This window comes from Gorilla gorilla, chromosome 3, assembly GCF_029281585.2.
Source record: "Gorilla gorilla gorilla isolate KB3781 chromosome 3, NHGRI_mGorGor1-v2.1_pri, whole genome shotgun sequence".
Classification (NCBI taxonomy): Eukaryota; Metazoa; Chordata; class Mammalia; order Primates; family Hominidae; genus Gorilla; species Gorilla gorilla.
The window spans coordinates 212,282,769-212,426,947 of NC_073227.2; the positions used below are offsets into that span (position 1 = coordinate 212,282,769).

Sequence of the window (144,179 nt, forward strand, 5' to 3'; positions counted from 1 at the left end):
ACCTGCCCTGGGTATGTGCATGACATTTGAAATCCCCAATAAACACAAGTATTTTTTGAATGTCCTAATTTCCCAAAGAAACTCTCCCAGATTTTCCTCCCAGGCTTTATGTAATATATTGTATGTCTGAACCACAACTTTTTGTCCCAGGGAGCTGTGGGTTTTTTGGTCATCTCAGAATGTTTTCAAGCAATGCCTGCCCCTTTTCTACCTCGAGTGGATTCAGACTTGGGCAAAACAGACAAATGCCTCATTTTAGTCTTTCAGATCGTTTCTGACCGGTTAGAATAGACAAACAAAGTCATTTGTGAATAAGGTCTGCCTTGCTCCCCCTGGAACCTGGGACCTGGGTCCTAAATTGGGAAAGTGGACTACTATCTTCAAGATCACCATCAAGCTGATGAAGGGGTGGGGCAAGGGCAAGTGAAAATGCCACAGCACTTTTCTGTCACTTCGAAGTTGCCCTTTCCTCATTTCAGTGCTTTCCTGATTGATATAAGTCTTTTACTTTTTCCAGAGTTCTGGCAAAGTTTCTGCTGCTTTTTCTCCATGTTTCTGTAGAGGGACAGGAGTTTGGAGCTGTCTACTCTGCCATTTTCCTGATGTCACTCCACTTCTGAGTCTTTCCTATCTTTGTGGATAGCAGAGATGTCGATCTTGGATATGATACCCTGTAAGGATGGGGTCCTTCATGATGTGATATACAACTTAATATTCATTATATGGTTTTATGTCCCCAACATGTCTAGTAACCAAGGAGTGGACATAGGAGCTCCCCGCTCGCTAGCACTCTCAGTGACACACTTGGGGAATCTGTGTTTGTGTCTACAGCTTTAGGCTCTGTGAGCTGAAGTCTTGGACTCTGTGAGTGGCAGTGTGGGGAGTGGGGAAGGCATTTCCACCAAGTGATACAGTAAGAGTTTCACTAAACACAAAGCTATGGCTGCTTCCTAGACAGTCCATGCGCTTCTAACTGGCAAGCAGAGTTAGCATTCTGGAAAGAGGTGATTGCCTGTAATCGTCATTAGGAAGAAAGGATGTTGCCAGATAATAATAGGAAGGAGCAATCTATTTGGTACTCAGATGATTCATGCTGTCTCTTGGTACTTGCATGTTTAGATATAACTATGTAAGTGTTAACAACCACTGCCTCATAAAGGCATAGTAAGCAGGGGCTCAGACCCCATTAGGCAAGAAGAGCAGGATCAACCCACCAGGCAAACAACCTAGACCAGCGAAAGTGCTAGCCAGAGGATGAGACGAGTATCCGTCTCTGCATGGGGTCCAACTACAATAGCAGGGGCTATGGTTTGTCCTTTCCCATTGACCCTTCTCTTGTACATTCCCCCAGGACTGGTGACCAGTTAGAAACATGGAGCAGCTCTACCTGGATGGAATGAACTTTAAGAAGCAGGTGGATCTGAGCATTGTACACATGGGTGGCTTGTGGATGTTGCTGGCACCCTGCCTAAACATTCATCCTCCAATTGCTTTGAGTTGGAAGTGCACAGTTGCCCTTTTCCCCAGAGAACTGACCTTACTGAAACAGAAGGCCCCCTTCCACCTCACACCTTGGCTTAAGGGCACAAAAGGCCCCTGGTCTTGAGGTAGGACTAACTCTGGAGGGCAATTTGCCCTCCAGAGCTTCCCTGGGACGGGGTGGGGTGGTGAAGCCGGCCTCCAGCTGAGACCACAACCTTGCTGAGCTTCTTGTCTCCTGCCCCCCTCACTCTTCTGAGAATGACCCTAATTAAATCATTTGAACCACGGCCTTCTCAGGGTCAGCTTCTAAGGAACCGGATACAGAATAGGCCCATAAAACCAACACGATGGTGAACTTTATAGTCTGCAAATTCTATCTCAGTAAGGCTGTTGTATTTTTTTTAAATACTTAGTAGTTATTTACAGTAACTACATTTTTTTAAGTTCTACCTCATCAGGGTATACGTTCCTGGGAACCCCTGGTCAGGTCAAACATCTTACATTGAACATCTAAGTATTGCTGATTTAAAGGGGAAATGTGCTTGTTCTTGAGCTCCCAAATTAATAGGTAATTGAATTCTTTTGAAAACACTAAAATCCACTGAAATGGCCTCCAATATAGTGAATTGAGAGTAAACATGGGCTACCCTGCAACAGGTCAAGGCAACTACCCCTCATTCATAAGGGTGATGATTTGCAGATTCTTTTGTCTTTTTGCTCCGAACACACTTCAGAGCCACAAAGCACATACATTTACTCAATGTTTATGTAATTCAGCCTTTACTGTAAAAAAGGAAACAATAAAAACAAAACCCTATTAATAAACACAATGCAAACAATGCCCGAGATTATCATAAAAACATACTAGCAAGCCACAAGTACCAGAGAGGGGTGAACAGGCATATCTGCTAGCTCTCCTCTTGCAGTCCTCAGCCTCCCACAGGAGGCACAAGGTCCAAACTATTCCTCAAAAAAAAGGACAGCCTCCTTATGCTGAAATAGGAACTTTAAAGGAAGCTCTTCTTGTAGTCCAAATGGATGTACCTTGTGGTATGGCTGTAAGGACTCGATTTTACCGCTTGTGTATTCCTAACTATAGCTAGGCCTGTCACCTGCTGTTCCTGTGATCTCAGCTTTACCTAGAAGAGCTCCTGAAACAGAGTCGGTACACAGAAATCTGGAAGGAATAGCTATCTGCTCAAAAAGTTTGTTTAAAAACAGATGATTGGGGCCGGGCGCGGTGGCTCATACCTGTAAATCCCAGCACTTTGGGAGGCCGAGGCGGGCGGATCACGAGGTGAGGAGATCGAGACCATCCTGGGCAACATGGTGAAACCCCGTCTCTACTAAAAATACAAAAATTAGCTGAGCGTGGTGATGCCAGCCACTCGGGAGGCTGAGGCAGGAGAATCGTTTAAACCAGGGAGTCAGAGGTTGCAGCGAGCCGAGACTGCGCCACTGCACTCCAGCCTGGCGACAGAGCGAGACTCCATCTCAGAACGAACAAAGAAACAAACAAACCAGATGATTGGGAGACTGAAGAGGAAAAAAGATGGGAGAAAACGTAGGGAAAGGATGGGGCCTCACAGACTCAGCTGTGGGTGGGGGGGTAATCATTACCTCAGCAGAAGCACAGGGAATTGTCCCCGAGGTGAGCTTTGGAAAGAAAACAAAAACAAAAACAAAAACACCAAAAAACACCTAAATTTCCTGTATTAAAGTGACACATAATCATGTTTTCTGATTCTCTTCACTGTCTGCCTGGGGGGAGGGGGTGGGGAAGGTGTTAATGATGCTGATCCCTAATTCTGCTTCAAGGAGATCTGGTGGGGAATTCTTCCACCAGTCCAGAGTTTGCTGGTGCTGACCTCATCCCTGTATCACGAGCGTTGAATGTGGGAGGCTAATAGGACGGGTGGGTTGCAGGAGGTAGAAGAGGGGATGGCCTAGAGAGTTTCTCCATTCAGAGCTGGAGAGCTGTTGAAGGGAAGGGTATTTTAAAAGGGCTCCACCCACCCCTAGCCCCAGCCCCTCAGCTGTGGGGAGAGGCCGCCTCCTCTGATGGGGTCTCGATGCTGCTGCTCTGTTCCTGGTCTGGCACGTCCTCCTCTTCCTGCTCCAAGTTGAAGTTCTGTGAACAAGGTCGCAGGTGAGGCCTGGCCCTGCATTTGCTCAACCGCAGCTCTGATACATTTAGTGGGGCAAACTTAGGCAAGAGCCACTCTACTGGGTTGTAGTCCCTCTCCCTGAAGAGGAGCCGTTTCTTCCATCCCACCCGAAATGTGGACCTGACCTACCTCGAGCTCCTGAAAAATCTCATCCATGAAGTCCTGGGAGTTCTGTTTGTAAGACACAGCTAATCGAATTGCATCATTGAAGAGCTGGGGGTGAGGTAGAGATGGTGGATGAGAGTGCCTTGGACTCTGCCCAGTCCACCCCACTGGCCCCACTGTGAGACTACACAATACTCCATTCCTAAAATCAGCAACCTTACCCCTCCATTTGCCTCTCCCCGTCACCCTGACCTATGTATGGTCAATGGACTTCTGCCTCATCAAGTCCAGGCCCATCAGCTCCTCCCCTCCCTGCCACCCATGCCCATGCACTGTCCCGGTTCTCTCCATCACACCTGCAGTAAGGCCTTCTCTTCACAGCTTCCCTTTACCACCTAGCGCCCTGACCTTGCTAGCTACCTCTGCAGTCAGCCATACCTTCACAACATTGGTACCATCAGCAGCCGAGACGAAAAACAGGGGCAGGGAGAACTTCTTGGCAAAACTGAAGCTTTTTTGGGTCACGTTTATGTCTGCTGTAGAGAGAAGGTAGGACATTGGTCTGTCTGTCAAGGGAGGGGAAGAAGGTTTGGAGCGGGGGCCACTGGAGGCCTCCATTCCAGAAAGTGGGATAGGCAGGGATGATTGGGAAACATGTCCTAGAAAGAGCTCAGTTAATAGGGATCTGTGCCTTGGAAAGAGGGCAGGTCGGCTTAGCTGGCTTCTTTATAAGGTGGGAAGAATGCAAGCAACCAAGGCTTGTATCTTATCGTGGGAGGGAGAACCAATCACTGAATGCTGCCTGCCCAGGGAATGGAGGAGGAAATGTATGAGGGCAGGTCCCCAGTGAATTGCTAACACCCAGGTGCAGGGATGGCCCCACCATCAATTTTATTGGCCACCACGATGCATGGGATCTCTGGCCTGAACTCCCGAAGCTCTGTATACCAGGTGCTCAGGTTCCTATAGGTGACTTTCCTCTGTACATCAAACACCTGCAAAGGGCAGAGGAAGAAAGATAGCTCAGGTATGTCAATGTTTCTGCACCCCATCTCCAGGTGACTCACACACCCAAGCAGGTAAGCATGGTGCTGTTTGTGGGAACGCTCTGAATTGCAGCCTCTCTGACCACAGAGGCTGCCATTTCTCAGGGAAGCCCCCTGGAGCCTCCAGATGCGAACATGTTTTTAAAAATCTTATTCTTGGCCCAGTGCAGTGGCTCACACCTGTAAGCCCAGCACTTTGGGAGGTTGAGGCGGGTCAATCACCTGAGGTCAGGAGTTTGAGACTAGCCTGGCCAACATGGTGAAATTCCGTCTCTACTAAAAATGCAAAAAATTAGCTAGGCGTGGTGGCGCATGCCTGTAATCTCAGCTACTTGGGAGGCTGAGGCAGGAGAATTGCTTGAACTAGGGAGACGGAGGTTGCAGCGAGCCCAGATCATGCCATTGCACTCCAGCCTGGGCAACAAGAGCAAAACTCTGTCTGAAATAAACAAATAAATAACGTATTCCTTTTTTGTTATCTTGTCATCTAATCTTATTCACCTATTTTAACAATCATAAATGGAATCAATTTGCCAATTGATACAGTCTGTTAGAAATTGTAAAAACTTTTGTTTTTTAGTCTACTCTTGTATTTATTGCTTAAACTGTTTTAAAGTTCCTCTGTAGTAACCGTAAATGTTTCTAGAGTTTTACTTCAGTTACTATTTACTTTTATTTATTTACTTTTTAGAGACAGGGTTTCACTGTCACCCAGGCTAGAATGCAGTGGCTCAATCACAGCTCACTGTAACCTCAAAACTCCTGGGCTCAAGGAATCCTCTTACCTCAGCCTCCCAAGTAGCATGCATACATTAATTTTTTTTTTTATTTTTTTTTTGTAGAGGCAGGCTCTCCCTATGTTACTCAGGCTCATCTCAAACTCTTGGCCTCAAGGGATCCTCCCACCTGGGCCTCTAAAGGTGCTGGGGTTACAGGTGTTAGCCACCACAACTGCCCTTGTTTTTTTTTTTTTTTTTAGACGGAGTCTCACTCTGTTACCCAGGCTGGAGTGTGGTGGCATAATCTCAGCTCACTGCAACCTTTGCCTTCTGTGTTCAAGTGATTCTCTTGTCTCGGCCTCCTCAGTAACTGGGACTACAGGTGTGCGCCACCATGCCTGGCTAATTTTTATATTTTTAGTAGAGACAGGGTTTCGCCATGTTGGCCAGGCTGGTCTCGAACTCTTGATCTCAAGGGATCTCCATATATGGAGTCTTGCTCTGTTGCCTAGGCTGGAGTGCAGTGGCGCTATCTTGGCTCACTGCCACTGCAACCTCCACTTCCTAGGTTCAAGCGATTCTCATCTCAGCCTCTGGAGTAGCTGGGATTACAGGTGTGCACCACCACGCCTGGCTAATTTTTGTAGTTTTAGTAGAGACGGGGTTTCATCATGTTGGCCAGGCTGCTCTCAAACTCTTGACCTGCAGTGATCTGCCTGCCTAGGCCTCCCAAAGTACTGGGATTACAGGCATGAGCTACTGCACCTGGCTGATTTACTTTTAAGCTTTTGTTTACTTCTTTGTTCTTTCTGCTTTTTGTTTTTTGAGATAGGGTCTTACTCTGTCAGCCAGGCTGGAGTGCAGTGGCACAATCTTGGCTTACTGCTCCTCGACCCCCTGGGGTCCGGTGATCCTCCTACCTCAGCCTCCTGAGTAGCTGGAACTACAGGCACATGCCACCATGCCTGGCTAATTTTGTTTATTTTTTGTAGAGATAAGCTCTCATTATATTAACCAGGCTGGTCTTGAACTCCCGGGCTCAAGTGATCCTCCTGCCTCGGCCTCCCAAATTTCTGGGATTACAGGCATAAGCCACTATGCCCGGCCTCTTTAAATTTTTTTAAAGTAATTTTTATGTTTTATTATTTGCAGTTCATAATTGTATTACTTTATAATTTGTTTTTACCTATTTTATTTTTATTTATTTATTTATTTTGAGATGGACTCTTGCTCTGTTGCCCAGGCTAGAGTGCAGTGGCAGTATCTTGGCTCACTGCCACCGCAACCTCCACCTCCTGGGTTCAAACAATTCTCCTGTCTTCAAACGATTCTCCTGTCTCAGCCTCCCGAGTAGCTGGATTACAGGTGTGCACCACCACGCCTGGCTAATTTTTGTATTTCTAGTAGAGACGGGGTTTCAACATGTTGGTCAGGCTGGTCTTGAACTCCTGACCTCAGGTGATCTGCCCGCCTAGGCCTCCCAAAGTACTGGGATTAAAGGCATGAGTCACCACGCCCAGCCTGTTTCTACCTATTTTAAAATATCAGCAAGAAGGATGAGCACTGCAAACCAGCTCTAAGGGCAGAACTCTGAAAGACAGCTGAGCTGCTGATACAGTGAGCCTTCATGCCCTTCACAGGAGCTCCTCCAAAGTTTCTAGCCCAAACTGCCCTAGTACAACAGTCAGTGGATTAAAGTTACAGACAACCACCACCCTGTAACTGCTGGCACAGCTCACCTCACTTCTAAATCACCCAGCTATTTGTGCAAGCAACATGGTTCAAGCTCAGGGCTAGGGGCTCGCCTTGTGTGGTGGCGGGAGGGTCAGCAACTGTCACATCTCAAGAGGTGGCAGGAAGTCTATGTGGATTCTCTTTCACAGGCCAATTTCAATGAATCACCAGGTTGTCTTGAATTCCCGATGAAGACTCCTTATAAAGGATGTCTGTAACTAAACTTCTGGAATCTGCCTCACACCAGGCTCAGATGCCTTTTGTCCAGGTCTGGTTTCCTGAGCATCCGTTCCTTGTTTTGAGAGCTGAGGAGGAGCTGGCTAGAATGAGGAGCATCCCCATCTCAAGGTTTCAAGGTGGAGGGTCGAGCCCTGGTTCCGTCTCTGACCCTCAGCTCCCCGTGTGGTCAGAAGGCAAGTGCTTTCTACTCACCAGGGCCCGTGCAGCAGACTGGGGCTGGTGGCAGGCACCTGCAGACACAGGCATGGTGGCAGGAGAGACACCCCAGGCCTTCAGAAGAGGGTCTGAGGAGAGCCCACGGAGATGCATCAGATGCAGGAAGCAGTCACTCCAAGAGAAAAAGAGAGGTGAGCTCAAAATACCAAATGCCACTGTAGGCCTGAAACCAAACTGGCTAGGAGCAAGCTCCTCTGCTCTTGAGGGTCAGACTTCTGCACTACACTGCCCCCATTTGCCTTGCCCCATCATCCTCTTGCTTAGTACCTTAACAGTTATCAGAGTTAAAGCTTTTGGAATTTTTCAAGGGATTTTGTTCTCAAGGGGCAGTCAGGGGAATTAGGTGATGAGTTCCTTCCTTTACCATCTGCAAAGGGTCAGAAGGGAAGAATCCTCACTGTCCTCACCACTGGTATCTGTACTGTGCCTACCAGTCAGTCAGTTCCTGGGGCAGCACGTGTGTCTTTCCACCTGGGCACTCCCAGCATCCTGCACACGTGCATCACAGACAGTCCATGTTGTGGAAGGGATCAGTGGTGCAGGAGCACACACGAAAGAGCTATGCTAATGACAAACATCAGAGGAGGCTGCATGGAGGTGGTGGCATTGAAGCAGGGCCTGAAAAATGAGCAGAGTTTCAAATAAAGGGGTGTGAGCTGGGGAGAGGCCGAGGGAAGAGCATGAAGGAAGGTGTGCAGAGGAGCAGGTGACAATGAGCAGAACAGAGCAGCTCCTTCTGCATCCCCTCTGCTATTGCTTCTTACAGATGAGATGACACCTACTCAGCCATGCATCTCTCTCAGTGCCAAGGTAACACCGTGCATATTTACAGACAATCACTAAGTGGGAGGTAGGGCTAGAAAGGTGGGTGTCTAAATGCTATGGGGTGCCATGGCAGACTTTATTAATATATGCCAACAATGGTGGCAACCTGTCCATCCCATGTGTTCTTTTAACCATGTGACTCTGGTTCCCCACTGAGAGATGCCATCTGTTTCTTCCCTCTGTGACTATGGACAGAGAGATGCCACATATTCCAGGGCTAGGCCATAAAAGGAAATATAAGTCCCACCGGGTTCTCTCTGGATACTTGATCTCGGGATCTTGGCTGATACTGTGAGCAAACCCAAATCAGCCCAACTGACAAACTGCGAAGAAACACGGGGAGTAGAACCTGCTGGTGATCCAGCCAAGTACCAGCGTGTGTGTGGGGAGATGCCCCAGGCAGTTCCAGCCTGGAACCCAGCCTTGGAGTCTTCTTAGCTGAGACTTCAGACATGGATTCGCGATCCATCAGAAAATGGTTGTTTTGTACCGCCAAGTTTTGGGGTTTTGTGTTAAAGCAAGACCTTGAATGCTATTCCAAGAAGTTTTAGTGACCGAGGTTTTCACTTGGTGACAATTGCTAGGGTTAATAATTCAGAAGACTAGTCTATTACTTTCTGCATTGTTGATGGCCGATATTCATGAAAATGTGGGTTTTTTTTAGATGGAGTTTTGCTCTTGTTGCCCAGGCTGGAGTGCAGTGGTGTGATCTCGGCTCACTGCAACCTCTGCCTCCCGGGTTCAAGTGATTCTCCTGCCTCAGCCTCCCAAGTAGCTGGGATTACAGGCACCCGCCACCACGCCCAGCTAATTTTTTGTATTTTTAGTAGAGACGGGATTTCACCATGTTGGCCAGGCTGGTCTCAAACTGCTGACCTCAGGTGATCCACCCATCTTGGCCTCCCAAAGTGCTGGGATTACAGGCATGAGCCACCGTGCCCAGCCATGAAAATGTTTTTTAAGTGACCCAAAAGAAAAACATGCTCCTTTTCAGCATTTAAAAGTGGTGGCCTGAGAACCAAGCCAGGGAATTCACGGGTAGGAACTTCTATAGGACACAGGTTTACAGAGCTCCTTTTTCTTTTCTTAGCCCTTTCCTCGGCTGCATTTTTCTCTTGGAGTGACTGCTTCACCACACCCCGGTCACCAGGGTGGAACCGTGAGGATTGCGTCCTAGGCAACAAAATGGGAGGCTCGGGGGGAGGCAAGGGGCTGGCCTGAGAGAGAAGGTTCTCTGGGACCCGCAGCATCTACTCAGTCCCAGCACGTACCCCCTGGGGAAAAGCAGCAGGCAACAGTGGAGGGAGGCCTTGGGAGCTTGTCTGACAGGTTAGGTCCATCAGAGGGACTGTGGCCCTGTTTCAGGCATATGTTTGCCTCTTGGATGCTACACCTGATGTTGAAGCCCTGAGCTTGCTGTTCCACCTTTTCTCCACCCATCCCCGCCTACAGAGAGCTCACCTGGCACCTTCTCACTAAGAAGCTCTGGGGAGCAGGTGTGGTTTGAAACATCCCCGGGTGACCCTAAGCCCCCCTCCCACAACACCCAGACTTGGTTACAAGGGCCCAGGGCTGCTAGGCCCCTCACCCCTCAGGCCAGACTTGCCCAGTGCCTCTGTCCACCTCCCCACCGTCTCGTACCATGATGCAGGCGTGGGCCTTGTGGTAGTAGGAGGCATGCATGCTCTGGAACCGCTCCTGGCCTGCCGTGTCCCAAAAGTCTGCAGTGTGAACCGACATGCCTGGTGCATTTCTGTGCAAGTCACTAAGATACAACACACATGCGGCACAAACCACAGCACATGTGTGAGTGTACATGGGGAGCACAGGGAGAAACAGAGACCATACAGCCCCACACGTGTGTCTTCAAGACACAGTGTACCTGAGTGTGATGTGAGAGGTGTGTGTTCACCTGTGTGTATGGGAAGACAGTGGGTCAGGGGCCAGGAGGAAGGACAACACACTGGAAGCCCAAGGAGGGAGAAGATAGTTCCCCGTTTCCCACGTGACACGCAGGGTCCTCTAAGTTCCAAACTATTCCAGCTTCTCACGTGCGCTGACCACAGACGGTAGACAGAGTCAGGCAGGCTGTGTGCCCGGCCAAGGAGAAGATTATGACCCGATGGAAGGTCGCAGCCCGATGTGGGAGATAATGTTCTGACCACATTTATTTTTTCAAACTGGCTGAGTAAGAACCCCTGAAGCTAGGAAAACTACTGCCTCATCGAAGGCCTCTTATGTTCTTCTTCCCTGAGGTGGGTACAGCCCCCTGACTTCTCCTTTCCTGAACCCTGTCCTGCACAGGTGCTGGCCTGGAAGCCAGGTCAGAGGGCTGGGACTTGGCCCCTGCATGCTTCCTTCCACCCTCCATGGCCTCCTGGCTCCTGGCTCTCTGGGTTCTCTCTAGCACCCCTTGTCCCTGCCTGGGGTCTCATTTTCTCCCTGTGGACTCTCTCCTTATGAACCTTCCCTCACCTCCCCTCATCTCCCATTTCCTCTTTCCTGAGGGTCAGCATGTCTTGGCCCTGTGCCACTTACCCACAAGGATGGTCTTGCCGTCTACCATGGCTGTGTGCTTGTACAGGGTCAGGGCATACGTGGACAGCTGCTGTGGCTGACTGCACTCAGGTTAAGGACCAAAATCAATAAAAGGGGAGGTAAGGAAGGAGTGGGGAGCAGGGGTGTTTGGTTTGATGAAATGGATCCTCTCCCTCCTCTTCTCTTTGGAGTTCTTGAGATTTTAAATCAAATGAATGTTGCAGACAGAGGATCAGCTTCACATACCACTGGTACAAGCTCCATGGAAGGGTGAGGGGTGGGAGGAGATGGGAGTGTGTCCTGGCCATCGAAGTCTGAGGTAAAACATAGAACAGGATTTTACAGACAAGTGTCATACAAGGCATCATGCAGTTGGAAAATGCAAATGTGGATACCCCAACTCAATCATGGATGGAGCTTTCGCAGGCTAGAAAGGAAACCCTAACCCTAGGTAGCAACATGACCATTCCAGGGACAAAAGCTCCCACAAGCCATACAGTTGACAAGCTGTCAATCAATTTGGAGTCTGCCTATGTTTGAAACCCTGAGAAAAAGGGTTAAACTCTGGGGCTTAACACCTTCCGAGGCTGCAAGAAGCCGGACAGTGTAAAAAGCAGAGCCAAATGACGCAGGTGGGCTGGGTGTGCAGGAGCACTTGGTAGAAGGTGGAGTAACACATACTCAGATCTTAAGGCAACTGAGCCTTGGGGTGCCGAGCCTAGGACAGGCAGCAGCAGGCTCCAGGGGCTCCTCTCACCTGTGGTTCTCAGTGGATCCACTTGGGAAGCTGTTTAAAAATCTCCCAGTTGCGGGGAGGAACTCACTCCAAACCTATGCAATATAACAATTCATGGGAGAAAGGTGGGGCTGGCAGCTCCTATTTTACAAAGTTCATTCATATCAGAGATTTTTTCAATAGTAGGGGGCCCAAGCTTTGAGGTTAGAGAGGTTAAATGACTTGGCCAGTATCAGAAGCTACTGAGGAGGAGGAGGTGGGGTTTGAATCCAGGCATTAGATCCAAACCATTTGCTGTTTGCCATTCTACTGCCCTCTTAATATAAAACAATCCAAATATGAGTAAGGTCTAAAATATACAGCACTGATTGTGCAATGCCATGTGGGTCAATCGGCAAGAAACAAGCGCGGAACAAAACCTGTGTATTCACTTACCCAATCCTCCTTCCTGGGCTGCTGGTATAAAGGGGTGGGCAGTGGGACACTGATACATGAGCGTGGGAAGACCCACAGGAACAAGGGGTACTTCAAACCTTGAAGGATACAAGCCATCCATGAGAAATCTCTCCATGAGTCTGTAAGCAGAACAGGCAAGGTGGTCAGATGGCGTCTCCATCTCTCCCTTGTCCCAAACTTTTGCACCCTAAGGCTGACAACCTGGAAGCCACCTGTGGCTTCCCTTCCCCCTTTCACTCCACAGCCACACAGCTTCTGGGTCAAGTCTGGAAGCTGGGTATCAGCATTACTAACCCGTCATAACAAAACAGCTCATGTCACTATGAGTACACACACCAGCCCACGTGAAGCTCTCAAATCTGTTATTTCCACCAGAGCACAGTTCTGCACATACAATTACCCTTATGTTGTGCAAAGGGAAACAGAGGCCAGGCCAAAGGTGCGCCTTCCGTTCAAAAGCCATTTCCCGGTCGGGCGCGGTGGCTCACGCCTGTAATCCCAGCACTTTGGGAGGCCAAGAGCAGCCTGGCCAACATGGTGAAGCCCTTGTCTCCACTAAAGATACAAAAAATTAGCCAGGTGTGGTGACACACGCCTGTAATCCCAGCTACTCAGGAGGCTGAGACAGGAGAATCTGCTTGATCTATTGGTTATTGAGAGGACTATCAATTCTGAATGTGGTCAGTTATCCTGTGAAAAAATTAGGCAGACTTGGTCACTCCTCTCTGCAAAACCATCCAGTGGTTCCCCATTTCTTTCAGTTCAAACTCTCCCATTTCTTTTCTCTCCCTCTGTTCTAGCCACTGGCCATTTCCTCCTTTTGTTGTTGAAATGCTCCTGCCAGATATCTGCAAGGCTTACTCCTTGCTTTTTTCAAGTCTTTGACCCAATGTTACCTTTACAACTAGGCCTTCCCTGACCACTCTCTTGACATTGCAACCTTTTTTCCCTCACGTTTTGAAGGGTCACTGCTTGCCTGTCTGTCAGTGTAATACACTCTAACCATGATTTTATACTTCTGATATTTAAACTGCAGCTTGAATTGTAAAAGGAGGATAGATTTTATTTATAACTATAAAGAAACACCACCCTTACTATAAAGAAAACACATCATCTTCTTAGATCACGTAGAAAATTACACAAAGAAATTACCGTGGCCAGAGGTTAAGATGGTAAATGAAAAATACTCAAGCTCAGAACCCTGTCTTGAGAGGGCACATGCTCAGAAAGTGCAGGAGGAAGAGGAGAGATCCATAAACTTGCCTCATCCAAGCAGAAGCAGTGAAAGAATAAAAACACAGGCACAGAGGGATTTTCGTAAGGAAAAGTTGCCTCTGGAAGACAGGATGAAGGAGAGAAAAAGAGGCCCCAGAGACTCATTCCCTCCCAACATTCTGCACCTTAGCAGAGAACCAGCTTGGCAGGCCTGAGCTCAAAAACAGAGCAGGCCTACCTCCGGAGGCTCTAGGGAGCTGCCTCTGTCACTGTCACATACACAGATGTTCCCTGTCTTCTTTTCCCAAAAATATTTAGAGTAGGCACGGGTCACTGGTGGCCTAAGCACAACTCCCTCAGGATAATGAGAGCTTGGGACCCAGGGAGTCACATGGTGTGACTTTTCTGCTTGTAAGTTTCCCCCATCACCCTAGTCTGTACTCACACCATGTGGCCTTAGTTTTGGGTGGGGGGGGGGGGTGTGCCTTTGTCCTCTTTGTACAACGATGATAGGCAATCATTAACGGGAATGGAAGACCCTAAAGGCCAAGTTAGACAGCTATCAAAGAAAAAAGACAACACATCTGGACCTAACTACTCTTAAAGATGGAATCAGAAAGCCACGTCTTGTTGGCCGGGTGTGGTGGCTCACACCTGTAATCCCAGCACTTTGGGAGGCCAAGGCAGACAGATCACTTGAGGTTAGGAATTCCAGACCAACCTGGCCAACATGGCAAAACCTCTGCTAAAAATACAAAAAAATTAGCTAGGCATGGTTGCGCATGCCTGTAATCCCAGCTACTCAGGAGGCTGAGGCATGAGAATTGCTTGAACCTGGGAGGCGGAGGTTGCAGTGAGTAGAGATTGCCCCACTATACTCCAGCCTGGGTGACAGAGCAAGACTCTGTCTCAAAAAAAAAAAAAAACAAAAAAAACAAAAAAACACCATGTCTTGTTATTAAGCAGTATGATCACCTGGGGTCAAAAGAAATCTGGTCTGGTGCAGTGGCTCATGCCTGTAATGGCAGCTCAGGAAGGTGGCATGTGCAGGAGCAAAGGAAAAGCCTTCCACGGCAGGCAGTGCCCAGGTCTGAGGACACCTGTTCACAGGGGGTAGGGGAGCTGTCATCAGAGCCCACCAACAGAGCCCTGAGTAGAATCAAGAAGCATGAACATGCTGCATGAGGAAAAAAAAAAAACAAAGGAACCTTAAAGAAAGCCTGGTGACTGGGGCTGCTACTGTTGTAAATTTCTGAACTCTGCAAGAAGGCCTCACTGCCACAACATTGCTATCTAGAAATGAGGCCGTGTACAACTGACGCCCTTCAGATATGATGAACACAAGTGTTAACTTTTTTTTTTTTTTTTGAGACAGGGTCTTTCTCTGTCACTAGGCTAGAGTGCAGTGGCGCAATCATAGCTCACCACAGCCTGGATGTGTTAACCTCTTAATGGGTGTTTTAGCCCAACTGAGTTTAGATTCATAGGTTAGAGACACTGAAAATTGGCAGAAATTCTTGAGTCCAATCAAAACTGAACCACAGTGTTCTCATGCACTCACCTTCCCTCAGATGCACTGTTTCCATTGTATCTGGGGCAACCTTTTGCCTGAGATACTGCTAGTGGATGAAGACTGGATTGTTTTCTAATTGTTGTGTCTGTGGAGGCCAATGTTATGGTAATCTTTGACGTCAAGTTAACTACTTGGATTCTTATTTTTTGTTACTGTTCGAAATGAGGCATATAAAGAGGCTAGCATTGAACTTGGGAGCTGGGTATACCAAGATACATTCTCCGAAAGTTCTGTTTGTTATTAAAGTGGCAATTTGCTCTACACCTGCCTGCCATTTCTATTCTTTGTTGTTTTAAACTTGAGTGGGGATAAAGGGGGTGTTATTTATTGGGTAACCTTCCCAAACTACAACACCTACCCTCACTTTTACTGTACAGGCGTGCTGTTGAGGATGGTCAAAGTAACTATAAAATACTAAACCAGAGGCCGGGCGCGGTGGCTCATGCCTATAATCCCAGCACTTTTGGAGGCTGAGGTGGGCGGATCACGAGGTCAGGAGATCAAGACCATCCTGGCTAACAAGGTGAAGCCCCGTCTCTACTAAAAATACAAAAATAAAATTAGCTGGGTGTGGTGGCAGGCGCCTGTAGTCCTAGCTACTCGCAAGGCTGTGGCAGGAGAATGGCGTGAACCCGGGAGGCGGAGCTTGCAGTGAGCCGAGATCACGTCACTGCACTCCAGCCTGGGTGACAGAGCGAGACTCCGTCTCAAAAAAAAAAAAAAACTAAACCAGAGCTGCAGTGTGTGATTGTGTGGTGGGGAAGAGAGAGAGAGAAAGAGAGAGAGAGAGAGAATTCAAAGTCATGGAGATGGCCTAAAAACCAGCAAAGCCCCCAGAGAATTATTCACAGCTACCTGAGTCAAAGGACTTGATTATAAAAATGAAGGTAGAAACCAAGGTGGGCCTGGAGTACTTGGGAGATAAACGCAACCACTTCTCTGGGCAGGGGCAAGTGTACCGTCATGCTATGAAGGCAGAAATGGACATGTGCCCTCAGCAGTCCTAGGCGTGAGAACTAGGAAGTCTCATGGAGACAAGCTGGCAGCACGGCGGAGCCTCCCTTCACCTCTCCGGGTGGCATGTAGGCACCGAAATTCTTTACAAGAAGAAGCCAGTCTTCACAATGATTATAGTCAATCGTCAGTTCTACCCAGTTTTCTCTATTTCAGAGAGTCCCTCCAAGAAAGCATCTTTACCACCTTTACCCAATCTGTCACGGTGGCATAGTCACTTTTGTCTTTCCATTCCCACTCCCCGCCCTTGCCATCCCTCAGCCCACAAACCACATACAATGTCCTCAGTTGCTCCACACATTCTCTCAGGGCTCAGAGGAAACATTCAAATTCCTCAGTCCTTATGACCTGCCCCCTCCACCCAACACACACAACGGCTCACGTGATTCCCCTCGTTCCCCCATGAACATCTGGGCTCCAGCCAAGACTGCTCCTTCACCAGCCCCAAGAAGCCATGCTCCTCTGCCTCTGGAGGACTTTTTAAATGACCCAGACCCTCTCTGGGGCTGGTATTTATTCCCTAATCTCCCAACATACTTGGATTTGCCCACTGCGCTGTCTCCCAGGCAGATGATCTTCACGTTGTCATCAGCATCATACTTCCCTTGGTCCAACTCACTCGGTTTGGTTTTGTCTTCTGCCATTGGCTCCTAGCTGTAGAGAGGGGTCCAGCCCAAGGGAGGGGAGGGTATTGTCACTGTCTGGGAAGATCAACAAGAGGCTGTTGTCAGAGATAAGTCCCCTCAACCAAATCTCCAGCTGTACCTCCATCCAGACTGCTTCCCTCAGTGCCAGACTGAGATATGGTATGCAATTGACTACTAGCCTTGGAGTAGCAGAGTATGACACACAGGCATCAATAATATGTTATACACAAATAGTTAAGTCCTGCGCACCCCAAATGCTGCTCCTCACGTTACCCATTTGCACAAGACATTCGCCAGGCATCCAGTGCCAAAGGCTGTGTGCAGCATTATGTCTAGCTCTGTTTTACTCTCCTCACACCTAAATATGACTTTGTAAACATTCCTGAGAATGTAACCACAGTCCAGACTCTTAGCTAGGGGGGCACATAGAAATGATATGATGACGAGATAGCAGCAATAGGTGAGCCTTACTGGGCATTCACCATGAGCAGATCTTGCACAGGGTTCAGAGGATGGAAGACAAAATGATAGCAGAGTCTACTGTGGTGAGAGCTACGACAGAAGTATGCACACGGGTCAGGGGTAGAAAATACCAACAGGGCCCCCGAGTTTTCCTGACTGTGCCACCACACAGCTACTGCTTCTGCACAGCCAGGGACTTCGCCTTGTTTATTCAGGGAGACAATTCCTGGGAAGTGGCAGATGCCTGGAAAGCATGATGAGGGGTCTGCTCCCTTTCACCTGTACCCTGTAGAGAGAGCGACAGAAAGCCAAATCCAGCTTCATGGCTCCATGCTTGAAGACGTTCTTTCTTTTGTTTAGAGATAGGGTCTCATTCTGTCGCCCAGGCTGGAGTGCAGTGGCGCGATCACGGCTCACTGCAGCCTCCAACTCCTGGACTCAAGCGATCCTCCCTCCTTGGCATCCCTGCACTATAGGCGTGAGCCACTGCTTACGGGCGAAGACTTGCTTGTCGGTATCCTCGCCATCTAAGTGGGTAAGCTATCTTTCGATAAATGTTTTTGGCCACCAACCATGTCCAGGCATCGCCAGGCTGCCCGTCCCGCCCCCCACAACAGCCTCGCGAAGCCACCTTTCCGTGCTTCCCCTGACCCGGACGCCCTCTCACCCACACCGCTAGGGAGGCCTCGGAGGGGCTGTCCCCGCGTGCTAAGCCAGCCACCGGGGCGGATTTGCCCTCACGTGCGGTTCCCAGTGAGGGCTGGAGAGACCAGGGACGCTGCGGGTCGGCCCCTCGGGCCCTGCCGCCCGTCTGGACTCTGCGCGCTGTCGAACCACGCCCGCCGGCCCAGCTCGCGCCGCAGCGCACTCCACTTCCGGCTCGGCCCGCGTCCTCGCAGCTGCTAGGCAACCGAGCAAGGACCCCGAGGGAGGCTGCCCGGCCGAAGGCCTGAAGGACCCCGCCGGGGCGCTGGCTGCCCAGCGCGGCGCCTGGCGGGAGGGCCGCAGGGAGTGCGCATGCGGCCGAGTGCGGGACTGGGGCTCCTGGCTGTGGGTGTGGTACTGAGGCTTCAGCGGGTGCCGCCCGCCTAGAGGGAGTGGAGCGGTGAGCACGTCAGGGGTGGGGGGCGCAGGTCAAGCTTTCACCAGTTTTTAATTCTTTGATGGGGTAAATTTGAGCAATTTTCTCGACTTGTCGACATTCGTTATTAACTGAGCAGGAATTAGGAGAGGAAGCCGGTCCTCTCCACACAGCCCAGCAGGTACGCCGCCCATGTGCCTGTGGAGAAGAGGTTCCTGTGGGGCAGACAGGGGTGGACCAAGTAGCTGTGAGATTTCTTCTGAAGAAAACACACAAGGAGGAAGCGAGTGAGCTCAGTGGAGGAGGGGCGCTACCCCAGGGGAGGTCCCCATGCATGGGCTTGTGAACCTCGAATATGTGAGACGGTCTCAGTCAATTTAGAAAGTTTATTTTGCCAAGGTTGAGGACGCACGCCCGTGACACAGCCTCAGGAGGTCTTGACATGTGCCAAAGGTGGTCGGGACACAGCTTGCTTTTATACATGTTAGGGAGACAGGAGACATCAATATATGTAAGATGAACGTTGGTTCCCTCGGGAAAGGCGGGACAACTCGAAGCAGGGAGGGGGCTTCCAGGTCACAGGTAGGTGAGAGACAAACTGTTGTATTCTTTTGGGTTTCTGAATAGCCTCCGCAAAGGAGGCTATCACATATTAACCTATCTCAGTGAGCAGAGGGGTGACTTTGAATAGAAGGGGAGGCAGGTTTGCCCTAAGCAGTTCCCAGCTTTTTTCCCTTTAGCTTAGTGATTTTGGGGCCCCCAGATTCATTTTCCTTTCACAGGCTAGACAGCTTTAGGAACTGAAAGGTTCACGAGGCTGTAACGAAGATTCGAGTTGCTCCAGGTGAGCCTGGGCCACAACAGCACGCAGGACCTGGGGGCCCACGAGGGGCTCCTGGGAGGGTTCGGGAAAGGGATCTGTGAACCCTATCTGAGATGGTTTCAGGTAATTTAGAAAGACGTGCACCCGTGAGACAGCCTCAGGAGGTCTTGACGACATGTGCCCAAGGTGGTCAGGGCACAGCTTGGTTTTAGGGAGACATGAGACATCAATCAATATATGTAAGAAGTACGTTGCTTCCATCCAGAAAGTTGGGGACAACTGGAAGCAGGGAGGGGGCTTCCAAGGTCACAGGTAGGTGAGAGACAAAGGTTGCATTGTTTTGAGTTTCTGATTAGCCTCTCCAAAGCAGGGAATCAGATATGCACGTATCTTAGTGAGGAGATAGGTGACTTGGAATAGAAAGGGAGGCAGGTTTGTCCTGAGCAGTTCCCAGCTTGACTTTTCCTTTAGCTTAGTAATTTTGGGGCCCCCAGATTTTCCTTTGAGAGAGCCTACGACTAGATTTGCATCTTTACGTCCTGCGCGGAGGCTGCTACACACATGCAGAAGTCATGCTGGTGGCCTGGACAGTGAAGGGAGAGAAGTGGATTTGGGAGACATTTAGGAGGTAAGATTGCTAGGACCTTGGTGATAGCTTGGACATGGAGGGTGGAGGAGGAGGGGTGTCTGGCAGATAATGCTCTTAGGTTACCACCTGGGATATTAGGGAGAGGGAGCAGGCTGGTTTTTGTTTGTTAGGCAGAACTTGGTTTTGCGGTGCAGTAGGGTGCCTGGAGCCGAAAGCCTGACTTCCTCATACAGGCCAGACCCCACATGTGACTGCCAGGCCACTTTGAGGCTGAGAGAGATGGTTTTGTCTGGCCTCTGTCCTGCACGTGTTTACGGATGACCTCTGTGTTGGCAGATTTGGGGGTCCACCAGATGGGATCCTGTGAAGAGACCTCAAAGGTCTTTAGTCCAATCTATAAAACATTTTTATGTTGATTATATCATTTCCACAATCAAAGATGAATAAAAGATACAGAGGTGTATTTAGTGAATCAGGTTGATGGTGCACCTGCACTAGGCAGTGTTTTAGTTCGTTGAGACACCAAGAAGTTGAGACAATCCTTTACCTCAGAGTTTTGTGTCTGTAAGTCCTGCTGTTGAGAGCTGTGTGTGTTAAAATGTCTGATTTGGGCAGGTGAGATCTGGGCCCTCTGTAAGGTTAGGTAACAGGAGGTTGGTGTCCAGCAAATATTCAGTGCGCCATCAACATCCCAGTTCTTGTCCACCAATCTTCCAATTCTAGGACTGATGCGGAGGCCCTCAGAGCGACTTCAGAGGAGAAGTAGTATGCTCTGTGGCTATCTTGTTTTGGAGTGTAAATTGTAAATCCTCTGCAAACAAAAAGTTGGAAACAAGTAGTGTTTTGGCTTGAGTTTCCTGTAAATGGCTTACAGTCGTATAAACCAGAGCATGTATACCACAGGGCAACACGAGTGTCCCTCTATCACCCTTTCTCCCAGTGGCCTAGGTGGAGATGTAAACAGAATACTGTGTGCAGCCTCACTATGTGACAGTCCAGTGCTTTGAGCTTGGAGTGTCATCAGGGAAGGGCCCCTGACTTGGAAGGCTGCTGCGTCTCGCTCTGTGACAGGAGGCACAACATGGCCTTGGTCTTATGAAGACCTTTGGTGCCCTAGTTCATTGTAGTCCTGATTAGCCTGATGCAGGTGCTGGGCCCTTGTTCTGGAGGTGAGAAAACACCCTGGGCTTCCACTGCATGGCTGGCACTCTGAGCTTTCAGGTGCCTCTTTGGGGACTGATACAGAGTCCTGTGCCAGATGCAGTGGTGCACACCTGCCAAGGGTCCCTGCTTCTACTGGAGAATCTGGACACATGTAAAAGGTAAGAAAGGCTAAGGGTAGGAGTTAGGGTTAGGGTTAAGCTTGGGGCTGGGGTTGAGGTTGTGTTTAGGGTTATGGTTAGGGTTGTGGTTGTGTTTAGGGTTATGATTCGGGTTTGGCGTTAGGAGTTAGGGCTAGGGATAGGGTTTTAGCGTTAGGGTTAGGGTTGGGGTTACAGTTACGGTTTAGGGTTAGGGGTCAGGGTCAGGGTTATGGTTAGGGGTTGGGGTTAGGGGTTAGGGTTACAGTCACGGTCAGGGTCAGAGTTTTAGGGTCAGGGTCACGGTCGGGTCAGGGTTAGGGGTTAGGGTGAGGGTGAGGGTGAGGGTTGGGTTAGGGTGATGGTGAGGGTGAGGGGTGAGGGTTAGGGTTAGGGTTAGGGTTAGGGTCAGGGTCAGAGTCATGGTTAGGGGTTAGGGTCAGGGTCAGGGGTTAGGGTTAGGGGTTAGGGTTAGGGGTTATGGTTAGGGGTTGGGGTTAGGGTTAGGTTTAGGATTAGGGGTTATGGTTAGGGTTAGGGTTAGGGTACTGTAAATAATTTCACATTATTACTAATAATAAATTATTATTTGTATTACATTATTACATAATGTAAAGGCTATTAAGACATGTTTGTCTTCAACAACACATTTCAAAGAAGATCAAGTTTGTACGTAACACTAGAGGCATTTCTTATCAAAAGGATTGAATAATGGAAATAAGTTTCTACTGGGTATATTTCAAGCATTTATTTATTACTTTAGTTACGAATTCCAATATACTTTAAAATGGTATTTGTTTTACAGCATACATAAAATGTAGCAAATCAGTACTGTAAAACATTTAACATTCATACAATTATATATAATATCCTATTTTTTAAAGAATGGTATTTCACAAAAATATCTTTTGAAATTGGCTTTGGAGTTTACATGTACTGAACATGAAAGTTTATAATAATGATGATACAACTTTCAACACTGTCATTTTTTCTTAGAACTTCAGCTGATTGCAGAGATATAATGATTACATTGTTATTAAATTTTTTTAACACAAGTAAGTGTCACCATTTTATGACATGAAATAAAAGGTTGTGACTGTTATTGATGTTGATGTTGACGACCTGATCACCTGGCTGAAGGAGTGTTTGTCAGGTTTCTCCATTGTAAAGTTACTCTTTTCCCCCATTTCATACTGTGCTCTTTGGAAGGAAATCACTATGCACAGCCCACACTAAAGGAATGGGGAGTTGTAGTGTACTTTCTTGGGAGTGGTCTACATAATTAATTGAAATTCTTCTGCAAGGGACAGTTGTCCCTTTCGCTTTATTAGTTCGATCATTTATGTTTATCAGTGTGGACACATGAATATTTTATACTTTGGGTTACAATTTAATACTACTTTATTTTGTTGCTCAAATGATCCCAGCTTTGACCATTGGGAACTCTTTCAGTTATCTCCTGTTCCCCCCTTTGACATACCCCCATCGATGTCGGTTTTGTGTTTTGTTTTTGAGCACCTCCTTATTTTTCTCCTGTATTTTTAAATAACCCCAATCCCTATTGAAGCTGGCGCTAGGAAAACTAACAATACTCCCTTTCCCAGGTCATCCGATTCCTATGCTGATGGAGGAAATGTGCCTCACATGCCAGGGGCGCTGGGGAGGAGGCGTCTGGGATTTTGTGGTTGAATAAGACACCTGGCCTGGCCCTCCTGGAGCTTAGTTTAGTAGGTCACACAAGCAGTCATTGGTAAATTTGGGATTCAAACAAATCTGTTAGGCTCAAACCTGTCTGTTATTTGTCCTCCAAGCTTCATATAAACTGAGGAGCCTTAAAGGGTAAAAACTTCAGGAGCAGCAAAGTTTCAAAAAAAGATCAGCAAGAAAGCTCTTTTCCAGATTTTATCCTGAAGGCACTAGCTACTTTAAGCTATTTTTTTATTATATTTTGCCCTTGCAGTTGGCGTTTGATTTCTCACTGAACATTCATTGTCATAATTATAGACACTATGTGACTATCAAGGACATAATATTCTTTCATGCTGCATTTTTATTAGATGGCACCTCAAAGTTTTCCCAAGTAGGTGGGTTTTAAATTATGAATATATACCGTGGCATAGTATCTTACTTAGTATTTTAATAAGATCCTTATTTATATAACAAATATTTTTTTATTCCTCTGTAGTGCTACTTTAGTCTCTGAGCTAATTTTCATGAAGCCAATCTAAAAATCATGTTACTTCTAAAGATGTGGAGCGAGTGAGATGAACAGTTGTGCTGTCATATTGCCCCTCCCCAGTGCAGATAGTGAATGAGGACCCACTGATTTAAAGGCAACACTGCAGCCCCTTCTTGCCTCATTGAAGTCCCAAGTTTTATTACAGTAAAAGCACTTAATGTTGACATTTCTGAAAGAATGAAGAGGCCGGGCACGGCGGCTCACGCCGGTAATCCCAGCACTTTGGGAGACTGAGGCAAGCGGATCATGAGGTCAGGACATCGAGACCATCCTGGCTAACACGGTGAAACCCCGTCTCTACTAAAAATACAAAAAATTAGCCAGGCGTGGTGCCGAGCGCCTGTAGTCCCATCTACTTGGGAGGCTGAGGCAGGAGAATGGCGTGAACCCAGGAGGCGGAGCTTGCAATGAGCTGAGATCGCCCCACTGCACTCCAGCCGGGGCAACAGAGCGACTCCGTCTCAAAAAAAAAAAAAAAAAAAAAAAAAGGAAAAAAAGAATGAAGAGCCAGAGCCAGGCATAGTGGCATGCCTGTAGTCCCACCTACTCAGGAGGCTGAGGCGGGAGGATCACTGGAGCCCAGGAATTCAAAGCCAGCCTGCGCAACATAGACCCTGTCTCTAAAAATGAATTGGTTATAAAGGATGAAGAAAGGAAGGAGGAAAGGGAGAGAGAGAAGCCCTTGTAGAGTGGGTGCATTTCTTGTATGTGGGGCCACTTTGTAAGAACAGGATTTTTCAAACTGGGCCCATACTGGCATGTGTGAAATCAATTTAGTTGGTTATGGCCATTTATTTTAAAAGGAAATATCAGTGATCACTATAGTGTAAGTATATTGTTTCGTGAAAGCCATCTTAGTTATGTATTATGTCTGTATGTGTAAGATTGTGATATAAAATGTATTTCTGTGGTTAAATATTCAAAGAAATTGGAGAACCATTGCTACAAGGGGACAGAGGACTCCGTGTGAGCTCTCCTGCCTTCCCTGAATAAACTTACACAATTTAGTGCTGGGACATTTGAACCTTTTCTGAAAATTTGGGTCAGGGAGAGCATCTTGGGGAGGTGGGAAGGAAGGTAGAAGGAGCAAAGCAACACCCCCCTGAAGCCTGGGAATATTGTCAGAACCTTAAATATAATTCAGCTCACCATTCTGGGTAAGGACAGACTCTACCAATGAAAATGGGTGATTACCAGCTGTGAAACACAAAAACATACTTTTACGGTTACACATTCCTTTACAAACAACCGTGTACATTTCAGCCTCCTGCCCCACCATTTCTTTTCTCCAGGAGGGAAGGCTGCATGTCGAGGTGGTCATAGAATGTTGAGTATCATACTTTCCTACCTCGCTTTTATTTGCGCGGGTTTAAATGCGCCTTAACAGAACCCGTGCAAAGGCTTGCCAACTGTCTGGCTGCACCGGATGAGTAGAGCATCTTCCTTGGTGGCAGGTGAGTGCGAGGAGGAGGGGGCTGGGCTTTTCTCCGGACGGGTGTTTGCCCAGAAGACCATCATCCCTGGACTACGTTAGGAGGAAGTGGCACCGCTCCGAGGTACGGGAAGAAGGGTTATAAAGGGGGGAGTCCACCACACATGGTCTTGAAGAAGCTTTTATAAAAGGCAAAGGCATCTTTGCCGGACGTTGTTGCAAAGGAGTAGAAACAAGCAGACGAAAACATCCCAAAGGGTAACCATTAGCGTTCCTGCTTCTTGCAACATTCATCCCAGGCTTCCAGCTCAGCCCGCCCCAGGCCAGGTGATCGGCCGCCACATCCCCTGAGACTAAAGCACCTGCTCCTCCATGAACTTGCCAAGAGCTGAGCGGCTTCGCTCCACACCGCAGCGCAGCCTCCGGGACTCCGATGGGGAAGACGGTAAAATTGATATCCTGGGAGAGGAGGAAGATGAAGACGAGGTGGAAGACGAGGAGGAGGAGGCGAGCCAGCAGTTCCTAGAGCAGTCGCTCCAGCCGGGGCTGCAGGTGGCCCGGTGGGGCGGGGTTGCGCTTCCCCGAGAGCACATCGAGGGCGGCGGCGGCCCGAGCGACCCCTCAGAGTTTGGCACCAAGTTCAGGGCACCGCCAAGGTCTGCGGCGGCCTCTGAAGATGCCCGGCAGCCGGCAAAGCCCCCCTACTCGTACATCGCGCTCATCACCATGGCCATCCTGCAAAACCCGCACAAGCGCCTCACGCTCAGCGGCATCTGCGCCTTCATTAGTGGCCGCTTCCCCTACTACCGCCGCAAGTTCCCCGCCTGGCAGAACAGCATCCGCCACAACCTCTCGCTGAACGACTGCTTCGTTAAGATCCCCCGCGAGCCGGGCCACCCAGGCAAGGGCAACTACTGGAGCCTGGACCCCGCCTCCCAGGACATGTTCGACAATGGCAGCTTTCTCCGGCGCAGGAAGCGTTTCAAGCGCCACCAACTGACCCCGGGAGCCCACCTGCCCCACCCCTTCCCTCTACCTGCGGCACAAGCCGCCCTGCACAACCCCCGCCCAGGCCCTCTGCTTGGGGCCCCTGCCCCGCCGCAGCCAGTCCCGGGGGCCTACCCCAACACCGCCCCCGGGAGACGCCCTTACGCTCTGCTGCACCCGCATCCTCTTCGCTACCTACTGCTCTCGGCCCCCGCCTATGCCGGGGCACCGAAGAAAGCAGAAGGCGCGGACCTGGCGACCCCGGCACCCTTCCCGTGCTGCAGCCCTCACTTGGTCCTCAGCCTTGGGAGGAGGGCAAGGGTCTGGCGTCGCCACCGGGAGGCGGATGCATCTCTTTCAGCATTGAGAGTATTATGCAAGGGGTCAGGGGAGCGGGTACAGGGGCTGCGCAGAGTTTGTCCCCGACCGCGTGGAGCTACTGCCACCTGCTCCAGCGACCATCAAGCCTGTTGCATCCCCAAACCGCTGCCCCTTTGCTGCAAGTGTCCGCCGCCGCCGCTGCTCGGACAATTTTGCAGCAATAGTAGCAACATCAGGAGGAGGACTGCGCCAACCGCTGCGCTCCCACCAAGGGCGCGGTGCTGGGCGGGCACCTGTCGGCCGCGTCGGCGCTGCTGAGGTATCAGGCAGTGGCAGAGGGCTCTAGGCTGACATCGCTGGCTGCCCCTTTGGGCAGAGAGGGGACCTCACCAGTTTTTTTAGTATCGCCCATGCCCAGTTCCCTGGCCAACTCCGCAGGGCCCTCCTAGAGCCAGGTGGGAGTGGGGAGCGACCCGCAGCTGCTCACTCCACCTTGCGCGGCCCATACTGGGCGTGTGCATCTGAATCCCGCTGGAGAGCAAACACGAACTTCTGTTCGCTGCAAAATGGTTAGAAAGAAACAGCTGGATTACGTTCCTTTAAAAACCACCTGAAAGTAACCATCGCAGGGCGTCAAGTCATCTTTTCTTGCCTTCGGTTGTGGCTTCTATGGCTTTCCCGATTTGCACATTTCCTGGGGTACTATGAACGTGAGTGGGGTAGTTTGTTCTGGCATTAAAAGAAAAACAAGCAAGCAAACAAAAACACAGCCTCCGATGCCAAACATGTTCCCCCTTCTTCACTTCCTTGGAACTGGAAGTATTATTCCTAAGTCTAGTGCAAAATGCTTCTACTCTCTGTGTCTTCCTGATAGGGATGTTTAATGTAAGTAGGATATTAATTTCAGAACACTGATTTCTTATCTGTGTGTCTGACGTGCCATCTTTAATGTTAAAATTAAGGTGTTAAAATTAAGCCTAGTTATATAGACGAAATAAAATGCTAAGTCACTACACTACATCGTTTATTTTCTATTACGTCTCATTCTTCCCTTTCTAAATGGAACTTTTTAAAACCTACATTATTTTCCCTCAAACAATTTATTTTCACAATTCATATTTATTATAGATAGCAGAAGTAATCCATTTTAATATGGCCTTTAAAAATTCCAAATATTTGAGGTTGAAAATGTCCTGGCTTTTAAAATAGGAAATTTACTATTTATGAGACTTCTAAAAGAAAAGAATAGGAGGGCATGTAAATATATTCTCCATTTATTTTTCATCACCCCCCAACAAGCTGAAAAACCATTTGAGATCAATTTGGAATGTAGTGGCCAACATGTACTCAGGGAAAATAAAAGGCTATAAATATATATATATATATATATATGTTTTTTAAGCACTAGAATTTTCAAAACTTATTTCTTAAAAAAAAAAAAACTCTGAAAAGACTTTGCAACTAGAAAGGTTTAAGTGTTACTCGGCGTCAGGGGACGGAGTGGGGGGAAACCAGACAAGAACGCCCATCATGAATTGCTCCCCACAAAGAAAACAAATTTCTAGGAACTTGGCCGTTTTCCCCTGTCCTGAGTGGGGTTCCTGATTCCGTGCCGCTATGAGGGAAGCTGCTCTGTGAATGTGAGAAAGTTTTTCCTCCAGCCCCCATCTACTCCCCACCCCCAGCTATGAATTTCTTATTTCAGGAGGGAGGACAAACATGGAGACACACATTTTTACAGTAGTCTAATTGGCCGATTTTTCTCCGGCTTCTCTTCTCCATCCCGTCTCTTGGAATTTCTTGGCATGCCCTACCTGAGATCCCCTACGGGAGATTTCCTCTTGGCTCCTGCGGTTCTGAGGACGTTCTGAAAAGTTCCCAAGCCCCACCTTTGGTAGCTGCCCAGACCCCAGCTTCCAATTATTCCCTCTTCTTTGCACAGGTAGCCGTCAGCCCCATAGCACCACCAGCGTCCAAAATAGACCACTTTTAGCAAATCCGGCAGGGCTGGGGCAGTCTAAGAGTTTGGAAACAAACTGAGAATAGAGGGGTCCTATTTCATGCCAGGTTCTCCCTGGTTTACGTTCCAACTCCCCTCTGTCCGTTGTGCGAAAACGTCTCCAGGCCTACCTTCATTCATTTACTGTCAACAAACGTCCTGGGAGAGCGGCTACAGCCGGCCGCTGAACCCAGAGGGGACTTTCTCTAGGCTTTCTTGGCACCCTCCCAATTATCTTCCTTCTCTTGCCTGAGGGCAGACCAACACAGCTACGAACATGGGTGACTGAGTGTCAGACCCCTTCCCGGAACCGCCTCCAAGCTCCTAATTTTTGCCTAATGTTAAACCATATCCAAAGATGAATATTTAAACCATCAATTCAGTGGCGGAGTAAATTAAACGTTATTCTCCGATCAAACAGGAGCTTCGGGTCCACCTGTTTGGAAGCACCCAGGCGGCTTGGAGAGGTCCGGCCTTCGGGTGCGACCCGCAGGGGTTGCCTTGCCCGGCTCGCGGAACGGAGGTTTACGTGTCGCAACTACGAACCCACCAACGACACCAAGCACTTGCCGGGCAGACCAGGCGTCGTGGAGGCGCCCCAGCCCCCCACCCCCCCGCAACGACGCGTCCCAGAGGTGCCTAGTGCTTGGCGCGGTGACCAGACCTGGCCGCCTTCCTGACTGCACAGAGCGAGAGGCCACACTCTGGATCCCAGGCCGGGTCCCTGCGGTTCTGGAAGGGAGGTCCCGGACGCCTCCCAGATCTCGGGCTTCCGTAACCCTGAGGCTGGGTTTTAAAATCACGGCTCTTCCAAGTTACAAGAAGAGTCCATGGTCAAGGGTCAAGGGTGGTCTTCGACCCTCGGGATCGTCTTCTTGAGAAATGGCTGAGAGCTAAGCCTAGAGCTGCCCAGGGAAGGAAGCCAAAGAGCTGGAGCCGAGCGCGAAGGGCTGGGAGGCGCGGGGAGGCCCCTTACCCCCGCCCCCCCCCCACACTGTCCTGCCCGCTAATAAAGCTGATAATAGTAACAGTATCGGCCAACTGTTTCCCCCCTGCTCCTGGTCTGCCAGGCACCGGATCCTCCTTCAGCATTCCCAGCACTCACTGAAGAAGACACTATGGAATTCTCCGTTTTCCAGACTAGAAATAAGGAACTCCGGGAAATGAAGAAACTCGCCCGACGACCCTCAGGCAGTAGCACCCGGCCAGGTTTGCTTTCTGAACCACTAACTCCACTCGCGCACGCCACCTTTCCTGCCTGGGCCTCTGGCGGGTCGCAGGGGTGGAAGCCTGACCTGGGCCAGGGCCCGGATTTCTTCCTCCTGGCCTCTGTGCCACCGCCCCCGGTGCCAGGAAGCGCTTTTCTCTCGCCGAGACCCAGACGCGCCGAAAGACTCGCGCGGTCAGTTCCCCGCCCCACGCCCTGGGCTGTGCGTTTTCTTGTCGCGCGGTCAGTTCCCCGCACCACGCCCTGGGCTGTGCGTGTTCTTGTCGCGCGGTCAGTTCCCCGCCCCACGCCCTGGGCTGTGCGTGTTCTTGTCGCGCGGTCAGTTCCCCGCCCCACGCCCTGGGCTGTGCGTTTTCTTGTCGCGCGGTCAGTTCCCGCCCCATGCCCTGGGCTGTGCGTGTTCTTGTCGCGCGGTCAGTTCCCCGCCCCACGCCCTGGGCTGTGCGTTTTTTACCAGCCTCTGCCGAGTGCGGGCAACGGCGCCGCCAGACTCCCCCAGACTGCGCTCCGGCTCACGCCCGACCAGAGCACCTGCTTCACAGGGGGGTGTTCTGCGCGTCCTTCCTCCCCGGTGTGATTTTCGTTCTTTTTCCTCTCGTGGTTCCCAAGAACCCAGGCACCCCTCGACGTCGGTGCCGGCGGTACCGGGAATCCCTCCCCCGGACTCCCTGCCGGCCCGAAGCCACCTTCTAATCCCAGCCGCCTTCCCAAGGCGGCGGAGGTGGGCAGCTCCGGGCTCCGCGCCGCCCCGCGAAGCCGGAATTTCTCTTCGGAGTCTCGCTACAGCTCTCCACTTCGTCGCCCCGCACTGGATCCTGGTAGCGTGAAACTTGCCCAGGAAGCTGGGCTGCGCTGGCCCGGGGGGAAGGTCCAAGAGATGAGGGGGCCGGGACGCGGGGCTGTCGCAACCACTGGCCCTCTGCGAACCCTCGGGCCGGCAGGTTCGGGACTATCGGGGTGGGAGTGGAGGCGGTGGCCGCTGAGAGTAGAGAGAACGTCCAGGAACCGGTGGACTAGGGGTCCCCGGCGGCTGGCCGAGGGTTGCAAGCAGAGGGGACTGTCGGTTGCCAGCAAGTCCCGAGCAGATGCCTTCTGGCAGGGCAGTCACATTCTACAGTGCCGATTCTGTGTACATTGAGTATCCAAAATGCATAAAATCTGTTTATACATTGGAATGTAGCTTATGATTCCAAAATCTCATCTCCAGGCTGCCTAGATCACACGGCCCCGTTTCATTCATTTTTACTTAATAACGGTCGTTAGACAATTGAGAGAAACAGCAGAAACCACGAGAAAAATAATGGAATCAAACGGCGGTAAGGACTGACAAGGCTGGCGGGGAGATTTAGCAAATGGTGGCTTCTGAGAGTTTGCACCAGTCCTTCACCACGTTTTATTGGAAGTGTGGAGAGTCATGATTCTCATTCCTCCCCAGCCTTCCGGAAAAACGCTCAGAAATTTCTTTCCACATTGACACCTGATTACAGTCTAAATAGTAACCTTATTCTGATTGTTAATGTAACCTTCTCGTAATTTCTACAAAAATACTTTAGTTTTTCTAGCTGTGTTTTCATGTAATCACTGAAATTATTTTTAATTGGTTTTAAGCATTCATTGATTCCATATACACCACCTGCAAAAAAGTTACATAGGTGATCGCTAACAATACTAGAATTCGCCCCATCCAAAGGAAACATTAGAGTAGAAAAAGAAAAAGGATTTGAGAATCCAGTATGAAATTCAGTTAATCATTACTTCCCTGTTACTCAACTACCTTAACATTGTCAGGTTTACCTGAACATAAACTTCATTTTCTTAATTGTTCTTAGAACGAAGGGATATGTTTATTGAAATCAGTAATTAAGAATATTTTGGGACAGTTATGATTTACTTAGCCAGTGAAGCAGTTTCTATTCCCAGATCCAGGCAAAGAGAACAATAAGATTAAACGTAGCCTAAGAGATTTCCTTTTTGTCAAATAATGTGATTTTGCTATGTATAGAGGAGATGTCTATATGTAAGGTCATATTTATGACCAGTAGTTCCTAAAATTAAGGGGACTATTATTGTGTTACTCAAGGTATCAGATGTATAGGATACATTATGTCATATTTCAAACAATGTTTATAAAGAGATTAGTATAATTAACCTGTATGTACTTCTCCTCTGGGCCAACCTTGTGTCTTCTTTAACTGCTGACAGTCCCCTCCCCACTGAATTATTTTGAATCAAATCCCAGATAGTCTATCATTGTATTGTATTTTTGAATATTTCTCTAAAAGATAATAATTCCATCAATGAGACTGGGTGCAGTGGCTCCTCCCTGTAATCCCAGCTCTTTGGGAGGCAGAGGTTGGAGGATCACTTTAGGCCAGGAGTTCAAGACCACCCTGAGCAACATAGCAAGACCCCATTTATAAAAAAGAAGATTCCCATCAATGTAACCACAATACCATTATCACACCTAAATAATCCATTAATAGCATCGGTTTATCCAGGCAATATTTAAATATCTTCAATTGTCTAAAAACTTTTTGTTTAGTTGGTTGGTTTGAATTAGAATGCTAATAAGGGTTATGTATTGTGTTTGGTTGATATGGGCTATTATATCTCTTTTAGATTTCCTCAATCCTCTTTTTTTGTTTCCCTTGCATTTTTTATGGGAGAAACTGAACTGTTTGTTCTGAAGAAGGTGACATTCTGGACTTTGTAGCTGCAGGTAATAGTTTTTTGGCAAGATATTCCCAGGGATAAGGTCGTTTATTCAGACTTTTGAATATTGGCAAATAATAATATTGTTTGTAGAGGGAGAAGGATTAGTCAAGATATTTTGAAGAATCAACTATTGAAAAAACAAATTTTTATCAGAGTAAGCATGGATCTGGTAAAGATTATGTGAAATTTTCCTAAATGCAAATACAATCTAAAATTGTAATGTCTTACAATTAAAAAATAGATTATTTTCCATATATTTATAGAAATATAAATGATCAATCCACTATTTCATTGACAATTTTAAATATAGTTTTATCTTGAGGAGAATAAAGTTTTTTATATCTTTAGTATTTTAGTTGAAGATCCAAAGACATTTTATGTTAAAACTTTAGGTTTTATATTGTTTTGTGTTTTAAAACATAAAATCTAAAATGTGGTAATATCCATGAGGTGCAGATAGAGTAATAGCACAAATTCTGTGTTCATGAAAATTCATTTTAGGATAACTTAATTAAAAGGACTCAGGATTTGAATGATATTAGATTAGACAGAAAAAAGTTCACTTGAGTGTAAGACATAAGTAATAAAAACCAAAGGTAGCTAACTTTTTTAGGCTTCTTCTTTCTTTAACGAGTATGCATATGAAATAAAATTTCCATGTCCATGTCCATTTTTCCATGGTACATAGGGCTTCTATAATTTCGTCTATTTCATCCTGCAGTTATTTTCACGGGTTTCTGTGTCCACCACTATCTGGAATCTCTGAGATGGTGAAAACGAAATCTTATTCTTCTTTATATTTCAAACAATTCCTAGCACATTATCAAAAATACCTGATAAAATTTATTGTGTCTGTAATACTGGTAAGCATGTAAAAGGGTGGTAAATATATAGGCTTTAAGTTTAGATAGATCTAAATATTATTAAAATTACCAAATTATTGTTTTTAAAAAGTATTAGTTTCCTAGGACAAATAGAGATTTTTAGATAAGGCTGGATTTGTAATACTTTAAGCAACAGGTTACAGTGCTTAAGTATTTAATGCCGATTTGGCAAGCAGCTGATGTTTTACATAATGCTGTCGGGTATTTTATATTTGCGTGTATTTTCTGATGCACTGGATCCAGCACTTCATGTCACGTCATATATCTGTTTATAATGTATACAAATGTATTTTCATATATATTTGATGTTTGATGGCTTTGAAACTTTAATCTTGAAATAGATTTTAAATTTTTATTAAAACTATTTAAATAATTACCGTAAGGAAAGAGCTCTTATTAGTTGAAAGAAAATGTAGATTCATGTTTCCTTGGAGACTAGTCTAGTTTCCAAGGATAGACGGCAGTGAGGAGTTGGGTATCTAGATGGAATTTCTGTTGGTTTGGATTCCAGCTCTGCTGCTTACCAGCTTTGTGACCTCAGGCAAACAACTTAACCTCTCCAAGCCTCAATTTCCCCATCTATCTAATGGTGATATTTATAAGTTTCGCCTTATAGGGCCATGGTGGGGGTTCCATGAAGTAGTGAATGTGAAGTGCTTAGCACAGTGCCTGGCACATACTCAATGCTCTATGCGTGTCAGCTAGTACTTAATGATGCTAATAGACATGATGTGTCCCGAAGCACGGACGGGATCTTGCCTGACGTCCTTCTCTCTGCGTCCTGGTCAGTCTTCACATGGTGGGCATCCTTTATTTCCGGTCACACACGGGTGGTACACAGAGCATGCTGTTTCTTTCCTGCCAGAAGGTTCCTGCTGCAGCTCTCCTGCTAGTTTAGCTTAGCCTTCCGGTTTGAGGGATGAGTCACCTATACCATCACTTCCCAGGACCAACAGGACCTTTCAGGAAAGCTATCCCTGCTTACACAGAGAATTGCCCTTGCCTAACACTGAAGCCTGGCAGAGTAACATGAAATAACCACAGCAATTCTAAAATTAGAATTAGCATGCCTAGAATAACAGGTATAACCTTCTCTTGTACTTTATCACTTGCTTCATTTCTGCTCAGCCTAATTTTCACTTGATGTGTAGATTTATTTTTTGTTCACCCATCCAGAAAATGTTGACTGAGGAATTACTCTGTGTTAGGTGCTGTTGTAGGAGCAAGGGATACAATGATGATCAAGGCAGATGCAGCCGTTACCTTCAGGTTGTGGAGTCCGGATACAGACTGGAGGCAGACAGCTGTAAGATGTGTGACAAATGCTGCGCTGGATCAGCCCATGGTATTAGGAGAGCAGGTAAGGAAGGGTGGGGATGGGAGCGGACAACCTGGAGGAAGAGGCACCTAAGCAGAGTCCGGAAGGCTGAGGAGGAGTCAGCAGGTAAAAGAGAGGTGAATCATGACATGCCATCTCAACTGTAGGGCACGGCTAGCTGGCTGACTTAGCTGCTGTAACACTGGATTTTTGCAAGAGTCCCTGAGTATTTCTCGTGGACTTGCGAACAAATCTGAGCAAGAAAACCACGTAATTTCTTTTATGCCCTGCCCAAGAAAGCCACCTGGAGGGGCAAGGGGACCTTAGCAGAAAGAAGCTGGAGGTGGGGGGAGAGCAGGGTGATATTACTCTCCATATGGTGGGGGGTGGACACCTCCCTGTCATATGGCTCGTAATATCCAGCAGGGGAGAGGGGTTGACTTTCCCCTACGTTGTTGGTAATATCACCCCCCTCTCTCCCGCTAAATATTAAGTACAATATCACAGGTGGGGTGTACACCCCCGGCGATGTTTGAAGTAATATCAACTTCTCCCCCTCTGGATGTTAGAAACAATATCACAGGGGGGTGTACACCCCCCTGCGATCCTGGGAGTAACATCATCCTCTTTCCCCCGGATATTAGGAACAATATCACAGGGAGGGGGCTGCACACCCCCTGCGATATTGGAAGTCATATCATCTTCTTTCTCCCCGGATATTAGGAACAATATCACAGAAGGTGTTTACAACTTCTGCAATGTTGGGAGTAATATCATCCTCTCTCACCCTAGATATTCAGAACAACATCACATGGGAATTGTACCCTTCTGTTTATTGAGAGTAATATCATCCTCTCCCTTTCTGTATATTAGAAACAATATCACAGAGGGCTGTGTACACCCCCAGGAATGCTTTGAGTAATATTATCCTCTCTCTGCCTGGATATTTGGAACAATATGACAGGAGTTGTGTACACCCACTGTGATATTCGGTTTAATATCAACTTCTATCCCCTGGATATTGGGAGTAATATCTATCTTTAGCCCCTGGATATTAGGAACAATATCACAGGAGGGCTGTATACACACGGCGCTATTGGGAGTAATATCATTTTCTCCACCCCTTGATATTAGGTACAATATAACAGTGGGGACGTGTACCCTCTGGGATATTGGGAGTAATATTAATCTCTTCCCCTGTGGATGTTAGGAACAATATCACAGAAGGGGTGTATACCCCCAGCGATATTGGGAGTAAGATCATCCTCTCCCAACTTGGATATTAGGAACAATATCACAGGGGAAGTGTAAAACCCCTGCGATATTGTGAGTAATATCATCCTCTCTCAAAATGGAGATTAGGAACAATATCACAGGAAAGGTGTACACCTCTTCTGATATTTGTGGTAATATCATCTCCTCCCCTCACTGATATTAGGAACGATATCACAAGGTGTGTACAGCCCCTGCGACATTGGGAGTAATATTATTCTCTCTTCCCCTGGATATTAGAAATAATATCACAGGCGGAGTGTACAGCCAACCCCCTGCGATATTGGGGGTAATACCATCCGCTTTTAGCCTGGATATTAGGAACAATATCACAGGGGGCTTGTACACTTCTTTTGATACTGGGAGTAATATCATCCTCTCCACAAGTAAATAGTAGGAAAAATATCAAAGAAGGTGTGTACACCGCTTGTGATATTGGGAGTAATATCATCCTACCTCACCTGGATATTAGAAAAAATATCGGGGGGCATTTACACCACCTGCGATATTGGGAGTAATATGATTTTCTACCCCAGTGGATATTTAGAACAATATCACAAGGGCAGTGTACACCCTCTGAGATATTGTGAGTAATATCGTTCTCACCCCGCCGCCCCCACCCCAGATATTAGGAACAATATAACAGGCAGATTATACACCTGCTGCAACATTGAAAGTAATATCATCCTTTCCCCCTGGATATTAGGAACAATATCTTATGGGGGGTTTACAGCCCATTCCATTTTGGGAGTAATATCAACTTCTTCATTGCTGGAAATAAGAAACAATATAGCAGTTCTGGTGTACACACCCTGTGATATGGGCAGTAATATCATAGACTGTCCCCCGGCGTATTAGGAACAATATCAAAAAGGGGTGTATACCCATAGCGATTTTGGGATTAATATCATACTCTCCCCCCTGGATATTAGGAACCATATCAAAGAAGGAGTGTCTACCCCTTGCGATAGTGACAGTAATATCATCCTCTCCCTCCCTGGATATTAAGAACAATACCACAGAATTGGTGTACACCCACTACAATCATGGGAGTAATGTCATCCTCTAACCCCTGGATATTAAAAACAATATCACAGAGGAGGTGTACACCCCTCGCGATATGGCCAGTAATATCATCGTCTCCTCCACTGCGTATTAGGAACAATATCAAAGGGGTGTGTACACCTCCTGCGCTATTGGGAGTAATGTCATTCTCTTTTCCCCTGAATATGAGGAATAATATCACTGATGGGGTGTACAACTCCTACGATATAGGCAGTAATATCATCCTCTCCCAACCTGGATATTAGGAACAAAATAACAGGACATGTACACCCCCTGCGATACTGGGAATAATATCATCCTCTCTCCCACTTAATATTAGAAACCATATCCCAGGAAGAGTGTAAACCCTCTGAGATATTGAGAGTAATATCATCCACTCCCTACCTAAATATTAAAAACAATGTCACGGGAGGGGTGTACACCCCTACAATATTGGGAGTAATATCATCCTCTCCCTCCCTAGATATTAGAAACAATATAAAAGGGGTCGCGTACACCCCCTGTGATATTGGGAGTAATATCATTCTAATCCCCCCTGGATATTAGGAAGAATATTATACAGGGGATGTACACCCCTTGACATATTGTGAGTCATATCATTTCTCTTCCCTTGGACATTAGGGACAACATCACGGGGGGGGGGGTGTCCCCTGTTATATTGAAATTATTATCATCCTCTCCCAAACTGAATATTAAAAACAACGTCACGGGGCTGCTGTGACTCCAGCAATATGGACAGTACTATCATTGTCTCCCTCCCTAAATATTAAGAACAGTATCACAAGAGGGGTGTACACCCCCTGCGATATGGCCAGTAATATCGTCGTCTCTACCTTTGGATACTAGGAACAACATCACAGAGGGTGTGTACACCCCTGCGATATTGGGCATAATGTTAGCCTCTCTTCCCCTGGATATAAGGAACAATATCCCTGGTCGGGGGAGGTGGAGTACATTAAGAACAATATCTGAAGGAGGTGGGTGTACACCCCCTGAGATATTGCGTGTAGTATCATCCTTTCTTTCCTAGGATATTAAGAACAATATCACAGGAGGGGTGTACAGCCCCTGCGATATTGGGAGTAATATCATCCCCTCCCCCTCTCTATATAAGGAACAATATCCCGGGGTGGGTGTACATCCCCTGCGATATTGGGCGTAATGTCATCGTCTCCCAACGTGGATATTGGCAATAATGTCCCAGGGGGGTGTACACCTTCTTCGATATTGGGAGTAGTATCGTCCTCTCCCGTCGGGATTGTAGACAAAATGTGGAAGGGGTTTTACAGCTCATGCGATATGGGCAGTAATATCATCCTCTCTCCACCTAGATATTAGGAACTATATCACAGGCGGCTGTACACTTCTTGCGGTATTGGGAGTAATATCATCCTCTCCCATCATGGATATTAAGAACAATATTACCAAAGAGGTGTACACCTCCTGCGATATTGACAGTAATATTTGGCTCTCCCCTTTGGGTTATTAGGAACAATGTCGCAGGAGGTGTGCACAAGCCCTGCGATATTGGGAGTCATATCATCCTCTCCCCCTGAATATAAGAAACAATATCACAGTGGGTGCGTACAGCCGCTGCGACATTGCCACCAGTATCATCCTCTCCCTCCCAGGATATAAGGAACAATGTCACAAGGGGGCGCACACCCCCTGCGATATTGGGGGTAATTTCTTCCTCTGCCCCGCTGGCTATTAGGAACAATGTCACAGAAGGGGTGTCCACTCCCTGCTATATTGGGAGTGAGATCTTCCTCTCCGTCCCTGAATATTAGGAACAATATCCCTAGGGAGTGTACACCTCCTGCAATAGTGAGACTAAGATCATCCTCTCGCCCCCTGGATATTAGGATCAATATCATAGGGGTGGTGTACACCCCCTGCGAAATTGGAAGAAATATCATCCTCTCCACCTTTGGACGTTAGGGACAGTATCACGGGGGAGGTCTACGCCCCCTGCGATATTGGGAGTCATATCATCCGCTCCCACCCAGGACATTAGGAACAAGATGACTGAACGGAGGTACACCCACAGCGATATTTTCAATAATGTCATCCTCTACGCCCTGGCAATTAGGAGAAACATCATAGAGGGGTGTACACTTTCAGCGACGTCGGGAGTAATATCCTCTCCCCCACAGATATCGGGAACAGTTATATTAATTATTAATATTAATAAATATATTAATAATTAATAGTAATCATCGATATTAATAATTGCAATAGAGATAGTAAAAGTTAATACGGATTAAAAATATTAACAATTACTATTAATAATAACAATATCACTATTAATAATAAAATAATGATATTATTAATCAGTGTTACATAAATCAGTCATAAGTGATGTTGGTAATAAAACAATAATTAATATTAAGATTAATAACTAATATTATTGACATTAATACAGATAATTTTAATCGTGCATAATCGTACATTTAAAATAATCATTAATGATTAATAACATTATACTATTAATTAATATTACCATTGATAATTATTAAGACTGATGTTTAACAATTAATAATATTAAGATTGATGCTTAATAATTAATCGTATTATTTCTCCTAATACCACAGGGGGTGTACACCTACCCGTGATATTGTTCCTAATATCCAGGGATGGAGAGCATGATATTAGTTTTAATATCTCAGTAGGTGTACACTCACCCTGTGACACTGATCCTAATATCCAGGGAGTAGAGTATGACATGACTCCCAACATAGCAATGAATGTACAGCCACCCGGTGATATTGCTCCTGATATTCACGGAAGAAGCGTAGGATATTACTTCCAAAATCGCAGGGAGTGTACACCTCTTCTGTGATATTGTTCCTGGTATCCCGAGGGGGAGAGGATGATAATAATTCCAGTAACGCAGGCTGTGATCACCCACCCTGTGATATTGTTATTAACATCCTGAAAGGGAGAGGATGATATTACTCCCCGTAATAGATAGATATTACTCCCCATAACAGAGCAGGAGGTGTACACCCACCCTGTGATATTGTTCCTAATATTCAGAGGCCGAGAGGTCGATATTACTCCCAATATGGCAGGAAGTGTACACCCCCGTGTGAGATGGTCCTTAATAATATTCCAAGGCGGAGGGGGAGATATTACTCCCAATATCGCAGAAAGTGTACCTCCCCAGGGATATTGTTCTCATGATCCTGGAGGGAAGAGGATGATGTCACTTTAAATATCACAGAAGGTGTGCACGCCCCCACTGATATCGGTTCTAATTTCCACGTGGGAGAGGAGGATGTGACGCCCAATCACACCTGCAGTAGAAACACAGCTATGATACTGTTCTTAATATTCAGGGAGGAAGACGATGATATTACTCCCAAAACAGACGGCTGTACACCCTCTGCACACCGAGGGTGTACCCCCATCTGTGAAATAGTTTATAATTTCCAGAGGTGGAGATGATATCACTCCGAATACCGTAAACAGGCTGTGAGTCCACCTTGGATCCTAAAAACCAGGGAGGGAAGAGGGGCTGGCAAGCACTCCCTGCATCGCGGGAGGTGTCTCACCCCCTTGCGATGGGGGTCCTAAGAGCCAGGGGGGGAAGAGGGGCTGGCTCTTACACCCCGCATCAAGGGGGGTCCCGGCTATGGGGGTCCTAAGAGCTAGTGGGGGAAGAGGGCCTGGCTCTTATTCCCCGACTCGCGAGGGATGCCTCCCCCCTCTGCGATGGGGGTCCCAAGAGCCACGGGGGAAGAGGGGCTGCCTCTCAGTCCCCGCCTCGCGGGGGGTGCCTCCTCCCTCTGCGATGGGGGTCCTAAGAGCCAGGGGGGGAAAGGAGCTGGCTCTCAGTCCCTGTCTCGCGGGGGGTGCCTCCCCCCGCCGGGATGGGGGTCCCAAGAGCCAGGGAGGGAAGAGGGGCTGGGTCTCAGTCACCGCCTCATGGGGGGTGCCTCTCCCCGCTGCGATGGGGTTCCTAATAGCCAGGGGGGGAAGAGGGGCTGGCTGTCAGTCACCACAGCATGGGGGGCCTTTCTGTTCTGGTTTTGCCCAAGAGTAAGCTTATTTGCATCTGGTTCTAGCAGGGCAGTTGCTGCCAAGGCCCTCAAACATGGGGGCCATCCTTTCGAATCTCTGTCTAGCTGTTTAGAGAGGTAGGTCACCGGCCTCAGCCAAGGCCCCACAGTTTGGGTTTAAAGTCCAGCTGCCATCTTTTCTCTGACGCATACAATGGAAAAGGCTTTGTGAGATCGGGTAGCCCCTGGGCTGGGGCTTTCAGAAGTTTTTCCTTTAAGTCATGAAAGACTTGCTGTTGTTGGAATCCCCATTCCAAATGTTCCTGGTCCCCGCCCCCTTTGTGATGTCATAGAAAGGCGTGGCTAATACTGCAAAGTTTGGGCTCCGCAGTCTACAAAACCCCACAGCTCCTAGGAATTCTCTCACCAGCCTTCTGCCCTTAGGCTCCGGAAGATTGCAAATGACCTGCTTTCTTTGGGATCCCGGGCTGCTTTCGGACACCTGTCGAATAGTAAATCCCAAGTAAGGTACCTGCGGTCGTCGGCAGATCTGAGTTTTCTTCTTGGACACCTAATACCCACAGCCCTCCAGGTCGGTCCTAAGGATCTTAGAATCCTCGATGGGGGTCATAAGCCGGGGAGGAAGAGGGACTGGCTCTCAGTCTCCGCCTCGCGGGGTGTGCCTCCCCCGTGTGATGGGGATGCTCAGAGTTGGGCGGGGAAGAAGGGCTGGCTCTCAGTCCCCGCCTCGCGGGGGGTGCCTCCCCCCCTGCGATGGGGGTCCTAAGAGAAATGGAGGGAAGAGGGGCTGGCTCTCAGTCCCCGCCACGAGGGGGGTGCCTCCCCCCCTGCGATGGGGGTCCCAAGAGCTGGGGGGGAAGAAGGGCTGACTCTCAGTCCCTGCCTCACGAGGGGTGCCTTGCTACCCTGCGATGGGGGTCCTAAGAGCCAGGCAGGGAAGAGGGGTTGGCTCCCAGTCCCCGCTGCGCGGGGGGTGCCTCCCCCCACAGCGATGGGGGTCCTAAGAGCCATGGGGGGAAGAGGGGTTGGCTCTCAGTCCCCGCCGCGCGGGGGGTGCCTCCCTCCCTCGCGATACGGATCCTAAGAGCCAGGGGGGGAACAGGGGCTGGCTCAGTCCCCGCCTCGCGGGGGGTGGCTCGCTCCCCTGAGATGGGCATCCTAAGAGCCAGGGGAGGAAGAGGGGGAGAGGATGATAATAATTTCAGCATCGCAGGCTGTGTTCACCCAGCCTGTTAAATTGTTATTAGTATCCTGAAAGGGAGAGGATGATATTACTCCCCATAACAGACAGATATGACTCCCCATCGTAGAGCACGAGGTGTACACCCGCCCTGTGATTTTATTCCTCATATTCAGAGACCGTGAGGTTGATGTCACTCCCAATATCGGAGGAAGTATGCACCCCCGTGTGAGATGGTCCTTAATAATATTCCACGGCGGAGGGGGTGATATGACTACATACATGGCAGAAAGTGGAAACCCCCCAGGGATATTATTCCCACGATCCTGGAGGGAAGAAGATGATGTTACTTTCAATATGACAGAAGGTGGATGAAGTGGTGGACTGCCCCTCCACACCTGTGAGTATTTCTAGTTGGGTGGGACCAGAGACTGAGGAAAGAAATAAGACACAGAGACAAAGTGTAAAGATACAACAGTGGGTCCAAGGGACTGGCGCTCAGCACACCAAGGACCTGCACCGGCACCAGCCTCTGAGTTCCCTCAGTTTTTATTGATTATGATTTTCATTATTTTAGCAGAAAGGAATGTAGTAGGAGAGCAGGGTGATGATAAGGAGAGAGTCAGCAGAAGACATGTGAGCAAAAGAATCTATGTCATAATTAGGTTCAAGGGAAGGTACTATGACTGGACGTGCACGTAAGCCAGATTTGTTTCTCTCCACCCAAACATCTCAGTGGAGTAAAGAAGAACAAGGCAGTGTTACTGCAAACATGTCTCGCCTCCCGCCACAGGGCAGCTTTTCTCCTATCTCAGAGTTGAACGAATGTACAATTGGGTTTGACACCGAGACATTCAGTTCCCAGGGGCAAGCAGGAGATAGTGGCCTTCCTCCATCTCAGCTGCAAGAGGCTTTCCTCTTTTACTAATCCACCTCAGCACAGACCCATTACGGGTGTCGGGCTGGGGGACAGTCAGGTCTTTCTCATCCCATGAGGCTATATTTCAGACTATCACATGGGGAGAAAGCTTGGACAATACCCTGCTTTCAAGGGCAGAGGTCCCTGCGGCTTTCCACAGTGCATTGTGTCCCCGGTTTATTGAGACTAGAGAATGGCGATGACTTTTACCAAGTATACTGCTGGTAACCATTTTGTTAACAAGGCACGTCCTGCACAGCCCTACATCCCTTAAACTTTGATTTTATACAACACATGTTTTTGTGAGCTCCAGGTTGGGTCTAAGTGGCTGGGGCCAAGCGGCTAGGGCAAAGCTACAAATTAAGAACATCTCAGCAAAGCAATTGTTTAAAGGACAGGTCTTTTTCAAAATGGAGTCTCTTATGTCTTTCCTTTCAACATGGACACAGTGACAGTCTGATCTCTCTTTCTTTTCCCTACAGGTGGACACGCCCCCACTGATATTCCTTCTAATTGCAACGTGGGAGAGGAGGATATGACAGGCGATATCGCAGGGAGTAGAAACACCCCTGTGATACTGTTCTTCATATTCAGGGATGAAGAGGATGATATTACTCCCAATACAGACGGGTGTACACCCTCTGTACACCGAGGGTGTACACCCATCTGTGAAAGAGTTCGTAATCTCCAGAGGGGGAGATGATATTACTCACAATATGGGAAAGAGGCTGTGAGTCCACGGAGGATCCTCAGAGCCAGCGGGGGAAGAGGGGCTGGCTCTCAGTCCCCACCTCAGGTGGGTGACTACCCCCACTGCGATGGGGGTCCTAAGAGCCAGTGGGGGAAGAGGGGCTGGCTCTGAGACCCCGCCTCGCGGGGGGTGCCTCCCCTTCCTGCGATGGGGGTCCTAAGAGCCAGCGGGGGAAGAGGAGCTGGCTCTCAGTCTCCGCCTCGCGAGGTGCCTCCCCACCTTGTCATCGGGGTCCTAAGAGCCAGGGGGGAAGAGGGGCTGGCTCTCTTTGTGGATGATTCTTTTTCCATTCTCATGCACTTTTCTTTTTTCTTTCTTTTTTTTTTTTTGAGACTGAGTCTTGCTCTGTTGCCCATGCTTTGCTGGATCTCGGGTGACTGCAACCACTGCCTCCCAGGTTCAAGAGATTCTCCTGCCTCAGCCTCCTGAGTAGCTGGGACTAGAGGCGTGTGTCAGCACACCCAGCTAATTTTTGTATTTTTAGTAGAGATGGGGTTTCACCATGTTTGCCAGGATGGTCTCTATCTCCTGACCTTGTGATCCACCCACCTCAGCCTCCCAAAGTGCTGGGATTGCAGGTGCGAGCCACCGGGTCCAGCCTCTCAGGCGATTTTCATACCTGCATACTCTGATCACTACTCTGTTAAACAGTCAAGGAGGGTAAGTATTATCTTCAGATTTCCAGAGCTCTTTCTCTGTACAGCCCTCTCCTCCTTAATATTCTGCCCTATGAATTCTAGCCACATTGGCCTTCCCAGACTCACAGTTCTGTCCTCTCAACTCAGGAAGATCTCTGAGCTCCATCTGCATTCTTTCTTCCTGTGCTGTGTCCTGGAAAGTTTTCTAAGGTGTTTGGGAGGTCAATTGTGGGGCTAGCCTCATTTGTTTCTCATTTGTTGATGATCACTGCCTTTTGATGCTTGATTCCAGTGATTGATTCCCTTTGTTGCTTGAGGGCCATAGTTTCATATATTTTGTCCAGTATTTTTGTTGTTTTAGGTCAGAAAGTAATTTTGGTCTCTGTTACTCCATCTTGGCCAGAAGTGTAAGACCTAACCATTTACACACCAAAATACTGCACACATAATTTTAGTTTAAGCCACTTTTTAAAAAATCTCCTTCATTTTCCATTTAGCATTCTATTTAGGGTATTACATTGGTTTTTTTGAAATTCTGTTATTGGCAGTTTCTATTGCCTATCAATCCCATTTAAAGATAGTGCATAGGGTATTCTAAAATAGCTGTTAAGCAAAGAGAAAATTGGGCCTGATAGGGTGAGAATCACAGCTCTAATACCTAGGGTGACCTTATAATGTATTGTCCGAAGGAGATATTTTTGACAGTGAAAGAGGGTGTTGTTAGTAATTATATCAGGACCATGGCCTAAACCAGGACTATCCCAGGCAGCCTGGGACATATTTGTACCCCATCTCTATTTAATGCCTTTATACAATTCTTTACTTAATTCTACCAGCCTTTATTGAGCCTGCTTTCTTTGTCTAGCTGAGTGCCACGTGCTGACATCACTAAGATCAATACAGCAAACTCTGAAAGATGGACAGAGAGACAGGAGATGGTCCTTTATAATGCAGTGTGATCTGTGCTGCAATAGAGGTGAGCACAAGGGCCTTACGAAGGCTCAGTGAAGAGCATGCTTGACTGCAGGGGAGGGCACTTAGGTTACAAAAGATGAGTCGAAGTATGTTCATAGGGAGCATGGGAGGAGAGGTGGTGGGAAAGGTATTCCAGACAGTGTGTGTCAAGGCCAAGAGCCAGGGGAACACAGGTGGGGCTTTTTTTTTTTCTTCTAAGATGGAAGAGTGTTCTGATCGGCTGGAAAACAACGCACATGGGAAGCTGTACAGAAATGAGTGGGGAAAGGTAATACTTAACAGCAACAGCAGTTAATGTTTAGTGCCCACTTACGACAGGCTGGACACAGTTCCGGGTACTCTGAACATATTCGCTCATTTAATCTTTACAACAACCCTATGAGGTAGGTACTATTATTATCCCCATTTTCAGGTGAGGAATCTGAGGCACAGAGAGAGTAAGTATGTTGCCCAGGGCCACGCACCAAGTATGTGGTAGGTCCTGGAGTTGAATGCAGAGCCCCTCCACTCTAAACTCCTGAAAGCCAGATGCTACAAGGCATTGTTATTCTAAGTGGAGAAATGCTAAGGACATCATCCTGCAGGTGACCAGGAAACCCTGAAGCATTCGAAGCAGGGGAATGGCTTAAAACAAGGTGGTATAAGAAAGTGCTCCCAGAGCAGCATGAAATTCTAGTGTAGTGGAGGTCTCCGCTAGCCACAAGAGGTGGTAAGAGGCTGAGCTGAAGCAGCTGCAGCAGGGATGCAGAGGATACATTCCCCAAACCCTTATGGGCAGAGTCCTTTGGCTTCAGTGACCACGGCCAAGGGTGCAGAGGAGAAGTCCAAGAAGATGCCAGGTGTCTGGCTTATGCCCCTGTGTGAACGTGAAGCCTCTCATTGACATGCAGGTTACAGGAGGAAAAGCAGGTTTATTTGGGAAGGAGGCTTCTAGACCATGACTTCCATTTTAGCCATGTAGTTTTTGAAGTGCTTGTACAAGTTCTAGGTGGAAATGTCCAGGAGGCAGTGGGGAACTCAAAGTAGATCTCAGGAGAGAGGCTTAGGCCAGAGGGCTTGGGGAATCATCAGCATGGGGGTGGGAGGAGAGCTGGTATTTGGATGAGATTGCAGTGGAGCATGAACAGAGTGGGAAAAGGTGGTGATGAACCCAGGGACTCCAGTATGCGGTAGCTGGCTGTGAGATTAGGAAGCAATGAAGGAGGCCGAGAAGGATGTGGGGGAGAAGCATCAATAAGGAATAAATGAGTGGCAAGTGCTCCAGAGAGGCCAAATAAAGACTGGATTTGGCTCTCGCAGGTCATACACGAAAGAATCTTGGAACCAAAAGGAAAACGGTGGTGGTTTAAAGGGTATATTCAGTTTCTAGGTCTGCTGTCACAAAATACCAGAAACTGGGTGTCTTGTTAAAACAACAGAAATTTTTTCTCTCACAGTTTTGGAAGCTAGAAGTTCAAAACGAGGTGTTGGCAGCACCATGCTCTCTCTGAAGATGCTAGGAAGAATCTGCTCCATGCCTTTCCATTCGCTTCTGGGGTTTCCTGCAAGCTCTGACATTCCTTGGCTTGTAGATGCATCACCCCAGTTTCCGCCCCCATCATCACATGGCCTCCTCTCTGCGTGTGCCTCTGCATTCCCTCTATTCTTCTTCTAAGGACACCGACACCAGTCATAGTGGATTAAGGGTCCACTCCTAACTAATTACATCTGCAACAACCCTATTTCCAAATAAAGTCACTTTCTAAGATTCCTAGGGAGAACATGAATTTTTGGGGGTGTGTGGATACTGTTCAACCTGGGACATGGAGTAAATAAATGGCAAGGAAGATTACAGATGACTTTAAGCTAAAGAGGGAGATGGGGTTAAATGTAGGACTTTTTTTTTTTCCAGGACGGGAGAGGTTTAAACATGTCACTACATTGAATAAACGAAATAACCATGGACATGGAGTGGCTAAAGATTCTGAACTAAGTGCAAGTAATTGATAGCGCAACCTCCCAAGGGGCTGGGGCCTGGAGCGCAGATGGATGGATCCACTGTGGGCAGAACTGGGGCGTGGGAGGGGTGTGCCGATGCAGATGTGTTTGAGTGTGGGGGGCCAGAAGCTGATTGGGGCGAAGCGTGACAGTGCGGCTCCAAGCACTCTGGAGGTGTTCACCAAGCAAATCAAGAGCAGATGGTAGAACAAGCAGCTGAAATAACAGCTTGTGAAATCAACCCTACTTTGTGGGGAGAGGATTAGTTAAGGATTCTAGCCATGAGAACCAAGAAGAGGAGGATAATCTGTTCATGCCTATTATGGGGCTTTGGGGGAGCAGTTTCAGCCTCAACCTGGAGAATGTTTTAGAAGGCCAGAGAAAGGAACCCTGCAAATCATGTGAGCTGGCCCCTCACTTTGAGATGAAGTGTCCATACAGCAGTAACACCACCCTCTGTAGTGGTTCTAGAGTGTGGCAATATGGAGGGGTCATTATGGAAAAGGGCTGAAGCATAAGAATGTAGGCCCAATACTGAGATAGAAAGAGGATTCTCTGAGACGACTTAGGCAGGGTGATGGTGGTGGAGGTGGGTGTAAGAAGCCCTCTGCTGCCTCACTCCGAGCATGGAATTCAATTGGTCAAGAGCAGAGCCAATCACCATTTAGGCCCCCTTGTTAGCCTTAATTTATTCCTCAGGTATGGAGAATACTCCTCAAGATGCATTCAGAGTGTAAGCTACCTCTTCCTCAGCAGAGGACTGCCCTGCAGGTTTGCAGTTCTGTCATTTGGAAACTCCCTGATGTGTCCCTTGGCTCTTCCCATTCTTTTGCTTCAACACATTTTAAGACCAGGCACCTTAGCTGCAGAAACAGCATGAAAAACAAGTAGGTTTCAGGAAAAATTACCCCAAGTGGAGTCTCTATTGTGCTCTGTTTATCAGATGTAAAGCTTAAAACAGTGTAAGAGTTTTTACAGAGTGTATTCATATCACACCAGTTTGGGGTCCATAGACAGGGGCTTTTTCTAGATCAAACCGTTCAATTGTCCTGTTGATCCTGGCCTAAAATCTGAGTGGATAAAAAATATTTTAGGAGAGATGAGATTCTAACCCTCAATGGCAAAAAGCAGGGCTGAGCCCTAAGCCCACGTTTTTACACATATTTTACAATTGAATGTGTTGCACTACCGCTAGAACACTAGTTCTCAACCAGGGGCGATTTTGCTTTCCAGGGGACATTGGCAATGTCTGGAGACATTTTTTTTTTCCATTTTCAAAAATTGTGGCAAAGCACATAACATAAAATTAGCCATTTGAACCATTTTCATGTGTATAGTTCAGTGGCACTAAGCACCTTCACACTGATGTGCAACCATCACCACCATCCATCCACAGAACTCTTTTTATTTTGCAAAACTGTAACTCTGTACCCATTAAACACTAACTCGCCATTTCCCTCTTCTCCCAGCCCCTGACAACCATCATTTGACTTTCTGTCTCCATGATTTTGACTACTCTAGGTACCTCAAATAAGTGGTATCATACTGTTGAGGGATTTTTGATGGTCACAACTTGGGATGGGGTGCTGCTGGCGTCTAGTGGGTAAAGGCTAGGGAGGCCACTTAACATTCTGCAATGCACAGGATGGTCCCTGCAAGAAAGCCATAACTAACCCCAAACGTCTATCCTACCAAAATTGAGAAACTCTGAGCTAGAAAAATCCCATGAGTAATCTTACACCATGGAGTATCAGTCAATAGAGACTAGTTATGTTGCAATAAGAAACCACCTCCAAATGTCTGTGGTTTAAAACAACTTATATTTTTGCTCTAACATGGAGCATCCTTAATCAGCAATCCAGGCTGGTGGGAGTCCCATCCTGACCTGGGCTTCTACGATGACTGAAGCAGAAAAAGGATCAGTGATAAATTGTGCACTGGCTTTTAAAGCTCCCATTGGAAGTGTCCAGGTCATTTTCGGTCACACTTTCTTGGCCAGATCAAATCACAGGTCCACATCTCACTTCAAAGGGAGGAAGGAAGTGCATTTTTACTCTGAGGAAATACAACCACCACACCTAGCAATTAAAAATAAACCTCATAGTGTTATCACCTGCTTGAAGTGCTGCTATTAGAGCAAGCCTACCAGTAGGAGTGGTGCAGGCTGCAGGTTTTTTGTTTTGTTTTGTTTTGTTTTGTTTTTGGAGACTGCACTCCAGCCTTAGTCTGTCATGCAGGCTGGAGTACAGTGGTGTCATCACAGCTTACTGCAGCCTTGACCTCCCCACACAAGCGATCCTCCCACTTCAGCCTCCTGAATAGTTGAGACTACAGGCCCGTGCCACCACGCCCGATTAATTTTTTGTATTTTTTTGTAGAGATGGGGTTTCACTATGTTGCCTAGACTGGTCTTGAACTCCTGGATGCAAGTGATCCACTTGCCTCGGCCTCCCAAAGTGCTGGGATTACAGGCGTGAGCTGCCATGCCTGGCCTAGAAGCTCATTCTTATTGGCCAGAAGCTAGAGAGTGATCTAAAGGCTCCAAGCCAGGCCAGACTGGTTTCAAGCCTTAGGGCTAGTGTATTAATGAATGAGGTTCGAGCTTCTATGGCATGGGAACTGAGGGGCACCACAACACTCAGCTTACTCAAGGGACCAATTCTAGCAGCCTTCGAAGGAGTCTGAAAAAGGTAGTCTTGAATTAGTTTCCGGGTGAAAAATATTTGTCCCAATTGAAGCAAGTACTACTAGTGACTGCCTCTGCTATGGAAGCAGGGGTTACCTGCTTACCTGTGAGCAATAGGATTTCTTGGGGTTGATTTTGCAGGAACATGTACCTCCATGTGGCCAAACAAGCAGGCTTGCTTAGATTTGCACCACAGGATATTAAAGTGGAAAGGAATCTTAAACATCTAATTGAGGGATGGCAAATTGGGTTCATTGTAAGGGTCACCTCTGACCCTTTGGTTGTGGCTGCTAGGAGCACTGGGTGGGAAGAATTCCGTAGTTTTTTCCAGAGAGAGACAGCCACGCTTCATTAGAGAGTCTAGTGGGCATGGAAGGGAGGGGGTGAGTTGTTGTGCCTGTAACAGGATTTTGCCATCCCTAGTTCTAATCTAACACTTTGAGAGCTGAGGCTCAGCTCCACGAGTGATTTATAGAGGTCCTTCCTTTATTGCTTTTATGTCACCACATCTAGAATTAGGTCTTCTGCTTCCAAGAAAGTCAGCTGCCTCATTACCATGTAGCATAGTTAGATTCCCCATTTCACCTAGAAAATAAATATTTATTGAGGGCTGGCCAAGTGCGGTGGCTCACGCCTGTAATCCCCGCATTTTGGGAGGCCAAGGTGGATAGATCATTTGAGGTCAGGAGTTCGAGACCAGCCTGGCCAACATGGTGAAACCCTGTTTCTACTAAAAATACAAAAATTAGCCAGAAATCCCTTGAACCCAGGAGACGGAGGTTGCAGTGAGCCAAGATCACACCACTGCACTTCAGCCTGGGCGGAAGAGAGAGATTCCATCTCAAAAAATAAAATAAATAAATAAATAAATAAATTCACAAAAATATTTATTGAGGGCCCACTTGGTTTTTAGCACTGAAATAGGAGCCGAACATAGAGCAGTGAATGAATAGGCCAAGTCCCTGCTCTTCTTGGCCTTACATTTTGGGGGAGGAGACAGATTAGTAATTATTAGGAGAATTATTAGTAATTATTAGGAGAAAGCAGGAAATTTCTGCTTTCATGGGTGGGATACCAGAAGGTAAATCATTATGCAAGGATATTTTGGGACAAGTTTCTATAGCATAGATGTATTTTAGGATGATTGGGGCTGTGTGTTGTGAGCACGGGATCTCTGAGGCAGTCAAAGGGCACCAGGAACCTCATCTCTTAAGACGTGCAAGCACCGTAGGCTGCCGTTTGTGTCCCTCACTCTGGCCAAGCTCCCTTCTTCATCATGGCCTTTGCACTTGCTGTTCTCTGTCTGGGGAAGAATGCTCTTTCCCTAGAGATCCAAATGGCTCACTCCTTCAGTGTCTTCAAATCTCTGTCAAATATCACCTAAACAGAGAGGCTTTCCCTGGCCTCTAGAGGACAAAGTAGCACATTTTCTCACCCACTTACCCTGCTCATCCTTCTTTATAGCACCCCTCACCACCTGCTGTATTATTTGTTTATCGTTCAGCTTTCTCTCTAAAATGGAAGATCTATGAGAACAAGAACCTGTCTGCTCATTGAGGTGTTCCTCTAGAAAAATGTCTGGCCCATGGCAGGTGCTTAATCAACAATTTCTGAAGGAAAAGTGGAGGAAAAAAAGATAGGAGAAAGCAAACTCATGAAGAAGAGTGCTTGGGTGGGGTGGGAGGAGAAGAGGGCAATGGATCCAGGCCCTACAGGGATTCACTGTTCAAGCAGAAAGTCCAGGGAAAGCCACATGGCCTCCTTCAATTGGATGAGCTGGAGCTGCTGACATCCCCTGCAACCTGGGAGCCAGTGCATGCAATGCTCCAGCTGGGTCTAAGGACAGAAGGAGGCTAATGAACAGCCACCTTCGGAGCAACAGTGTCACTTCAGTCCTCCCTGTTTACTTCCAAGCTGCTGGGATTCTTATACACATTTCCTCTTCTCACTTGCCTCTTCACATCCCTAGCTGCTGCAGGAATTTATGGCTTAATTAAAGTGGGAAGCAGGATTTATACATGTTTATATAAAGTTATATTTTCCTCCACCTCTTTGTTGGAAGAAAGCTCAAATGTTAAAATTCTTAGGAGCCCAGGAGTTCGAGACTAGCCTGGGAAACATTGCAACCCCATCTCTACAAAGAATAAAAAAATTAGCTGGGAGTGGTGGTCCCAGCTACTTGGGAGGCTGAGGCAGGAGAATCATTTGAGCCCAGGAGGTTGAGGCTGCAGTGAGCCATGTTAGTGCCATTGCACTCCAGCCTGGGTGACAGAGTGAGATCTTGTTTAAAAATAAAGAAAGAAAGAAACACCTAGAAAGGACACTAGAGATAAATCTAGTTCATGCTCCTTGTTTTCTATGGGAGGACACTGAGGTCCAGGGTCACACAACTCACAAATGGCCAGCCTACGGAAACCCTGTAAGAGGCAGAGTGTGAGGAAAAGGCGGGCACTTGTGATAACCCCACTGGTGGGCAGGAGCTAAGCCTCCATAGATGGGGAAGGGAATTAACCCCAGAACACAGGCTCCAGTCTGGGGCCTTGAGATGCTCAGGGGGACACCAGTTAGAACTAAGGCAGGAGGCCAAGGCAGAAGCTGTGCTCCTCTGCCTGGATGTATGAGGGCAGCAGAGGAAGAAGAGTTGGCAAAGCAGCCCAGAAACACATGAAGAGGAGGAGTGAATGTAAGTAGAGCATGCCAGAGATGGCAGATCAAGGCAGGGAGTTAAATTGAAGGAGGAGGCGGCCGCGGCCAAGGGTGCACAGTGATTCAAAGTTACAGTTGGTTATGGGCTGAGGAAACAGCTTTCTGTTTCACTGCTGTGAGAGGCAACCAGGTTGCAAGGAAAGGAGGGGAAGAGAGAGGCGTTAACATGGAGGAGTGAATGTAGACAGAACCTTCCAGATGTTGGCTGAAGATAGAAAGGAGAGGGAGGAGGGGTTCTGGAGGGAGAAAGAAGTTAAAGAGTATTTTTTTATATGGGGAGATATGGGAGTTTTGGTTTTTATTTTTGGCTTGTGAGAATGAGCTAATCTTGTATAAAGGGATTAAAGATTTTTTAAAAAATGTATCTCTGAGCCTTAGGTCTTTCAACTTTAAAACGAAGATAAAAAATCTATGTCTTTGGCTTATGAGGATTAAAATGTGAAAACACGTTACTCCAGTGCCTGGCACATTATAAACACATAATACATGGTAGCTATTTTAAATATTTTATTATAAACTTATGTAGTGCTCATCTGGAGGCCTAGGAAAGTGTTATTGAAAGTATTTTAAATCTTATTATCTTATATTTATCATTTATAGGGTATAGTAGATTAAGAAATACTTCACGTATTTTGAAAGATTGGGCTGGAAACATACCCGAAGAAGCATTCTTTTTATCTCTCATGTACATGTGGACATTATACATTTTAATTAAGTGTTATTATATGAGCCAAATTCCCTCCTCATGGGTGTTAGTAGGCGTTGACCTCGAAGGAGGGAGGATTTGGTTGTGGATTTATGACTCACATCTGTGAAAGGAGTAAGGGCAAATAAGAACAGGAAACTCTCTGATAAGCAATTTTACTATGTTTTCATTTTTATCTGAAACTCTGTAATCCAAGACTGGGGTAACTTTTCATATTTTTTAAAAATACTTTTTTATAGGCTGGAGTGATCTTGTGTAAGCAAGGATAAATCATAGACGTTAGAGAGACGTTTGTCTCTGTGCTGTTTGGTGCAAATTCCATGAAAAAGAGCCAAGGCAGGGGGTGGGGGTGGTTGTCAGGAAACCAAGGGATGAGACGTTTTTCTTTTTCAAAGATGACACCTGTGATGCCAACTAGTGAGCATGGGCGAACAGAGCGGAAAGGAATTCGTTACAGTCCTAAAGAGGGATAAATGCATCTGGTGTCAGATTAACTCCAGCCAACAGCCTCACTCAGTCCTAAATACTGACTCAAAAGCATGTTGATTTCAGTGTGAGAAACAGATGTGTAAAGGTGACTTCTCATGAGGTAAAATATAAAGCAACATGCCTAGGTCTTAAAATCATGATGTTGAGTGCAACTATAAGAAAAAAATGGGCTTACTGATATAATGTTATTATGTAATTTAAAGCCATATTTGCATATCAAACAACCTTGCCTATTTCTACAGAGATAGTTGTTTTTTCTTTTTTTTTTTTCTTGTGACAGGGTCTCACTCTGTTGCCCAGCCTGGAGTGTAGTGGCACCATCTCAGCTTACTGCAGTCTTGACCTCCCAGGCCCAAGTGATCCTCCCGCCTCAGCCTCCCGAGTAGCTAGGATTACAGGCACAGGCCACCATACCTGGCTAAATTTTTTTGTTTTTTATTTTTAGTAAAGATGAAATCTTACTATGTTGCCCAGGCTGATCTCAAACTCCTGGGCTCAAGTGATAGACCCACCTCCATCTCCCAAAGTGCTGAGATTACAGCCACCGCGCCCCCGGCCAAGATAGAAAGTTTAAGGGCACATATCAAACATACTAGAGAGGTTGCTGATGGGATAGGGAGGATGAGTGTAAGCATCACAGACGAGGGAAAAAGCAAAATGAGACAGCGGCTTTGCCCAGATGGACAATGAAAATGTGCTATGAGTTAAAGAGCATGATTTTTAAAAGGAGAGAAATCTTTTAGTCATCGGTCTTCTCTTTGTTCTGGCTTAATGAATCTGCTGCAAAGGCAAATAGTTTTCAGGCACACTTGCTGTCCTAGTGGTAACATTGGCTTCAAGGACTCCTCGAGCGGTTTGGGATGGCTTCCTGAGGGTGACAAAGAGGAGCTGTGTTTTCAGCCAAATATCAGAACCAGGGCCACTGCCTGCCGCCAAACCCCAGCGGGCACCCCTACTTTGTGTTTATCTGTGGTGGCTATGCTTGCCCACCTGGGTGGGAACCCCGAGAATGACTCCAGACTTTTCCAGGGACTGCATGTCAGGGTATTTTTATAATTTATGTGTAGACTTTGTTCGGGTGGAAAAGTTATTTTATGAAGACGAAACAAGCAACTGGGGTACCTACCTTATGGCATTTTTTACATTGAGACTGTTAAAAATACCCCTCCCCTAACCAAAACCCTGACAAATAGAGCCAGGGAAGGCCATGCAAAAAAGGATTCTTGGGCTTGTATGCCTGATAACAAAAACTTATCACAGAAGACTGCAAAAAACACAATCTTGCACAAAGCCCATTGCAACTTTGCACACAACAATGCTTCTGAAGGATATTTGCCCAACAACTGCCTGTGCAACCTGGGCCTGGCATCACCTTTGTTATTGATCTTTGTAGCCAAGGATAATCATTTCCAAATGATCATATAATCTTCCTCATTTTTTCTTTTGTCTTCCTTTACCTCCGTGAATATGCATATAGTTTACTCTGGCTTGCCTATTTCTATTGCAAGGCTCTGTTTCCAAACGAATATCTTTTTCTTGTGGAGAGCCTCTCTCTGTTTGTTATTTAGGTTGATAAGAGAAATGTGAACATTTGAGAGCTCAGGTAAAAGGCCTTAGTCTACAGTAAAACTTTTTTGCACCCTTAGATGCTTACTTCCACTACAACTTGCAGGTGGGCCTTGAAAAGTTCTTGGAATAAGTTTGAGCTTTGATCTTGTCCGGTTCATTTAACATAGATTCTCAAAATGTGGTCCCTGGACCCACAGCATCAGCATCGCCTGGAGATTGTTAGAAATGCAAATCATCGGGCCTCATTCCAGACCCTCAGCTGGAAACTCTAGGGGCATGGCCAGACCCTCTGTAGCTGAACAAGCCATCCAGGTGGTTTTGATGCAGCTAAAGTTCTGGAACAACTAAAGTAGCCCCATTTGGAAAACTTGGCTGTACAGGCCTCCCTAGCTGGTAAGCTGCTAGCATTTTTTGTTTGTTTGTTTGTTTGTTTTGATACAGGGTCTTGCTCTGTTGACCAGACCGTGACCTCCTGGGTTCAAGCGAGGACTCAGCCTCCTGAGTAGCCGGGACTACAGGTATGTGCCACCACCATGCCCAACTACTTTTTGTATTTTTTTTTTGTAGGGATGGGGTTTTAGCCCAGGCTAGTCTCAAACTCCTGGACTCAAGCAATCTGCCCACTTTGGCCCACGAAGTGCTGGGATTATAGGCATGAGCCACTGTGCCCGGCCCTGCCAGCTTTGTATAAGCTGAGGAGTTTTTAAAAATACCTAGACTCAGGGCAAACCTCAGACACTTAAATCAGATTCTCTGGGAGGTGAAGCCCAGGCACTGGTATTTTTAAAGTCTCTACAGATGGTTCTAATGTGCTGCTAAGTTAGAGAACCGCTGATCTAGGCCAGGCCTTTTCAAACTTAATGTGCACGTGAATTACCTGGACCTTGTTAAAATGCAGATTCAGTCTGCATAGGCCTGGGGTGGAGCCTGAGCTTCTGCATTTTTAACAAGTCTCTAGAGGGTGCTGCTGCATCTGGGCTGCTTACTACACTTGGAGATAGGAGGTTCTGGAGAGCAGAGGAAAGAGCATGAACCATAACCTAGGGGCTGGTAGTCCTGACTTCCGAGCCAAGGTTTGCCTTTATGTGGCTGGCAACTTGCTTGGACTCCTACCTCAATTCTTTGGGCCCAAGGTTTGTCCTGCCTCAGAAGGATGTCAAGAAAATTGAGTGAGTAATGCAGAATTGTTTCTTAAAGTGTGTGCAGATGCTCCATGAATTTAGAGAGTATGTGGATGCACATTACTAAATTTTAATAGTTGTGAACATGTTATGAGTACTTAGAACAAGTAATAATGGCTTTTGATGTATAGTAGTAAGAAAGCTTCCTTTTAAAAGGCATGCATTTAAGTTTCAAAAGTGGGGCTATTTAAAAATAAATGAAATAAATAATAGTAGAGGTAATTGACAGAGCAAAATTATGAAGGCAGGATGAGAATGACTCAAGTTTGGGAAATGCTGAGAAAGCAGATGCCCAAGGGCTATGAAAACTTAAAAAAATAGGTAGCACTTGATTTTGATTGGCTGAATGTGATGATGTGTTTGATCATTTATGGGGTTGGCATTTGGCAACATGCACTGGGTGGCTGGGATCACTGTTTATTAAAAAATATTTGAGTCTCTACTTTGCACTAGATACTCTTTTAGTCTCTTGGAAAAGGGATTGGGGGGGCAGGCAGGATAAAAACAAATCATTTATGCCCACAAGAAAATTTCAGGAAGATAAAAGTCATGAAATAAACTCTGTGCTTCTAATTTAATATTTTTTTATAGATTATGAGAAAAAAGTTTTGCTCACTATCAGCTAGGAAAGCTGTCTTAGCACAACCATTCATTCTTGCACAAATCAAAATCAAGATGAGCCAGATTTAATTTAATATTTTTTTACAGATTATGAGAAAAAAGTTCTAATTTAATTTTTTTATAGATTATGAGAAAAAAGTTTTGCTCACTATCAGCTAGGAAAGCTGTCTTAGCACAACCATTCATTCTTGCACAAATCAAAATCAAGATGAGCCAGAAGGCTCCATTCTGACAGCTTCTAATGAAGAAGCTACATTTACTGGACATGGGGAAAGTTGCTGGGCTCTAAGGACTGTGCTCATTTCTTGAACTAGATAAATGGTCTTGATGTAGCATAATACCAAAACTTCTTGTCGCAGCCCGTAAGGACAGAACTCAATCAGCCTGAAAAGGAAGTCAGTGACTCCGACTCAACACAGGAATGTTCTGTGATTCCTAAAGAAGGATGTAGGAGTGTGGCACAATTCAACCACAGTCTGTGGCCCTGTGCCTCTGCCTTGACGTGAGTGGGATTTCCCAGCTGGTCATTTTCTTCTTATCTAAGACACTGGGAACAAATTACTTGACCTCCTCTGGGCTTCAGTACTCCCACTCATCAAATTAGAGGACTGGGCAGTCGCTAGGCTCTCTTTAGGCATCATATTTTAGTTTCTGTGATTTTAAATTTGAGAAGGGGTGTCTAAGGGAGAATACATAGGGGAGGGGGAAAGGCTTATTAAAAGTGTAGTTAGACACTGAATTTTTAAGAATTGCATTTTGTAATAATACCTTTACCTAATCAGGACTGACAATCTTACCTGATGATAGCACCTGGAGGAATGGCTGCATTCAAAAATAAAAATGAAATAAAACAAGACCTTATTTGAACTTAGCAATAATGCTGATTCCTCTTTTTGATTTGAGGGGGTTATAGCTGTTGTAAATGCTTGAATTGGGTCTGCCCAGGCAAAACGGAGTCAAGAGTCCATGTCTGATGAATTTTAACAATGTAGACAATAACAAGGGTTGCTTAAACTGCCCCTCTTTTACCAAAACACATTTACAAATGAAAGAACAACACTTCCATTTTTTAAAAACATTTTTTGAGATGAAGTCTTGCTTTGTCACCCAGAGTGGAGTGCAGTGGTGCGATCTTGGCTCACTGCAAACTTTGCCTCCCGGGTTCAAGTGATTCTCCTGCCTCATCCTCCTGAGTAGATGGGACTACAGGCGCCCACCACCATTCCTAGCTAATTTTTGTATTTTTAGTAGAGACAGGGTTTCACCATATTGGCCAGGCTGGTCTCGAACTCCTGACCCCAGGTGATCCGCCGACCTCGGCCTCTGAAAGTGCTTGGATTACAGGCGTGAGCCAATACGCGTGGCCAAAAAATTTCCATTTTTAATTGCAGGGTCTGGGGAATTAAAATGCATCCATAATTTCTTGCATCTCTCCGCTCGGGCTTGCATGAATGCAGAGGGATGGGGAGGACTTCTTGAGGCAAGCATCCCCCTCTTGTCGCCTGCCATCTGGAGCGAGAGGGCTGTGATTTATCTCACTTTAATCAGGAAGGACCCGATGGGTGGATGGAGAGGTCGGATGGCTTTGTTGCTCCATGTGGGACAGAAACGGACAGAGTGTATTTGTGTAGGATCCCTAAGGAGAAAGCGTCTTTGTGCTCTATTTCTTTTTGACCTGGAGCCCCTGAAAGCAAGCTAGTTACAAGTTGAAATAGGCCGTTTCTAAAGTGTGATTTTGTTTGTGTATGAGCCTTGATTACAAAGGGGAAAAAAACCCGCTTAATTTACATACACCAGATGTAGTGCAGGATCCCCTGGGCTGTCTTTTCAGGTATCAGGAAACTTTGATGAAAGTCGCTTGTCTCATCTAGGAGTCATTTCATATTGTATAGCAGAGCCTGGTATTAACATTTCCTTCCAACTGTTTACTGGAATCTGTGTGTTCCCTTCAAGTGATGCATACTAGGTGCACAGGCTTCCTGCCACGGTCATCCTAATCTTTCCGTGCAGACAGGAGCAGAGGGGAGAGCGCTGAGCCAGGCCCCAGCTTGCTTTTCTTTCCTGACTCAGCCCGGCTCCGCTGCACTTCTCAGCTTTTGCTGTAGGTGGTGCTGTTTGACCATTTTCTTCATGTGACCCTCCACTCGGTAATATAAATTCATTCGGAGGATGACCTGATATCAAAAAAAATTCCTTTTGATTAGTAGAATCAACTTATTTCTTCACACGATACTCTTTCCACTGAGACACATGGAGACAATTCTGACTCCAGGTTTGCAACCTTGAGATTTCTCTCAGATGCAATAAAAAAACCAAAAAAGCATTTTGAGTGGCACAGTGATGCCTAGTGCATGATCATGTTTGTGTGCTCAATCATAAAAGGGAAACTGGTGGGTTTGAGGATGCCCAGCAGCACGACAACTGCCAATGTAAATGAGCGGTATAGAGAGAGAGGGGGCGGGAGGGGACTACAAACTTCAGAATATGAGCTGATCGTTTATAAGTTAAAAAAAAAAAAAAGTCAAAAGGGGGCCCAGGATGGTGCAGGAAAAAGGAGGAAGGAAGATTTTCCTTGCAGCTAATCAGGAGAGTTCATAAGGGCTGATTACATGTGTGGAAGCCTTAAGTTCTTTTTTGTAAAAAATATGAAAGTTTGCATGTATGTATGTATGTATGTAAGTATAGCTTCGTGTATTACCATTATTATTGCAATCAGCAAATGGATTTACTTCCTTTATCTCATGGGCTCCTTCCCACTCACTTCTGGCAGCACATTTTCCTTTCTCCTTCATCCCAGAACACCAAAGAACAGATGCGCTTCTTAACCCTGGCTCCAGGGGACTTTATACAATGTCAACAGTGCACCTCTAACGTGGTTCACCGCTTAGAGAACGTGTGTCACATTTTAAAACTGTGACTCCTTTATATTTTTCAGTGCTTATTTTAATAAGAGACATTGGACTTGTGACTTATTTTTCATGGAGGAGTGAGCTTAATGGTTGAAAGTAATCGATAAACTTGTTTTTCCTCTGATGCCATCAGCCAAGATCCTATGGCAATAGTAAGAGGATGACACTGGGCTGGCACCCCCTCCATAACATATTTGGACCATTTTTTTCCCCCAGAATGCACATGCAATAGCTTTGGTTTGGTAAGACAGAGATGGTGTACTTGGTTTCCTTCTGTCACACTTTTGGTGAAATGAATTAGACTTTTAAATCAGGAAATTCAGCGAGATGAGTTAGATTTTTACACAAGAGCAGTGGAGGACTTCCAGCTGGTTGGGGGAATGATACGGAAATATCTTGCTAAATCAGGGTCTGGTGGAATGCTGCTCCCCTGGCAGGCTCCTCTTCACAGGGAGCAATCTGTGGGTTGCTTATAGAACAGAGCGAGCAGGAGGCATAGCATGGTCTTGCTCGTGGGAAGACCCGGTGTTCAGATGTTTGTCATTAGGAACTGGGTGTGGGCTTTTTCAAGCTAAACTGAAGCAGCAGTTCTATTAGGAAGAGCCTCCCAGATCAGCATCTTCTGTTTCTGGATACTCTCCCTTTGAAAAGCCAGATTTCAGCAAAAAGCTTTGCTAATGGTGAAATTGCACAACTGAAACCCTATGGGAGCAATGGGAAAGATGGAGAAAGAGGTGGTTATATCATGTACTTCAACAGTTTATTTAGAGGCTGTTGACATTAGAATAACAAGCCAAGACAAACAAAAATACTCATTTTGGATGAAAATATTGTCTTTTCATGTTATTATAGATAGCTGAGTCCTAAGACTTATACAGAAACACATTTTCCTAATGAGTGGCTGATTTTTCTGGTTGTGCAAGTAATATCCAAATTATTGTACAAATTTTTGGCTCAGGAGCAAACATTGTATTGCATATTGAGCTAATCACTTGCCCTTTCTAAGGTAAGCCCTTACCTCTGCTTTCCCTTCATCTTGTCATTTCTGTTTGTTGGGTACAGGTTTCCTGTTGGTTCTTTCTGTTGGCTCTGATGTAACATGAATGAAGTTCTTAACATCCTTTCAGACATAAACACAACTTAGCTCATTGTTTCTGAGTTCATATAGAGGTTTTCTTGTCCCTGAGACTTTCATGTCAGACAGCTGGATGTTGCTGTGTTCAAGGCTCTATATGTTGATTTTGTATCCTACAACTTTACTGATTTCACCTATCAGTTCAGTTCTAACAGTTTTCAAATTTTATTTATTTGTTTTTGTTTTTTAAATATTGTATGTTTCATTTTAGAGTCAGGAGGGTAGATGTACAGGTTTCTTACACAGGTATATTGCATGGTGCTGAGGTTTGGGCTTCTAATGATCCCACCACCCAAGCAGTGAGCATAGTAATCGATAGGTAGTTTTTCAACCCTTGCTCCCACCATCCTTCCCTCCCACCTTTGGAGTCCCCCAGTGTCTATTGTTCCCTTCTTTGTGTTGAGTTCTAACCTTTTTTTAGTGAAGTTTGTAGGGTTTTCTATATATAACAAGATCATGCTGTCAGTAGAGACAATTTCACTTCTTCCTTTCCTATTAGGATGCCTTTTATTTCTTTCTATTGCCTAATTACCCTGAGAAGTGGTGTCTGTGGGCATCCTTGCCTTGTTCCTGATGGTAGAGGAAAAGTTTCAACTTTTCACCATTGATTATGGTGTTAGCTATGGGTTTGTCATATATGGCCTTTATTTTGTTGGGATACAGTCCCTCAATACGTGATCTGTTGGGTGTTTTTTTTTTTTTTTAACCATGAAAGGGTTTTGAATTTTGTCAAAAGCTTTTTCTATATCTATTGAGATGGCCATATAGTTTCTATCCTTTATTTTTCTAATATGGTATATTGTATGTATTGATTTGCTTATGTTGAACCATGACATGATCATGGTGAATGATTCTTTTAATGTGCTATTGAATTTGGTTTGCTAGGATTTTGTTGAGGATTTTTGCATCTATGTAGATCAAGGATATTGGCCTGTAATTTTCCTTTCTTGTAGTGTTCTTGTCTGGCTTTGGAATCAGGGTAATGCTGGCCCTGTAAGATGAGTTTGGAAGTATTCCCTCCACTTCAGCTTTTTGGAAGAGTTTGAGAAGGACTGGTATTAGTTCTTAAAATATTTGGTAGAATTAATCTGGGAAGCCATCTGGTTTTGGGTTTTTCATTGATGGGAGACATTTTCTTACTGATTCAACCTCCTTGCTTGCTATTAGTCTGTTCAGATTTTTTAATTTCTTCATGAGTCAATCTTGGTAGGTTTTATGTGTCTGGGAATTTATCCATTTCTTCTAGATGATCCAATTGGTTAGTGTGTAATTATACCTAGGAGTTTCTTAGGATCCTTTGTATTTCTGTGATATTGGCTATGATGTTTCATCTTTCATTTCAGATTTTATGCTATATTGAAAACATGAGGCATAGCAGGTAGGGGGCACTGGTCAGGACTTGGGGTATAAACTGGCAGATGTTAAGGTGGGTGATTCTGGTTAACTCAGAAACTCCAAAGTCCCGTGTGGAAGAATTAACTGCCTGTACTCGCCTAGTAATGTATATCCTTGGTCAAAAAAAGATCCAGCTGAGAATGTTGGATGAAGGGACCAAATCAATATTCATCATTATGTTGAAAACAAGTCAGATTGGCTGCGGTCTTTTGACAGCAGGTCAGTGGCTAAGTCTATTTGAACAAAGTTAGGGCAGGTTCAAGAGAGAATCCTGAGATCGGTATTCTTTGTTCCGTACAACCTTGCCTTTCAGTTTCTTCTCCCCATGCCTCCAGGATGACCCTGCACAGCCCGTAGGGCCCCCTCCTTCAGTACCTTGCCTTACGAAGGGGAGAAAATGAGTTTTCCAATGTTAGCATATATTTAGCCTTCCAAAATTTTCTATTTCTATTTTAGGGGAGCTCTAGGAAAACAGCGGATTACTCTAAATCCCCAGGTAAAAATCTGAAATGGTGGAATTTCATACGACCAGGAGACATATTTTGGGGCAAGTGGGCTTTTCACAATCACTTGGACATGAAGGCATCTGCTTCTTCTATGCCTAAAATATTCCTTCAATTTAGTAGTTTAATTCCTCTTCCTCTTTTTCAAATTTCAAGACACTACATGTAGTGACTGAACAATTTGAATCCAAGTTTCACTATTTAACTGCCAGTGTGACCTTGGGCGAGTCACTTAATCTTTTCAAGGCTCAATTTCATCATGTAAAGTGGAAGTACAAACAATCCCTGACTTACAATATTTTGACTTATGATTTTTCAACTTTAAGATAGTTTGAAAGCAATACACATTCAGCAGAAGCTGTACTTTGAGTACCCATACAACCATTCTGTTTTCCACTTTCAGTACAGTATTCATTATATTACATGAGATATTCAAAGCCCACTTTATTATAAAATGGGCTTTCTGTTAGATGATTTTGCCTAACTGTAGGTTAATGTGAGTGTTTAAGGTAGGCCGAGCTAAGCTATGATGTTTAGTAGGTTAAGTGTATTAAATGCGTTTTCAGCTTACAATATTTTCATAAGTTTATTGGAATATAACCCCATTGTAAATTGAGGGGTATTTGTAATAATGATATCTCTTCAAGGAGACTTTGTGAGCCTCTCATAGGAAAATGCATACACAGATGCATATAAATATATAATCTTTCTTTTCCATACATATGATATTCTTTAAGGATATTCAAAAATCTGGAAACAGTTGCCTCCAGGGAGATAAATGGTAGTGGGTTGGGAAACTTTTAACTGTATACTCTTTTGTACCTTTTGCATTTTGAATCAGATGAATGTATAATCTACATAAAATATTAAGATTAAAACATCACCGAATAACTTATCAGGAGTTTGGTGAACATAAGGGAAGGCCGCCTATGGTGGCTGTATTTTATTCAGTGTTGGTCAGTGTTGGGCACTTTATAGAGCTTATTTCATTTCATCCTCACAAGCGCCGTAGGAGGAAGGGGCCCCAGAGGGATTCATGGTTAGAATAGCAGAGTAGGAGCATTTGGCAGCTATATTCTGTGTAGGTGATAACTTTAAAGATATTTTTGTTATAAAATGTTTCAAACATACAAAAAATATAGAGAAGCAGTTTTCTATAGTTATTAAATATTCTTAATGGGTAGTCATAGAAATTATCATCCAAAGTGGGATATTCTTGAGAGAAAAAGGAGGTTCTATTTATAATTATGGTGGGATAACAAACTTAAGATGAACAGCTCTGGACAAACTGGGTTGTATGGTCCCTGGAAAACAAGGATTACTGTAAATGTGAGTCCCGCCTTGTGCTTCTCTCTGTCCCACCAAGAAAATATGATCTTGATACAGATGTTCATTGTGTCAAGGCAACCATGGCAACCATGATCTAGATACACTGTTCAAGTTTTATGCTGATCCTACCTATATATGTCTCAGGAGCTTTCCAGAGTTTCCTTTGAGTGCTTCTAAATTTTGCATAAATGGTATGTTGTCCCTTGTCTCTTTTTAAAACCAGTAAGCCATTTTCCCTTCTTTTCCTGGAAAATTAAAGGAACAAGGACCAGGAAATAACAATGTATTAGCTAAGGTTCTGTTGATTGAAAGCAACAGAACCTAATTCTGGCTAGCTTAAACCATGCTAGGATTTAATGAAGAATACTGCAGAATCTTAGATATCTTATGACTGGGAAAGAGGAGGTTCAGGCAGTTCCTGGGATGTCAGCAACAGGTAGCTGTCAATTAACTGCCCCCACACCACCCACTGCTGCCGTCATCAATATAGCACACCACAATGGCTCCCAGCCTCTGTACGTCTGGGTTCCGGTGTTCAAATTCTAGAGACAGCAAGAGAAATCCCATTGAGTCAGGGATCCTTCCCTGGGTCACCCTCCCTGCCTACGGTCAGAAATGCAGGATTATGTACTAAAGACACAGCTAAAGAGGACCCACTTCGCTGTTTTGGGACCATTTGCAGGGGAGGCAAAATTGTGAGCTACGCACTTAAAGAGGTGATAACCATAAGTTTGCAGGAAAAAAAAATTGGAGAAGAGAAGGATAACACTATCCTACAGTTTCTTCTGAAAATGGATGAAGAGAACAGCATTTCCATTTGGAAATTCTCTCCTGGCATTTCAATATTTATGGATTCTGAATTCTGAGAAAAATCAGTTGAGAAATTAGGAAAATGGGAAGGAACATTCTAATTTTCCTGTGAAAATTACAGCTTAATAGTCAGTATAGAGAACTTACTGGCTTGAAGAAATGCACTGACTTCAAGTCAAGCAAGATGAGGAAGCACTGACATGTGGAGATGAAAGTTAAGGTGAACAGGACAGGAGCAGTAAAGGAGCCTCAGTCAGACTTTCTTGTATCTGTTGCTGTGTTACCAGTGTGTGTTCATGGCCTTGTCCACTGCTAACAGTGAACCATTTCTGCAAATAAATATTAATGTGTTCATAGGCATAGTATATGTTTTACAAATCCTATGAGAGGTTTTCTAAGAAATGCCAAGTTTTAGAATCGAAATATGCCCTTAAATCGGCAATTTTGAGAGTTGCTTCTTTCTAGTGCTATTCATCTTGCCAGGAGATCGGAATGTTACGTTATTTAAATGGTATTGGAGGGGATGATTGATGACTTATTTAACAATGTCATGTAAACAATGATTAAAGCATTAAGTATTTGTGGTGTTACCTTTCAATCTTTAAAGGACTTTTCTGTAGCATTTATTTTGTGATAATATTCATTTCTTTTTAATGTTTTCTCTATTAATGCTATTGGATTTTATAATCTTGTTACAATATGTTGGCTCATAATAATAATAAATCATCATTTGTTATCATATCTTTTTAAAACAGAAGACTACTAAAACTTTTCATATAATCCTGTTACAGAAAAAAACGACTATTTGCTTATTATAGTCACTTATTAGTTTTCAAAAACTTGTAAGTGAAGTGTTATGAAAATCATATGAATTTGGGAATTCCCAAGCATTCTCAGAAATTCTATTTCCTTGTTCCCAAATCCCAATCATTAATATCTGCCAGGAGTCAGAAAACAGTGAAAGGAAGTAACATTCTATGTTGGATACCTGGTAGGGTTAGTGAAGAAACGTTATTGCTGAGCTCTGTGTTACGCTCACGAATGATGCCATTGAGGAAGTCACACTTGTTGAAAGGAACGCAGATACACAAAGAGTTTTGCTGCTGTCTGTTGGATAAGAACCCCCTAGTTGATTTCAGCTCCTACTGCAAGTTACAAAAATCAATCCAATGATAAATGAAAAGTGACCAGTGTGCTGGGAAATAACTTATTTTTTGGCTTCAGAGGAAATTTTAGAAACAGTGCCAAGTGAAACGTAAAAACAAACTACGAAGATGTTCATGAATTTCCCTCTGAAACTGACAGCCGTATTTTAGCAGATGGAACTCCTACTATTAGCCCAACTCTTGGGTTGAAACAGTGTGTCCAGGAAACCCTATGTTAAAATGCAATGTGTTGGGGATATTGTTCGTCTATTTGCTTGAGTTAATTTTCAAATTAGTGTACTCTTGCTTAGCTGTGCTCTGAGGGAATGAACAAAAGATTGGTAAACTCTGATGGAGAACACTGGTCAGGCAGGGCACATAGAATCCCTGGGGATGGTGGTTCCTGACAGTTGGGGGAGGAGGACCTGAGCCAGGCTTGGGCTGGGCTGGAGGAACATGAAGATGGGATCTACTCACAACCCCCAAAACTGAGGGGTCCTGATAACACATTATTTCACCCTCAGCCATGCAAATTCATTATTTTTGTGGATAAAATAGCTTTAAAAAACTAATTTACATTGAAATGTTAAAATATTTATGTAGAGATTAGAAATATTTATATAGAGATTATTGGGAATCCCCTCCTAAAGCCCAAACATAAAAACTACCAAAAAAAAAATTCCGTGTAGGCTAAGATTGCAAATGACTGATGGAATGTAATTTAAATTAAACATGGAAAATATATTTCCTCTTTAATAAAGATCTAAATTCTATTCTTTTTAGGAGCCTTCAGAAATGAAATTCAACTATTAAAAAAAGTATAGAGAAGCCTTTAGAAAAGAAACTTTTCTTTTGCTGTATTATATAATAAAGAACTTTGATGAGAATAGTTCTAAAGTGTTTAATAATCGATTACACTGATGTTTCTAGGTATTGTGGGGAACACCTAGAAATTAAATCTTCATCTTTGGCAGATCAGAGGCCTATTATTTTTAGGTAAAACAATTAAAATCTGCTTTTAATAAATCACAAATTTTGCAAGTTAGCCATTAATAGTAAGTGCTTTTCAAAGTTGGGCCCAATACATGAAAAAGCCAGAAAAACATACCTGCATTAGTTTTGCCCATCACCTTCTTATGCTGGCCTCAGGAGATTTATTAACAGCATTCAATATTTTAGGTAGGCTGGATGTGGTGGCTCATGCATGTAATCCCAGCACTTTGGGAGGCTGAGGTGGGAGGATGGCTTGAGGCCAGGAGTTCAAGACCAGCCTGGTCAACCTAGTGAGCCCCTCGGTCTCTCTGAAAAGAAAAAAAAAATTAGGTATCCTGTGGCTACCTCCAAAAACAAACTCCAGAGGAACTGAATTTTTTTTTTATTTCATGTGTTGGGATAATGGCTTCTTTTGCAGTTACTTACAAAGAATTTAAGGGTCAGTAAAAATATTTTTTCATCCTTAATAACATGAATTCTCTAATTTGTGTGTGATATAATGCTAGATATTGTGCCAAAAGTGTTACATAGATATAATCCATGCCCATTTTCAAAGATAATACTAATATAGAGAATAAGAATCATTATTACTGTAGTAATTATTATTTTAGTAATAGTAGTAATAATCAAAACAACTACATCAAACACTTATTAAACCCTTATTATGTGACAGGTACTGTGTAAGCAATCTCCACATATTAGCTCCTTAAATGTGATCACTAACCCCATGAGGTAGGTAGCATTATGTCCACTTTATAGATGCAGAAACTGAGCTTTGAAGAGGGAAAGCAACTTGCCCAAGGCCATGCAGGCAGTTACTGATAAGGGTGGGAAGCGAGAAGTTGAAGTCTGAGATATAAGTTCACAGACACGAGTACACAAACATGTACAAGATACTCGTATGACATGTGGGGTTGCTTGAAATATGTAATTGACTTTCCCCAGCACAAGAAAGTGTTTGGACAGATTTCAAAGGGATCTAACACTTCCTTAGAGGACTGCCCTACGACATTTTTCCATGTGCTTTTCTGCCTCTTGTCCTATACTTTTGGCATTTCTTCTGCTCTTAGAGGCAATGAGTCAACAGCATATTTTTAGCACCTCCTGTGTGCATAGAAGTGGCCCCTGACTCAATGGGAGTGTATAACTACCATGGGCCAAATCAGTGTGCTTTCCTGTCAGCCAGGGGATTATAGAAGAACATGCTCCCCTGATTCCAACAGAAGTTGCTGCCACTCTGATGTCTTCATTGTAAGGCCTCTAAATGAATGTTCAAGAAATTCATGTTAAAGGCACGTGTCATATGTGTAACTTGTAAACATTTGTGTACTTGTCACTGTGTCCTTATACCTCAGGCTTCAACTCTTGTTTTTACCTTTATCAATGACTACCTGTGTGCTGTGTGGCTTTGGACCAATTGCTCACCCCCTCTAAAGCTCAGTTTCTGCATCTGTAAAATGGATATAATGCCATATATACATAGATATAGATAGACATACACAAATATATATACACACATATGTGTGTATATACATATATATAATATACAAACTGAAATATATAGTTATGTAAATATTTCAGTTTAAGTTTCAAAAATCACTGGAGGGTATTTTTATAATACCCTTCGGCAATTTTACCTGCTGCCTTTGCACATTCTGGTGAATTTCTAAATGGAAGTCTGATAGAGATTAATCTTTTAATGCATCATAAATAAAAAAGAAAATCACAGAATGATGTAGCTGGAGAGGACCCTGGGGATCTAAAGTGTTTCATGAAAGATTAATGTCCTTGATCTGTTTGTAAGTGTTTTGGAAAAATCTTCCATGGTCAGATAAAACTTGGCAATGTTGGATTAAAGTTAAACAGGTTTTTTTCCTGCAGAACTTCATAGTCTTTAATATGCTAATGTGTTTTGTGAATCTACAAGGAATGAAGTGTTTCAATACTTATTTTACCCAGATTCTCATTTTGGGACAGGCTGGTCAAGCTGAGTCAGCTAGTATATTCTCTAGATGGAGATGATGGCTGATGCCTTTTTGAGAGCAAGAGAGTCCCCAGGGGAAGCAAGGGTATATCAGTTGCTCCTATTTCATGCCAAGGATCCTCAGTCTTTAGAGGCTCAGAGAAGGCTGAAAGGCTACTCTAGGCTATCAGGGCTACCATTCATTGTGACCCATGCTACAGAGAAGCTTTGAGCTCAGTGCAAAGGAGTGACCAGCCCTTGAGAATCAGGAAAATTTATTTATTCCTGACCTAGTCCACTGAGGACATACAAGGAATGGGGCAGGGGAGTGTCACCAGCTATGGTTACAAGCTAGTCTGATTCTCTTTCATTAAGAAAACTGGTCCCTGTGAGTTTAGATTGGGAAGCACCAGGTTAAAAAATTTTTAGGCCAGGAGTGGTGGCCACTGTACTCCAGCCTGGGTGACAGAGTGAGAATCTGTCTTAAAAAAAAAAAAAAGTTAAGTGATGTCTTCTGTTGAGGACCTCTCAGAACTTTTAATATGAAAGTGTGCATTGTGAAGAATGGGAGCAGAGTGTACAGGAGTTTTAAAAGCTGCTTGGTCATGAAACTCTTGCTTTGTGCAGGATTCAAGGGGCACTAACATTCTGAGGAAAATATTTTGGGAAACATTGATCTAATCCAAACTTCTCATTTTACCAGCAAACAACTGTGGAGCCCTCTAAGTTTCCTTTCTCCATCATTGTGACAAATTCATTGGAATTAATTCAATTAAACCTGGGGTCAGCTTTGAAGAGATTTATTTAGCAGGTAAATCTGTTTTGTACATTTTGAGGGAGTTCTGAGTTTCCATAGTCAAAAACCACAGATCAATTTAACCAACCTTTATGGAATATCACCTATGGCCCAAAGACCCTTTAGCTACAGTGATGGTCTACAAAAGTATAAACTGTAATTCTTGCAATACAGGAGATTAGTAATAATGGTAAATATAATGATGATGACACCATGAATAGCTAACATTTATTGAATGCCTTTCTATTAGTCAGGCACTTTACTAAGCATTTTAATCCTCCCAACAATTTATGAGGTAGGGATTATAATAATTCACATCTTATAGTGAGGACACTGAGGTTAGGAAATTATCCTAGCCTAAATGTTAAGTATAAGCATGAATAGAAAGGTGTTATCAGCCTATAAGACATTCCTTTATGAGTGATACAAAGTCCTATATAAATTCAGAGAAAAGAAAAGTGGTTTTAGAAATCCTTGATCAGTGAGTGTGAAGCACGTGGTGGCCCGGTTACTGTTTGGTTGCCCATCTGTCCTCCCTCTGGGGATCAGCACCCCCTTACTTTGGAAGAATTGTTTTCCTTTTCACTGTAAGGTTCTTTCTGGCTATGCGGTGGGGCACATTGCCTCAAATTAGCCCTGTTCCAGTCTTTGAGAACCTTGAAATTGGAACCAAGGGAAGAGGATTGCCTCTTGAATGGTAATTCTCTAAAATCTAGTCTGAGGTGCTGGTGCCTAATCCCTGGGTCTGTGGAAGGAGCTGGGCTGTGAGAGGGGAGAATGATGTTGATGTCAAGAGAGAGGCAGGTGCTAGGAGCAGAGAGATGGAGGCCTGGAGGGTTTCTGGGCTTCTCTGAGGCTTAGGGTTTGGATCATTGTCTTCGTTACTGGAACAAAGGATTTACCATACCTGCTCTTCTGGGAATGAAACCGTCCTGCTTTGCAAAATAAAGTGTCATTAGAAAGAGATCTTAAAAGCCCCACACCATAGACAGGTGCACAGATCCCTAGAAGTGTTAAAGTTCTGTCTGTTGGATGCTAAGCCAAGACTCTTAAGTATGTTCTAAAGAGAAACTGGTGTGTGTAGGCTGTGCACTCCCAGGGAGATAAAAAGTGAGGAACTTTATGGGTTGGGCTTGGTGGCTCCCACCTGTAATCCCAGCACTGTGGGAGGCTAAAGTGGGCAGACTGATTGAGCTGAGGAGTTCGAGACCAGCCTAGGCAACATGGTGAAACCCCATGTCTACAAAAACTACAAAAATTAGCTGGGCGTGGTGGCATGTACCTGTAGGCGGGAGGATTGCTTGAGCCCAAGAGGGAGAGGGTGCAGTGAGCCATGATTGTGCCACTGCACTCTACCTGGGTGACAGGAACTTTATGGGGAATGGGATCTTGGAGACTGAGTAGAGACTAGAGGAAAAAAAAAAAAACTACCTCCCTGACTGGCCACACTATTCTTTTAAAAAAATGTTAATTGACAAATTAAAATTGTATGTATTTATGGAGGTATAATGTGATGTTATGATATATGTATACATTGTGGAATAATTAAATCCAGAGAATTAATAGATTCATCACCTCAAAACCTATCTTTTTTGTGGTGAGAACATTTGAAATTTATTGTCTTAGCAATTTTGAAATACACAATACTTCATTGTTAACTACAGTCACCATGCTGTGCTGTAGATCTCAACAAAATATATTCTTCCTGTCTCAACTAAAACATTGCACTCTTTGACAACATTTCCCCATTCCTCTCACCCCCTCCAAAAACACCCATTCTTTATGTTGAAGAGAATGGCTGAAAAGTCCCGGCAGGTTTCAACTGGCGGCTTCAGTGGTTTTCCGATCACACCTCAACGTTATTAATAAAAAGGGGAGGGGCAATAGATAATTCGGACAGGCTGAAAGTACCATTGTAACCACTTTCTTGACTTCACAGGAAAAGTCCTCTTGTTTTCATCTGTAAAATGGGAACTGCGTGAATACCATTCTTCTTTTCTTCAGCCTCCAAAGAAAAAACAGATGCAAAGCCTTTTATCAATTGCAAAAGAGTATACAATGTGTGTTATTACTCACAGTTGTCTTACTGTGACCAAACACTTTATAAGCCTGCGGCAAGTCAGCCTTACTCTCAGGAAGTGGACAATATTTGGGGAAGGAGAAGCAGCAGGATATTTCAGGACAGTAGCCTTGGTGGGTCCAAAAATTCCTTGAGAGAAATGGGAGACGGAAATTTCTTCCTGCTTTGGGGTTTATCCTGTTAGTCTTTTCTCTCTTCACTCCTATTTTCTATGGAGAATTTCCTGGTTTTGGAGTTTGGGTGCGTTTTATGGAGAGGAGGCAGAACATCTTTAGCTCCAGCAGAATGAAAGGATACATGCAAAGGAACCTAGCACAGTATCTGGTACCCAGTTCTCCTTTCACTTGGCTTTATTCATTCACTCCTGGTAGGGCATTAATAAGGGATTTAGCCCCCTCCTATTGAAAACGATTAATTCAGGGAAGAGTTCAGACAGTGTGGACAGATACAGTGTAGGACAAGCCTGTTTCTAAGGCAGGAGCTGGGTAGGGAGGGTGAGAAGGGCGAGAAGAATAGGGAAATATGTGTCGTCTGTGTTGCTGCTGTTGCAACCACCACAACAAACAAACAAGTGAAAAAAAAAAAAAAAAAGAATTGTCCATACCGGAAAGTGTGCTGTTTTGGAGGAGGCTGGGGAAAGTGTGGATGGCTCGAGTTGGTCCTGTTGGATTGAAGTCTGACAGTGGTGATTCCCTCCAACAAATGGTCGGGGTGGGAGGCTACACACACACACACACACACCCCACACGCAGCGCCCAGCCTCCGATTTCAGCGCTGGCAGGAGATAACCATTCTTAGCTCGCCTTTCCAGGGTTGTTTTTGGCTGAGGCTGTTGGCTGATGGCAAAAGGTTTCAGCCCCCTCCCAAATCCCTCCCCGCCCTTGTTCTAAAGAGAAACTGGTGCGTGAAGGCTGCGCACTCCCAGGGAGACAGGGAGACGGGCCGGGCGCCGGAGAGGAACCCGGACTCTGCCCAAAGTCTCGCCGCCCGCCGGCTGTTTTCTGGCGGAGGGTGAGCCCCGGAGGGCGGCGATCGCGGGTGAAGGCTGGGGCCAGGCGCGGGTGGAGGCGTCACCGGGGTCGGGCTAGCAGGCCCTGGAATCAGGCTTTTGGGACACCCCGAAAGTGAGTCCAACTTGGGGAGAAACTGAGGGCACCTCGGGCGGTCTGGCCGCGGAGAAGGTGGGCGGGAGAAAACTTTACAGGAAGGCAGAAGCAATCTCTGCCGAGGGAGTCAGCGAGCGGCCGCGCGGAGAGGAGGGGCGGGCGGTCCCCAGGCGGGCGGGCGCAGGGCGCCGACCTGCCGGAGAGGGGGCCCGGGCGCAAGGCGGAGTCCCGGGGCGCAGCCAGGCTGGTGGAGGCCCCCGGCAGGCTGCAGATTCCCTCCGGCCCCGGGAGCCGCAGCAGGACCGGCCAGGAGGCGCCACGGAGGAGAGCCCCATCCCGGTGCTGACAGTGCCCACCGCGCCCTACGAGGACCAGCGGCCGGCCGGGGGCGGGGGTCTGCGGCGACCCACCGGCCTCTTCGAGGGCCAGCGCAGCTACCTGCCCGACTTTATCCAGAGCGTGCTGTCGTCCATCGACCTGCGCGACCGTCGGGGCTGCACCATGGTGGTGGGCAGCGACGGCAGGTGCTTTAGCAGGACGGCCATCGAGATCGTGGTGCAGATGGCCGCGGCCAACGGGGTGAGTGTCCGGATGCCCCTCGCTTCCCGCCGCGCCGCCGCCATGCCCTCTCCTAGCCCTTGTCCCCCTGCTGCCTCCGGGCCCAGCGGGGAGGCCCCTGCCCGGCGCCGGCTTTGCTACCTCGCTCCCGCGTCCTCACCCTCCAGCGCCCCACTCCCGCCGCGCTCGCAGCCTCCCCGGCGCACCCGGGACACTGGGTTCTATTAGCACCCACCGCCCCCAAAAGCCTTGAGGGGTTTCCGTCGTTCCTGGAGCCACTCCGGGCGCCCCGGACTCTTCTCCGACTCTGCGCACATCCCGCACCTGCTCATTTTTCTTTCGGACATTCTCTTACCCGGCCCTGTGGATTCCAAGGCAGCTCCCAGTTTTCCATATTGTTCCCAACGCGTTCACTGCCCACAGTCCCCACACAAACTTCTTTCGCAGGCTCACAACATAGTCCCTCTGCCCCGTGCCCTTTTTGCAATAATCTGCCAGTCCCCTAAGTCTTAGCTCTGCCTGTTTAACAGTAGTGGTGTCTCAGAACACACACACACACACACACACACACTCACACACGATCCCTGACATATTTGGCAAGAGTAGGCCCTGAAGGTTTTTAATATTTTGGTTGTTTAACCCAGTGGAATTACTGAATGATTTATTTAATTAGGGTAGGGATGGAGTGGATCCATTTGTTTGATGCTAAACAGCCTGAGCTCGCAGTTCCCAGGGGGCATATCTCTAAATGGTCTGAAATGAGATTTGCAGTGGTTTTCTTAATGCAATTCCCAACTTCTCTCCAAATGCCTTTTGACATTTGACAACATTTCATGCCTCTTCCCCTTTCGGTTTTCATCCTTGTTTTCTCTCCCTTCTCCCACGACCTCGGTAGTCTTCTGCAATCCAGATTCTCAGACTTCGGGTTTTTCTCCCTCTGCCCCTTTCCTCTCTGTCCTATAACTAGAAGCACCTTTGGGCATAGACCCATATCCCAGTTTCCTCTTTCCCAGGTCCAGCAGCATCTCAAGGACATCTACAAGAGGGATACCTAATTTCAGGGGTCTCCGAATTATATGTGGGAAACATCGTCTAAAAAAGTAATTTTATCCTTATTCATGCAACCAGACCCACACTCATAGAACTTTTCTTTAAGGGGAGTGTCTTACGGTTGTATAAATGAGTGTTAACATCTTTAAAAGCGAAACTGAACAATTCCCTGGCATTTGAATTCCCTCCTTCCTTCCCAACCCTCTCCTTTTCATTTTCTCATTTATTATTAAAAACATTTTTAAAGGATCTCCATGCTTCATATTTATCTACTATAATTCCTCCTTCTCGGTGTTGCAGGGATGGGGAAAGAGGATTTTTTAAAAAACACAATAAAAAGCAATTGGGAGAAACAGGGCCAGTGGTGTTGGGGTGGGTAGTGGAATTGTGATTTTTGACTCCAGTAGACAATGAGGCTGGATATATGGGGTTTGGTTTCTCTCTGGCTCCTCACTTGGGATTGATGAAGTTTGGCTAGAATCAGGGAGTGGAAGAGAGGTTGACAAATGGTCTTTCACTCTTCTCTGACAGGCTGTTCCTGTGGAGTGATGGAGAATAATGAGCCTTGGGAGAGTTATGGGAGCTCTCATACTCCTTCCCGAGCCAATTTTTTAGGGAGTGAGAGAAACATGGCCTGTCCAATACTTGTTGTGGGTCAGGATATTTTTGAAGCTACGGTTGTTGATTTGCATGGGAAAATTATTATGTCTTATTATTTCTTGTCCCACTTTACCATAAGGGCTCCTCAGCTTCTTACTTCAATGGGTCTTCCATGACAAACACACTTTATTAACTCTAAGAGTGGAATTTATTTTAACAGATAATTAGCATAGGTCAATATATGCTTAAAATAGAGTCAAATTAAACCTACTAGCTGTTATAAAGGACAGATGACAAAATCCACATAGAAGCATCGACTCTTAAATAATCTGAAAGTACTACTTCTAAGAGGGTTGGGCATGGGTGAAGGGAATGGTGGACATGCTTCAGAATTTCAAACAGCCAACTTTAACCAATCTTTTCCTCATTTTGTTCACCTTCTTGGGGGCTTATGCTAAAGTGAAGTGAACAGCCATAAGGCTGGCTTCAGGAGAAAGACGGTCTAAAAGAACTGGATAATTATAAGCAAAATTGGTCTTGAATGATTGAAAATTGATGAGAATGTGCTTGTCTCTCTCCTGATATGGCATCCTGAGTTAGACTCAGGAATACTGAACTTGGATTCCAAAGGCTTTGGTCTTTTTTGATATCCTATTGGATAATCATAAGCAGGCTAGAAAAATAGGAAACTAGAATTTATTCTCTTTGAACTGACAAATCTGACCAGTGGGCTGCATTCTCTATATCTGAAAAATCTTGGTTTTGATGGAAAAAGTTAATTTTACAAAGCAATTTTCTTTTTTTAAATTAAATTTCATTTTTTTTTTTGAGACGGAGTCTCACTTTGTTGCCCAGGCTGGAGTGCAATGGCACAGTCTTGGCTCACTGTAGCCTTGACCTCCCCAGATTCAGGTGATCTTCCCACCTCAGCCTCCTGAGTAGCTGGGGCTATAGGTGCACGCCACTACGCACAGCTGATTTTTGTGTTTTTACTACTCATAGGGTTTCTCTGTGTTGCCCAGTCTAGTCTCAAACTCCTGATCTCAAGAGATCTGCCTGCCTTGGCCTCCTAAAGTGTCATGAACCACCATGCCCAGCCTACAAAGCAATGTTCTAGGAAAAACTACAGTTACTCTTTGATTATGTAATTGCTGGAGAAGAAAAGCATGGCATTTCTAAAATGATGAACTATATTACTTATATTTTAATATCTCATAAAGTTTGAAATAGACATTTCAAACATAAACATGTATAAAAATTTTTATAAATTAAAAATATAAAATCAAAAACATTATAAAATTATTTTATTATAAAATTATTATAGAATCAAAAACATTATAAATTTAAACAACTTTTTTAAAAATTTATTTTGGGATTTCCCATGGAGTGATGGAGAATAATGAGCCTTGGGAGAGCTATGGCAGCTCTCATACTCCTTCCTGGGCCAACTTTTTTAGGAAATGGGAGAAATATACCCTGTTCAATGTTTATTGTGGGTCAGGATATTTTTGAAGCTATAGTTGTTGATTTGCTTCAAACTTTAAAAAATTTATTATAAAATTATGGGATGTAAAAAAATTTATTATAAAACTTTGAAATTTTCAAACTTTCAGAAAAGCAGAGAGATGAGATTAATGGCACTCATAGGCAAACATAGAATATAGATTGTAAACATTTTGCTATATTTGTGTCATGATTATTTTTTGCTTGTGTTTGAAAGTATATTAAAGAAAATGATATTTTACCCCTAAATTCTTTAGTGCAGATTTCTAAAAAATAAGAACATTTTCCTCTATAGTTACAAAATCATCTTTTCAAACAAAATAAAAAATAGTTTTTTTATATCTTTTATTACCCAGTCCACATTCAGATTTCCTCAATTATTATGAAATGTCCTTTAATTTTTTGAGACAAAGTCTTGCTCTTTCACACAGCCTGAAGTGCAGTGAAACAATCATAGCTCATTGCAGCCTCAAACTCCTGGGCTCAAGTGATCTTCCTGCCTCAGCTTCCTGAGTAGCTAGGACTATAGGTGCACACCACCATGCCCAGCTAATTTATTGTTTTTGTAGAGATGGAGGTCTTACTACGTTGCCCAGGCTGGTCTCAAACTCCTGGCCTCAAGTGATCCTTCCAGCTTGGTCTCCCTGAAATATCTTTTGTGGCTGGCTTGTTCAAATTAGTTTCTTCTAATCAAGGGACACACGTTGCATTTGATTATTTAGCTCAAGACTTTTTTAACCTGGAAAATACCCTCACTCTTTGTTTATGTATTTATTTAATGAAATTGACTTGTTGAAAAACTAGTCAGTGTTCTGTAGAATATTTCCCCTTCTGGAATTTTCTGGTTGCTTTTTATGGTGTCATTTAACTTTTCACTCTGTTTTTTCCTGGTTAACTGGAAGTTAGTTCTAAAGGCTTTTAGGCCTGATATAACAAAATACCAAAAACTGGATGACTTATAAAGAACAGAAATTTATTTCTCACAGTTCTAGAGACTAGCAAGTTTAAGATCAAGGAGCATGCGGTTTTGATATCTGGTTAGGACCAACTTTCTGGTTCATAGATTGGCCTTCTTGCTGGGCCCTCACATAGTGGGAGAGACTAGCTAGCTCTCTGGGGCCTCTTTTATAAGGGCACTAATTCCAATCATGAGGGCTCTGTCCTTATGATCTAATGACCCCCTAAAGGCCCCACCTTTTAATACCAGCACCTTTGGGGTTAGGATGTCAACATATTAATTTTGGGAAGACATACACGTTCAGCCCATTGCAAGGTTTAGTTAGATTCAGGTTCAACTTCTTTTTTTAAAGACTATTTCATAGGCAATAATGTGTATTCACATCCCATCATTAGTGATGGTGAGATGACCGCAAGGTTAGGGCGATCACTGCCTATCTCCTCTGCTATATTCCCCCTTGGGTCAAGCCAAGTGGGGATGTCAACTTTGTACCATGTGTATATTCAGTTATATTCTGTATCAATATTTACTTGATTGTTTTAGCATTTATTAATGATCCTTGCTTGAGTTGATTATTTCATTAGGGGTTTCAAAATGGTGAATTTCTAATTCTCTAATTCTATCGACATGTTTTAGCTGGCATTTTTCTATAAGCAGACCATTTTCTTCACAACTGGGTTATTTGGCTACCCTGAAACATAGTTCCTTCCGGGAAGGCAGAACATATGTTTATTTCTGTCTTTTAAAAATTACTGGTGTTTGGAGTGAAGATTAGGTGAGTTAACTACCTCCACAGGTGACAAATGAATTTTGTTTTGTCTCACTTTTGCTTTTTTGAATATCACTGTGGCTGCTTGGATTTTTATATTTAATTTGAATGGATTAGGGAATAAATGAGAAGATAGGTTTTATCTGTTTCTGTAGTTTTTATGTGGCTATGTGAACTTACATTTAAAAATTCCCAGAAATATTTTAATTCCCCTTTAAAGATATAAACTATGTCATACTATAAAGCAAAAGAAAAACCAATCATGTGAAGAGTAAATAGTATCGTTTAAACGAGTTGTGGTTAAGCTTAGTTTGTAACTAATTAGTTTTTTATTTTCTTTCTACTTTTATCTGCTTCAGAGCCTCTTCAGTGGTTTAGATCTTCTATGTGTCAAATTATTCTAATCTCTTAAAAAGTTTAAGAGCTAAAATACAACACAATGACTACAAGAATGCCTTTGTCCTTTTCTGGGTGGGTACACCTAAGGCAACTTCTTTTTCTCTTCTTTGTTCTTTTCTTCTTTCTTATTCTTAAATCATCTTCAATATTGGACAGATGACAGCACTATGCCTGCCTCAAGATGTTTCTGACTTTTTCTTTTTCTTTCTTTTTTTTTTTTTTGAGATGGAGTCTTGCTCTGTCACCCAGGCTAGAGTGCAGTGGCACAATCTTGGCTCACTACAGCTTCTGCCTCCTGGGTTCCAGTGATTCTCCCAACTCAGCCTCCTGAGTAGCTGGGGTTACAGGCATGCACCACCACGCCTAGCTAATTTTTTGTATTTTTACTAGAGACGGGGTTTCACCATGTCGGCCAGGCTGGTCTTGAACTCCTGACCTCAAGGGATCTGCCTGCCTTGGCCTCCCAAAGTGCTGGGATTACACGTGTGAGCCACTGCGCCCGGCCGTTTCTGACTTTTTCTAAAGTCTTCTTTCTCTGGAGATGACATTATATAATAGCACTGTTCGATAGAAGTTTCTTTGATGATGGAACTGTTCTATAATCTGCATTGTCCCAGCCACTAGCCATGTGTGACTACTGAACACTTAAAATGTGGCTAGAGCAACTGAAGAACTGAATTTTGCATTTTACTTAATTTTAATTAATTAAAATAGAAATGCAAATAACCATAAGTGGTTAGTAACTACCATACTGGACAGCAAAGATCTATAATTCAGCATTTAAAATCGATTTTGTTTTGTTTTCAAAAATGGAGTCAGACTGTTACAACCCAAAAGAACTGTAGGTTAAATTAAGGTAAATCACCAAATACTACATACACATTTGGGAAATCCAAACCAGATTTTTTCATGTGATAACCACACCCTCTTTTGACTTTAGCCTTGGAGGTAATGGAGTATGGCAGAAAAAACCCTGTATCAGCAGCTGGAAGACTCACCTTCTTTTCCTAGCTCTGCCATATGTTGACCAAAAGAGTCAAAATCCATTCAGATGGTTGAGGGGCCTCGGAATTTTGTTTTTGGTTTTCACATACAAGTTGGAGGGCAGATGCGTTAGCCTCTTGAAATACCCAGAAACCACTTGTTTCCTCATCTAAAAATCAGGTATGACAGGATCATTTAATTATCCTGGAAATCAGATGAAGCATTGCATATGAAAGCACTTTGTAACATCGATAGCACTGGGAAATGTAAAGACCTTTTACTGAAATATAAAGGTGTATGGTCAACTGAATATATCTCAGATAATTATGATTTGACTGTATGTATTGAATATAACCTGTAGTGGGCCCCTTGGTAAACAGCTTACAGTTTTGTTGCAAGTTTTAGCCAAGAGAAAATTTATTTGTTGACTAGTCATGCCCTTTATTGGCCACATGATGAGCAGCAATGATATTAACACACAGTGCACCTTGCAGAATTCAAGAATGTCTCAGTGTCTTGTGAACTAGGAAGCTGAAATGCAGTGGTATGCAGAAGGCTGGCTCAGTAGGAGCCTTGGGAGTGTCCTCCAGATAGATGTTTGTGCAGGTTGTATTTGATTCCAGTTGGCCATGAAAAGCTGGTTGCTCTAAAGAATGAGAATATACTTGGTTTTGCATTTACTAGAACTATCTGGGGAACAAATCTTGGGGTGGAAGAAAGAAGGGAGGGAGGGAAAGCTGTGCTTCAATACCTAGGGCTTCTTTCCTGGAATGGATCTGAGAATCTGGGATTGGGTGGCTAATATCTCATCTCTAGAAGGGAGAAAGAACTGGGTGGTGATGGCTTTGTATTTTCTACTGGAGTTCACTACAGAATAGGTGAATGGAATGGGCTGCTATGATCCGGACATTAGGGAGGACAGGTTTGTGATACATTAGAAAACTTGAATGAGCCCTTCTATGATTCTCTCTTCCCTCTTTCTGCTTCCCTTTCTGAATCACCATCCCCAGGTTGTGGAATTAGCAAATCTATTATGTGAGCAATAGAAAACTTACAGGAGCCCTTGGCTCCATGTATCTCCCTGTTCGTGTCAGTTCATTCTGGATGCTTTTAGTCTGTGGTCTTCATTCACTCTTTTTATGGGGAAGTAAAAGGAGTGGGACAGATTATGAGAACAGCTGGGTCCTCCCAGTTGCTGGGGTGGTTATTTTAAGCTTTGTTTAATGTGTCCAGAGACCCAGATGGCATTTTTAACTAACCTGCTTTATTAAATCTTGTGATAAAGCATAGTGATGTTTATTGAAAAGACAGACACACGTCAGCAACGTTATGCGTGAAACTTGCTCTAAGAATTTTCTATAAAACATCTGTTCTCTTTGAGCCTTTTGTGAACTCTGGAAGTTTGCTAGTTTCTATACAGACTTGAGGACAAGAAGTTGGAACCCACTTTTGGAGATGTCCAAGCATAGGTATTGGAATCATTAATCCTAACCCTCTCAGTTTTAAGGCCCCGGATACCCTTCTGTTAGACAACAGTAACAAGAGCAAGCACTGTAATAACATTTAAACAAGATTATTTGGAAATAATGGACAAGAAAAATTAGTATAAATTGTTTGGGGATTTTAAAATTAAAGATAAAAAGCTAGGGCTTCAATGACCTGTGCCAGCCTATAGCCTTAAGAGTCAATTTGCAAACACTCAAGATTTGGCCAATATGCCTCTACTACTTCTACTTAACACAGTCAAAGGGAAATTTTTAGATTCTTTCATCTGATTTGACTCTCTTAGTTACAAATAAGAGGATATCTAGAATATATATGTGACTTGTTAAAATGAAAATCCACCTTCTCTGAGTCTTCAAATATCTTTCATATCTTACATTTTTAGTAACATCAACTTTTGAAGTCATGTCCGTAGTTGTATGAAAAGAAAAATTTCAGGAACATTCAACCTCAAAAGTTCTTTTTCTTAGTCTGAAGTCGTAGAAGCATTTGACTTTTACCTTCTCTTTTTAAGTTTGTACTAGTAGGTATTTTGTATAAATATAATATTTAATTATTGCCTTTGTATTCTTTTTCTCTAGTAAACATCCTGGTTTTTAGCTATCAATATGTAGTTTTACATTTAGGGATTTCTAATGGAAAGAGAAAGGAATCTGAAATCAGAGGACAAGAGTTTATTCTACTTGACCAAACACATACAAAATACTGGAAGGAGAGTTTTACAACAAATATTTAATGTCTATGACATGTAAAAAGGTTTTCCAAATCAAGAAAATTCAAACAATTCAATACAAATATCATCAATAATAACACATGAACAGGTGGCCAACCTTATTAATAACCAGAGAAATACAAATTAAAACAATCCATCAACTTGTAAAAAAGATGAAATTACCCAGAGTTGGTGTAGGTGATGGAAAATTGTCATGTTTGTATACTGTTCTTAGAAGTTAAATTGACATAACTTTTTGGTCAGGCAATTTGGAAGTATATATCTAAATTAATAGAGTAGTTTTCTAGTAACCTGGGAATCTCTTAATCTAAGAATCTTTACTGTAGATTTTTCTAGAACAAATGTACAAACATCTATGTACAAGGGTACTCACTGCAGCATTTTGCTAAGGAAAAACTCAGAAAAAATCTATATGTTCAACAGAGAACAGGTACATAATTTATGACACAACTGCACAATATACACCACTAAAATAAAGGATATAAATTTATATATAGTATGAAAAAGATGTGAATGATAGCTTGTTGGTGAAAAACAGCAATGACTGGAATATTGTGTGTAATGTAATCCTGCTTTTCTGTATATAATGTAGGCATAGAAAATAGGATTGAAAGGACATACTCTAGTCAACAGTGGATATAGCTTGGGTGGAGGGGCTGTATAATGGGGAAGGAGAGTCCCTTTTCCTATCTATTCCATATACATCTCTGGATTTAAAAGATCATACATGCATATGCGTTACCTTCAAAATTAAAATGATAAAGACAAAAGGAGAAGCTTTGGATTTGAATCATGATACTACTGTTTGCAACTTCTACGACCGTGGGGAAGTCGCCTAGCCTCCTGGGGTTTATTTCCTCATTTATAAAAATAGGGAAAGTAATAATACTTGTCTACATATCTTCTAGGGTTGTTGGGAGGATTGAATGTGATCATGGGTTACAGCATTATGAATTATTTATTCATGTAACACAATTATTATAAAAATATTTTGCTCTGATTAAAATAAAAGAAGGACGAGATCGTGTGTGTTTTTGTCCCAGTAGCTTTACTAACCAGAAAGCACCTGCTGATGTGGTGATCACAGTTGCTTTGGTGCAGCTTCCTCTTGACTTTTGGCATTTCTCCATGCTGCTAGCTAAGGCTGAGGTGGCGACTGTTGAAGGTGTGAGCTCCTCCCCCTCCCAGCACACATTTGTGTGCGTACTCACACTCATGCACACACAAACACACACATGCACACTCTATCACAGTACATGAGGTGGCAGCAGCTGCTCCAGCATAGACTTTCACACAACATAAAGGGCTTTTTTGGTGTGGTCTGTGCATTATTTCCTGTTAAGCATGAGCTGAGTCAGTGCCATGCTTTTCCATCTGAAACCTTTCTGAGGCTCAGGCTGTGTTAAGAGCAAACCCTCTCCCCTCCATGCCCACCCCATGGCCCTCTACTGAAGCCAGATCTTAATCTGCTCATTTCATGAGGATTTTCAAACCGAATGGACTGGGCCATGTGAGAGATTACTGAAAGGAACAGACCAAGCAGAGGCTAAGAGACTGCACGCTAATCTGCTGAGTCATCTGAAAATGCACAGCTGTGGGAGCTCACGGTGCTTTAAAGTACTTTGGCAGGATGTTTGTTCAGGGGGCCTGTTCCTGCAGCCCTGCTGAATGTTTGGTTAGGAGGCATAATCTTTTTTTGGACAGGATCTCCCAAATGTAAAGTGATAGATGCTAATGTGGAATATAATACAGAAGATCCAGCTTGGATGTCATAAATAACAATAAATTGTTTTATCTTGCTGAGCTGTAAATCTATGATTGCCAGAGGTCTTTAGTTCACTGGAACATAGTATGGGGGCAGGAGCACTTAGCAAATAGGCAGTTATTATTTTCCAACCAGACAGAAACTGGTCTGATGGAATTTATCTAAAAAGGCATACACATGTATTTTAATTAATTGTGACAATTACTCAGAGAAAACACATGGCCCTAAAGAGGCTGAGGGGTTTTTTTGTTCTACCTATAAATGTATATGTATATTCACCTATATTCTACCTATGTATAAGTAAGAGAATGAGTTTTTGTTTTGGGGATATATATTTATACGTATCTATACAGATAGATATACACATACTTAATTTCTGTCTACCTATTAAGGTGCGGTGCCAGATGGAAAGTATTTTTAAGCATTTAGATAGTTTATTCTATAGCATATGTGTGCATATAGCCCCCCTATAAAGCTTTGTCTCTTTTCTGGATATATTTAACAAGAGGCTAGAACAGAGTCCAAAATGTCAGAAATGTTTGAACATTCCATAGAAATGAAGGAGGTGTTTCCAAATGACCTATGTTTCTATGGCAATAAATAGAACTTGTGCTGCGTTGGATGGGTCAGGAGTAAGGAATATAAACAGTGTAAGTATGACTATTCTAGGCAGAAATCTACCTTGTAAGAACAGCTTTGTGCAGTGAGCTCAACAACATTGATCAGTTAGCAGTCCGGTTCAGTACAACATTGATCAGGTAGCAAGCCGGTTCGGCAGTGCCAGTCAGAGACACAGATGGGGACAATCAAAGAAGATGCAGGTCAGGACAAGGATGCAGACATGTACCTGTCACTACCATGGACTTCAGCAGCTTCTTAGTGAGCAGGTTTATGATTAAAGAAGAAAGACATCGTTGATATGTAAGCATGTTACAATTAATTTGCTGTTTAGTTATTAGCAAACTACATCCAGTTTTTAGTTTTTAGGTTTTTTTTTTCTTTTTTCTTTTTTGAAACACGTTCTTATTCTGTCATCCAGGCTGGAGTGCAGTCGTTATCCAAACTCACTGCAGCCTTAAACTCCTGGGCTTAGTGGATCCTCCCACCTCAGCTTCCAAAGAAGCTGGGACTACAGGCGCACGCCACCATGGCCAGCTAATTTTTCTTATTTTTTTGTAGAGATGAGGTCTTGCTGTGTTGCCCAGGCTGCTCTTGAGCTCCTGGCTTCAAGCCATCCTCCTGTCTTGGTTTCCCAAAGTGCTGGGACTACAGGTGTGACTCACCATGCCTGGCCTACATCCAGTTTAATTTATACTACAGTGTGGGTTTAGTCCTCAAACATGTTTTTGTTTTACATATAAAAATTTGAGGTAAAAGAACATTTTTACATTGGTCAATAACGGTACATTTAAACAATGGATGACTATATCCATTAAAATCGTGTTGTGGAAGAATATTCAGTGACATGGAAAGATTGACTCAAGGGCAAGTGAAACGTGTCAAGAGTCTGTTAGGTACCAGACACTGTAAACTGGGTCTTGGCTGTGTTACTTGCTTACATCCTCCATCATGTGATCTTTTAGATAACAAAATCGAGATACATAGGGATTTGGGATCTTACGCAAAGTCACCCAGGCAGTAGGTGGCAAAGTCAATTCTTACATTCTTTCCTATTGAACACCAAAATCTCAGCTTACCTCAGGGCACTTAACTCTGCTTTCTTGACCCACACCCAGGTAGACCCAATGGACACTTGTAGCTCTTATCCAGCTGGGGTGGTCACCTCATAAAATGGCAACAAGTGGGGCCCTTTCTTGTTCTAGTGAGTCAGACTGTATACCTTAAAGATTTCAGAGCACTTCCTATGTACTGAAATTGCCTCATTACCAGGAAGGACATACTTCCAATTTTCACCACCTCCATTTTGCATCCAAGGAAGATTAGATTTCTTGATCTTCTCAATGAAATCTTGAGAAATGGGTGGGCCGATTGAAGAACAGGACTTGGGCCACACTTCTAGATGCCTGTGACTTTTCTGCACTTATTCAGATATTAGGAATTGATTATGAAATCCATGGTGGTTTGATGCTAATGAACTCTCATCTATCTCTCCAGCATGTGTGTAAAGACTTCCAGAGGTACAGGAAGTTGAGGATGAGCTCTCTTACTTCCATCTGCTCTCCATGTAACAAATCATATAACTGCACAATTATCCAAATGCAAATGAAGGAGTCCCTTGATGTTTGGATAACCACATTCATGCCTTGAGTTTGTTATTTCTTGAAATTGCCCTTATCCGTCACCTGTTTACCCATGGACAACACTTCTTAAGGGCTGGCACTCTGCAACCCATGGCAGCTTGTCTTTGGGGTTCCTTCCAGTGTTTTGTTTTTGTTTTTAACCGAGAAGACAAGAAACAGGCATCTTTGTGTATATGGCTTGCCACAGCCCTTCATAGATGGACATGGTGGAGGCTGCGTGGTCCTGGAGAACACTTCCTCTGTGAAGCATCAGGGAAGTTTCCGTTCATTGTGTCTTCACTCTCTTCAATTCACTTGGGGAGTGATAGGGATTATAACACAGTAAGCAGAGGATATTGGGGAATGTCATGCTTAATTTTCTTTTCTTTTTTTTTTCTTAAATGACATTTAAAGCTAAAAGAGAATCACAAAGGGTAAGTCTGATTTAAGACATTTCACACATGAAAGAAATCCTGCTTTCATGCGTGTTATGTCACAGGAAAAACTCATTTAGAGTCAACATTCTGCACCTACTCCGAAATTTTAGCCTGAGGGTTTAAATATTACCTCGCTGCTCTCTAGGACTTTAATTTGAGCTAATTAGAAATGGAACTGATACTAAAACTAATTTAGGAAAGAAGCTGTTGATGTTCTGAAGAAAAACAGCTGTCAGAAATAAGATCATTAAAAAACCATAGTTGTATATGGCACAAAATGTAAAGGAATAGAAATGCTGGGAGAAAGCTTTTATAGAATAACATTTTATCTTTCTTTGGACACTGGTCTAAGGCATGTGAAAGGGCATATTGATTCCCTTGGCACCTGGTATGCTCATTTATGGATGAAAAAGCCCAATGACATAATTTAGGTGAGGTTTAAGGCTTGATGGGAGGTATTGGTGCCATTAGAAGGACGGACACAAAGAGTTCTTAAGTAACGGCATCATGGGAAATGATAATTGCACACTCCTTTCTACTATGTCTTGGTTTCCCCAAGCATTTAGAAGTCACGGCTGGGTAGGAACAAATTTATCATGAGTCTGTCTGCGTGTTTGGGAATGCATATGCCTCACAGATGTGTCTGCAGGGGTCTGTGTGATAATGTTCATATATGTGATAGATGTGGACCCTGGGATCTGTACATGTGTGTGAGTGACAGTGGACTAGGGTCCACTTTGCCCCCTTTTCCACGTGGGAGTTGAAGGAAATGCCCCTTAATGGCAGTAGCATCCACTTGGGTGTGTGCACCTTCTGGAGGACTGGGTGAGGTTGCCCTTCTTCCAGACAAAGCCAGACCCTATGGTGTGGGACGTTCAGTGGGGAGCAACAGAATGCCATGGCTTGGTCCTCCCTGGGCTGTGGTCTGGATTTCACTCAGGAATGAAAGTCAGATATTGCCTGCTTCAATGCTGTAAACATAACTAAGGATAATTATGTAAGTAGACCATCTTTTCCTTGCAAGGTAGCGGTCTGCTGCATTGACAGAGGGTAGTATTTCTAGGACTTTTTCAGAGAGTAAAATGGTACTTTAAGGGATAATCTGCTATCTAAAGATGAATTTTAAATGTTGGAGGGGGTTGTGGGATTCGGGGAAGACAATAGAATAATTTGTGTCATGGTTAATTTAACAAAGAGTTTTTGTTTATAGAATCTGATCTTCGGTGGATTTTAACAACCCTCTTCTTTCTTGGCTTTTCAGATAAAGAGGCAAAGCCTCAGAGAAGTTAAATGATTGATCCTATGTCAGGGGATAGAGTCAAGACTCATACCTATGCCTTTTAACTTCAAGTTGAGTGCTTTTTCTTTATAAAAAAAGGGCTTCCAAAAGTTATATTTCTTTTTATCAATGACTAGATCTTGAAAGCCATACCTTTTTTGATGGCATTTATCCTGAGCTAATTGGTAGAGAGAGGGTGAACAGAAGAGAAGACACAGACACGCAGAGAAGAAGACGTGAAAACAGAGGCAGAGACTGGAGTGATGTGAACACAAGCTCGGAACTATGTGGAGGCAACAGAAACTGGAAGAGGCAAGGGAGGATCCTCCCCTAGAGCCTTTCGATGAGGCAGACCCCCACTGACACCTTGATTTTGAACTTCTGGCCTCCAGAACTATAAGGGAATAAATTTTAATTGCTTTTAGCCACCAAGTTTATGGCAATTTGTTATAGCAGCCTTGTGAAGCTAATACAAACTTTGTATTCATTTCCTAGGACTCCCATAACAAATTACCACATATTTGGTGGTTTAAAATCACAGAAATTTATTATCTCACAGTTCTGGAGGCCAAAAGTCAAAATCAAGGTATCGGCATGGCCACACTCTGCAGATGCTCTAGGGAGAATCTGTTCCCTGCTTCTTCCAGCTTCTGGCAGCAGAATACATTCCTTGGCTTCCCGGGTGTGGCTGCATCACTCCAATCTTTGCATCTGTCTTCATATCTCCTCTTCTTTGTGTCTATTCTAGTAAGTACAAAGTGCTGCATCTTCCGTGATGGAAGTGGCCCAAATTAACCAATCTACCACCAGGTAGCTGGCTGATCATTTGGGGAATGGTACCATAAGGAGACTCAGTGTTGGTCCCTGCTGCTGGTAGAGTAGGCACTCTGCAGTGGCCATAGCCAGGTCAGCCTTGGTGAGTGAATGTCCATGTTGTTGAGCCCATGCATAGCCTTCATCCCTGCCATCACGGCCATGGTATTACAGCATTCTTGCATTGCTATAAAGAAATACCTGAGGCTGGGCAATTTACAAAGAAAAGAAGTTTCCTTAGCTCATGGTTCTGAAGGCTGTACAAGCCTGGTGCCGGCATCTCCTTGGCTTCTGGTGAGGCCTCAGGAGCTTTTACACATGGCGGATGACAAAGTGGGAGCAGGCATATCACACAGCAAGAGTGGGAGCAAGAGAACAAAAGAGAAGGTGCCACATACTTTTAAACAAGCAGATCTCATGTAAACTCAGAGCGAGAACACACTTATCATCAAGGGCATGGTGCTAAACCATTCATGAGGGACTCGCCCCCATGATCCAAACACCTCTCACTGGGCCCCACCGCTAACACTGAGGATTACATTTCAATATGAGATTTGGAGGAGACAAACATCTAAACCATAACAGCCACTTGGCTCATGAGCCCATTGGACAATGACAGGAATGGCTGGGGGAAAGCCACTCATTGACATCCACAGAACTGGTCATCCTATTATTAAAATCCTCCTCTGCCTAGGTCACCATTTGGTGAGTGTCCATAAGGGACACAAATATCTTCACAATTTTCCATGTCTTACCTCAGAAGCCCCATCACCCTCTCTTTCACATCTCCTCCAGTACTTATCCCCCAGATGATAGGACCATGTCCAGCAATACCTCTTCTCTCTGGTATTGATGGGTTAATGAGCAGATCTCACATAGGTAAAATTTCCAGATATCTAGAATTTAATCTTCTGTTAATTCTCCAATTATAACTAAAGTATTTCAGGTTGAAACTTTATTCAAGTTTCAGGTTGAAACTTTAAGCTTCTTAAACAGAATGTATATTACCTTTTCAAAAATAACTGAAATTTAATAAGATAAAAATGTATCTGTAATCGTTCCTACTTAATAACTTTACATGTTTATTTCTGCATTTTTCTAAGTCCTTGCCCCAAAGTGGACATAATTTTATACTGTAATAGCATAAAATAATTTTGCATTTGACATTTTTGATTTGGCATTAAACTATTATTTATGTTTCTTTCGCTACTGCTTAAGAAAATGTGGGTGGTTGTAATAAATAAACCTGAAATGTAGGCAATTTTTATTGCCTTAAAAACAATAGAATGTTATTTCTCACTCACACAATAGTCCAGTGAGGATGTCCCTGGTGGGCAAAGACTCTTGTCTACCAAATGGGATGGGGACTCAGTTTCCTTCCCTCTTGTGACTCTGGCATTGCCTAGAGCCACATGATTACCTGTACTGAATCTGTAGAAAGAGAAATAAGCAGTGTAGAGATGATATGTCTGTTTTCTGATATCCTCAGCCTAGAAGAAACACACATTACTTCTGTTCTTATTCTCATACTAGTTTATCACCCATTGTCCAAATGCACCATGTGGCCACACCTAGATGCAAGGGTGGGTTGGAAAATGTAGCCCCTGGCTGGGCAGCTGTTCCTCAGCATTGACTCTGTGCTATGGAAGGGCTTCCTAAGTTTTTGTGGACTGCTATCCCAGTCTGTCCCCACTATACAATCTTCATAATTTTCCCTTTAAATGGCTGAGAGAAAATTTTGAACAAAAGCTACAAACATTTTTCAGATTCTTGATTCTCCAGACTTATTACTTGAGGGCAGTGACTAAATTATATTCAGTTCTATATCAGAAGGTTCTTCCATATTGCTGGTTTCATGGTAGATACTCAATAAAATGAGTTGAATGACTACATAAATTTTAGCAAGAGCATATGGAAAATAATTTATCATGACTTTGGGTAATACTATAGGTGTAATTATTGTCCTTTCTCTTTCCTGACTTGATTAATAGCACCACTATCCATTAAGTTATTAAAGGTAGAAAGCTGAGATTATTCTTGGCTCCTTTTCTCACTGGTCCAGTATTAGTTATTTATTGCAGTGTAAGAAATTACCATGAAACTTAGTGGCTTAGTTGGGGCTTGATGGGGGCTGGAGGATCCACTGCAAGATGGCTCAGTCACTTGGCTGGCAAGGTGGTGCTGGCTGTTAGCCTCCCATCTGATCCTCCTCTTTCCGCTCCTGCCACTCTTCAAGGTATTTTTTCCAGAGCAGCCGTCCATCATTCATTTATTTTTTCCCATTAATTAATTCAACAGATATTTATTGTATACTTACCATATGCCAGATTTGTTCTAGGTTCTTGGAATATAGCAGTGAAAAAAAAAACAGTCCTTGGATCTTATATACAGTGGGGAAATAAACATATAATGTAGAAAATTAGATGGTAATATGTGTGAGCACATATATTTATTATTTCTCATCATTTCTATGAGACAGGAGGTGGGTATTCTGGCTTGGGGACTCACATGAGGTCACAGTTACATGTTGGTATTGGTTTGGTCATATGAAGGCTTGGTGGAGGCTGGAGAATCCACTGTCAGATGGCTCAATCCCTTGGCTGGAAAGTTGGTGCTGGCTGTTGTTGGCAGGCCTTGCTTCCTCTTCACAGGGCTTCTTGAGTGTCTTCATGACATGGCGGATGGCCTCTCCCAAAATAAGCTGTCCAAGAGAGCAGGGCAGAAGTGTCCATGCCATTTATGGCCTCACCATGGAAGTCACACACAATCACTTCTGCAATATATACTGATTACCCAGATCTGCATCGTTCAGTGTGGGAGGGGACCACAAAAAGGCACAAATGCCAAAAGGCAAGGACCATTGGGGCCATTTTGGAGGCTATTTACCACAGCCCCTCTCTTCCATATTCCAGTCCACCTGCATATTCTGTTCATCGTCCTTCCAAAAATGTATCTCAAACCAAATGACTAATTTTCATTTCTGTTGGCTCTAGCCTAGTCCAAGACTCTATCAACACTCGACTTGAAGAGTCTCCCGTCTGATATTCCTCTTTCTGCTCTTGCCCCCCTTCAAGGTATTTCTCCCAGAGAAGCCATTCATCATGCATTCATTATTCTCCATTCATTAATTCAACAAATATTTATTGTACTCTTACCACATGCCAGATTTATTTTAGGTTCTTGGGATATAGCAGTGAAAAAAAGTCCTTGGGCTTTACATACAGTGGGAAAATAAATAATATGGAAAATGTTAAAGCCAACATATGTGATCCAGAAAATTATAGCAGGGTGAAGGAAATAGGAAACAATAGAAAAGTTAGGGACTTCTGGCTATAGTGTTATATAGGGCTGTCAAGGGTGCTATCTCTGATTAGCTTACATTGAAACAGAAACCCAAAAGACAGTAGAGGGCAGGTATGTTAATATCTGGGCAAGTATTCTAAGCGGAGGAAAAAGAAAATGCCAGGGCCCTGAGGCCGGATCATGTTTGGTATGTTTGAGGAATAGCTGTTCTGTTCCGTTGTGGCTGGAACAGAAGAAGGAGGGTAGGAGGGTGATGGAGAATGGTACATGATGGAGGTCAGATTATGTAGGGCCTTGTAGACTACAATGAAGACTTTGGCTTTGTTTTGGGTTGGTGGGGGACAAGGAAAGCTATTGGAATGTTTTAGTGACTTGATGTGACTTACTTTTTAATAGAACCATTTGGGCTGCTCAGCCCATGATGTTTAAAAATGCAATCAGGTCACTTCCACTGTTTAAAACCTTTCAATGGATTCTGGTTGTACTTAGAATAAAATCTAAGCTCCTTAGCTATTATTATTATATTATTATTAAAATTGATGTCCTTTATTACAGCAGTCTAATTCCTTCCTAATGTGTACCTCACTAGTAACTATTATTATTATTGCTTATTTGTTTATAATCTGTCTCCTCTACTTGAAAATATGTAGCCTGGGGATCTTGTGGATTTCCATACTAAATCATCCCAAGGCCACTTTGCTTTTGAGCTGTGTGTGTGTGTGTGTGTGTGTGTGTGTTTTGATCTCTTCTGTATCTTTTTTTCCCCTGATCTCGCTGATTGTTATATTTGGTCAGTGACTGACCTCTAGCAATGATGGTGCCAGGGCAACTTTGTTGTTGAACTGTATGTTAAAGTTTGTTTTGGCTTGTTGGTTATATCAGTACTTATCAAATGAATTATCTGGGAAGAGAGGAGAGGATCTTATTAAAATACAGGTTCTTATTCGGTAGGCCTTGGGTGGGCCTTGAGGTTCTGCATTTCTTTCTTTCTCTTTCTTTTTTCTTTCTCTTTCTTTTTTCTTTCTTTCTCTTTCTTTCTTTCTCTCTCTCTTTCTTTCTTTCCCTTTCTTTCTTTCTTTCCTTCCTTCCTTTCCTTCCTTCCTTCCTTCCTTCCTTCCTTCCTTCCTTCAGACAGAGTCTCACTCTGTAGCCCAGGCTGGAGTGCTGTGGTGCCATCTTAGCTCACTGCAACCTCTGCCTCCCAGGTTCAAGCAATTCTCCCACCTCAGCCTCCGGAGTAGCTGGGACTACAGGCATGCACCACCATGCTCAGCTAATTTTTGTATTTTTAGTAGAAATAGGGTTTCACCACGTTGGCCAGGCTGGTCTCGAACTCTGGAGCTCAAGTGATCTGCGCACCTCAGCCTCCCAAAGTGCTGGGATTTCAGGTGGAGCCACCATGCCCAGCTGAGGTTCTGCATTTCTATCAAGCTTGCAGGTGATGCCCATGCTGCCAGCCCTTTGAGTAACAAGGGGGCTTTATTACTGAGCTTGGCTGAACATTGGAATCATCTGTGGAGCTTTAAAACTACTAATGCTGGGCTCTCAACCCCAGAGATTGCAATATCATCAGTCTAGAATGCAGTTTGAGTACTAGGATTTTAAAAAGTTTCATAAGTGATTCTATTTTGTAGAAATATTGAGAACTACTAGATTGGATGATATTGAATCCAATTTTAAAACAAGGTGTAGCAATAAATGTTCTTCAGCGCTGTGTTGCTGACTTTTTAGAAAGTCAGTTTTGTAGCTCTAGAAAGAATCTGGCTGCATCCATGGATGACCTCCAGATCTCCGCTTAGCATGACTGGGTAATTTCTCCAATGTCTCCAGCACACGCTGTCACTTAACAGCAGAAAGAGAATTCCTACTTTCAGGAGAAAAGTCATTCCTGAAGATTACAGTTAAAATATGCCCACAGATGATGAGGTTGTAGTAAATCAGTCCCCTTGCTCTCTGAGCTTGTTCTAAGTTACAGGAAGCAGAAGAAGCAGAGAAGCACTCCATTTCTTTTTTCTTGTAATCTCTAGCATGTTCACATGCGTAGTTTCTGAGTCAGTAGCAAACTAAGAACTTCTTGTGTGATTCAAGCTAACCCCCTCGATTATCAGAAGCAGATGTTTCAAACAACTGAAGATCAATGAGGCATATCCTATTTACAGGTTAATAATTGACCACTAGATGCAGGTGCACCAAATGGTCTTAGAGACATTAGATAGGAGAGACAATGTCAGTGCTCCCCCTACCCTGCCTCCCCTAATCTAAAGCCTACTCTGTTTCTTTTATCAAGTGATTGGCTGTATGTTAACAGAGCCTGGGGCACTTTCCTGTTGAAATGCCTTTAATCCCAAGCAACTGGATTGATTTTTTTTTTTGGATGGTTTAGATTGGACGACTGATTATTGGACAGAATGGCATCTTGTCGACACCTGCGGTCTCCTGCATTATCAGGAAGATCAAGGCAGCTGGTGGAATCATTCTAACAGCCAGCCACTGCCCTGGAGGACCAGGGGGAGAGTTTGGAGTGAAGTTTAATGTTGCCAATGGAGGTATGTGGTTCAGTATATGCCTTAATAATCACGATTTCGTTCCTCTTATATTATTATAGTCTCACAGTGACCGTCTGATGATAGACAAGCAAGGTGCAGAGGACCTAGCTCAGAAAAATTTAGTGAGGTGCCCAAAGTGATCCAACAAAGAAGTGGCATGATGGGCTCATGAACCCATTTGGGTGGTCTCTTGGTCCCCTGTACTCTTCAGCATAAACTATTGAATAGTTGATGCTTATCTGATATGGAAGGACTCTGAATTTTAACATTAAAACATACCCTGAAGGTCGTTGTCTAAATGACAATTACCCTCATTTTACACATGAACAAATCAAAGGCCTGAGAGGCTGAGTTACTGCTGAAGGCCACAGGGTTGATCAGGGTCAGATTAATGATTTTTAGCCCAAATCCTGGGCTCTCTTTTTCCTACAGTGTTGACTTTCTCTCAAAATCACAGAATTGTTTCACTTTTTCTTATATTCACAGCAATTTATAGTTTGGGGGTCCTTAGTGAAGGGGGTGGGATATATGTATGGAGTAAATTTCTTTTAAAAATTGAACACACAAAAAAATAGGGAGAATAAGAAATAGATAACATGTACCCATTATCTTGTTTTTCTATTTTGCTTATCTTTTTTTTCTGAAGAATTTTAAAGCAAATTATAGCACAAGAACATTTCACACCCAAATATTTTTGTATGCATCTCTTAAAAAGAAAGACACATTGCTGCATGACCGTGCTAACATACCTAACAATAATAACATTAATTCTCCAATATCACCTGAAAACTAATCTATAGTCAAATTTTTCAATAATCCCCAAAATATTATTATTTATAGCTGTTTTATTCAAATCAGGATACATCTAAGGATGCCATGCATTTGCTTGGCAAGTCTCTTAAATCTCTTTTAATCTAGAACACTGAGTTTGCATGAATGTGGGTAGGAGCCAAATTTTAACCAGCAACAGTTACCATGATAAATTATTCCTCATCCCAGGCAAAGCAGTGCATTCTGAAGGGAAAACTTACTATCTATCCCTCCTTGTAGACGTTTTACACGTTATCCAAACAAGAAAGTGTATTCATGTTGAATATTTAAAAAGCAATATTGTAACCACAAAGCAGAAAACTAAACCACCAAACCACAAAGGTAGACAACAATAGAGGAAGAAGAGAACAAATTATCTACAAAGTAACCAGAAAACAATTAGCAAAATGGCAGGAGTAAGTCTTTTACTATCAATAATAACCTTGCTGGTACATGGGTTAAACTGTCCAATCAAAAGATACAGAATGGCTGAGTGGATCAACAACAAGATCCAACTAGATGCTGCCTACAAGAGACCCATTTTTAAACTTTAAGAATAGGCATATACTGAAAGTAAAGGGATAGAAGGAGATATTCCATGAAAACAGACAGTTACCAAAAGAGAGCAGGGATGCCTATACTTATATCAGATAAAACAGACTTCCAGTAAAAAGCTGTTCCAAGAGACAAAGAAGGTCATGATTTAATGATAAAGAGGTCATCTTATCAAGAGGACATAACAATTGTAAACATATATGCATCCAAAATTGAAGCACTTAAATATGTAAAGCAAATATTAGTGGACATGAAGGAAGAAATATACAGCAATATAACACTAATAGGGGACTTCAGTACTCCACTTGCAACAATGGAGAGATCAACCAGACAAAAAATTAACAAGACAACACTAAATTTGAACTATACTTCAGACCAAATGGACCTACCAGACCTACATTCATCCAACAACAGCAGAATATACATTCTTCTCTAGCATACATAGAACATTCTCCAGGATAGACCCTATGTTAGGCCACAAAATAAACCTTAACAAATTCAAAAAGATTGAAATCATGTCTAGTATTGTTTACAACCACAATGGTGTGAAGCTAAAAATCAATAACAGGAGGAATCTTGGAAAATTTACCAATATGTGGAAATTAAACAACATGCTTATGATGAACTAATGGGTCAAAGAAGAAATCAAGAGGGAAATTAAAAAATATTTTGAGATTAATGACAATGGAAACACAATGTATCAAAACCTACAGTATGCAGCAAAGTCAGTTCTAAGAGAGAATTTTATAGCAATAAATGCCTAGATTAAAAAAGGAAAAAGATCTAAATAAGTAGACTAACATTATGCCTCAAGGAGCTAAAGAAAGAACAAACTAAACCCAAAGTGAGCAAAAGGAAGGAAATAATAAAGATCAGAACAGAAGCAAATAAAATGTAGTATAGTAAAACTATAGAAAATATAAATAAAATCAAAAGTTGGTTCTTTGAAAAAATAAAATCTACAAACTCCTAGCTAGATTCACTAAAAAAAGCAGACTCAAATAAATAAAATCAGAAATGAAAGTGGAGACATTGCAATAGACACCTCAGAAATAAAAATGGTCATAAGGGATTATTATGAACAATTTTATGCCAACAAATTGGAGGACCTAGAAGAAATGGATAAATTTCTCGAAAAACTAACCCATCAAGATTGAATTGGGAAGAAACAAAAAGTTTGAACACTCCAACAACAAATAAAGAAATTGAAGAAGTGATTAAAAACTTTCCAAAATAGAAAAGCCTAGGACCAAATGGCTTCATGGCTGAATTTTATCAAACATTCAAAGAATAATTATTACCAACACTTCTTAGACTCTTCCAAAAATTAGAGCTACAGGGAATACTTCCAAACACATTTTGTGAGGCCAGCATCACCTTGATACCTAAAGCCAGACAAACATATTGTAAGAAAATAAAACCACAGGCCAATATCTCTGATAAATATTGACGAAAACCAAATTCAACAACACATTAAAGAAATTATGAATCATGGCCAAGTGGGATTTATCCCTGACATGCAAGACTGGCTAAACAGAATGAAAGATAAAAACCACATGATCATCTCAATTGGTGCAGGAAAGGCATTTTACAAAGTTCAGCATTCTTTCTTAACAAAAACTCTTAACACTTTAGGTATAGAAGGAAAGTTTCTCAACATTAATAAAGGCCGTTTATAAGAAACCCACAGCTAACATCATAATCCATTGGGGACAACTGAAAACTTTTCCACAATTTAGCACATGGCAGGGATGCTCACTCTTGCTATTTCTATTCAACATAGTTTTGGAAGTACTAGCAAGAGCAATCAGACAAGAAAAATAAATAAAAGTCATCCAAATTGGAAAGGAGAAAGTAAAATAATCTCTATTTACAGATGATATGATCCTATATATAGAAAATTCTAAAGATTCTACACATGCACACACACACACACACAAACACACACACAAATTTTTAGAACTAATAAATGAATTCAATAAGTTGCAGGATACAAAATCAACATACAAACATCAGTAGCATTTCTATACATAAATAATGACCCAGCTGAAAATAATCAAGAAAACAATGCCATTTATGATAGCATCAAAAAAATACTTAGGAATAAATTTAACCAAGGGGTGAAAGTATACTGAAAACTATAAAACATTGATTGAATAAGACACAAATATATATCCTGTGCTCACTGATCATGGATCAAAAACATTAATATTATTAAAACATTCATACTACCAAAAACAATATACAGATTTAACACAACCCCTATCAAAATTTCAATAACATTCTTCATGGAAATAGAAAAGCAATACTAAAATTTGTATGGAGCCACAAAAAATCAAAGCAATGTTGAGGGAAAAAAAGTTGGAGGTACCACACTTGCTGATTTAAAATTATATTACAAAGCTAAAGTAAAACCAAAACAGTATGATACTGGCATAAAAACAGAAACGTAGACCAATGGAACAGAATAGAGAGCCCAGAAATAAATCAAGACATATATAGTCAACTAATTTTGGAGCAGGGCACCAAGAGGACATAATGGAGAAAGAAAAAAACCTCTTCAATAAATGGTGCCTGGGAAAACAAAAATGTAAAAGAATGAAATTGGACCCTTATCTTACACTATACAGAGAAATAAACTCAAAATGAATAAAAGAACTAAATATAAGATCTGAAACCATAAAAATCCTAGAAAAGAACATAGGGAAAAAGTTATTTGACATTGGCCTTGGCAATGATTTCTTGGATATCACATCAAAAGCTCGGGCTACAAAAGCAAAAACAAATAAATGGGACTACCTCAAATTAAAAAGCTTTTTAGCTTTTCCATTTTTCATTTATTTATTTTATACACTTTAAAATCTCTGGGTATTCTTTTTTAGCATCTTAAAATTTATTTTTATATGAGTGCCTGTAGATTTGCCGTATCCTTTAAAAAACAATTATTTTAATATATATGATAATTGTACATATTTTCAGTGTGCATATGGTGAAAGTCATTGGAGTGGAAGATATCAAGGAGCTTGGAAATTGAAAAGGAATTCAGAAGTTGTTGATGAACTCTGAAGTTATCAGCATGGATGGTTGAATGGCATCATAGACAACTATCTAGAGAGACAGTACTTGCTTTACTTTAGGAAATCAGTGTGCCGGCATTAAAACTCAGGGACTTGAAAATGATGGACACAGCCAAAGAATATAGTATGGTGCCTGGGGTGTAGGGAGTGGAGGGAGATATTCATGCATTCTATAATCTGGCAAGCATAAAATAATGCAAAAACGAAACAAGACTACCTATTCTTTAAGTTTTGTGAAGGGTAAAAAATGGTAAGGAGTGAAGCAAAGGGCTATGTTTATTTCTTTGAGGTCTTCACTTTTCCCACACAACAAGAAAATTGTTGGTAAAATCTTCTGGGCTGTCTTCTCTCCCACTTACTAGAATAGGACTATTGCTATTCTTTTTTATGAGCATTTATTGGAATAAAGTGATGGTGCTACACTCTAAGGCAGCGTTGTCCAACAGAAAAATATTGTGAGTCACATACATACTGTACATTTTTAGTAGCCACATTAAAAAAGTGAAAAGAAACAAGTGAAATTCACATTGTGTTTTATTTAAACTACTATATCTAAAATATTATTATACCATGTCATCAATATAAAAATTATTAATGCAATCGATTGCATTTTCTACTAACTCTTCAAAATTTGGTGTGCGTTTACAATTGCAGCACACCTCAACTTGACTAGCCACATTTTAAGTGCTCAGCAGCTAAATGTGACTAGTAACAATTGTATTGGACAATGCAGTTCTAAGGATTGAGATATTTTAAAAATCAAGAAACAATTTTTGTTCAGTAGAAAGTTACAGTGTAGTTGACAAGTAAGATTCATACAGAAAGCTATCTATACATCTAGCAATCATTTATACTTTAGATCTTTCAATCTACTTATTTGTTTCTCAACTTTGTTGCAAAAAAAAAAATCTGAAATGGCTTGCATTAAGATATACAGGGTAAAAAAAAAAAAAAAAAAAAAGCAAAACCCCAAAAGGTGAACAAGTATTGATTTCATGTTCAATTTATTTAAAGTCTAATACTACTTGTCAATTTGGCCTTCCGAGGAAATGTATCATATATTTTTAGTTGAGCTTCATTTTAGAAGTGACTACAGATTGTGAGTTGGGGAAAATAATTAACTTACCCTGCTAAGCTCACACATCAATTAGGTAGCAGAGCTGGGAATAGAAAGCATAGTTTCCTCTTCTAGATGCACTGGGGAAGCTGCATGGAAATCTGGAATCCCTCACTTCTGTCAAATGCATATCCTGTTTGTGTCTCATAACCTGAATAAAGCTGATTGAGTAACCAGGTTTCCCTGGCAGGTGTGAAACTATTTTTAGGAAAGATGTGTCATTGCTTAGAAGTGGATTAAAACAAACAAACAAACATATGGGTTGTTAGTCTACATAGAACAGGTGAGGCTGATCAAATTTCCCCCATAGTGGATAAGTACAGTATAAGAAATATCAAGGCTAATTGAACTGTGAACCATTGATCATTGTTTAGAGAACAAATGAATCTTTCTCTGCCTGGTGGAGGAGGATGGTAACATTTCACTGCTTGAAACTCACGAGACTTTTAAAAACGTGTATTTTTGGTGTTCAAATTTTAGGTCCTGCACCCGATGTTGTCTCAGACAAAATCTACCAAATCAGCAAAACGATTGAGGAATATGCTATATGTCCTGATCTCCGAATCGACCTATCTCGACTAGGAAGACAAGAATTTGACCTAGAGAACAAATTCAAACCATTCAGAGGTAACAGAGATTTTATTTTGAAGAAGTCAGAGTAACTATGTGGATGGGGCTGACTGGTTTCTGTAGGGAAGTAAACTCATGAAAATTATTGCATTGTTCATCTCAGGGGTGACTCGATAAATGTGTGTAAACTTAATATGGTGTAGAGAGAAGACATGAGAGCAGCCAAGATATTCAGAACTGGAAACTTTCAAAAACCACTTCCCAAATTCGATATCATTTTCAACATAGGAAAAGTTTTATGGTTGACTTCATTATAGCATTCCAAAAATAGGTTGTGAATTGCCAAAACTTGTCTAAGCAATTAAGGTGAAGATGCTGGAATGCCTTAGTTAAGAAGAAACCTAACAAGTCAATGGGTTATTAAATTTCTCATGAAAGGTAGGAGTTTCTTTTCCAAGCCATAACCAAGCTTGGAATAATTACGCATCAGCTTATTGAATGCATAATTATTGATCACCTGTCCTATACCAAGCACCGTGTTAGGAGATTTTACAAAGGAATTCAGTAACTACCAAATATATTTAGGCAAGTGATTCAAAAATTAAAGAACCAAAATGAGATTGTCAAAAATATTATATTGTAAAGCAAATATAACTTCTACAGTATTCAGAAGATAGCTTTTTGTTTTATAGATTAATTTTAGACCATATGACAACAACATTAATAACATGTATGTATACAACATTTCCCCCTATATTTTATCATATTGCTTTTTCCTAGAAGGCATATAATAGCAATAGATCTAACATGTTTTACTTTTTTAGTGCTTCTATAAGCTTGAATGCAGTTTGTGTTAAGATGGTATCCTCATTTTAGAAGTAATTTAACTTAGCCCAAAAGAGGAAATACCTGGTTTGTGTCCATGTGATATTTTAGGAATAGAGAAAAGATTAAAAAGGATTGTGTGGGGGTCACAGTATTTGCCCAATGTTACCAAATCTTTCTTGAGAAGTTTCGAGTCAGTTGTTTGCTTAGGTAATGAGCAGAAATTTACAGAGAGCCATGATACTCACTGGAAGCAGCAGGGCCTGCTTTTGCTAATCTAGCTGGGAGAATGCATAGGCATATGTGTGCACACGCATGGGATGGCTGGACAATTAAAGGCAAGGGGTACATTATATTAAGCAAAATGATTTCAATACGCTGATTACATATGGTTGGAAGGACTAGGCTTATTTTTGGCATCTTCACAATTTTTATAGTTGTCCAAGAGACCCGAATCTTCGTGGGCTCTCATTCAGGCTCATTGCTGCAGCCACATTGCTAGTTGAACGAGTTTTCTAAAAATGTTACTGATACCAGGAGATAGGTAGAGGGATTCCCTGGCTTCCAAGAATTTGGAGATAATCATTTGGGATAATTTATGTGCTGTATTCTTGCTGGTTCAAGTGTTGAGCAAAGCTTGAGTTAATTAGGAACAAATAATTCCTTTGCATTTCACTTTAAAGTGTCAAGAGCATGAACTATATGATGTGAACTTTCAATTTTTACTGACTTCTTGTTCCCTCGTTTTTCACATTTGTTTGGTACTGTGTGTTACCTATTGTAAATACCAAATGTATTTAGGCAAGTGGTTCAAGAATTGAAGAGCCAGAATGAAATTGTCAAAAACATTATCCTATAATGTAGAGTGAGTAAAACTTCCAAAGTACTCAGGGCATAACCTTTTGTCTTACAGATTAATTTTTTATGGCGGTAAAATATACATAACAAAATTTACCATTTTAACCATTGTCAGGTGTACACTTTATACAGGTTAATTTTTAATTACTTCATAGATTATTATGCTCCTCATGTAAAAGGATAATTTAAAAGTATCCATGTTACAAATATAATTATATTTGAATGAACACATAGATTACATTGACTTAAGTGTAAGAAAAAATATTTTCAGATATGTATTTGATCAGATGAAGGGATAATATTATATGGCATATTAAGATCTCATCCATTAAATATCACACCTGGATTTACTAAAAATTATTGAAAGTGGGTTGGTAATATCTTCAGTGCAAGTTTAAAAGTATTTCAGGGTTTCAAAGTAGTATGTATTTGAAAAATCTGAAAACAATATACATAAGTTTCAAAATTTAGCTAAGAATTTAAAAAAGCAGGGCTCCTGGACAAATTTTAGCACCTAAAGAATTGATTTACTACTTCTTGGAAAAGTACTTTCTGAGCATTAATTACACACTGATTGACAAGTATGAAAAATGTATTCTGAGCTTTTTGGTATGTCACATAAATGAATAAAACTTTTTGGATTCTTGGTTACTGGGTGGTGCTAGATACTGGAAAGCATTTGTGTTTAATGAGAACTTCTAGATATTTGCCATTCACTTGGAAATTGGGTGCTAGATTGGGCATGAATGAGATTTCACGCAAACCCAGGAATATATTCATCCCCAATTCTGCACTCGAATCTGGTAGGCACAATGGCATTAGGAAAATAGGGGTCACTACTGAGGTCACTTGCTGATTTGTTTCATACCAGCTGAGTCAGTCTTTGGCCAGCCCCCACAAGAAAGGCAACTGGATATGCCAAAATGCCTCTAAACATTGAGATGTGTGCTGTGTGCATTTTTTTGGGAGGGGAAGTGGGAGCAGGAGTAACAGGGCACATTTTTATCTTAATTTATTCTTGTGGTTGATATTTTCCTTGCAAAGAAGAATTTATAACTTGGTATCATTTATACCCATTGAGCACCTGAAAAGCTTGTAGTATCTTGATTGTGCCCTGATTTGTGATTTTTGTCAACAAATGGGCACTTCGCTTCCCACATCATGTGTAGGGATATGATGGGCTTGTGACCAGAATTTCATGCTGTTAAGGTAGTGATTCTTTTTATGCTTCCAAGTATCTTTCATGGGTACAGTCAATGACATTTTCCTTTGTTTTTCTATCTTTAGTGGAGATAGTGGACCCAGTGGATATCTATCTTAACCTCCTTCGGACCATCTTTGACTTTCATGCCATCAAGAGTTTGCTGACTGGGCCCAGCCAACTGAAGATTCGCGTTGACGCAATGCATGGAGGTAAGCTTGTGATTTTCTCCAAATCAGTGGGCAGGAAATATTGAGACCTCTACCCCTGTTGGGTTTCAGAGGTTAAGAGGAAAGTTGGATTCATAGATATTCACACAACATGTGTATGTTCAGATATTTGGAATGCTCTGGAAAACTTCAGGACCCTTATTTCTGTCTTTGGATGTAAATGAAAACAAAAGTTGAACAAATGAGTTTGAGGCTATGCATGTTCAAGTGTGGAGTATAGTAAAACTGTTATTTATTTGATCATATGCATGGCATAGTTTAAACAGTCAAATAAATAGTTCAAGATTTATTGTGAAAAAAATCTGTACCCAACTCCTATCTTCCCCCAATTTGTTACCTTCCAGAGTTAAATTTTTCCATTTTTTCAGCTGTTTATTTTTGTATTTATCTCCCTATCATTAAATATTATGAATATACAGACCCTTGTTGATTTTTCAGTTTTGAGCATTATTGAATTCATACTACAGGAACTGGAGCTGCAGCTCTTTTTCACCCTCTCCACCCACCACCCACCTCTCCACCCACCCTTTCCACCCACCAGTTAGGGAATCCTAGCATGCTTCCCTCATTATATCATCAGTTTGGTAAGATCATTGTCTAGTGTTTACATTACCACAACACTGCTGAGCCATGCAATATGCTATAATTATATTTCCTTTACAGTACAACTTTTTGATTTCCTTGGAAACAGCAATTATCTTGTTTTCTCATTGCTTGCTTTTAATCAAGTATGTTTACCACTCTTAATCCTCAAGCTCTCCACTAGTGTCTAAATCTTCCTTCACTTCATTTTCCTGGAGACTTTGATCTGCCCCACTCTGCCCTAGTTGCTCTCTGAGCATGCTGTCATCATGAAATCTCCCTTTATCACCATGGTAGTAATTCCTTTTACACATCTCCTATGTTAAATGTCCTGTCCCCTGGTTTCTTTGTCTGACACCTTGATTTACTCGTACATTTTGGAGGAACACATTCTCCAGGAACTCAGTGAGAGAAAGCTCATGGTAGGTAAATATTTTGTGTATTGTATATCTGAAAAGGCCTTTTATTCTACACTTGCCCTTGATTAATATTTGACTGATATGGAAATCTAAGTTGGATATTATTTTTCTTCAGAAGTTTGAGGGCGCATTGCTCTACTGTGTTATAGCTATTATATTAAACTTGAGAAATCCAGTGCTATTTTGATTTTTAATCCATTGTCTTTCCTTTTTCTTCTCTGGAAGCTTTTAGGACCTTTGACTTATCTTCAGTGTTCCTCTGTTTTACAATAATGGATCTTAGTGTGGGACTCTATCTTTATTATATCGGACACCTGATGGACCCTTTCAGTCTGAACACTTGTGTCCTTTAATTCTGGAAAAGTTTTTGAATTACTATTTAGTAACCATTCTGGTTATTTTTACTACTGAATCGATCCTTTAATTATTCTATTTCCCCTTCTCCTCCCCAGTTTTTCATCTCTTTATTTTCTTCTACTTTCTGGGAAATTTCCTTAACTTTATCTTCCAGTCCTTTAGTTCTACCATTATATTTTTAATTTCCCAAAACTTTTGTTTGTATTTTCCAAAGATTCTCTCTTGTAAAAACACATCCTAGTTATGTTTCATGGATACCATAGCTTTTTAAACTTAGGTTTACTGAGGTATAATTTATACACAGTAAAACTCACTCCTGGTAGATATACAGTTTGATAAGATTTGACGAATATATACAGTCATGTAACCACTATCACAATCAAGATTGAATATTTCCATCACCCCAAAGAGTTTTTTGCAGCCCTTTGTAGTCAAACCTCTCCCCTTATCCCCAGCCCCTGGCAACCACTCATCTGCTTTCTGCTCCCATAGTTTTGCATTTTCCAGAAAGTTATATAAATGGAAGCATACAATATGTCACCTTTTGCTTCAAGCTTCTTTCACTCAGCATAATAATTTTGATATACATTCTTGGTGTTGCATGTATCAGTAAGTTGTTCCTTTTACTGCTGAATACAATTTTATTGTGTTGTCGATATACCACCATTTGTTTATCCATTCACTGGTTAATGAAAATTAGATTTCTTTTTCTTCTAGTTGTTGGCTATTGTAAAGAAAGATACTGTGAACATTCGTGAACAAGTCTGTATGTTTTCATTTGTCTTGGGTAAACAGCTAGGAATGGGATTGCTGAGTCATATGATACATGTACGTTTACCTTTATAAGCAATGGCCAAATCATTTTCCAAAATGCCTGTTCCATTTGCACCACTGGCAATGCATGAGGGCTCCAGTTTATCTGTATCTTCACCAATACTTGGTACTGTCAGTCTTTTCCATTTTAGCCATTCTACTCTATCTTGTTAATCTCTATTAGGATATTACTGATATATTTTAAAAAGTTTTCTTCTCCCTGTATAATTTTTGTTTCCTCCAGGTTTCTCTTTACTTTTTGTTTATTTTCACCTCATCTCAAATACATTCCTCAAAATTTTGGTGATCCTTGGCTTTCTGGCATATTTAAGAATGAGGCACTAAAAATCTGCTGGGAGCTCTGAGCCTGCTGTGGGTCTTCTCCATGGGCCTTACTCTAAGGGCTTCTGGCTAGGCTGTTCTGTTCTTTCTTGTTGGGCTGATCATATTCCTCAGGAAAAGAACTTTCAGGTTCTTGCCTTAGCATTATCTGGCCTACAGGGAAGACAGCTTTGCTTTTTTTCCAAATAGTATGAGCAATGTTTCTGGGTTTCAGCCTCATTGCCTGGTTTATACTGTATGTCCATCTTTGAATCAATTGCTCTGGCTAGAAGATGGAGGACGCTGACTGCGCAGACCTAGGTCACCTCCTTAGCCTTGGGGAGGTGGGATTTAGCCATACCCAGACCCCATGAACTGAGATGGGGAAGGGAGTTTTTCTCCAATAGAAATCCCAAATGCTGTATCCAGAGGAAGAGGAAATGTGTGCTGGGCAGGCACAATCAAGAGATGTTCACTATTGGAGGATTGTGTGTTGTATTGGTGGAAAATAAGTGGAAAGCAATATCTTTCAGATATTTCAGCTAGGAGGATTACATGCTGTTCCACAAATGTGCCTTATGTTCTACCTCAGGCTCTGTTCCCTTGCTCATAATGTTCCTTCGATTTAGATGGGCTTCCCACTCCAAACCCAAACACTTGCCAACTTTATATTATTCCGTCAAGTTCCACCAGAAATGCTGCTTCTTCCTTGAAGCCTTATGTGTGGTTATTGCTTCTCTGAAGCCGTTGGATATAATTATTTCATCAATGTGCATTGTTTAGTCTTACCACTGCAGTCATTCATTTGCAGCTTTGACTCATCCCACTACTAGATTACAAGCCCAGGAATGTAGAAACTATGTGCTTTGCATCCCTTCAATATGGTCCCCTCATTTCCTAGCAGAGCAGCTCCATATTGCATACTCCATAATGTTCATTGAACTGGAAAATACTATTCCTTGGCATGTATTTTGGTAAAATGTGCTTGTTTTTATATGCTTCAGTGGTTTATAGTGTTTAATTATATACTTGGCAGAGTCCAAATGATTGCAGAGACAAAGAACATTGCTAGAGCCCTTTAATGCTTTTGCATATATTCAGCTAAAACTTTTAATACATGAAAAGCAACAGGCAATGAATCATTATTATGTAGCTGATTTCTTTCTGGCAACCTTTTAGAAAAATTTCAGGTGAAAAAATGTATGTAACTAGATGATTGAATACATCTGTATTCCTACCACAGTAACTGGCACATAGTAGATGCTCAATAAATAGTAGTTCAAGCAAATATTGTTCTATATTGTATCTTTAAAACGACTGTAAATTTATATTTTTCTTCTGGGTTATTAAATCGTGTTTCCTGTACTATTCAGAACAAAATACTCTGGGGAGAAGGTTCTGCAAATATTTAATATTGCTGTGTATCTATTTTTAGTTATGGGACCTTATGTGAGAAAATTTCTGTGTGATGAGCTGGGGGCCCCAGCCAATTCTGCAATAAACTGTGTTCCCCTGGAAGACTTTGGAGGGCAGCACCCTGACCCAAACCTGACATATGCAACGACTCTTCTGGAAGCAATGAAAGGAGGAGAATATGGATTTGGAGTTGCATTTGATGCTGATGGGGTAAGTAGGAAAGCTCTCTGTCTGCTGACCCTTTGATCATATAATGAGCCATGCACTGGAAAGCAGAGAATTAATGAACACATCTGGAGCTAACATGTAGGGGGCATGTGTGCCCTAACTGGCTCTGCATCTGCCCTTCTGTTTAATGACTAAGTATTGCAATTAAACAGCGATTACTTTTCTTAGTTCCAGATTTATGTTATGGCATACAAAGGTTGTTTATTTAAAAATATATATTATTCAATAAATCTTTATTTATGGCTGGTGCTGTTGAAAGCACCAAGTTAAGAAATCAGCTATTTCTGCAAGAACCAGTGTTCTCTATTATGTTTGGGAGAAAGAAAGAGTTAGGTATTTGGGGGCTTCTAAAGCTTGAGCCACATTTCAACAGGTGGAACATATTCCTGGTGTGTCAAGATTCTGGGCCCTTGGTACTCAGAGATTTAGAAGAATGTTTCCCATGTTCTCTTTGGCCTCATTCAAGTTGTTAGATTGTTAAATATAAGATGGCAGTAAAGTGGATTGTGATGATTATGGGAATGGGCTGCTAGCAGATGCTTCTGTCCGATCATTTTTATGCATTCCTTCCTACAGGACCGTTATATGATCCTAGGCCAAAATGGCTTCTTTGTGAGCCCTTCTGACTCCCTGGGCATCATTGCTGCCAACCTCTCTTGCGTCAGATGGGGGTCCGCGGGTTTGGGAGGAGTATGCCAACCAGCATGGCCCTGGACAGGTAAGCAAGGATGTCACCGTGAAAAACTTTATGGTAGACCTTTGGCGTCGATGTCTCCTTTGTTGGTTGCTGGCGCTTATTCTCCCCTGCTCCATTAGGGAATGCGTTGAAAGCATGGGAACACGGTATAGTGTACTGGGTAGAAGCTGGAGAATCAGGTGACCTGAGCTTAATTCTTGGTTCTGCCACTTACTAGCTGTGGGAATTTAGACTTATTTAGTCTCTGTGCCTCAGTTTTCTTATCTGTAAAATGTGGATAATAATAGTGGTATCTTTATATGGATTGTCATGAAGTACAAATGAGGTGCTTCATGTAGAACATTTAACATGGTGCCTGGTACATAGTAAATACTACATAAATATTTAGCAACAGAACTTATTAACCTGAAAGTATGTATGTATAAGTGAGGGAAAAAAAGCATGGGTTTTGAGGTCAGATTATATTATGTTCAAATGCTAACTTATAGCCTTATTAGTGCTGTACAAATAGAAAAATGATACTTCATAGGTTTATTGTAAGAATGAAATGAGACAGTGCATGGAAAATACCCAACAAGAGGTTCACTCAGTAGGGCTCTAACTAACCCTATTAGGTTTCATTCTTCTTGCTCTATCCATCCCTCTTGTCTATCACCCTATATTATAAAACATTGAATTTCAGAGTCTGACATTTTCAACCAGCACGTGTTATTATAGAAACAGTGTATGTGCCTGGTGGAAAGTTAGAAAACACAAATAAGAGAATGTAAACATCATATCCCCTACCTTGGGTTACCTATGTTAATAGAAAAACTTATATTCCTTACTGTATCTTTTTCTATACATATACGTTATACACATATAATTAAAATACATAATATAATATACATAATATATATACATATATAATTTATTTGCCTGTGATAATACCAAAGACATCAAAAAGTACATTGCTTGTAACCTGCTTTTTCTTTTCCATCCACAATTGCCAACTACCAATTAATAAATTTTGGCTGGGCGTGGCGACTCACACCTGTAATCCTAGAGCTTTGAGTGGCTGAGGTGGGAGGATCACTTGAGGCCAGGAATTCAAGACCAGCCTGGGCAATAGAGCAAAACCCTGTCTCTACAAAAAATTTTCTTTAATCAACCAGGTGTAGTGGCATGTTCCTGTAGTCCCACACCAAATGTTGATTAGGATAGGAAGCAACCAGAACTTTCATACATTGCAAACAAAAGTGTAGAATGGAAGACAGTTTGGCAGTTTCTTGTAAAATGGAGCCTACAGCTGACCAACATTCCATTCCTAAATATTTACCCAAAAATAATGGAGATGTGTCCATAAAAGACCTGTATAATAATATACATAGTTGCATGATTCATAATAGCTAATAACTGGAAACAATACAAATGTCCAACAGGAGATTGCAAAAATAAATTGTGATATATTTATATATTCGTATACTACACAATAACAAGAGGGAATGAAATACTGACACATGCAGTGGGTGTGGATGAATAAAAAAAATTAAATGATAAAAAGCCAGTAACAAACAAATACATAATATATAATTCCATTTCTGTGAACTTTCAGAACAGGTAAACATATATGTGGCAATAGAAATTATTACAATGTTACTGTATGAGGGGTAGGAAGAAGGCACCGGGAAACATTCTGAGGTGACGGGAATGTTCTGTGTCTTAATCTGGGTGGTGGTTACATGGATGTGCACACTTTTCAAAACTCATTGAATTGTACCCATAAGATGCATTTCACTGTATATAAATTTTACCTTATGAATGAATCAACACCATGAAAAAATAGCCACAAAATCCAGAAGATGAGATTCTATGGGACAAATTAGCTAGGTATGATGACGCATGCCTGTAATCCCAGCTACTTGGGAGGCTGAGGCAGGAAAATCGCTTGAACCCAGGAGACAGAGGTTGCAGTGAGCCGATACCATGCCATTGCACTCCAGCCTGGGCAACAAGAGAACAAGAGTGAAACTCTGTCTCAACAACAACAACAACAAAAAGATACTGAAGGGCCATAACACGTGGTTCTAAATGAGATACTACATTGGGCAAACCATTCAAAAAAGACATTCTGGAGACACTGAGGGAAAATTTCAGTATGATCTTAGTTTCAGATGACATAAAAATTATTTATTTGTTTATTTTAGAGAAAGGGTCTCACTCTGTTGCCCAGGCTGGAGTGCAGTGGTACGATCATAGTTCACTGTAACCTTCAACTGCTGGGCTCAAGCAATCCTCCCAACTCAGCCTCCTGAGTAGCTAGGACTACACATGCGCCATCATACCCAGTTAATTTTAAAAACATTTTTTGTAGAAATGAGATCTTGCTATGTTGCCTAGGCTGGTCTCAAATTCCCGGCCTGAAGTGATCCCCCTGCTTCAGCCTCCCAAAGTGCTGGGATTATGGGCATGAGCCACTGAAACTGGCTACTTTTAATCTTCTTATTAGTATCTTTTGATGAGCAGAAGTTTTAAATTTTGATGAAGTCTAGTTTATTTTTCTTATAATTAATGGTTTATATGATTATTATATATGTCTTTGTCAACTACAAGAAATTTTTGCTTCCTCCAAGGTCAGAGAGATATTTTCTCTATATTTTCTTCTAGAGTCATTGCAGTTTCAACTTTTACATTTATGTCTAGAATGATTTTGAATTAATTTTTGAGCACGGTATAAGGGTAGGGGTCGAGGTTCACTTATTTCCCTTATCCAGTTTTTCCAATCCCATTTTTAAAAAAGAATTTTCTTTCCCCTGAATAGCCTTGGCACCATTATTAAAAATCTGTTGACCATATATATGTAGATCTATTTCAGGATTCTCTATTCTATACCACTGATCCATTTGTTGATTCGTATGTAAATATTACACTGAAATTAGGTGAGCTTCCCAACATGTTTTTCTTTTTTGTCAAATTAAAGGAAAATTATATATTCTAGGCCCTCTGCATTTTATTTCATTTTAGAACCAACATCTCAATTTCTACCAAAGCCTACTGGGATTTTGATTGGGATTATGTTGAATCTATAGAGCCATTTGGGGAGAATAGTATTTTAATAATCTTGAATCTTCCAATCCATGAATGTGGTATATCTCTCTATTTAGGTTTTCTTTAATTTCTCTTACATGTATTTCATAATTTTTAATGTAGAGATCTTATACAATTTTTGTTAAATTTATTTCTGAGTATTTTCTTTATTTTGATGCTATTATAAATGTTTTATGAATTTAATTTTCCAATTATTTGCTGCTAGTGCTTTTTTGTAAATTGACCTTGTATTCTTCACTAGAGGGGAGAAGAATCACCTACCTTTTGGATGCCTCCCACTCTACTTGTCTCCCTGAGGTGATATGGACCTTAAGTCCACGATGGTGAACTAAACTCAGTTTAAAATTCTTGCCTAGCAGCACCAAAGAGTGGTATGTGATTCCATGTTTTCTCCCATTTACCTTTGCCTACACCCTTCCTTTAAAAAAAAAAAAGACTCCGTAGAATTGTAGGGAACAAAGCAAAAATGGGACCATTTCTAGAAATTGAGAACTCAGAGTCATATAGGATCCTGAGTGATATGTAGGGTATTTAATAATATGGGAGTATATTTAACCCTTCCACTTATACAGAATCTTATAATTTAGAAATAATTTGTAACATATCAACTCACTTGATCTTTGCAATAATTTTATGAGGTAATTGATATAGGCATTACTCTCCTCATATTAAAGATGTTGAACCAATGATCAGAGAGCTTAGGTGACTTGTACAAGGTCACACAGTGAATTAGAAATTGACTCAGGATTTGAAACTAGGTCTTCTGATAATAGGGTACTACTGTATCTGCCCAATAACTATAATTGGATCAAAAGGGTCCCTGATAAACCAGTTGAGAACATTGTCCCCTGTGGGCTAGCAAATAACTTTCCAAACCATGGCTAGGGGAGGCTGGTTTTACTCTGACAACAAAAACCATTTGTCCTTGTTTCTTGTGGAAATTTCCCAGCAGTTCTTGATTTCACTTTACCCCTCCTTCTCAATAAATCTCTGTTTCAGTCAGAAACCAGAGGCCTTGCTTAGAAATTTCACAAAGGACCTGTTCTGATATGTAAGTGACCATTTAAAAGGATTATTCATGCTTGCTGGTTGGGAATCAGAATTCTGTGGGGCTCTGACGTGGTGATTTGTTCTGGGTATTTGATCTGTTGTGTAGGTCCCAGGTGGATTCTCATGATGGACACTTTATAAGCTTCTTTATTCCTAGGTAAAATCAATGCAGCTTCAAAATTTCGACCTTGACAGTGGTTTCCCATATAGCTTATTTTTTCTTTAATTAGTAAAATTATAGGAATGTGCCCATAAATGCCAGGCCCTGGAATAATAACAACTGAGGACACAGTTGAGATCCATTAAATGACACACTTGCCTAAACTCCTGGGATTCCAGAATAAGGGGAGGCCTGTACCCTTGAGGCTGATGAATTATTCAGAGAAACTTTCATTGTTCACAGATAATTGTGGTTCCCCAAAGGAAGATTTTCAGTGTCTTTAATTTCTACTCTTACAGTGTCACTAAAACAAGGATTCCATTTAGCCCAGAATAATACAGTTTCAGCCTTGAAAATGGCATTCTTTTGGGGCTTTGTCATTCTAAATGTGTCTGATTTGTGGTTGCAGATGAATCTGTGTTGCTGAAACATTTTGGTTCAAATGATTTCAGAAGTAAAACACATTGAAAGTATGTTTGTGGCCTGAGGTCCGTCTCCACCCCGTGTAGAGGTATTAAATAATCCTTCGTGTCATCATCCTTCAACAATATTTATGAAGCACCCATCTGTGCTTGGGGCTGTGCCGAATTCTGTGCAAAACAAGGCAAACACACACAGCCTGAAGCCCTATTCACTAGACATATTTACAGTCTCAAACACGGCTAGCATCCTTGAATACATCCCAAGAAGCCAGATCTAAAAAGTATGTTTTGACTATGAAAAAGGCCATCCAAGGTCCACCACCCATAAACAGGGTGGTGAATGGATTAGTGCTCATCTACCCTCTATTTGCTCTTATGCCACCCCTATGGTTCACCATTTATCCACTCAAGAAATATTTATTAAGGACCTCCTATGTCCTAGACATGGTCCCCATGGCGGTGCTTTCAGTCTAATGGGGAAGACAAAGAATAACAAGTAAGGGAAACATACAGAAACACAAATTGTAACACAGGCTAGTGGAAATGAACTTGGTGCAGTACTCATTGGTGGGCATCGAGCATCTTGCTTAGATAGGAGATCCAGGGAAGGATTCTTGGAGGAGATTAGGCATAGGACCAAAGATCAGAAACAGGTATCTGGATATACAGGTATATAGGATATACAGTTCTTTGTGTTTCTGCCAGCAAGGTAGGTGCTCCGTATTCCCACTTTCCTTTTCTTTCCTTCCAGACTGATTCTTATTTGAACCTGAAATGAAATGGGTAAGAAAAAAAATCACGTTTTATGGGTGGGGAGAGGAGAATGAGGCTGGTTTGGTGTGTAAACAAAACAAAACTTTACTAAATAAAGATCTGCTCCTATATAGCGCCAGGCAGCAGCCGAACCTTTCTCTCTCAAATCCCCGTTGCCTGTGCCCCTCCACAGAATACCACACAGGCCTTCAGGAGATTGTTTTCAAACATATGAGGCACCTGGTGATGAAGGAGAGACTGATTGGAACACTCAGGATAACCCATAGAAGATTTTTGTTTGGGTCGTTTTGAATGACTTTTTATTGCAAACCTATTACACGTTTATTGTACCAAATTCGAACTACAAAATGTGTAAAGAAGAAAGTTATCTGTAATCCTGCTCCCCAGTGCAAAGAACCGTTAACTTTTTGTTATACAGCCTTAGCTTTTTTAAAAAAAAATTATTTGTATATATAAAATTATTTCTTCACAAATAGGATTACGTAGTACGCATCGTTGTGAAACTTGCTTTTCTCCTCTTCTGTTGTGTGCCTTTCTCCCCAGTCATGACACATTCTTCCCTGACATCACATTTCATGGCTGCCCATTTTTCTAACCTATGAGTATGTGAGCGTTTAGCCAATGTATTGTTATTGGGCATTTATGTTGTTTCCAGTTCCTCATTATAAACAACACTCAAATGAATGCCACTGCAGAAAAATCTTGATGCTGCTCTAAAATTATTGACTTGGGTAAAAATTTTCTGGAAGTGGGTCAAAGGGAAATGTATGCTTTGCTTTTGCCACAGGTTGTTCTGTCCCCTCCAAGCTCACCTTCCACAAGTTGTGTTTGTGTATAAGTTCGATCTCTCTCTCTCTCTCTCTCTCTCTCTCTCTCTATTTATTTCCATATAGCACATTGCCTTGTTCCAGTGAGTCTAAGTCCTTATAACCTCTACCCAGATAAACCAAGGAATTAACCTTTTGCAGGTTTCCCAGGACACTTCCTATTTTCATGTCATCAGTGATCCCACCTAAGGTGTCATCATTTAGAAGAAAAAGAATGTCACTTCCTTGGAACCTCTTCTCTCATATCTAGAGTATGGAAGTATGGTTTGAGTCATCCTATTTTTCCTCTTAGTATGAAAAACCTAACTGCATTGACAACTTTTTGGGTGAAACACTTTTAAAAGTAGCTGACTTTTTTTATTGTTATACAGACTTCTCTGTCAACACCACCTTCTTTCCCTTCTCCCTCTCACCTCTTCACACCCCACCCCAACACCCCTCTTATACCCACGACCTGTTTAGTTGGTTGTTAGTATCTCTATATTTTGTTTTTCAATCCTACCTCCTCCATCTTCTCTGTAAATCCTTGATCATTTTTGTCTTCCTTCCAAATTCTTCCCAACTTTTCAAGGTCTAGAGAGCCTTGTGACTTCCAGAATTACAGAAAGGTTTAAATTACCATCTCTTGTCCCACCTTTGGTCCATACATCCCATGCCTGAGAGTTCGTATGTATTTGGGGGATGTGGTGAGGACATATCATCTTCACTGCCTTCGGACTACACAGTTGTTCATTCATTCAACAGCTCTTTATAGACATCTATCCCCTATGGGCTCGGCACTGTGCCAGGTACCAAAGATACAACTGGAATGAAAAGCACATGGTCACTGCCTGCAGGAAGCTTACGGCACAATGACTCGAAGTTTGGCATTTTATATGAAGTGATTTCATTTGCAGACTTAAAACAAAAGGATATATTTGTGCTTTAAAGTATAAATATTATATTCTCCTCATTCCCATTCATCCCTACTTGGATGTGTACATTGAATTCCTATTTACTCTTCTTCAGTTAGCACCTGTGGATTTTTCATAGGCAAGTGGAGGCTTAGTGGATATGGGCGTATTCCTCAAAGGCCACTGGGGGAAATGATGGAGGAAATGCACCAGTCATGATTCCCCAGCCTGGGGCCTCTGACCCTAGCTGAAGTTCTTTATGTTTATAGGACTCAAAGAGCAAGCTTTGATTGGCAGCTCATGAACCCTAGGTTGTAATGGAGGGAACTGGCTTTTTGAATAAAATCTCAAAATGAAAGGATTCAGGCATGGTATGGTGGCTAAGCAGTTAAGCTTAGATTAATAAGAAGGCTTGGTGGTGGGGGAAACGTTATTCTAGGTAATTGGATTTTCAGATTAAATGAAGATTAACAAATAAAACCTGTTAAATTGAAAAATTTGCTTAAAAATTCCCTAAAATGCATTAGGTTTCTGCCTTAAGTAAACAGAAGAAAACATACGATATTTTTGGGTGTAATTTTTCTATAATGATGCCAAGTGGTGACTTTAAATGGGACTGTTTTTCTACTACCAGGGTAGAAAGCATAGTGATGAAGCTGAAGATGAGCTTGCTCAAAGAGATCTGTGGAAGATTCTTCATTATAAAGGATTCCTTGCTATAGGAACTCTTATTTTAATTTGCTTTGTTCCAAAATAGGGAAATTCTAGCCCAGTGATCATCTGTGACCAAGTGAATTCCAGTGAATTGGTCCAGAATTTTTTTTTTTTCCAGACAGGGTCCCCACTCTTTTGTCCAGGCTGGAGTGCAGTGGTGCAATGTCAATGGCTCACTGCACCCTCGACCTCCGGGGCTCAAGTGATCCTTCCACCTCAGCCTCCCGAGTAGCTGGGACTCCAGGTGCACACCACCATGCCTGGCTAATTTTTGTATTTTTCGTAGAGATGGAGTTTCGCCATGTTGCCCAGGCTGGTCCCAAATTCCTGGGCTCAAGAGATCCTCCCGCCTCATAATCCCCGTGTTGGGATTACGGTCATGAGCCACTGCATCTGGCCTCATCTGGCTTTTTTATCTTTATAGTGATCTTCACAGTGAGGCAGAAAGAACGGGGTGTCGTCCTATATTTTACCAAAAGATGCTGCCATTCTGTAAATATACTATAGCAATACAGACTCCAAAATGAATGTTGACTGTCAGCAATAATGAGGGCAGAGATTTAGCAGCAGGTACGAAAGGAGATATGAGCTTGTTGCACTAGCGAGCAGGGCTGTGCTCTCAAGCTGAGGAAACACTGGTCACTGGACCACAAGCCTGGTGAGCCCTTATCCCTGGAAATGGTTTTCTCTCAGACACATCCTTTAGGGCACTTCCGTATGCAGCAGATTTAGTGATCATGGAAAAGGTCAAGGAAAAGGAAGAGGAGGGAATGGAGGAGAGGCAGATTAGAGCAGCCTCTTGTTGACCTGTGTGTTCTTCCCTGGTAGACTGTCAGCCCTATGAGGGCAGGCATCCTGTGTGGCATGTCACTAAGTCTGCAGTACAAGCTCACTGCTTGGCACATGGTAGCAAATGTTTAGAGGAAGGAGCAGGAAAGGATGGACGATGGATGCTTGCAAGGATGAAGTGATTGATGGACATCAGTGGCAAGATTCCTGGTTTAGGAAACCTTGCTTCTTAGTCGCAGTTCTGCCACTAATCAGCTATGTGACTTGAGCGCGTGGATAACAGCACACTTTTTTGCCTCACAGGGTTATCGTGAGAAGACAAAATAGCAGTGTCGAGTGCTTTGGAAAGCATACAGCATTATATTAACGAAAGTGGTGTCAGCTAAGGTGTAATTCTGACAAAAGCATTTTCTTTTGGCTTTATCAGTCATCCCTTTCAAGCCCTGATATCTTCGACTCCCCAAGTCCCGAAGAGGATAAGGAGGAACACATTTCACTTGCGCACAGAGGAGTGGATGCGTCAAAGAAAACTTCCAAGACTGTTACCATATCCCAGGTGAGTCACCAGCCATGGCGAGGGTGTCCCTGTCATTTCATGCATGTGCTAATGATGGGTTATAAACCAAACAAAGATACACAAACAGTGCAGGTGTTTGTCATTCTTCAGTGACAGCGATTCTGTTACTCATCAAAATCCCCAAGGCATGTTGCAGTCTCTGAAACTAGGCAGAATCCCTGAGATACAAGTTCAGTTGTTTATTTCCCATGTTGTTCTCTTGTGGTTTGATCTCCTCTTCATACCATCACACACGCATTCACAAATACCTTCACACACTACCACCATCACCACAACCAGAACAATTTAAAAAGCCTTGAGGCGTCTAGAGAGAAGACATTAAATATATTAAATGCTGTGCCCTCTGCCCACAGATCTTGTCTTTTATGTTCAAAGCTGGTCACAAATTATAGTTGGAAGATCATAAATATAAATAACTAATGTGGTCTCTTAAAGAAAATTGATTTGGAGTCACATTCTATGATAAATTTATAGTCTAAAAACACTTTAATTTTATTCCATGCCCAGAGAATAGTATAGATACTTTATTAGTTTATGAGAAACAAGGAAGACATTTAACTTTTAGCTACTGCATGTAACTTTTGAGGAGCATCTTGTGCAAATTCTCTTCCTATGAATACAAACCAAGATTTTAAAATTCCATTTTCTCCCACTAAGAAAACCAAGTCAATTGGAATTATTTTCTCTGAATATTAGCAACTTCTTTCTGTCTAAAAGCAGAAAACTATAGTCACTTGAAGCAGGAATAGCACAAAGAAATCAAAGGTTACCGTGGAATTTTCCTTCTCCATAGATTTAAGAATTTACACGTATAGATTTTCTGAAAAATCTGATACAGTAAGCAAAACGTGATCCTATACAACAGATCAGTTGTAATTATTCAAAAACCGAAGCATTCTTTCTTTATAAAAGGATTCCATCTGCAGAAATTGCATTTAGACCCGTTTTTTCTGGTGACCGTAGGTATAGTTTCATTTGACATCCCTGGGGTGTCTCTACAGTGACATCTACTGGTGGACAGTGGGTTTTCGTGGTTCTGATTTACACAGTTGTATCCCATTAGCCTATTTCACTTCCCCGGAGTTGTCATGTTGTGCTCTTCAGTGCTTCTAGAAATTCCACTTGAACTAATTTGATCAGGGAGGGCGGTGGCCTATACTCTGTGAGGGCTTTAAAATTGCTCAGTAGCCGAAATGGGCCGGGAGAGCGTGTCATATAGGAAATGCCAAGAGAAGCATTGATTCAAGAAGTGTCTGGAAGTCAGTCAGTGCAAAGGCATTGGTGGGTCACAGGAGTATGGGAGGTCCGCAAGGATGCAGGATGGGCAACAGGAAAAGGCATAAGCCCAGGAATAGGTGACAAGCAAAGGAGAGGACAGGAGAGTGCGAATCTTCAGACTCAGGCAGCCACAGTCGCAGTGCTGGACTTGAGGGATCCAGTTGATAGGGAATTGATCCCCTGTTCTGCCAGTTATTACCTATGAGTCTTGGGGAACTACTCAGCCACTTCTCTAAGCCTCAGTTTTCTGCTTGGTAAAATGCTTGTGCCAACCGATCGTTGCTCAAATTGTCTAGCCGGTGTCCGGCATGTGATCATTGCTCCAGAAATGTCAGTTCATCTTCCCTCTTACTCTGACTCCTACTAATGATAAAGCACAGGCTGGCGGAGCGCTATTCCTGGCAGCAGAGAGCACTTTTCCTCAACGGTAACTTGGCAGAAAAAAGGCGAGCAGAGAGGCTGGGAATGATGGCCCATCTGCTTTTGGCTTTCTCTGCCCAGTCTCTCCCTCTAGCACAGCCTGAATCCAGACTCTGCCTCCTCGCCATGCCAGCCAAGCCCCTTTTGGCTCCTGCACTGGGGTAGCCTGCTGGGTACCTGCTGCTGGAGGGAGTCTCACGGCCGCGTTGCCAAGCTTCACCACCAGCCTCTACTTCTGCCCTGCTGCTCATCGCCCCCACCTCCCAACATCCTGTCCCACTCTTTTCCCTCCTCGCCACCTGCCTCCCAGCTCCCTTGTTGGTGCCTTCTCCCCCAGGGGCCTACTGGGCACCCCTCTTCTCTCTCGCCCATGACTGTCCTTCTTCCTCGGCCCTCCTGGCCTCCTCAGGACACTTCTCCATCAGGCCTCCCCCGCCAGTCTCCTCCATCTTCAGCCTGGCCCTTCGCTGGCTCTTTCTCTCAGCGTATCATGCAGCTTAGGGTCTCCCCAGTCCTGGAAAGTGAACAGAGCCCTTCCCTGATCCCACCTCCCCCTGAAGCTTCCGCATGAGCATGCTCCCTCTCTCCCGTCTTCCTGCCTTAACCAAGTTTCTGGAAAGAGAGTCCTAAACTTGCAGGCCACACCTTCACCTCCCATCCAGGTGCTCATCTGCCAGGAGCAGCTTTCTGTCTCCCTGGCTCCACCAAGTGGACTCCACCCAGTTTTCCTCTCAGCACCCTTCACCCACGCATGCAACCACTTCGTTCCTTCTGGACTCTCCTCCAGGCCTGTCTTCTGCTTCATCCCTTCTTCCTCCCCTCTTTCCCAGTCACTAAGGGCTCCTAAAATCCAATGTGTCAAAAACGGAAATCATTATCTGATTCTTCAATCTGCTGTTTCTCCCATGAAAGGTACAATCTCAATGCCTGGTGTGTGCACCACACCCGTGGTCCCTGATCTGTCCTTCCTCCTCCACCCTCTGCATCCTGTCCAGGACCACATCTCCCTGCTCACAAGGCGTCTGTTCCATGAGGGCAGGGTCTCCATCCTCCTGGCCCACTCCTGCCCCCAGCACTGGGAACAATGCCTGGTGCTCTATGTCGGCTGTGCTTGCCTTTGCCACATCACTCAAAGTTGTCTTGTGTCTATCCTCCTAGCCACTGCCTGGGTCCAACCCTGACCGCTTCTAGCTTACGTTGTGTAAGACTCTCCCAGCAGTTCTCTCCAGCTCCACATCTGCCAACCCTTCAGCCTTTCTGCAGCCAGCATGGTCCTCAGCACCGTGTGCCCTCCTCTCACCCTTTCACCTAGCCGCTTGTACTTCCCAGCCTTAGCTCTGCCCCCAAGGCCCTCTCTTGCCCCCTTTGACGGTCTAGCAGTACTTCCCACCCATGCATTTTGCTCTGAGGTCTCTAGACCTTTGCCTGGCGTGTTCCCTCCCGCTGCAGCTTCTTTCTCTAAGCGCCCCTCCTTTCCTCTGGCTACTTCTTGGTCCTCCTCCAAGACGGGACTGTCAGCACCTGCTTGCGATGCCTGCCCGTCTGGATGGCTGGCCCCTTTTCTGTGTTTCTGGGGCTCTGTATGCTCACCTCCCTCTGTGCAGTCGTCCCCCCATCTCAGTGCGTTGGTCTGTCTGTCTGTCTGCGCCCCACTGTGTTCTGAGCTCCCTGGAGACCAGGAGAATGCCTATTAAGGCGTGTCTTGTTCACTTCAGAGTTTGTGGTGCCTGGCAAGTAGTTGGGCATCTCAATGTGTATATTGAACCAGTCGGAAACTCTCTGTCCAGAAAGAAGGTCACATTTAAAATACATAGAAGGCAGCATGTGAGTAAGGGGGAAATGCCTGTACCAAGCAGGCCCTTGGTGGCTTGTGGATGAAGGAACAAGTGAATGGAGTGTGTGGAGAGAGGCGGGGACAGTGGTGTTAACGGAGAGTTTGACTAACCAGGACAAAGACGCAGCACACAAATCCCCAGCCCTGAACCCTCCCTGCCTTCCCTCGTCACAGGTGTCTGACAACAAAGCATCCCTGCCGCCCAAGCCAGGGACCATGGCAGCAGGTGGCGGTGGGCCAGCCCCTCTGTCCTCAGCGGCGCCCTCCCCCCTGTCATCCTCTTTGGGAACAGCTGGACACAGAGCCAACTCCCCGTCTCTGTTCGGCACGGAAGGAAAACCAAAGATGGAGCCTGCGGCCAGCAGCCAGGCGGCCGTGGAGGAGCTAAGGACACAGGTCCGCGAGCTGAGGAGCATCATCGAGACCATGAAGGACCAGCAGAAGTGAGTGCCTGGGGACTCTTGGGGGCCGTCACCCAGGTTGCTCTCTGCCAGGCCAGCACCTAGTTCTGAAAGCATGGATCCCAGCCTGCCTTGGAGGGCGGGCCTGGTCTCCCCGGTGATGGTGGCAGCAATGGTGGGAGTGCGTGTAGACCCTGAGAGTCTTAATTTATACCTAAATTTTGCTGCTTGTTTTTGCTGGACTTACTGTGTGCAGGAAGGGCATGGGCTGGCCATGGGGCATAGAGGGATGAGTCCATTGCAGGGACTGATGCTCTCAGCAGGCTGCTAAGAAGAAAAGCATTTAAATCCCCCATAAAATACAGTATGTACATGAACCACTTCTTAAATAAGCTCAACAGCTAGCTTTTCCTCTTGCAACAGAAAAATGGCAATTTCTTCACTTAGCTGCCAGATGAAGCAGTTGGCCTGCATTGAGGTACAAGTAATGTGTGAAGAAGATGTAGGGAATCTTGAAGCCCAAGATTTTACACTCAGTAAGATGTTCTCACCATGAGACTGCAGTGGGCGGGGCGGGACAGTGGGGGTCTTTCTTCCTGCATGGCTGCACACACACTCTCGCCACATCTCTAATCCTCAAGGAGCACTTTGTTGAGGAGAAAGACCTGGACACAAAAATAAGTATCATACATCATTATCATCCAGGATGTGGTTTGCAATGACAAAGCCCATAGGAGGATTAGAAGTAGAGAATGGGCATGGTGGCTCATGCCTGTAATCTCAGCACTTTGGGAGGCCAAGGCAGGTGAATCACCTGAGGTCAGGAGTTTGAGACTAGCCTGGCCAACATGGCGAAACCCTGTCTCTACTAAAAATACAAAAAAATTAGTTGGGCGTGGTGGCGTGCACCTGTAATCACAGCCACTTGGGAGGCTGAGGCAGGAGAATTGCTTGAACCCAGGAGGAGGAGGTTGCAGTGAGCCAAGATTGCGCCACTGCACTCCAGCATGGGTGACAGAGCGAGACTCCGTCTAAAAAAAAAAAAAAGTAGGGAGGCACTGCTCTGAGTAAACTGAGGCTCAAGGAGTTTAGGGATCAGTTAGCTGTTTCTTGAGAGAATCAAGGGAGGCACCTCAAAGAGTTATTTCCCGGGTAGGATTTTGAACGATGATTTAGGATTGCCAAGAGCACACTACTCCAGCAGCGAAAACATCATGTTGATTCCTGGCCACACGGGGCAGCCTGGTGAGGTCAACACATCCGCAGGTGACTGGCCTCCTTGATTGGAGGTGCCTGGGGTGGTGACAGGAGATGCAGCCAGAGACTTACAGCGATGAAGCCCTCTGCCAGTCTGGGGTCAGCAGAAGCCCTGTCACCTGCCTCCCTCTATGTGGCTTGAGGGCCCTAATGTGTTTTGTGGTCACTTTGGGGGGATAACTGGGTTAAGCAAACTTAAGTTCTTTTCTGAAGGGCTCTTCAGAGCCTTCGCTTTGCATTGGGAGGATGGAGAGGATAGCATATGCAAGGTGTCCCACACCTGCTTAATCACAGAACCTTTTTTTTCCAGAGCATCCTAGGATGAGGGTTCCATGGAATTCGCTTTGAGTAATGTGGCTCTAAGCGGGTTCTGTTCCACTCAGGCTGGGAGGGAATTGAAGCCTCTTGGACTTACCCCAGCCTGGAAGAGATCCATCAGGTTAATATACAGGACTGACAGATGGTACTTGAGAAGGAATCCTGGGGCCAGCCAGGCTACCTCTAACCCCTTAAAGTCCCCAGCTCCTATCTGGCTCTGGAGGTTACTCATTTGGGTACCCAAAGGCCCCATCCACGTCCAGGTGACCTGTGTCCCTTTCCTAGACAGGACATCCCAGAGGCCCCAGGATACCCCAGAGCATTGGTTCTTGCCTTCTGAACAGGACCATCATGGCATCAGACTGGCTTGAATTCAGGGCTTTAGCCGTTTGGACCCTCTGAGAGGTGCCTGCAACATCTGAAATGCCCTGTGCTTCCGGGCTGCCACACCATGTTTCTCCCCCACTGTGAAGCCTGCAAATAGTTGGTGGGAATTGTCTTTCCCCGGCCAACATCTCTTGAGTCAACACCCCACAGTGGCCTCTCTTCCAAAGCCTGCCTTTTGCTGCCTACGTCAGTCTGGCCTTTGTGCCCAGGGTCAGTGGGTCCCTACTAGTCTCTTGTATTAGTTCTTCATGTCAGTTTCCTGTTAGCCTTCAACTCAAGTCCACACCAGCTCTCCTTATCCCCAAATAAGCTGGTTCTCACCTCCCTGCTTTTCTCTGGCTTTTCTCTGTCAATTCCCCTGTGTTTCTTCCTCCTCATAGACTTACGCTCATTTTCATTTCACTAGTTCAAGACTTAGTGACTTTCTTTGGACTGCTTTCCCCAATTAACTCCCCACAGCTGGACTGCTTGAGGCTTTGCCTGCCAGTCTCCTGGGGTTGGAGCATTTGCTTGGAGTCTCACCTTCTTCCTTCCTAATCCCTAAGTAGTACCCACTGAGATATGGGTGCATGATGTGTGCTTAAATAAATACAGTAATGAATCACAACTGGTTCATATTCGTTGTGATATAAACCCAGTATGTTGACAGCAGAGCTGGGACACTGCCCCAGAGAATAGGGACCATCATCGTGCTCATCCGAAGTGAGAAAATGCAATATAACTTCCACCTTATTTTACTGTGGTGTCTCAGGCATCTTTGTTTCTTGATTTTCCAATCCAGTCTGTAAAAATATGCATGTAAAATGGAGGGTTGGATACCTGAAAATGGAGGACAGCTCTCTGCCCAGTGTTTGGATGGTTGCAGTGTCCTAAGTATAGAGCCCTAACTTTGTGGGATGGTTAGTGCTGTGCACTTCATTATTTTTCATGTTGGAAAGGGCATTAGGCCGTGGATCCTAAGTCATGCCAGTTTCTCTAAGACATGATTGCCATACCGTTACTCCAATTATTTTACCCCCAAGTTTTTGGGACTTACTGTGTAGGATTTTGTGAGAATCCATGAAAACATACCAGTAACCTTTCAGCAATTAGAAACCCTATTGAAAATAAAGGAAATAGGCCAGGTGCGGTGGCTTACGCCTGTAATCCTAGCACTTTGGGAGGCTGAGGTGGGCTGATCACCTGAGGTGAGGGGTTCGGGACCAGCCTGGACAACATGGTGAAACCCCGTCTCTACTAAAAATACAAAAATTATCCAGGCATGGTGGTGTGTGCCTGTAATCCCAGCTCCTCGGGAGGCTGAGGCAGGAGAATTGCTTGAACCCAGGAGGCAGAGGTTGCCGTGAGCCGAGATCACCCCACTGAACTCCAGCCTGGGCAACAGAGTGAGACTCCATCTCAAAAAATAATAATAATAATAATAAATAAATAAATAAATAAAATAAAGGAAATATATATGGAGTGGTAAAAACATCTGCAATAAAAATTACAAGAAGAGCCAGGCTTAGTGGTTCATGTCTGTAATCCTAGCACTTTGGGAGGCCAAGGCAGGAGGATTGCTAGAGCCCAGGAGTTCAAGACCAGCCTGGGCAACATAGACCCCCATCTCTACAAAAATAATTTTAAAAATTGGCCTGGCATGGTAGTGTGCGCTTGTAGTCCTAGCTACTCAGGAGGCTGAGGCAGGAGGATCGCTTGAGTTTGGGAGGTTGAGGCTGCAGTGACCTGTGATCGTGCCACTGCACTTCAGCCTGAACAATAGAGCAAGCCCTTGTCTCAAAAAAAAAAATTATAATAAGTACATTTAAAGCCCAGTGATTTTGTAATAAAGGAATGGTTATGGGGAAGATGACAGAATATGAACCTGTCATATTCTGACAGGTTACGTGAAGTCTAGTAATTGGGCAAGTCAGGCCACCACGCTGGGCCTCAGTTTCCCCATCTTACCCTTTTGAGAGAAGTTTGGACTAAGGGATTTCAAAGGGATCTTTTTTTTTTTTCTTTTTGAGACGGAGTCTCGCTCTGTGACCCAGGCTGGAGTGCAATGGCGCCATCTTGGCTCCCTGCAACCTCCGCCTCCCGGGTTCAAGCAATTCTCCTGCCTCAGACTCCCGATTAGCTGGGACTACAGGCATGTGCCACCACACCTGGCTAATTTTTTGTATTTTTAGTAGAGACGGGGTTTCACTGTGTTAGCCAGGATGGTCTCGATCTCCTGACCTCAGGTGATCCGCCTGCCTCAGCCTCCCAAAGTGCTGGGATTACAGGTGTGAGCCACCGCACCCAGCCTGGAATTTATCTTAAACATCTCTGTGAAAAGCCCCTCTCCCACCTCCATTTCCAAGAGGCCTCATTATATGTGGTCACTATGGCTCCAGGGGCCACAGCTGTCCACGTTCGGGGGCATTTGCTCTTGATTTCTCAGTGATGGCCATTTCTGTCCTGCCAGGGTGTTAGAGCTCTGTCCCCTGTAGCCTCTGATTCAACACTGCTGTTACCAAATGGCAGAGAATGCGTGGGAGTTCTGATTGACCGAAGGTAGACTTTTAGCTTTCATCCAGTTGGCGCCCTTGTGGTGATGGGGACCCATGCTGCTTAACAAAGGATAGGTAGCTGCTTGCCATCATTTTGGGGGTGCTGACAGACACCCCCTTGAGCCAACCACAGCTGCCTTCCAACACTGCCAGATGGCCCAGCCTGTTAGGACCGCCTGCTCTACCCTCTGGCTAAGAAACTGGAATTATTGCTGCTTTTGACAAACTTTGCAGCCTGGCAGCCTGAGAATCAAAATGTGCACCATTTCCTAGTGCCTCGTGTCTGTGTGCCTGTTCTGTGTTGATGTCACTTCTGGCATTGCTGTTGATTGTCTATTCAGATGTCATGTCACCTTTAAAATTGTCAGATTGATTGTTTTCTTTCAGTCGACCAGGTTGATAATCTTTCAGCTTCTATAAAACCAGCCAATTCATTATGACTTTGTTCCATTCTTATTTTTCTCTTTCTAGATGGAAGTGAACGACATAAAGAAAGCTCTACAATCAAAATGAATACTTGATCAATGAAATGTCACATTATTCATCCTGAGTCCGAGACTCAAATTTTCTGCCCCAGCCAAAATAATCTTGTGCCAAAAGATTAAAGGTTTGCCTCAAAATGTCCCTGTTTGAAAGATTAGCACAAAAGTCTTGATAGCACAACACAAATTCCATCCAAGAGGAGAATCTTCCCCAGGGTTTAGTCCTGGGGCTGGCACTCGTTGTGACTTACACAGAGCAAAATTGTGCTAAAGGCTTTTCTACTCTGAGATCTCAATGCGAAATGAAAACTCAGGCAGTTTAGTCCATAGTGATACTATTTTGATGATATTTTCCATTAATAAAATGTAATTTCAGATTATTCATTTACAAGCTTTATAATTTTATGATTTTTTAATCGTGTTTTGTCACAGACTTCCCTAGTGTTTGTACTACACGTAGTCAGAAGCGAGTGTCCTTTTCTTTTGCTTCAGGCTAAGAGCTGCCTCGCTCTTTGTCCCCCCATTAGGATTCTATTACATATGCAATTGTAGGTTCAACCTGTCCCTTTCCCTGCCAGCAAACCCCACCACCCTAAGAGAAATTTTAGCTTATATATGATGGTATATTTACAAAAAGAGAAAGAGAAAGTCTGGTATTTGCAATGATCTGTGCCTTCTTTTTACCACCCTCTTGATTGGAGCTTTTGTGATGCAGCTACCATGATTCAAAAAAATTAAAAATTAAAAAAAAAATCTGCCACTTATCCAAGTCCACTAGAGGCCACTGTCTTCAAAGCTTCTCTCACCCTAGCCAAAGGTCCTAAGAGGAGACAGCTGTGAAGTTGGGCATGCTCTGTGGTACCAGCTGTGACTTTTCTATTTCTCCTAGTTTTAGGTTGTTCATGAAACTAGAAATGTCATCCTGCTTGATTTTTCATCAGCCAAGTTAAACTCCTGCTTTCTGTCCTTTGCACCTTTTGCGTGAACAGAATATGCATTATTAAAGCAAAAATAAATAAAAGTAAAATGCAAATGAAAACAAGGGAGGGAAAGTTGTATTATTTCCTGCACTGGGTTACCCGTGTGTGTTATCGTTTAAACTGTATTCACATAATGTCATTTGCCTTGCTCACTTGTAACCCCTTCCTCAGGTCCAAGAGAATGGGAGGAGGGTCATGTTGAAGTGTAGCCATTGGAACTTTCTTGCATTTATGGAGTTGCTTTTTCTTTCCCAAGGAAACTGATGTTTGCCTGTCCGCTTTATCTTTGTAGTATATGAACAGTTCAGCCTTAGACTACGTAACTGTTTTCTCATCCTTAGCTGAAAATGAGGGGCCTACTGTATTGTGAGACTGTTCAGGGGTAGGGGTGGAGGGGGTGGTCCCTTAATGGCCCCTGAAGATGTTGGATGTGTTTCTCAAAAGCTGCTTTGTCTATTTCCCGAGTTTAATAGTGAAACTACTAAACATTAATAGATTTGCACAGCCACAAAGAATGAGAGTTGATAATACTGAAGAAGTGATGCAAAAACAAAAAATCACATTATTGATCATTGATAGTATTACAAATAAATGTTTCTTCCTTTCTCTTCCTCCCTCCCTCCTCCTGCCTTCCTCTTAACCTATGTGCTCATCCTTGCTACTTGAGGTTGTTATTTCCCTCCGAGTATTTAAGGAGCCCAAACACCTTGGTCTTCCTGGGTGGGGGCATAATTAAGGGAAGGGAGTGTATAAGGAAGGAAACCTCATACCCTCCATTCCCATCCCTGGATATATTGCCTTTTCAGCAGCCTCGGGTTCAGTGTGCTTGGGGTCAGGAGTGACAGGTTCCCAAGAGCAGCGTAAAATATCCATGTACCCCTTGACAGTTATAAGCATTTCTGCGTTAAACTTGAAGATTCCAGAGATTCCCCACGACCTAATGATCTAAGAATGCAGATTGGATTCTTTGATGTTCAAATTTCTCATCTACTTATGAAAATCCCTAATTATATAGTTTTATATAATGTGTATACAGAGTAGGATTGTTGATGAAATTGAGCGGTTGGAACACCCTCATGGAGCACTGGCAACATGGAATGTAGAGAGCTGATGTCTTCCCCCTCATAGAGGCCATTGGCTTCCTTTGTATAAGGAGAGGGAGAAGTGATTCTGGAAGGAGAAGTTGGTATGTCTAGCTTCATTGCTGCCCCTCGGGCTACCCAGCAAGAGGATTCTGCGTCAAGGAACTGGAGGAGCCGCTACCCAAACTGCCACCATCTTTACTCTTTACAAAATGGACCCATCGAGAATGTTGAAAAGCTTGGAAGTATCACTTTTGAAAAAAAAAAATTATTTTGCATTCAGCATGGACTCGACCAGGCATCTATGGAGATTATTTTTTTGCTTCATTTTATAAAGTTGTGTTTAGAAAAGTCTTAAGTATTGTGCTTTGTAAAGAAGATGATTAAAATGAAATTTTGTGAGAATAGTTTTGTTCAAAGTTGTCATGGTCCAAGAGGAATGATTTTTTTTTTTGGAATACCATTTTTCTCCACTTTATACAATTAGATTTCTCTTATAGAAATATCTTTAGAAGACATGGAATATAGTGCCTCTCCCCCATCTTTCCCAAGTGAACAGAAATAATCTGTGAAATCTGTGCCTGTGAATTCTATTTTTTAAATTGTTCAGTTTTATACTCATATCTAATCAGAAAATGCCAGTTAGGTATAAATTCTTTTTTAGTGTAAAAAATTTTAAGTCATCGTTATTCAAATAACTGTGTAAAGCCACTTTTTTTTTTTTTTTTTTTTTTTTTGGAGACAGACTCTCACTCTGTCACCCAGGCTGGAGTGTGATGTTGCGATCTCTGCTCACTGCAACCTCCGCCTCCTGGGCTCGAGTGATTCTCCTGCCTCAGCCTCCCCAGTAGCTGGGATTACAGGTGCCCGCCACCGCGCCTAACTAATTTTTGTATTTTTAGGAGAGACGAGGTTTCGCCATGTTGGCCAGGCTGGTCTCGAAGTCCTGACCTCAGGTGATCTGCCCACCTCGGCCTCCCAAAGTGCTGGGATTACAGGCATGAGCCACCGCACCTGGCCAAGCCACTTTTATTCACACACAGTCCTCTAGGTGGCACACTCAAGTACATAATTTGTTTTCTTCCATAAGGACATCCTGTATGTATCCTCACACGTGTCTTTGCTTATTAGTGGCAGGGTTTTCTTTCCTTTCATAACCCGCTCCTTGATGGGAAAACTGCAGGATGTATAATTTATTGCTCAAATTCGCCACGGTCTGTATAAAAATAATCCCCAGGTCCCACAAAGGCCTTTGTATTGTAACGCGAGGTCATCCTGGTCTCCTTTTTGTGGTATGAGATTAGGTTTTAGTCCTCTAGTTATTTTAGCACAAATTAACATCGAGATGTTTTGGCACCAAGGTGGCTTGGTGAAAGCTTCCCTCTTTGATTTTGTACAAACGAGAACCATAACAAAGCACGCATGCGTGGGTGACCGGCATTCAGCGTGACTGATTGTGGCATCCGACAGAGGGAAGCCTTGGCACTTAGGACCCAGGGAAGAAGATGCTGTGCCCAAAATTAGCACGAGTGAAGGCGCACAATGGCCAAGCCAGAAATAAATATCAGTGGTGTAAGGACAGGCAGGGACCAGGTCTCTTAAGGGGATGAACTTTTCCTGTCACTCCTAGTCCTATTCCTAGGGTCACCAAGGCTTGGTTCCCAACATGTGGAGCAGAGGCGGCCTGTGCAACTGACAAGAATCCATGAAATCAGTACAGGTTCCCACATGGTGGTTTTACTTTATGCCCTTTTTCTTTTTTGAAGTGGAGTCTCACTCTGTCACCCAGGCTGGAGTGGCAATCTTGGCTCACTTCAATCTCCGCCTCCCGGGTTCAAGTGATTCTCCCACCTCAGCCTCCTGAGTAGCTGGGACTACAGGCGCCCACCACCATGCCCAGCTAATTTTTGTATTTTTAGTAGAGATGGGGTTTCACCATGTTGGCCAGGCTGGTCTCGAACTCCTGACCTCAGGTAATCCGCCCGCCTGGACCTCCCAAATTGCTGGGATTACAGGCGTGAGCCACCGCACCCGGCCTATTTCATGTCTTTTGAATTGATTCCAAATTGAAGTGGCTGTGGGGGCAGCCCCTTCCCACAAATGACGGGGTGCTCATTGTGTTTGTGAATTTGGAATTCACAATAAAATGGGCTCTTCCTTTTTTCTTGTTGGAGCAATAGGTGATAACTTATTTCAACCAAACAACAGAACAAGGTGATGTAGTAGGTTGTAGCTAGAATTTTCTGAGGGAAAAGAAAACAAAAACAAAAATAAAAAAAACTGAATTCCTGGCAAACCAGCTTCATGGAGCTGTTCTCTTTAAGTGGCAACAAGTTTAATTAAATTATGCAGATAATTATGTAACAATGTCATTTTAGTCTTGAATGCTCCCTGTTCCCACCCAAACCATAGAATATTACCAGTTCTCCAGAAAGCTAAGATTTGTTTGCAAGCTTTGAGCTCTTTGATGGGAAGGTGCCCTGGAAATGCAAATTTTCGTTATAGCTTCTATTAAAAAAAAAAAAAAAAGGCCAGGCGCGGTGGCTCACGCCTGTAATCCCAGCACTTTGGGAGGCCGAGGCGGGCGGATCACCTGAGGTCAGGAGTTCAAGTCCAGCCTGGCCAACATGGTGAAACCCAGTCTCTACTAAAAATACAAAAATTAGCTCGGTGTGGTGGCGGGCGCCTGTAATCGTAGCTGCTCAGGAGGCTGAGACAGGAGAATTGCTTGAACCCAGGAGGCAGAGGTTGCAGTGAGCCAAGATCACGCCATTGCACTCCAGCCTGAGCAACAAGAGCGAAGCTCCATCTCAAAAAAAAAAAAAAAAAAAAAAAGGGCCGGGCATGGTGGCAGACGCCTGTAATCCCAGCAATTTGGGAGACTGAGGTGGGCGGATCATGAGGTCAAAGAGATCGAGACCATCCTGACCAACATGGTGAAACTCTATGTCTCTACTAAAAATACAAAAAAAAAAAAAAAATTAGCTGGGCTTGGTGGCACGCCTGTAGTCCCAGCTACTCGGAAGGCTGAGGCAGGAGAATCACTTAAACTTGGGAGGGGGAGGTTGCAGTGAGCCAAGATCACGCCACTGCACTGCAGCCTGGTGACAGAGTGATACTCTGTCTCAAAAAAATAAATAAAAACAAAAGTTTTAAGGGATTTACAAACCAAATTTTAAACTAACCCAGCTGGTAAAAGCCATCCTGAAACCAAACGAAAAAACATGAAGAAATCAATAACATTTCCAAGGTTATTTCCCCCAAAGAAAAACAGAGATGTCTGGCCAGGCGAGGTGACTCATGCCTATAATCTCAGCACTTTGGGAGGCCAAGGTGGGTGGATTGCCTGAGCTCAGGAGTTCCAGACCAGCCTGGCCAACATGGTAAAACCCTGTCTTTACTAAAATACAAAAAATTAGCCGGATGTGGCGGTGCACGCCTATAATCGCAGCTATGTGGGAGGCTGAAGCACGAGAATTGCTTGAATCTGGGAGGTGGAGGTTGCGGTGAGCCGAGATTGCGCCAATGCACCTCAGCCAGGGTGACTGGAGTGAAACCCTGTCTCAAAAAAAAAAAAAAAAAAAGAAAACAGCGATGTCTTAGGAGACATACAGCAGATTCTTTTCAAGCTTCATGAATATTTCTTAGAGTCAATCTGAGAAAACCAAGAATTTGGCTGGGGCTGAAGCTCTGCCCTTGAATGCCGAAGGGAAATAGATGAATAGGGAGTAAACGGATGCCTGTATGAAATGCCTGCTCATTTCCCTGCTGTCGTCCCAAGGCAGCTCTCAGAAAATGTTCTTTGTTCTCAATCAGGGCAGTCTTCTTGGAGGAGGTGAATCTGGAAGGAGGAGAAGGACATGAATTGAAAGAGGAATTATCAGAGGAAGCTTCAGGCCTGAAGGTAGAACTAATCTGCTTTGATAGGGACGCGTGTGGGTGGTGCTGAGAATCTGGGAGGGGTGATGAGGAAGACAAAACGGTACAGCTGAGGGTGACAACTTTCAGGGTAATTGAGGACACTTCACATGCTGAGGATGGGCCTGTCGATGAAAGTGTCACCAATGAATCTTCCATGTCTTAAAAATGTTTAGGCCAGGCTGAGTACGGTGGCTCAGGCCTGTAATCCCAGCACTTTGGGAGGCTGAGGCGGGCGGATCACCTGAGGTCAGGAGTTCGAGACCAGCCTGGCCAACATGGTGAAACCCTGTCTCTACTAAAAATACAAACATTAGCCAGGCGTGGTGGTGGGTGCCTGTAATCCCAGCTACTTGGGAGGCTGAGGCAGGAGAATCGCTTGAACGTGGGAGGCAGAGGTTGCGGTGAGCTGAGATGGTGCCACTGCACTCCAGCCTGGGCAACAGAGTGAGACTCTCTCTCAAAAAAAAAAAAAAAGTTTAGGCCGGGCACAGTGGCTCACACCTGTAATCCTAGAATTTTGGGAGGCCAAGGGAGGTGGATTGCTTGAGCTCAGGAGTTCAGTACCAGTCTGGGCAACATACGGAGACCCCATCTCTACAAAAACAAACAAACAAAAATACAAAAATTTGCCAGGCTTGGTGGTGCGTGCCTGAAGTCCTAGCTACTCAGGAGGCTGAAGCGGGAGGATCACTTAAGCCCAGGAGGTTGAGGCTGCAGTGAGCTGTGTTTGCACCACTGCACTCCAGCGTAGGTGAGAGAGTTGAGACTGTGTCCCCACGGCCGCCAAAAAAAAAAAAATGTTTAGAGCACCAGAGTGGTGACTGTAGGCTCAAATGTAGAACAAAGTCACCTTGAGAATTTTTAGATAACTTTTTTTTTCTGAATATGAAGCGAATATTTATGTCCAAAGTAGAAAATACAAAATATAAAGAGAAGACAGACATTCTCAGAAACAGCCTTTAATTTTGGTCTCTGATAAGAAGGTCATTCTGTATTTATAGTTTTATAGCCTGCTGTTTATACTTAATATCATTTTTTGTCTTTTTTTTGTGAAAACAATTTGTAATGGCTGCATAGTATTCCATCTGTAAATATTCCAGAAAGCATTTGACCAATCTCTTATCTAACATATATAGGGTGCTTATGGTGATGTGCCAGATGCCATGAGAGGCGCTGAATGCGACAGAGTCCCTGCCCTGAAGGAGCTCGGTGTCAAATGGGCAGAAGTAGGCAGGTAAACAGGCAAGTCTTCCTCAATACAAAACACAACCACATAGAAAAGCCCCCAGAGCTTTGGCGTGACAGAGGAGACACGCCCACTGGAGCCTTGAGGGGAGGGAAGGTCAGGGAAAGAAGCACGTTTCTCACGAACTTAATTTTTTTCTTTTTAAAATAAAGTTGTCATGGACATCTTTACGCATCAATCTATGTCCACATTTCTTTTTTCTTTTTTCTTTTCTTTTTATTTATTTATTTATTTTTTGAGATGGGGTCTCACTCTGTCACCCAGGCTGGAGTGCATGCAGTGGTGCCATCTCGGCTCACTGCAACCTCCATCCCCTGAGCTCAAGGGATCCTCCCTCCTCAGCGTCCTAAGTAGCTGAGACCACAGATGCACGCCACCACGCCTGGCTACATTTGTGTGTGTGTGTGTGTGTGTGTGTGTGTATTTTTGGTAGAGACAGGGTTTCACCGTGTTGCCCAGGCTGCTCTTGAACTCCTGAGCTTAAGCAATCCACCCACCTTGGCCTCCCAAAGTGCTGGGATTACAGGCGTGGGCCACCATGCCTGGCCTATGTCCACATTTCTGTCCTATCCTTAAGATAATTCCAAAATGTGGAACGTGAGTATAAGTTGCCTGATATTTTTAGCAAAAATCATTTTTGGCCAATTATAAACTTAGTTAATTATTAACATTAGCATATACAAGTGACTAACCACCCATCTTTCCTTAAAGTTGCATTTGCCTAAATCCTGATGGGGGTCAGGTCTGGATCTCTTTTTTCCTGATTGGTCACTGCTCCAATGTCACCTCATCAGAGAGGCCCTCCCTACCCCTCTAAATAAAAGAGCAACTTTAGCCTTGACCCACCCCCAGAGTCCCCATATCAATACCTCCTTCATTTATTTTCCCTTGCTTGCTTTGTTTCTGTTTTCAATTTCCCCTCCCTTAGAATGAAACCACTCTGAGGATAGTGACTTTTCTGTCACTGCTCTATCCCCAGCACCTAAAACATTGACAGATATATATTAATAGTAATCACTTGATATGTAGTTGACTGAATAGATGAATTGGTAATTGTGACTGATGTCAAATACAATTTATTCTATACATTTGAGCAGCCCGGTTTGACCTTTACTAAAACTTTAGTACAAAACTGGGGCAGTAGGGAAGCTCCACAGCAAAAGAAACAGATACAAAGAAAGCCTTCAGAGCACTTTACTTCTATATGAGTCTCAGCCAACACCCGGACCCTAAGGAGAGTGCTTCTTGCATTACGATGGTTCTCAAAACCAAGTTCATGTCATCTGAACACCATTTTCTCTAAGACGTCCAGTCACTACTTAGAAACCTGTGGCTACCTCTGTTTTAGAAAGTAAAGTTGTTTTTTTTTTTCCTATACTCATTCTGGAGGAAAAAAAAGAAATGAATTCTGGGCTGAAAATGGTGGCTCAAGCCTGTAATCACAGCACTTTGGGAGGCCGAGGCAGGTGGATCACTTGAGGCTAGGAGTTCGAGAGCAGCCTGGCCAATGTGGTGAAACCCCATCTTTCCTAAAAATAGAAAAATTAGCTGGGCATGGTGGCACATGCCTGTAATCCCAGCTCTTTGAGAGGCTGAGGCGAGTGGATTGCTTGAGGACAGAAGTTTGAGACCAGCCTGGCCAACAAGTCCTGTCTCTACTAAAAAATACAAAAATTAGCCCAGCATGGTGGCACACACCTGTAATTCCAGCTACTCAGGAGGCTGAGGCATGAGAATCACCTGAACTTGGGAGGTGGCTGTTGCAGTGAGCTGAGATCATGCTACCGCACTCCAGCCTGGGTGACTTGCAGGCTGCACTCCAGCCTGGGTGATGGCAAGACTCTATCTCAAAAAAAAAAAAAAAAAGAGAATTCTTTGCTGACTCTTGATTCTTCTCTGAGGTCAGCTGAGAACCTAATTGCTCCCTCTCAGGGCAAACCATCTGCTCTCAAAGTGATGAGTAAGTGGGAAAGGTAGATAAGCACTGAGCTTCTAGGAAGAGCCATAGAGCAGTGGTTCTTAGAATGTGATCCCCAAAAGAACAGCATTAGTATCACCACTGGGGAACTTGGTAGAAATGAAAATTCTTGCACCCTGTCCCAGACTTACTGAATCAGAAATTCTGGAAAGCAACCCAACAATCTGTGTTTTAACAAGTCCTCTCAGTAATTCTGATGCACGCATAAGTTTGAAGACCACCATCATGGGGGGATCAACTCATTCCCAGTGAGTTGTGTGTAGAGTAGCTGACAGCAATCTTTTCCAGAAATCTCTAATTGTCCTTGGCTGAAGCAAAACAAGGTGCACTACTCAGAAATAATGCCGTAGTCTATTTGGTTGAAACATGTGAAACTAACATTTTTTTAGATCAAATATGGTTGAATAGATAGGACTTCCAGTTTCAGCTCAGAGATATGGAAGAGCTGCATGAAATCCCTTCCTGTGCTAACAACAAGAAAAAATCTGGACAGACTGGAAATTAATAGAGAACTAAGTTCAAGGAGCAAATGGCCATTTGAAAATCTGGGCCAGGTGTGGTGGCTCACACCTGTAATCCCAGCAGTTTGGGAGGCCGAGGCGGGAGGATTGCTTCAGCCCATGAGTTCAAGACCAGCCTAGGCAACATGTCAAGGCCCCGTCTCTACAAAAAGGACAAAAAATAGCCAGGTGTAGTGTCGCCTGCCTGTGGTCCCAGCTACTTGAGAGACTGATGCAGGAGGATCACTTGAGCCTTGAGGCTGCAGTGAGCCGTGATCACACCACTGCATTTCAGCCTGGGTGACAGAGCAAGACCCTGTCTCAAAAAAAAAAAAAAAAAAAAAAAAGGCTAGGCACTTCCTGCAAGACACAGGATCTGAACATTTGGTTACCAAGGGCAGAAACCACCAGATGCCATAGAACTAGGTAGAAAGGTCAGGCTAGAAAATTTGACCAATTTCTGGAAGCCAACTGTGGGCTAGCTTGAGAGTGTGCAGCTCCTAAGAAAGACTGTCATCCTTCTGCAGGCTTTTCCTCCAGGAACCCCACCTGGTTCTCACAGGGAAGATCAGGGGAAATCCAGAGAAAACTCATGGTGCTGGCTCAGGAACCACTGAGAAATCTACTCAGACCCTTCTCCCTTAAGGAACAAAAGGCTATTCTGCATGGGGAAAGACATGGTCCGAGGGCCCTGGTGAATTACCATTGCAACTAGGGGAGGGAACTGCACTCAACTCTAGCTCTTCATCTGAACTAAAAACAATTCAACCTTCAGAGAAAAGGGCTTCAAGTCTGTAGACTGAAAACACTTGTAGATACCCACTGCAGCTGGGAGAAGGGAATGGGAGGGAGCTCTGTCCCTGGAGGAGAAACAGAAACAACTGTGAAAGTTACACCCGAGACACAAGCCCACTGTGCACTCCAAAGACTGAAGTTTAGAATATTAGAGAATCCATCCCCCAACAGCATGCTAACAAGCCTCCAGGAATAACAACAGCAGGGAAGACTGCAAGAGACAGACGTTGGGGAGCAGCACAAAGGGAAGCCCCAAAGCCAAGAGAGGTGGGGGACAAAAAAAGATCACTAGAGGAATCTGAAGTTTGTAATGTTCATAGGAAAACAAATCTCAACACAGCCCAACTCCTGGCCGGATCAACATAAAGTCCCACACTAAAGGTTTATTATCTTAGTATCTGCTGCCCTATATACAATGTCCACCTTTCGACAAAAAATTACAAGGCATGCCAAAAGAAAAAAAGCATTCTGAAGAGACAAGTGATCAGATTCAGACTTAGATATGGCATTGCTATTAAAGTATCAGAGAATTTTATTTTATTTTATTTATTTTAGATGAAGTCTTGCTGTGTCACCCAGGCTGGAGTGCAATGATGTGATCTCGGCTCACTGCAATCTCTGCCTCCCAGGTTCGAGCAATTCTCCTGCCTCAGCCTCCCAAGTAGCTGGGACTAAAGGTGCATGCCATCATGCCTGGCTAATTTTTTGTTTGTATTTTTAGTACAGACAGGGTTTCACCATTTTGGCCAGGCTAGTCTCGAACTGCTGACTGCAGGTGATTTGCCTGCCTCAGCCTCCCAAATTGTTGGGATTACAGGCAGGAATTTTAAATAATTATGATCACTATGGTTTTAGTTTTAGTTTTTGTTTTTGTTTTTGTTTTTGTTTTTTTGATATAGTCTCACTCTGTAGCCCACGCTGGAGTGCAGTGGTGTGATCACGGGTCACTGCAGCATCAACCTCCTGGACTCAAGTGATCCTCCTGCCTCAGCTTCCCAAGTAGCTGGGACTACAGGCATGCATCACCACAGCCAGCTGATTTTTTGTATTTTTTTGTAGAGATGGGGTTTTGCCATGCTGCCCAGGCTGGTCTCGAACTCCTGAGCTCAAGTGATCCGCCTGCCTCAGCCTCCCAAAGTGCTGTGATTACAGGTGTGAGTCACCGTGACCAGCCCGATTACTATGTTAAAGTCTCTCACAACCTAAGTAGACATCATGCAAAATCGGATAGGTAATTCAGCAGAGATGGGAACTGTAAGAATCAAATGGCTAGAAATAAAAAAACACAGTAACTGAAATGAAGACTATCATTGATGGGCTCATCAGTAGACTTGAATATTTACATTTACTTGGCTAGATAGCAAAACTGAAAAAGATAAAAAGAGAGAAGGCAGCCATTAAAAGTATAGTAAATAAGAACAACTTTATGACATCTTGGGCATCTTTATGACATCAACATCTTAGAACAAATGGACCAATTCCTTGAAAACCACAAATTATCAAAACTTAACCAAGATAGAATGGACAATCTGAATAGTTATATAACCATTAGAAAAAATTGAACTTGTAATTAACACACCCTGAAAAAGAAATCTCCAAGTCTCAATGACTTCACTGGAGAATTCTACCAAACATTTGAAGAAGTGACACCAGTTTTACCCAGTCTATTCCAGAAGATAGAAGACAACAGAATAGTTCCCAAGCTATTTTTTGAGGCTAGTATTACCCCGATATACAAACAAGGCAAAGGCAATACAAAAAAAATGAAAACAAAACTACAGATCAATATTTCTCATGAACCTAGATGCAAATATCTTCAATAAAATATTGGCATATCACATTCAGCAATGTGTAACAAAAATGACATGCCACAACTAAGTGGGATTTATTCCAAGAATGCAAGGTTGGCTCAACATTTGAAAGTCAGTGTAATCCACCATATCAACAGGCTAAAGAGAAAAAATCATATGGTCCTATCAATTGATACATAAAAAGCATTTGCAAAAAAATGCAATACCCATGCACAATAAAGACTCTCAGCAAATTAGGAACAGAGGGAACAGCACCTACAAAAAACTTACAGCTAACATCATCCTTAGGGTGAAAGACCTGAATGTTTTTCCCCTAAGATCAGGCAAGGATGCCCACTCTCACTGCTCTTTTTCAACATAGTACTGCAAGTTCTAGCCACAGTAATAAGGCAACAAAAAAAGAAAAAAAGAGAGAGAGAGAGAAAACTCTCCCTTGCAGATTACATGATTGTCTACATAGTAAATTTCAAGAAAACAAAAATCTCTTGAACTAATAAGTGAGCTCAGCAAGGTTGTGTAATACAAATTCACACAAAAAGTTGCATTTCCACATACTAACAATGAACGTGTGAAGCCTGAAATTAAACATCATACCATCTACAATCACGCTAAAGAAAATTTAATTCTTGGGTATAAATTTGACAAAATGTGTACAGGATCTGTATGCTGAAAATTAAAAAATTCTAATGAAAGAAATCAAATAACATCTAAATGGAGAGTCATACAATGCTCATAATTTGGAAGATTCAACATAATAAAGATGTTTATTCTCTCTGAACTGATCTATTGGGTTTGATATACTTCCTATCAAAATCCTAGAAACTTTTTTTGTAGACATAGGCAAGCCTATTCTGAAATGCGTGTGGAAAAACATAGGCCCAAACTCAACCAAGATAGAATAGACAATCTGAATAGTTATATAACCATTAGAAAAAATTGAACTTGTAACTAAAACACCCTGAAAAGCAAATCTCCAAGTCTCAATGACCTCACTGGAGAATTCTACCAAACATTGGAAGAAGTGACACCAATTTTACACAATCTTTTCCAGAAGATAGAAGATAACAGAATAGTTTCCAAGCTATTTTATGAGGCTAGTATTACCCTGATATCCAAACAAGGCAAAGGCAGTACCAAAAAAATTAAAACAAAATTACAGATCGATATTTCTCATGAACCTAGATGCAAGTATAGCTAAAACAATCCTGGAAAAAAAGTAAAGGAGGAATCCTTCTACCCAGTATTAAGAGCTACTATATAGCTTCACTAATGAAGAGAGTGTGGTAATGGTGGTGGGATAGACAGGTCAATGCAATATAGAACCCAGAAATAGACTCATACACATGCACAACTGATTTTTGACAAAGAGGCAATTCAGTGAAGGAAGGACAAGCTTTTCATCAAATGGTGCTGAAGCACTTGAACATCCACAGGCAAAAAAGTAAACCTCAACCTATATCTCACATCTTATACAAAAATTACCCCAAAATGGATCATGGACTTGCATGTAAAAGTGAAACTATAAAATATTTTAGAACAAAACATAGGCAAAAATCTTCAGGCCCTAGTGCTACACAAAAAGTTTTTAAATTTGGAACCAAAAGCGCAATCCATAAATGGAAAAAAATTGATAAATTGAACCTCATCAAGATTAAAAACTTTTGTTCTTTCTGTGACAGTTCTTGTTAAGAGGATGAGAAGACAAGCTACAGACTGGGAGAAAATATTTGCAAACCACATATCCACCAAAGGATTGGTATCTAGAGTATACAAAGAACACACAAACTAAAGATTTAAAAAAAAAATCCAACTAGAAAATGGCTGGGCGCAGTGGCTCACGCCTGCAATCTCAACACTTTGGGAGGTTGAGGCTGGCAGATCACTTGAGGTCAGGAGTTCAAGACCAGCCTGGCAACATGGCGAAACCCGGTCTCTACTAAAAATACAAAAATTAGCAGGGTGTGGTGGTCGGTGCCCGTAGTCCCAGCTACACAGTGGCTGAGGCACGAGAATCACTTGAACCTGGGTGGTGGAGGTTGCAGTGAACTGAGATTGCACTCCAGCCTGGGTGACAGAGTGAGACTCTGTAAAAAAAAAAAAAAAAAGAGTGGGGGCAGGCATGGTGGCTCAGGCCTGTAATCCCAGCACTTTGGGAGGCCACGTGAGCAGGCCACTTGAGGCCAGGAGTTTGAGACCAGCCTGGCCTACATGGTGAAACCCCATGTCTACTAAAAATACAAAAATTAGCCAGGTGTGGTGGCACGCGTCTGTAGTCCCAGCTACTCAGGAGGCTGAGGCAGGAGAATTGCTTGAACCTGGGAGGTGGAGGTTGCAGTGAGCTGAGATTGCACCACTGCACTCCAGCCTAGGTGACAGAGTGAGACTCCATTTCAAAGAAACAACAACAACAACAAAAACTGGTACATGAAAGTTTATAGCAGCTTTATTTATAATAGGCAAAAACTGGAAACAACCAAGATGTCCTTCAAATGGTGAATGGTTAAAGAAAGTGTGGTATATCCATGCCATGGAATAGTACTCAGCAATAAATGGAGTGGACTATGGATACATGCAACAACTTGGATGAATCCCAAGGAATGATGCTGAATGAAAAAAGAATTTCAAAATGTTACATATTGTGTGATTCCATTTACATAACTTTTTGTTTGTTTGAGATGGAGTCTTGCTCTGTTGCCCAGGCTGGAGTGCAGTGGCACGATCTCGGCTCACTGCAACCTCCGCCTCCCGGGTTCAAGCAATTCTTCTGCCTCAGCCCCCCGAGTAGCTGGGACTACAGGTGTGTGCCACCACACCCAGCTAATTTTTGTATTTTTAGTAGAGACAGGGTTTCACCATGTTGGCCAGGCTGGTCTTGAACTCCTGACCTAGTGATTCGCCCACCTCGGCCTCCCAAAGTGCTGGGATTACAGGCATGAGCCAATGCCCCCGGCCCTTTTTTTCATTTCTATAATTTTGTCACTTCAAAAATGTTATGTGGCTGGGCGCCTGTAATCCCAGCACTTTGGGAGGTCAAGGCGGGCGGATCACTTGAGATCAGGAGTTTGAGACCAGCCTGGCCAACATGGTGAAACTCCATCTCTACTAAAAATACAAAAATTAGCCAGATGTGGTAGCAGGCGCCTGTAATCCTAGCTACTCGGGAGGCTGAGGCGGGAGAATTGCTAGAACCCGGGAGGTGGAGCTTGCAGTGAGCCGAGATCGCGCCAGTACACTCCAGCCTGGGCGACAGAGCAAGACTCCGTCGCAGGGGGCAAGTGGGGAAGAAGAGATGAGTGCTTGCCAGCAGTTAGGGATGGGGGTTGAGAAGGGTGATGGGTGTGGCTATCAAAGGGTGACAGAACCAATCCTTGTGTGTATATATATACACACACACACACACACACACACACATATATATATATATATATATTTTTTTTTTTTTTTTTTGAGACACAGTCTCACTCCATCACCCAGGCTGGAGTGCAGTGGCATGATCTCAGCTCACTGCAACCTCTGTCTTCCGGGTTCAAGCAATTCTCATGCCTCAGCCCCTTGAGTAGCTGGGACTACAGGCACGTGCCACCATGCCTGGCTAATTTTTGTACTTTTAGTAGAGATGGGGTTTCACCATGTTGGCCGGGCTGGTCTTGAACTCCTGACCTCAGGTGATGCGCCCATCTCAGCCTCCCAAAGTGCTAGGATTACAGGTGTGAGCCACTGTGCCCGGCCCTGTTTTGTATTTTGATTGTATCAAGGTCAATGTCTCGGTTATGGTAGTATACAACAAGATGTTAACATTGGGGCAAACTGGATCAAGGGTACACTAGATGTCTCTGTTTTATTTCTTATAATTGCATGTGAATCTACAATTATCTCAAAAGAAAACATTTTAATTAAAAAAGTTTTTTACATACACAAAACAACAATAGAGACAAATATGGAATCCTCTAGGAGAGGGTCATCAGGGTGGAGAGTAGTCTGGAAGTGATGCCATGGAGAAATGATCGAAGGGCCTAGGAGGTGGGGTATCACCTGCAAAAGAGAAGACTTAAGGAGAATTCTTGGACAGTTGCCATGTGGAAGAATAATTAAATTGGAACCAGTGGGTGTGGCCAGGCACAGTAGCTCACAACTGTAATCCCAGCACTACGGGAGGCGGAGGTGGGAGGATTGCTTGAGCCCAAGAGTTTGAGACCAGCCTGGCCAACATGGCAAGAACCCATCTCTACAGAAACAATTAGCCATGTATGGTGGCATACACCTGTGATCCCGGGTACTTGGGAGGCTGAGGAGGGAGGATTGCTTGAGCCCAGACCAGAAGGTCAAGGCTGCAGTAAGCCATGATCACACCACTGCACTCCAGCCTGGGCAACAGAGCAAGGCCCTGTCTGAAAAAAAAAAAAAATAGTGGGTAGCACTCACAAAGGGATTTCCTCTAAATATATGGAAGAGGTCAGGCATGGTGGCTCATGTCTGTAATCCCAACACTTCGAGAGGCCAAGGCAGGAGGATTGCTTGAGCCCAGGAGTTGGAGACCAGTCTGTGCAACATAGTGAGACATCATCTCTACAAAAAAAAAAATAAAAAAATGAGGTAGGAGGATTGTTTGAGCAAGGAGGTTGAGGCTGCAATGAGCTGTGATCGCGCCACTGCACTCCTGCCTGGGTGACAAAGCAAGACCCTGCCTCAAAAAATAAAAATATATATATGGAAGAACTTTCCATGATACCTCTACATTCGGACAAAGTTGTTTCCAGGGCATGTACTTAGTAAGGGGCAAGGCGAAGGTAAGAACAAGACAGTTGTTCAATTAAACAGAATTAATCCAGCATTTTGCAATTTTCTTCTCAGTGGGGCTGGGGGGAGGTAGGAAGGACGTTGGGGGAAGGGGCCAGGGCATGCTTCAGGTGTGCAAATTGCTACACACAATGAGAAGGTGGGCTGTGTGTCCCAACTTCAGGGAAGGTGCTCGTTAGCTGGGTAAATGCTGCGCTCTCAGCATTTACTCAGCAGGGTTTGTATTTAGAGGAAGCTCTTATTCAAGCCAGAATTCACAGCTCCTGTGGGTCTCACTCCATCAGCAGGGCCCCTGTGAGAGCTGAGAGGAATTCGGGAAGATTGTGACGGGG

General features: G+C 43.4%; 3 protein-coding genes, 2 long non-coding RNA genes and 1 pseudogene across 20 annotated transcripts; 4 read left to right on the forward strand and 2 right to left on the reverse strand.

Annotated features, from left to right (window-relative positions):
* Nucleotides 1–2,245: 2,245 nt before the first annotated feature.
* LOC129523511 (rab-like protein 2B) lies at nt 2,246–18,067 on the reverse strand. 15 transcript variants are annotated; one of them, XM_055384090.2, is made up of 9 exons: nt 17,918–18,067; nt 16,605–16,764; nt 12,355–12,384; nt 11,074–11,153; nt 7,687–7,778; nt 4,639–4,750; nt 4,194–4,291; nt 3,780–3,863; nt 2,246–3,613 (listed from the first exon to the last, which is right to left on the reverse strand). In XM_055384090.2, the coding sequence occupies exons 2-9, from the start codon at nt 16,709–16,711 to the stop codon at nt 3,515–3,517; spliced, it is 702 nt and encodes a 233-aa protein (XP_055240065.2). In that variant the 5' UTR covers nt 16,712–16,764; nt 17,918–18,067; the 3' UTR covers nt 2,246–3,514. The 15 variants fall into 15 exon arrangements, with proteins under 15 accessions (XP_055240065.2, XP_055240069.2, XP_063561771.1 ...); XM_055384094.2 differs by having other exon boundaries at nt 16,605–16,768; XM_063705701.1 differs by lacking the exon at nt 7,687–7,778 and adding an exon at nt 10,177–10,256 and having other exon boundaries at nt 16,605–16,768.
* Nucleotides 18,068–18,222: 155 nt separating this feature from the next.
* LOC129532857 (uncharacterized) lies at nt 18,223–46,734 on the forward strand. 2 transcript variants are annotated; one of them, XR_008678786.2, is made up of 8 exons: nt 18,223–19,708; nt 33,984–34,135; nt 40,879–41,026; nt 41,812–42,035; nt 43,037–43,965; nt 44,809–44,919; nt 45,118–45,186; nt 46,355–46,734. It is a non-coding gene; the product is annotated as an uncharacterized lncRNA (long non-coding RNA). The 2 variants fall into 2 exon arrangements; XR_008678788.2 differs by having other exon boundaries at nt 18,223–18,438.
* Nucleotides 23,698–27,030, forward strand: LOC101149305 (forkhead box protein D4-like 1). Its single transcript, XM_019034072.4, is given in 2 exon segments — nt 23,698–25,884; nt 25,887–27,030. Coding segments are annotated over 2 exon segments (1,383 nt in total). The 5' UTR covers nt 23,698–25,013; the 3' UTR covers nt 26,399–27,030.
* A 12,208-nt stretch (nt 46,735–58,942) lies between the features above and the next one.
* Nucleotides 58,943–74,072, reverse strand: LOC134758396 (uncharacterized). The gene is made up of 3 exons (XR_010133584.1): nt 73,931–74,072; nt 67,188–67,380; nt 58,943–59,027 (listed from the first exon to the last, which is right to left on the reverse strand). It is a non-coding gene; the product is annotated as an uncharacterized lncRNA (long non-coding RNA).
* Nucleotides 73,442–108,569, forward strand: LOC129532856 (phosphoglucomutase-like protein 5; annotated as a pseudogene).
* Nucleotides 108,570–121,532: 12,963 nt separating this feature from the next.
* LOC134758397 (SH3 domain-containing kinase-binding protein 1-like) lies at nt 121,533–127,779 on the forward strand. The gene is made up of 2 exons (XM_063705703.1): nt 121,533–121,801; nt 126,727–127,779. Exons 1-2 carry the CDS (start codon nt 121,575–121,577, stop codon nt 126,734–126,736), a joined length of 237 nt encoding a protein of 78 aa, XP_063561773.1. The 5' UTR covers nt 121,533–121,574; the 3' UTR covers nt 126,737–127,779.
* Nucleotides 127,780–144,179: the final 16,400 nt, after the last annotated feature.

Bases quoted from the DNA above. Each gene is read 5' to 3' on its own strand.
- LOC129523511 (XM_055384090.2), bottom strand. From the start codon at position 16,711: ATGGCAGAAGACAAAACCAAACCGAGTGAGTTGGACCAAGGGAAGTAT. The intron at 4,292-4,638 runs GTGGGGCCATCC...TTCTCTCTACAG, and splicing joins GGTGGCCAATAAAATTGATG to CAGACATAAACGTGACCCAA. The intron at 3,864-4,193 runs GTATGGCTGACT...CCTCACCCCCAG, and splicing joins ATGGTACCAATGTTGTGAAG to CTCTTCAATGATGCAATTCG.
- LOC134758397 (XM_063705703.1), top strand. From the start codon at position 121,575: ATGGCAGCAGGTGGCGGTGGGCCAGCCCCTCTGTCCTCAGCGGCGCCC.